Raw genomic sequence first — 129,496 nt, forward strand, 5'->3', positions numbered from 1 at the left:
AACTACAGATTAACAAAACCATTAAGGAATTGCAACAAATTGCCAGGGAAGAAAACTTAAAAGGTTATAGTAAATTGACAAAAATTAACTTGGTAAACCTTATTGAAAGCAAAACAAAACAAAAATTTAAAAGAGAAGAGGTTTTTTTCTATGAAACAGTTAAAAGCACTTGCTAAAAGGAGAAAAATTAATAACTATTCTAAACAACAAAAGAAATTTTAAGTATTTTAATTATTAATGATATTGAGAATGCTTCCATTGATGAAGAACTAGAAATAACAGAAGGAAGAACTGCATTAAATGGTGTATTTAACACAGTAAAAATTAAACAAAAAAAGAAAAATGATGTAAATACAATTTTAAAGCTGTGTAAAAGCACTGTTATTAGCAAAATACAAGAGGTGTTGACCCAGAAAAAAGGGTTGAAAGTGGAATTAGTTTTAATAGTTGAAATGAAGAAACTAAGCACTAAATCACCTGATGAAACTATAATAACAGAACCCTCTTTTTTAAAATCCTTGCAGATGACTATTTTTGAGACAACAAACCTTGAGCAGGAAATTGATGATGCAGTTGAAAAGATTAAAGAAACAATGTCTAAATATCAAAGAGAGGGCAGTGGGTGGGTGTTTAGTCAAATTAAAAGATTAGATATTCATTTTAGTAAGTTTAAACCACTAGCTGGAAGTTCATTTATAGCACTTCCAAAACAACTATTGCTAAAGTAAAAAATACAGATAATCAATGTTTTAAGTGGGCTATTCTTTCAGCACTTCATCATGATGAGGTAGATCAAAAACAGACTGATAGGGTGAAACAATATGAGAAATGGACTAATGAACTCAACTTTAAAGGTATTGAATTCACAGTGTCACTCAAAGCAATTGATAAGTTTGAAAAGCTTAACCCAAACATTAATGTGAATGTGTTAGGGTATGAGTCACCCCCCTCAAAAGATGAACTGGAAGTTTATCCTTTAAAAGTATCAAAAAACAAGGGTGAAATTATGATAGATCTCATGTTACTAATAAATAATGATAAGGATGGTAAAAAACAGGAACATTATTGCTGGGTGAAAAGTTTATCAAGACTTTTAGGAATACAAGTATCATTAAATAGTCATAAGGTTTTCTTTTGTAGAAGGTGTTTCAATCATTTTACTAAACAAAACATTTTGGATAAACATCTTGAGTATTGCAGTCAGAAGGAAGTGGTAAAAATAGAACTACCAGAGCCAGGAACCTTTACACAATTTGACAATTACAACCATGCAATGAGAGTTCCATTTACCATTTATGCAGATTTTGAATGTTTTGTGGAGAAAATTGACACATGCCAACCCAACTCATCAAAATCATACACAAAACAATACCAACATCATGAACCCTCAGGATATTGCTATTACATCAAATATGAACATAAACACTATAAATCACCAGTTTTGTACCAGGGGCCTAATGTGGTTAAAACATTTGTTAGAGAAATGGAGAAAGAGATGTGGAAAATTTACAATATTTACAAAGAAAAGAAAGACATGGTGATGACTGAGGAAGACAAGAAAAAACATGAAACTAGCATGACCTGTCATAATTGTATTAAAGACCTTAATGGAGACATGGTTAGAGATCATGATCATATTACAGGTAAATATAGAGGTGCTGCACATTCCAAATGTAATTTAGCATTTCAACTTCCAAAATTTGTTCCAATTGTATTTCATAATTTGAGTGGGTATGATGCACATTTGTTTGTTAAAGAGCTAGGATTTAATGGGGGCAAATTAACTGCATTCCTATTACAGATGAAAAATACATTAGTTTTTCAAAGAAAGTGGGGCCAATAGAGATGAGATTTATTGATTCATGTAGATTTATGCCAAACTCACTAGACACCTTGGTAAAGAATTTGATGAAGGACCAATTTAAAAACACTAAAGAGGTGTTTAACAATGAACACTATGAACTACTTTTGAGAAAAGGGGTGTATCCTTATGAATACATGGATAGTCCAGAGAAAATAATGGAGACTAAACTACCTTTCAAAGAGGATTTTTATAGTAAACTTACTGGTGAGGATATTGATGATGATGACTATGAATATGCTCAAAAAATATGGAAAACATTTGAGTGTAAGATAATGAGAGACTTTCATAATTTGTATTTACTGACTGATGTGATGTTATTAACAGATGTTATGGAAAATTTTAGAGATGTATGTATGAAAAATTACCAACTAGATCCAATGTGGTATTACACATCACCAGGATTAGCTTATGATGCAGCACTTAAAATGACAGGTGTTAAATTGGAATTGCTGTCTGATCCTGACATGCTACTTATGTTTGAGAAAGCTACTAGAGGAGGAGTGGCTATGATAACCAACAGACATGGCAAGGCCAACAATCCTTACATGAGTGATTATGACAAAATGCAAGCAACTAAATATTTGACTTATTTGGATGCCAACAATCTTTATGGGTATGCCATGTCACAACCTTTACCTACAGGTAAATTTGAGTGGATTGAACCCCAAGAAATTGAAAAAATTTTAAACCATGAGGATGATCATAAAATTGGTTACATGATTGAATGTGACCTTGAGTATCCTAAGGAATTACACAATAAGCATAATGATTACCCATTAGCACCTTAAATTATGGTAATCAACAAGGTACCTAAATTAATTCCATCTTTAAATAATAGAACTAAATATGTGCTTCATTATAGAAATCTTAAACAAAATTTATCATTAGGAATGAAATTAACTAAAGTTCATAGAATTATTGGGTTTGAACAATCTCCATGTCTCAAACAATATATAGATCTTAACACCAACCTTAGAACTAAAACTAACAATGATTCTGAAAAGGATTTTTTCAAACTAATGAACAATTCATTATTTGGTAAAACCATGGAGAATATTAGAAAAAGGGTTAATGTTAAACTTGTAACATCAAGCAAACAAGCCTTAAAACTTGTAGCCAAACCTAATTATGATAGAAGGGTTATTTTTAGTGAAAATCTAACTGCAATACACATGAAAAAAACCAAGCTTATATTTAACAAGCCAGTATATTTAGGAAGTTGCATTTTAGATTTGTCAAAGACCTTGATGTATGACTTTCACTACAATTTTATGAAAAAGAAATATGGTGATAATGCCAAACTATTGTTTACTGATACTGACAGTTTGGCTTATGAAATTAAAACAGAGGATTTTTACAAGGATATTACCCTATATGTTCAGGACAAATTTGACACATCTAATTTTCCAGCTGAACATTCATCAGGAATTCCAACAGTTGTTAACAAGAAAATTGTTGGTATGTTTAAAGATGACTGTGGTGGGAAAATAATGACAGAATTTGTAGGTCTTAGAGCAAAGATGTATGCATTTAAGGTTGGTGAGGAAGTGACAAAGAGGGCAAAAGGAGTCAAAAAGAATGTCATTAAGAATGGTATTAACTTTAATGAATACAAGCAATGTCTTGACACACAAGAAGAAGTTTATAAGTCAATGAACATTATTAGAAGTAAGCTTCACAATATTTTCACTGAAGAATTCAACAAGATTGCTCTCTCAGCTAAGGATGACAAGAGATATATATTGCAGGATGGAATTAGCACACTATCCTATGGACATCACAAAATAAATGAATAAAATTAGTATTCATGGTGTAATTCTTCCAAACAAACCCCTGTCCAACAGTGAACTTGAAAAGACTGCTCAAAAACTAGGAATTTTAAACTTTAGAGGTGTGTATATGAGAGATACCTTACCACCCAACCCACACCACATTGAATGTGGAATTTTAAATCATGATAGTTTTAAAGGTCCTGGAACACATTGGACTTGTTGGTATAAACATGGATTGGTAAAGTATTACTTTGACTCCTATGGATTGCCACCACCTGATGAAATGGTGAACTATTTACAGCCTGAAATTCGATATAGCACCGATGAATTACAGCAGCGAGGCTCGATGGTGTGTGGCCACTTTTGCCTATTCGTGTTGAAAGTGTTGGCGACTGGAAAATCGTTGGAAGATACAATCTTTTTACTATATAAACAAATGGATAAGTTTGGATCTCATGCAAGAAAGCGTGAATCTGTCTGGTGGATGCTACATGATTTGGATATGAACGACAATCGCATTACTAGCCTAGGACATCCCAAGGACAGCTCGGATGCTGTAATAAAACGGTGGGTAACCCAACAAATGAAAGATGGTATAAAAGACATCAATGACCTAGAGGCTGCGCTTGAAGCAATCTCGAAAGAGCTTGAGGCGGCGAAGAAACAACTGAATGTTATTGAGAAAGATGTGGCGAAGAGTCTACCGATAACTGGAGGTAAGATGGTTGGTGGTATAGACATGCAGGGGCATTCGATCAATAATCTCCCATTGTCAACAACGGCTAACGAACCTGTGACCAAAGGATGGTATGCAAAAAACTGGCAAGACTTGGTCAAAAATCTCACCGACAGGGTAAATGATCTTGAAAAGGAGATCAAGGGAGTCGGCTGAGAAATATTTGAACATTTTCTCTTTCATGGTACGATTCCAGCGCTCAACCACACTCGACTTCTCCTCATTTTCGGTGGAGTAGAGCTCAATATCATGCTTTTGAAGCAGCTGATTTACATCCTTGTTGTAAAACTCAGTGCCTTTGTCTGTCCAAAGCTTTTTAGGCATACGCTCCTTGAACACCACTTGAAAGGCATCCCGCACCGTCACCCCCTTCTTGTTTTTGAGTGGTATCAACCAGCCATATTTGGAGAAGATATCGATAATGCTCAGGATGAACTTATTTCCCTTGTTGTCCCTAGAAAAGGCACTCATATCAACAAGGTCGGCCGCCCAGGTCTCATCCACACCACCCACTACCACACGGCGTTTCTGAAACTTACGTTGAACTGGTTTGTGCAACTCCTCAGCTAAATCATCGGTCCAGCGAACTTTTTTTTAATACCCAGACCAAATCGAGCTTTGATACCGATGATGGGTCCGACGATGCTGCGGTCCATGCGTTCGCGAGAAGTAGGGTTTGGAATGGTGTTAAGCGAGGCTAGCATAGCTTTGTCACAGATGGAGTTGCGTGAAGTTGTATCCTTATGCTGGGCATAACAGAGATCGTGGTGATATGCAGCTTGGTCCAATCAATTAACGGGTTTTGACCAAGCCTTTGGGGTGCCATCGGGAAGTAGTCGCTTGCTAAGTTTAGTTCCTGGCCCGGTAAAGTTGTGTCCAGGTAGATGCATTTCCATGGGTAATCGATTGATTAGTTTGTTCATAAACCCTGCACCAGTTGTAGCAACAAACTGAGACTTCTTGGCACCGCACACCTTGCAGTTGCCAACCTTCCTACGTCGCCCGTTGCTGGTAATTATTTCGCAAGGGTTAACTGTGTCCGTCTTCCTACATCAGAAGATCATCGTTATTTTATTTAAATAAATGAACGTCGAAGACATTTCCTACAGTGCCAACGCTCTCAAAAGGAGCAATCACTACCTTCTTCTGCAGCGGTCGATCAGAGGCTTGATCATTGGGAAGTCAGACTGTGGTAAGACAACGCTGTTGAACAACCTACTCCTGCGCGATGGATGACTCGACTACGATCGATTGTACGTCTTTGGAAAATCACTTCACCAGCCCATTTATCAGCTGTTGCAGCAAGCGCTGGGAAAAGGCTTCCCTAAGAAAGATATTCGAGACCTCCTACAGTGTAAGAGCAATTCACCCTACTCGTTGATCGATGTGGTCGACGCCTTACCACCACCACGACACCCGAGTGGTATCGACACAAGGGCTTCGAGCAAGGGAACGATGTACCAGACCCCCGAGAACTCGACCCCAGTCGCAAAAACCTCATGGTGTTCGACGATTTAATGCTGAGCAAACAGAACACATGTGAAGACTACTACGTGCGCGGTCGTCACAACAACGTTGATTGTTTCTACCTGTGTCAGAACTACTTTAAACTATCTCGACAAACGATTCGAGAAAATGTAAACTTTATCTGTCTCTTCCAGCAAGATGCTAAGAATCTCGATCATATTCGACGCGATCACTGCAATGATCTTACCAAGGAACAATTTGACGCTCTGTGTAAGCATTGCTGGTCCCAACCTTATGGATTTATAACCATCGATCACACAAGCCCAAAGTCAGCAGGAAAATACCGATGTAAATTAGAAGAGTTTTATGTAAACTAATTATATTTAAGGGATGGCATCCAATATTGTAGATATAAATATGGATCAGTATGAAAAATTCTTTAAAATTTTGGAGAATGAGATGGAACTTGAGCTGGAGTTTGTTCCTATGGATCCTATTAAGTGGAGGTGATTTCGACGCGTGGTACTCTGGCTGTCTGTATGGTAAGGTGCAGCGATTTTTCCAACCCCAATGCCCTACCAAGACGATTCGAAACCGTCAGTGCACACACCCATGCCACCCTGGTAAAGATCTATGCCGCAATCACTTTAATTTTGCAATAAAAAAGGGAACCGTAGTGGATACGGTCGATACCCCTAGCGATTGGGAAAGGCGTCTGAACCTTCCACCAGGCGCTTGGGGGTGTTTCTCCTAACGCTTAAGGGCGTTCACACCAACGCTTAAGGGCGTTCACACCATCTCTTAAGGGCGTTCACACCAACGCTTAAGGGCGTTCAACAGCGTTCGCTCCTATAAATAAATGACGTTTATCAAGATTACCGACCCTAAGCAGCGTGAGGCGCTCGCAAAGGAGTTGCTTGAAACTAAGCGGAGCATTCAAGCCAACAACAGGCAACATCGTCTCGACAAGATTGGACTCAGCCGAGACCTTTCCAGGGTGTTCAAGCCTGTGGTTGAGGCTCAGCGGGAAGCAGGTTCAAAAATCACCAAAACAATCGAAGATTTACTTGCAGCAGTGCCAGCCCTCCCTCCTCCACCGCCCGAGTTTGCCGACCCACTACCCATCGCACCACCTACAGACACCGTCCTCGGACCTCGAGCACAGCAGTATTTGCAGCTCAGTATGACTTCTTCCACCGACCACACCTTTGGATTGCGATCTGAAAACGATGGTCTCTTCATCGGAAGCTCACCAGTTACGTTTGACGGCAATGATATTTTTGTAGATGGTGTGAGGTACAAAGGAACCCTTGGCCTCTGGGAACTAATGGTGAAAAAGAATCCAAAATTGTTCGAGCCCGAAGACCTAGAGGACTATGCACAAATCCTGAAAAGTTCCGGTGCCATGTATCAAGGCAATTCCACCCTCTCGAGAACCCAAAGGCGAATAAGGGTTACAAGTGGAAGGATAAGTTTGGTAGTGGGCTGCAAACCATATTTCTTCCTTCCAACTTCAAGCAGCTTCTTGATTGCTTGGAACTGTGTGCTGCAGCATACCAAGCAGGAAATAATGGTGTGCGCAATGAAATTATGCCGATTATCGATGCTAGGAAAAAGGGTAGACATATTAGTATCGATGAATAAAAGGCGCTTCATCGTAGTATCCTATCAATAAATGTTGCAAATCAAGAAAGGTTATGCTCGAAAGTACGCCTACGGTTGTAAAGGACTGTTTGACACAATCACCAGTTTAGCTGGACGCATGTTTACTTCCTCTGCCGCCCAAACCCTAGGAAGTAAGGCCATACATGCTGCCAGCAATGCAGCCTTGAAATGTGTTGAAAAGGGGGCTTCCAAAGCCGTCGACCATGTGGTTGATAAAGTGACCCGCCCCAGAAAACGTATTAAAACCCCTCAATAGCTTAGTGTTCAACGCAAGAACCCAGAACAAGTTCGGTTGAACAATCTAATCTCCGGCTCTGGTATCAAAACCATTCACGACTTCGTCCAACGCTATAAATAAATACATTATGTCTGACATCCTTACAATCACCGAAGGGTTGACCTTCGACGAAAGTCTCCAGGAATATCAGGTTCGAGAATACGAACCACAAGCCGGTGCCCATCTGAACAATGCCGGTGCTGAAATCCGAATCAACATCGAAACCCAGGATTTGTTCCTACACCCCGTCGAAAGTTATCTCATGGTAGAAGGTCGACTTCTCAAGAATGATGACACGGCATATGCCGATGGCGATCTTGTGTCGCTCACCCATAATGGTATCATGTATCATTTCAAGAGCATCAGTTACAGGCTTTCAGGTCAGCAGATCGAACATATTAACGACCCCGGCATTGCCACCACTATGCTGGGAATGTTAACCTACCCCGACGACTTTTCCAAATCGCAGGGTCTCAACCAACTGTGGTATAAAGATTCTTCCGCCGATGCTGAGAACACTGGATTTGCAGCCCGCCATGGATACATTATCACCAAGCCCACCAACAAAGGATCGTTTTCGTTTGCCATCCCCCTAAAACATATTTTTGGATTCGCAGATGATTACAACAAAATAGTGTACGGGTTTAGGCATGAACTCTCACTCGTTCGCGATTCAAATGCTAATGCCATTTTGAGAGCAGCTGCCGTCAACGATCCGGCAAAGATTGTCCTAAGTAAACTATCGTGGTTTGTTCCTCACGTCACCCCCTTAGACGAAAATAAGATGCAACTGTACAAAACTATCCAGAGTAAATCCAAAATCCACTGTGGATTTCGCATGAGACAGTGTGATTCCATAGCCGTTCCCCAAGCCTCACAGTTTAACTGGCGCCTAGCTGCCAAGAGTGGTCGAGAAAAGCCTAGATATATCATTGTTGCCTTCCAAACCAACAAAAGTGGTGACCAAACCCGTAATGCTGCCGTGTTCGATCCCTGTCGATTGCGAAATATCCATGTCACCCTCAACGCTGAACGTTATCCAGCAGTCGACTATAATGCAGCTTTCAACGAAAATAGGATCGCCAGGGTGTTCAAAGAGGCCTCCGACTTCAGAAAGAAATTCCATAACATGGACAGTCTCTTCAGTAATGGTGGTATCAATCCCGCCGATTTCATCGACTTGTACCCCTTGTTTGTGATTGATGTGAGTCATCAGTCTGAGCGTCTCAAAGAATCTACTGTAGACATTCAGATCCGAGCAGAATTCGCCCGTAATGTTCCAGCCAACACCGAAGCGTTTGCACTTGTCATTTCAGTTAGAATCCTACAGTTTGAATCCGATGGTCAGAAGATGAACGTTGTGTACTAAAAAGTAAATGGATATAATTCACCTACAACTCCTCTTTGTCAGTCGCCCCGCCGAAGTCTATGCAATCGTAGTGAAGGCTAGTAAACAACTCAAGGAGCAGTATGACGGTATCGAAGAGTGGAAGCAAAAATATGTTACAATGGTCTACCATAAATAAATGGATAACACATTGTTGCAGCAAATTGTCAATAATACCAACCCAAAGCATAAGTTTTTTCTCATCGTCTCTGGAAACGATAGCCAAATTCTTACCCGGTTCAACCCCCCACTACAACTCAAGGAATCTAATACCTATGAAATGGCATTAGTAAACCTGGAAACCAATAACTCCATTCCCAACATTCATACAGGTAACAATTCCTTCCGCTACTCCCCCGACGATGGTGCCAACTGCTTTCCCATCGCACTAAGCACAGGTTCCTATGACATCGAAGACATAAACAATGAGATCCAGAGACGGCTACGGCTCAACAAACACAAAACGAAGATCATCATCGATGCCAACAGGGCAACCCTAAAAGCAACGCTGACCCTTGCCAGACACTATCAAGTAGACTTCAACACCGTCTTAGGATTCGAGCGACAAATTTACACGTACGATATGACCACAAACGGCTATACGGAAGGGGAACACATTGTGAATATCATCAGCATCAACAGCATTCTGGTGAATAGTGATATCATCCATGGAAGTTATGTAAATGGTACACAGCAGTCTACCATCTACAGCTTCTTTCGCGCAGACGGTCCTGGTATGAAGATCATTCAAACCCCAAAAAATCTAGTATACTTGCCGGAAACCTTGCGAACCATCAATCGCATGCAAACGTATCTCACCGATCAAGATGGTAGGCCCATCGATTTCAGGGGTGAACATCTCACCATTCGCTTACATCTTCGCGAGGTATAAATAAATGACTTATCACGAACAAGGTTTGAACTTAACAAAAGGTCAAGCTGATGAACTACAACGGGCTGCCAAGAAAGGTTGTCCGGTCTCCATTCGTTTGTCTCAGACAAACCTGCAAGGCGAACACAAGATGTTGCTCACCACCCGCCAGATTCAAAAGATCGCCAAGCTTCTACAAAAGGGTACTGGTGGTATGGTCCTAGAGTTAAGTGCAACCCAATTGAAGGAAAACATGCAGAAGGTGGGTGGCTTCTTACCCATGTTGGCGGGGCTGGCAATGAGGGCACTTCCCATGTTAGCAAAAACCATTCTACCCGCCTTGGGTGTCGGAGCCTTGAGTGGTCTTGGTGGTGTAGCCGTCAACAAGGCCTTAGGGTCTGGATTGTACCTGAAACGTGGTGGATGCGTTTGCACCGTGAAACCTAGTGGCAACGGTCTCTACCTCAAACCCTCAAACGCCCGGATCACTTATGGTGATGGACTCTACTTGAAGCGTGGTCAGCAATTCCACGACGGAGCTGGTCTGATCTTAGGTGCTAACAGCCCCTTCAAAGATATTCCCCTCCTAGGTATGCTCCTATAAATAAATGGATGATTTAGATTCTGGATACCGACAAACCAGAGTCGAATGTATGGAAGATCAACTCAACGCGGATATACATAAGTATCAACATACCTTGAAGATCGACAAACGTCTGGACAAAGTTGTATCTGTAGCACTGGGTGTTTGTTCTGTGGGCAGTTTGGTGTTGACCAGCTGCACCATGGGTTCAGCTTTAACCGGTATAGGTATTATAGCCTCCCTTCCCCTAGGATCCCTTGCTTGCTTGAGTGCCACTGGCGTGATGGTACTCACACTAATCTCCAGGCGTATCATGAAAAAGAAGAAAAAACACCGCGACACCTTGCAATTGACACAGTCCACAAAATGTTTGGTTGAACAATGTATTAGTACTGCTTTGGCTAATGATGGACAAATTGATGATGCTGAGTTTGGAAAAATCACCACCTGCCTCAAAAACTACTACGATGATAAAAATAAGCTCCAACAACCTTCCACCACTTTTAGTGAGGACCTTACTGCGCATGCGCCGTAAAAAAACGTCACACATCATTCCGTTACACTTCACTCCACACATCATGATGTGCTCTGTTTCAAAAAAAAAAAATCCAGCAGAGAAATTTGTTGGATTTAAAGAAATTTTTTTTTGTACCCCAGCTACCCCATTTTTTCCCCCAACTAACCCATTTTTTTACTGTCTTACAAGATTGTAAGAAAGTACTCCTGTTTAGTTTTTTGACTCACTTTAAAACCTGTACTTTTTACAAAAGCTCCTTCCAAAGGTTCATTCTCTCTATTCAATCCACTACAAGCCCACACCTTACTTGTTTCTCCTTCTCTGTTTTTTAAGGTAAGAATGTTACTTTTTCCAAATTTACCATCTGTTTCTAACACTTTTAAAATTTTATAAATCACAACAATTGGAAGTTCTTTCCATTTCAAAATTTTTAAACCTTGATCTTTGGCCTTTTCCTCAAATACATTATCATTTATAAATTTGTTGTCATTCATTTTTTCAACAAAAGACATTTTTTTTTCTTACCCTACAATTATATTCTTTAAAAGTGTTTTTTTATTTTTTTTGAATATTTTATGTTGTAGGTTGGTAAATAGATATTCATCACTTTTTAAAGGTTTTTTTTTCATTTTTTCCCATACTTTTTGTGCTAAAAGTAGCTTTGTGGCAGAACCGGCATTTTATACTACTGATAAAAATTAATAAAATAAGGGTGAATAAATAAAGTCAACAGTAGTATACTATTGGGACATGTTAAACCATTAAAAAAAAACAATAGTAACAATAACCCTGAATAAAAAGCGGTCAAATACAATAATATTCACAGGCAAATAAAATTAATTTTGTCGTAAGGTATACAGTTTAAATGGATAATTGAAATATTATTTACAAAATAAATAAATTTATTGTTCAGATAGATAGACATATTTCAAGAACAGGATACGTTGTTAAAACAAATCCTTTTAAACTATAACCAAGATAGAGGTACACTTATATATTTATGATGAGTTCATTTAAATGAAATTAAAACCCGTCTTCAACTATAACCAAGATGTCGATAACTGAAAGGACACCTTGCATTTGCTATTTTTTAAATAACATGCTGAAAAACTCATCTTAACAACTTATCCCAGACTATATAAATGTATCATTTTTATTGACAACAATATGTTAATATATCTTATAAATGTATATGAAAATTCCACATAATAAAAATACAAAATGTAACATAAACACCGCGATTTGATACTTCTATAAAAGAACACAGAAGGGAAGCAATGTTAATAACATGTGGGGTCTTTCTGAACTTAATCGCGTGCTTTTTAGTTAGAAACATGTTTTTATTGTTATTGATTGCTTCTGCACTGTAGCAAATGTTTTACAGTTCATAATACCATACTAGATTTATCAAGTCGGCCTCATATCTTGACTTACATCTAAAAATTGACAATGAAGGTCGGTTGAAAACAAAACTTTATGACAAAAGAGATGATTTCAGCTTTCCACTTGTGCACTTTCCATTTATAAGTAGCAACATTCCAGCAGCACCTGCATACATATATATCTCCCAATTGATACGATATTCCCGTGCTTGCATTTCCTATCATGATTTTCTTGATAGAGGGTTGCTGCTCACAAGGAGCTATTAAACCAAGAGTTCCAAATGGTGAAGTTGAAATCATCCCTTCGTAAATTTTACGGACGCCGTCACGAGTTGGTTGACCGTTATGAAATAACCGTTTCAGAAATGATATCGGATATGTTCCTTACGTCGTAACTGCAATCCCCTTCCCTTTCATGAATGTGACCTACCGAATTAGACTATTTATCGGATTTGTTATCACATAAGCAACACGAAAGGTGCCACATTTGGAACAGGATCTGCTTACCCTTCCGGAGCACCTGAGATCACCCCTAGTTTTTTGGGTGGTTCGTGTTGTTTATTCTTTAGTTTGCTATGTTGTGTCATGTGTGCTGTTTTTTGTTTGTCTTTTTCATTTTTAGCCATGGCGTTGTCAGTTTGTTTTAGATTTATGAGTTTGACTGTCCCTTTGGTATCTTTCGTCCCTCTTTTATCATACATATACTTGGCCTAATAGCGAAATATACACCTCACAACAAGAGAAGATAACAAGTAAGACATATAGAAATCAAACACATCTTTCCAATATCTTTTCAGAGCCTCAATAAAGCCAGCATAATCCATATTGTGGGGATCCTATTGAAAGGTGAAGGGTTTTCTCTGACCTTGGATTACGACTATGTCATTGAGGGCACATGAATAATATTATCACAGTAGAGGAAAGGTGTTTTAGAGTTAAATAATAAACGGGTTCACTCTTGTTGAACAAATAAAGTGGTACCAAAAACTAAAACTAATTTGGCTTGTTTGGCTTTTAATAAAATATGTATGAAACATTACGTTGACCCTTTGACAAAAATATAAAGTGTTTAGAATTCTTGAACCACACACATTATCGGAAAAAATCCATTGGATATATAGCAGTTCGACAAACACCAATTACAACCCAGGATATAACTGAATGGCCAACATAGAGAAATGTAATGTATCATAAAGAAAGGACTAAGATGTGGAATCAAATGCCTTCTCAAAATCAATCAACATGAAGATTCTTGAAATATTATCTTCTACTACAAAATTGTTATTCTCCAGTACTAGTTTCAGAAGTGTAAGAAGGTATTCAGTAGGAGGATTTTTTTCACTACGAGTGTTCCATGCCTCTACACACGCTGCTATTCCTTCGTCTTGTGGAATGTTGGTATATAAAGAAGACACGTCCATGGATGCAAGTATAGTATTGCTAGTACTGGAGAATAACAACTTCTCTTTCAATGAAAAACACTATCTCCAGATAGACGGTACTCGTATGGGCACAAAAATGGCCCCGTCATATGCCAACATATTTATGGGCCAACTTGAAAAACGCCTCTTGGCTAGTGCTCCATATCAGCCCTTATCATGGTTCCGATTCATTGACGATATTGATTTCAAATGGACAGATTCACAAGAACATCTTAATGAATTTCTAGAACGCTGTAACTCTTTCCACTATTCAATAAAATTTACATATGAATCATCTATGGAGAAAAGAAACTTCCTCGATACTACGAGTTACATCAAGAACGGAACCATTATAACGGACCTTCACACCAAACAAACGGACCAACATCAATTCCTTTCTCCGAAAAGTTGCCATCCTAAACACTGCTCCCGTGGTATACCATTCAGCCAGGCATTGCGAATCAAGCGAATATGCTCTACAGAAAATACGAAAAATGCTAGACTTAGACAACTTCGTAAACATCTTGTTGTTCGAGGATACAATAACAACATCACTGATAGCGCTTTCGAAAGAGCAAACAGAACTAGTCGCCAAGAACTTCTTGAGTACAAAGATAAGAATAAAGCAGCTAACAGAACACCTCTTGTACTCACTTACCATTTTGATTTTAAAAATGTGTCATCCATTGTTCAGAAGCATTGGAAAATTATAGAAAATGATTTAAATCTAAAACAAAAGTATTTTCATCACCACCAGTCATGGCCTTCAGAAGACCTAAAAACATCCGTGACAAATTAGTGACATCTGTATTAGCAAAGCAGCCTACTCCATCGCCCAGTTGCTACAAACAATGTGGTCGAAGGAATTGTTTGTGTTGTTAAGCTGCCAATACAAGCAGTTCTTTCATCAGCTCCGTTACTAAACAAAATTATACCATCTACTCTAATTCCAACTGTAACACGGAGAACTCAATTTACATATTAACATGTGACACAATTTAATATTCGGCTCAATAACCATCGTTCATCGTACAAAACCAACAAAAACTGTCCTCTCACAAGGCATCTTCGTTCAACGAAACACCCTTTTGATAATGTTACTTTCCAAATTATAGAAGTCAACACCGAGTGGGACACCGCGGCGAGAAGGAGAAGAGAAAATTTTTGGATCCACCAACTCCACACTTTAGAACCTGATGGTCTTAACGAAAAAGACGAGAAAAGATACAGGAAAGATAAAGAATAATTTAAAACAAAGCATCGTCCTATTTATCCCGTAATATTGGCCAATGGACATTGCTAACTTCAACTACTAATTATGTATTTTCAAGGCAGCTAAATCCAAGTGCAACATATACATTGAGCTGCAAAATTTTCTTATTTCAAGGCAGTTAAATTCAAGTGCAACATAGACATTGAGCTGCAAAAATTTTTCTTATTTTCAAGGCAGCTTAGTGCAAAATATACATTGAGCTGCAAAAGTTTCTTATCATCTATATCCGTTTCACCTGGATAGATGCACGCTTGATAAAGCTAGTTGGTCTAGCGAAATATTGCGTTTATTTTCATCATTTTGTAAATATTTTAAACATTCTTATATTTACATAATAAATAGTGTGTTAAAATTACATTGTTAGGCAATCTATATATATATCATTATATGCTTCGGGTTAAATCAACCCTTTTAAAACAATCTTTTGGTGATGTATTTCATGGTAGATAAATCAGGGATAGACCTTTAAATGTACAACTTTTATTTAGTGGTGTTGGTTTTTTTTTAACTAATTACGATTTAGTGCAATATAAGATTATTTCCTTCACAATGCTATTTAAGTGTGTTTAAACAGAAAAAAAGCATAGACACAGGGCATTGACTTGATAATGAATAAGACATAACGTATTATGTACAACCCACTATATCCTATCATGATTTCCTTGGCAGAGATTTGCTGCTCTCAGAACAAGTGGTGAAGTTGAAATCAGAACTTCTCTTACGCACTACTTAACAAAGATTTGTTTACGTACCTTTTAATCCTTTTGAAATAGGATCATTTGATCGCTCGATGTTTCTTATCTCTGTAAGTATTTCCCGTTCATTGCTGTCTAACTTGCATACTTTCAGTTCATCGCATTTATGTTTAAAACTTGTGCCACCAAGTCTAACAATTGCCTTAAATGTATTGATAAACTTTTATCAGACATGTCATTTTTCGTTATAATAATATTGGTTTAAAAAAATTGTCCCAATGAAGTAATTAATTAATTTATAAGATACTTGGAGTACTATATTTATCTCATCAAGATATCTGTAATTTCTTTATAAACTGCAGCATGTTCAAATTTTGCCACCTTCTATAAGAACAATACAACTAATTCCAAAACAGTATTGCCATTTTTATATACCTTTGAGGAGTTATTGTTTTCCAAAATGACAGATCTTTCTTTTGGAGAATCAACCCGGACGTTACCATTTTCATTAAAATTTTCTTCCAGGCATAAAATAATGATTAGTTTAAGTTCATTATTTTCCTTAATTAAAATGCCAATTATAATTTCCTTAAACAAATTATCATTTAACAGTTACCGGATTTTAGATTTTGTCGCTACAATTAACTATTTGAAATAAATTTCATAATGCATGAATATTTTTAAAACAAGCCACACTTAATATATACGTGTGTAGGATTTTTTCAAACTTATTAAGTCACACTGTATTGGAAATCATACATTGACCTATGGATGTCCGTTGTTTCGTGTATACATGTCGTGCCTTATTCGTGTCAGTTCTGAATTTATCTATATATATAATAACTATACATTTTATACCATCAAATAATCATGTGTTATACAATATTATGACAAAATATTTTAAACTATATATAAAATAACAGACACGTACTTGATAGGGTTGTTTTGTTTTTATCGGAGCGGCGTAGGGGGAAAAGTTATGATATGTATATCTGACTAAAATATCTGCTTAAAACAATATTCTCATTTAAAGGTGTTGAAAAATACAATAACTATTAATAGCTGGCTAAAAACTGATGAAAATAAAATATGCTTTTCCGTGATAAAAACGTCATGTAACAAACCGGGAAAAATCCATAGCATCCACCTTTTATAAACTAAGTTGAGGATAAATTACTTACTAAATGGCTTATATTTGTAATAAATCGTAACAATTTATTTTTGTCTAGCGTCATGCAGTTATGTTGCTATTTCCATTTTACCGGATAACGATTGTTAAAACGTGTCTTCGAATTATTTATAGTTTTATTTTACGATATAAATGAGCCTTATGAACCGGAAAGCATCAGAAACGAAAATTCCACTTTGATATGATTGGTAACATAGGATAGAAATCTTGCAAATCTTCACAGACAATTATATTTTAGCGATATATAAGTCAGATATTGCATAATTTAAGTTTTTTTCTTGTCATATAATATTATAATATTGTATAACACACTTCGGGTTGTCGGGTGTTTCATTTGATCAATCCTGACATCCCTCAGTGTGTTAAACGAAAATTAAAACCATGAAATATGCATTAGCTATCACCTAATAATTTGTATATCATTCAATGCTTCAGTTTATATCGGATGTTCTAATTTGAGAATTTCCTATTGATTATCACGGTTTTGCGACCATTGGGAGTTGAGATTCTAATGAGTCGAGTTCTTTTGTAATGATTTTCATTCTTTTTCATGTTTTATTGTTACACAACTGGCAAAGATAATGATATAATAAAGCTTTTAAAAACATGTGTAATCCTGCATTATGTTCTCGCCGTTTTGTCACGGTCAGAAGCTTGTAGTTTTGTTGTATATATTTTCCATGATGAAAATATGTTTGTCTTTTTGGTTAAACGTCAATTAAATGGTTTCTATTCATGTTTGAATAGTTTCATTTTGTATCATATCAGGGCCTTTCATATCTGACAATAAACGGTAGGTTTTTTTTTCTATTTTGACTTTTTGTAACTTTCATCCAGTTTTAATTTGCAAAGCTGGTTTATTTGCAATTCTATAACAAGTTTTTTTTTTATATAGATTTTTGAAGATGATTCGATTTGAATTGGGGAAGCTGTTTTTATCGTTATCAAAATATGGCTATTTTGCCTGGCTAACTCATATTTAATTCCTAATTTACATATAATCTGGCTGGCCATGTTATTACCGGTGATCTCAACATTGTCAATAACACTTCCCTGGGAAATGTGTTATCGAAAGGTCCGAAATGTCGTAAGCCTAAATCCATCAATTGGAATACAACTTAAACATTTTGATGGATTCAGTCGAGTATTATGCCAGGCAATAAATTAGGTATTGCCATTTCAATTGGAAACTCAACATATACACTCATGACACACCTATCAAAGAAAAATCCTGGATTATCATAGACCTGTTCTATGTTTCTTGGAATTTCAACCAAAGATGAAGATGTGGATCTTCCATCGTTTTATCTGATACCTAAACTACATAAGTGTCCTTACAAACAACGGTATATTGTTAAGTATCCCAAGTGCTCCACGAAACCTCTTTCTAAATTATTAACATCTAGTTGATCACCAAGCAATGCCCGGCTTCAAAGTTATTGTGAAACTACCTTTACTAGAGGTGGCGTGAATCAGATGTGGATACTGAAACATTCGAAAGATCTTTTAGAGTACAAACAATCTAACTCTCTTTCATCTTGCAATAGTATTGAAACATTTGACTTGTCTACACTTTACACAGTATTCCACATTCCAAACTAAAAGACAAATTGAAAGACTTTGTATTGCTTTATTTCATAAAAAAAGAATTACCAAATGTTCTCTCACTAAATAATTCAGAATGTGTGGACTATGTTGAACGCAACTATCCCATCGAAGTAGAGATAAAGGATACAACAGATACAGTTAAGTCGGCCCCATATCTTGACTTACATCAAGAAATTGACAATGAGGGTCGGTTAAAAACAAAACTTTACGACAAAAGAGATGATTTCAGCTTTCCAATTGATATTTATTGAGAAAATATGGTTGTCGAAACGATCATTTATTACCTCAGATAAGACAGTCCATAAACTGTTCAGTTCGGTGTCAGTTAATATCCAATTATCGCAGTGGACAATCATGTTTCTATAATATTTCATCCTTGATAAGTCGGCACCTTCACTGAGATCTAATGGATGAGGTAGTATATCTCCTACTGCTATCGGTGTGAGGTTTTTTATCAAACAAATCATCAGTGTCAAGTCAAAAGTTTTAGAGGATACAGTCCCTATTAAAACAAAAAATTTCAATATAACTATATTAATAGAAAAGTAAGTGTGTGCAATGTGTCATTTGAATTAAATCAATAAGAAACAAGCGTAATTACAATCTCGTTCCCCTTTTCCTTGACTGTGACTGTCCGAATTAGACTAATCAACAGGTGTTTCCACATATGTTTTGAGCTAGATCTTCCTATCAGTCCAGAGCACGGGACATTACTTTCAGATTTCGGTCGGGTGAGTGTTGCTCCGTCTTTTGTTTTCTATGTTTTAATTTGTGTACTGTTATTTTTTTGTCCTTTTTTTTTTCTTTTTTTAACCATCGTGTTGAGCGTTTAGGTTCGACGCAAGTCCGTTTAGTATTCATTGCTTCTCGTTTGAATTGTTTTTATCAAAACTAAAGGTCAAACATGATAGAGAACACGAAACGTCATCATTTGCTCTAAACATAGGTACCTATTTATTTAGAATTTTTAATCTCGTCTATATTTTTTGGTCATTTTTCCACAATCATTATGGGGTTTTATTTATGAATTATGTCATTCATTGATGTTATCCCTCGTTTACCTTTAGTCATATTTACCTGAGACAGGAAATATCATATCCCATTGTGTCTGGTTTATAACTTTTTTTTTCCTCAAATATTCTAACACTCTGACTCTTGCTTGATTCAATACTTTTTGTAGTCCACTAGGGTGGAATTCTTTGTCGAACTTAATTCTTACAGCAGCTGGAGCGATTCTGAGTATCAAGTTCATGATCCGTAAACATTTTGAGTCTTCTTGCGATAAAGGACAATCAGTTGTATTTGCAGGTATTGATGTCATTTTTCTATGATTCCAACAAAATCTGATTTAAAAATATCGCGGAATTTATTTTAATATTTAATTTTCCTAATTTCCTCGTTTTGGTCATACAGCTGCTCACGTATTTTAATGTTTATACCTAAAAGTACATGATTTTCCAAAGTTAAAGTTCATCATACTAGAAAAAAGGCAACAGTGAAAAAAGATTCGAGAGCACGAGATATATAAAGTGTTATATTCATTTTCGGGATATGAAACCGCATGTTTATTTTTTTCAAATTCTAGCTTGGTGTCTACATAACACATATAATATATATTTATGCATTAAGTTAAACATTTAATTTCTATAAAAAAAAGAAAGAAAAAAAGTCAAATCACAAAAAAAATCATTTTTCTCTTATCTATACTACCAATACTAACTAAGTTAGGTAACAAATTATTCTATTTGAATTAGATTCCATCATAAATAACAATGACTGATTGATCATAATTGATTGAAAACAGCTGGTAATTATTATATACATATAGAAGGCGAGGAAAATTGACAAAAAATGCATAAGTTATGATTTGCAAGTCGAATGGTGGGCGAGACAGTTTGGAAATGAGGTCGTTTTAAAAGGTATGTAAGTGCTAAACGGTCTGTTGGGTCGTAAATTCTATGAAAGGTCTGAAACTAAAACTGTTGATGCGTGTTTGAAGGTATTCAAATATAGTCTTATTGTTCATTCAATACTTCCCAACTATTTCTTGTAGTCAATTCAAAAGTATCCAGTAGCTTTTCATATAACTTCAGATACAATTAAAACACAAAAATACTGAACTTAGAGGAAAAACAATTTGGAAAGTCCGTAATCACATGACAATTTTAAATAACAAAACGCATCAAAAACGAATGGACAAGAACTGTCATATTCCTGACTTGGTACAGGCATTTTCAAATGTAGAAAATGGTGGATTAAACCTGGTTTTATAGCGCTAACCCTCTCACTTTGATGACAGTCTCATCAAATTCCGTTATATTTACATTGATGCGTTAACTAAACAGACACAATAATAAATAGTCGAAATATGGGTACATCAGTCATCCTAGTATAACAATTTTAAAAGGGACAATTTAACAGAACACAAAAATATCTATCTACAAACACATTCATTGATTTGTGTCTGACGTCAGAAAATTTTATACGTCACATAAATTTGTCGTTCAATGTGCATGCAAACATGCAAACAATCCTAAAATTTACATAGGCAATGCTAGCATACAGGGTTAAAAAATCAAAAGCATGTAAGAATAAATATCAGAAACAGACCGAGATCGAAAACAGTCCAAAAGTTATATATAGAATATATAAGAATCCACAAATAGTTAATTCCACTATCAGTCATCATCGTATAATAATTTTAAAAGGAACTATTTAACAGAAAACAAAAACATCTATCTACAAACACATTCATTGATTTGAGTGTCTGACGTCAGAACATTTTATACTTCACATAAATCTGTCGTTCAATGTGCATACAAACAATTTTTAAAATTTACAAATGCAATGTTAGCATATAGGGTTAAAAAATCAAAAGTATGTAAGAATAAATTTCAGAAATAGACCGAGATTTAAAATAGTCCAAAAGTTATATATAGAATTTATATAAATCCACAAATAGTAAATTCACTACGCGATTGAATGACTTTGACGTTTATGGTTCAACGTATTTTGTAATTCATAATAGAATTATATCATAATGACATAAACCAGAACAATATCATAATGGCGAAATCTTTTAAAGTACAGAGTCACGTTATAAGAACAAAAGTATTACAAAAGTCGCATATACAAAGCACGACACCAAAATTTGAAAGACAATAAAACACATTGACTAGATGCACAAGTAACGAGCCACGTCAAATATCACATAAAACCATTCAACAGTAAAAGTAATATTAATAATAGAACAAAGACAAATGAAAGAACTATAAACACGTTGTTAAGATGATAAACAACATCAGTACGCAGAATCTATACATCAAGACCATCGTGTATTATTTGTGAAGTTGATACGGAATATTTATCAATAAGGTCTTGGTACCTTCCGATGAACTTTTTTAGAAAAAGGACGAGACGTTCTTTGACATACCCTGAGTAGGAGCTGCAAGCTCTTGAATATCGAATAAGATGGGAAATATATATCCCATATGCAGGTGAAGTTGGTATATTGCTACTAAGGTGGGGGAAATTTATAATTTCAAAATTAAAATCGTCTCGTTTGTCATAGATTCTGGTACTGAGATGACTGTGTAAGTCAAATTCGAAATATAAGTCTAAAAATGAGGCGGAGGAAGCCGTGTTTCTTGTTTCTTTAATCTCTAGTACTGGGGAATATATTAGTGGAACCCAATCAGAAAAGTTCGGATTGTTTACGGAAAGAACATCATCGATATATCTGAAAGTGGAATTAAATAATATGGCTTCTTTGATCTGCTTGTTTTTGACAAGTGTCTGAAGGAACTCTGATGTATATGAAAATAAGAAGAGGTCGGCAAGGAGAGGTGCATAGTTCGTTCCTATAGGAATGTCGACAATTTGTTGAAAAACTGACCACTTGTTCTTCGGTGTAGCATGTTGTACCCTTTTGTTCACTATTAACAAAAATTGCCTAATGATATCCCAAAGTCATAAATTTATAGCGTATGCTACCAGTTTTTTACTGAAAGCCATTGTGGATTTTTTTCTTTTCAGCGATTTTTCAATTTCAGATGGGGTTTGGTGGTATACAGAATGTGATGTACAGTAAGTGTCGTTTGTTTATGTAATTTATACGTGTTTCTTGTTTTCGAATTTTTTTATAAAGATTAGACTGTTGGTTTCCCCGTTTGAATGGTTTTACACTAGTAATTATGGGGCCCTTTATAGCCTGTTGTTCGGTGTGAGCCAAGGCTCCGTGTTGAAGGCCATACATTGAACTATAATGGTTTACTTTTTTAAATTTCTATTTGGATGGAGAGTTGTCTCATTGGCACTCACACCACATCTTCCCATATCTAATGAAAAATCAAACGTTTTGATAAAACTATTTTCAGAAAAGCACCGAGATTTAAAATTATCTAGAAGTTCTTTCGAATTTTTTTAAAGAATCCACATATGGTTAATACCACTACGCGAGTAAACAGTTTCACAGTATTTCTGAAGACGCTCTTTCACTGTAGACATAATTTAAGTCAATCTAATTAAATAAGTGATACAATGGTTTGACTACTAAGACCACTCGGCCACTGATACCCGTAATGAAATTGATCAATAGATTGCTATATCAATCTTATGAATAGTCATGGAAGGCAATGCCTATAACAATTGGTGAAATGGCATTTGCTATGGAATCTTTTGTTTCAAATGTGTGTATTAAATCCGATCTGTTCACACTTTAAACAGCTTTTTCGTACGTTCGTTCTTCAACAAAAGAAAATTTTCAACTCAATTATAAATTCAGTGTTACAAGTACATTAATCAAAAATACAGGGTAATTTTCTTACTTGTTTAATCAACTAAAACGACCACATTTCATTGTTTATTCAAATATAAAACAATACACTTCAGTACAAATAATAAAAACTTTTTGGCAGACTGTTTTATTTCAATTAAAACCAACGTTGGGAATCGTTTAATTTTCAAACTGAAACAACCAATCATTGTTATTTTTGACGCAATTAAGATACATTTAAACGCAAATAGAAAACACTCGATAACTATTCAAACAAATACAACTTGAGAAATATATATATATATATATATATATATATCTAATTATAGGATTTAACTTACTTTTATTATATATATATTATATAAATGTGTGTGTGCAATGCGTGCATTACAGTTCTTTGGGTATCTTTACACATAAAGTGTTTTTAACAAGATAATGATACATGAGTTTTATTTCAATTGGTAATTTGAATAAAAAAATGTTTGGATACATCATTTTGTTCATATCGTTATAGAATTAAAAAAAATCTCCAAGCTGTTTTAACTTGCATAACAGGCAGAATTTTCGTATTGTTTAAGAAAGATCATATGGAGAGATTATCTTTTGACAAGACACAAAACCAGAAAGTTCAAATGATAAACATGTACGAGAAGATAAATTTATATTTAATATAATGTTTTCTGAAATTAATGTAAAAACTAGGTCATTCGTTTGCTTTCTGTTTTAACTTGCAACATAATTTAAGAAACAGATTGACGTTTTACATTCCAGATAACAATATTATGTTGAAATGATAGAAGCCTGACTTCCAAACGACATTTCATGTTTATTATAAAAAAAAATGATTTTTCTAAACAAGCATAAATATTCTTTACTTTGGTTTAAATACTTCATTTTTTTCCCATCATTATTTTTTGGACGTCACATGTTTTAAATTGAGAACCAATACCAATAGGACCATTTTATGGTGAAAAGCCTTTTGTTCTTGAACTAAATATCAAACATCAAATAGTATAATTGGTATTTTATTAGTTTTAGAAAGTTTACTAATTTTACTAACTACCGAAATTGTACTAATAATCACAAACTGTTTTTCACTTTATCGTATCCATGTTCAGGATAAGAACAAACTAACATTGAACACAATAGAAGGATTTTGTAAAATGAGGTGTACCGAGATGACGATCGGGAAATTTGACGTCCACTGGAAAATGTGAATATTTGTGGTGGAAATATATAGGAACATAAACTTAGCCTCGCAACAGGCCACATACGGACCGTTATTACAATTATAAACTGTTCTGAAGTTGCGTTTATTCAACACTCACAACCAACGGATATCCTATGTAATGATGGTCGAGTGATGTACTCTATGACTTATTTACCCAGTCACCCTGAAGATTGGAATGAAGCAAATATTCAATCCGGAGAACTTAATAATAAGCGGAATTTTGACATGAATGTTTTATAGTTTTATTTCATAATATACCCATATCACATGAAAGAAGTACAAACATACCGAACTCCGAGGCATATAAAAAGGGAATTTCTATAAAAACTGACAAAATCAAAAGTAATCAACTATGAGCGGAAAACAACTGTCACTTTTATATACTTGTTCAAACTAATGTATTATTCTTTCATAGTCCATCGTTGTTCTCTATATAAGAATAAAGTTCCATATAACAATAACAGATCGAAAGGTTTAATTCATAAAAATAAAAATTCACAACAATAATAATAGGAAAGATATTTACCCTTTGTCCCACATGTAACACTTATTGTATTCTTTTGTCACCGATATATAATTTGAATTACTGAAGCATTTAGCGACAGGGGATTGAATTACCGTATATTGATTGAAAAGAAAGTTTGTAACATTGTATTTTTATTGATCGAAAGAAAACATGATTGCGGTCAGCAATTTTATTTTGTCGCTACACGGCAAATGTTACTGTGCGTTTATATATTTAGATTAACAATTAATGCCATGATTGTGTATTTAACTTGTTTTTCATTTCTAATGATATAATTGGTATAATTAACTGAATTGTTAATTGACTTTTAACAAACTTTAACTCTTCTTTAAAAGTAACTTAAATGAAAAAATTACCGATGTATTCACATGTACTACTCTAAAGGTTCATTTTGTTTGTGTGTGGGGGGAGGGGGAGAGTTGACGTCAACATTTGTTGCACTTCTTTACACTGTACAGTCACTTGAATTATCATTGTCTGTTTACATACATGTTACCTAGATATTTGAAACAACGATGTATATCAAGAACGTTTTTGCTTAAGAGAGGCTAAAACTCTGATCGTTATGTTATAAAAAAAGAAATACAGTCATGAATATTTCCTTAAGCCAATGCAATTTGACTTGCACTTCATTTTAATTAACCATCAGGAGACTTTTTCTCAAAGTAAAAATTATTGTCCAACTAACAGTGATATAATTTAAAAATACATGATTGATAGTTGATTTAAGGATTTGATATCTTCGGGAGTATTTTTTATTAAATTTATCGAGGAATTCAAGGACATCAAAAAGGAAAATAACGAAAATACTGAACTGCGGGAAAAATTTACAACCAAAAGTCTTTAATCAGATGGCAAAATCAACAATACAAACACATCAACCGAAAATAATAACTTAAGTAATTAAAAACTTTAATAAAACAACAACTCAGCTTAACAAATTATACTATTTTGAAGAACAGCTTGTTATATGAGATTGAAGTCAATATCTCATATTCAGTCTGATTAAATTTTTACTGAAAAAAATGTGAATACTGAAGTATAAATGTACAATTTTATAGTACATATTTTCAAAACTTATTGTTAAAAATATTGAAAAAGATATACAAGCATAATAAAAAATAAAACTTACATATTTACAACACAGGAGAAGGTCTCGAATCATATAATTGTTCATATGGCAATACTGTCAACGTCAAGTGTACAGGTAAGCTTATCTATAGCACTTAGGAATTCGTTCTTTTTTTAAATCAAGTCACTTATCGATTATTGTTGGAAACAATATGTACAATTAAATGACTTGAACGGAATCTTGTACATGATGCACGATTTCACTTCGTACTTTTGGTTTTATCAGAATCGTTTTTATACCAAGAAATATCGGAACACATGTTTTTTCACATTACGTTTTTCGGTCATTGTGTCCATTCAGTATGTGCATAATGGTTAAACTTGATTTTGGGTAGTTATGTAAGCAGTTGTGGTCCTATCCACACAAAAATCCAAGAAAACAGGTTCTTTTAAAATATATGGTTTTAATATTTCAAATTGACCCGTTTGTTGCGTTCACATTACATATATTACTATGAAATGAGAATGTTTGAGAAGGACAGTGTACCTTGTTTTAGTTTTATTTGTGATTCGCACGAGATTGATATTTTTTTAGTGAGCACTGGGTCTAAAAGATAATAGTTTGTATTGCACTCCAGATGTTTATGTATAGTCTGTTATAATGAGATTACCTACTTGCAGTTCAGTTGTTGTTGTTGGTTTAAATCTGTCCTATTATATAAATAAGGCCGTTAGTTTTCTCTATTAAAGTCTTTTACCTGTTTCATGTAGGAACTTTTATAGCCGACGACTAAATTGTTTGAGTTTTCCCATTTCTTAAAGGTCGTACAGATGCCTATAATTTTTGTTTTATATTGATTTAAAATCTTATGTTTTTAAAGGCACAAAATTTCCATTCCCAATATGGATGAGTCAAGCATCTCTTATTACCGGTATGATATCATTAGTGATAGCATTCATTCGAATATACTGTCACACATGACTCCAAACACCACCGTTTCTTACGTTGTCTTTAGCCAGATACTTATAGAATTTTAGCTTGACGAACAACTCAGATACATCACATCTTATGAATTCCGCACTACGATAATATTGTGATAAGAAGTACTTAATCTTTTCTTGAAATGCAGTAACCTATAATATTGTCATATTTTTTTCTTTGTGTTTTCTGTATAGTATTTCTCTTCAAAAGAAGTGTTTGCAATATTATTTTTTTTTGTTGATTGATTTATTCATATCTGGTAAATATTTGCAGAACAGTACATCATAATTTTAAATAATTCATGTAGTGGACCTTATTTTCAATTACGAAAGGATAAAACACATTTCATCGAATTGCATGGGAAAATCCCACGAGCGCAGCTTGATTAATACTTAAAATGGTTACATACATCTTAATTCGTGCTTCTGGAATTTTTGTGTGCATTGATGCATTATGTTGTATTTTCTTCCTCCATAGGATTTTTAAGGTCAAATTGGTAGCTGTCTCTCGGGGTTACAGGGTTGCTGAAGATACAACTCAGAGAAGAGAAAACAACCTAGAATACTGATGATTACAATATCTGCAGTGGTGCCAATTTGTAGTACTTTTTTTCCAAAGGTGCTAGTCAAATAATCTCTCTCAAAGCACCGGAGAAAATAACTAAGAGAAGACCATCTAAGAAAATCTCTGAAGGTTTAAAACATTTCTTCAGTGGTATAAATAAAAAAGAAGATGTGGTATGATTGCCAATGAGACAACTGTCCACAAGAGACCAAATTGGCATAGACATTAACAACTATATGTAACCGTACGGCCTTCAACAATGAGCAAAGCCCATACCGCAAAGTCAGCTATAAAAGGCCAAGATATGACAATGTAAAACAATTCAAAGGAGAAAACGGACGGCTTTATTTTAAAAAACAAATATGTAACATATAAACAAACGACAACCACTGAAATACAGGCTCCTGACTTGGGACAGGCACATACATAAATAATGTGGCGGGGTTAAACATGTTAACCAAGTTTGTCGTATTTTTTTCGAGTGGTGCGAGTTCTCTTTTTTTGTGACACGAATACTAAAAAACAACTAGGCGAGGGCGGGTTGGAAACTTCCTGAAATGTTAATGTTCATATATAGCTTGGATTTGTGTTTCTCGAACTGTTTTGTATGCTCTAGTGGATTTTGTTGATAGTTTTGATTAGTTTGTCAGGAATTCTTTCATTGGAGTTTGAGTGTGCAATTAGTAGCTTCTGTCTCGGTGTTATACTGGCGGAACTAACTTAGAGAAGAAGCAGACAACCTAAAACATTGATGATAAAAACATTTGTCAGTTTTTTAAATGTCAAATTAGTAGCTAATGTCTCGGTGTTACACGAGTGCTCCAAGAATCCAGGAAATAACTCAGAGAAATAGAAGACAATTTAGAGCACTGATGATTAAAACATTTCTCAGTGGTGCTAGTTTGTAGTATTTCTTTCTTTTTTTTCAAAAGGTACGCGTCATGTTCTATGTCTGTTTGAGAAGAGTGCTCCAAGAACGTATGAAATAACGAAGAGAAGACAATATACAACTCTCTCATGATTTTAAACATTTTCTTCAGTGGTGCAACGTTTATATGTTTACATATGGAGCAGAATCTGCTTACCCTTCCAGAACACCTGAGACCACCCCTAGTTTTTTGTCGGGGGTTCGTGTTGTTTGTTCTTTAGTTTTCTATGTTGTGTTATGTATACTATTGTTTGTCTGTTTGTCCTTTTCATTTTTAGCCATGGCGTTGTCAGTTTATTGTCGGTTTATGAGATTGACTGTCCCTCTAGTATCTTTCGTCCCTCTTTTAGATATATATATATATATATATATATATTAGAGGTGCGAGTTCTGTCTCTCTGTGCTCAGAGAAAGAAGGAATTGTCTAAGAAAAAAAAATCTAATGGTTGGACACATTTCTTCGAGTATGTTATATTTTTGTTTTTAACGCTTCAAGTTTGATAAAATGAGGCAAGTTGTAATAATAAGCGAGAGTCTTTGAGTTGGGCGAGTTACTGGGGGCCGAGTTGTCATAAACTCATGACAAATTTAATACAAAACCATGTTCTCAGCTACAAAAACAAAAACAGTAAGAAACCAGATTTGGAATGTAATTTGGAATTAAATTAATCAAATTTAGCTTATTGAAACAAATACTATATGAAGTTATACAAATAAATTAAAAATAAAAATGGGCTATAAATTTATTACTTTGGAATTTCATAAGGCATATTTCGTTAAAAGTGACAAACACAAAGGTAAAACATGCTACACAGAAGAACAAGTGGTCAGTATGCTGGAGTTTCTTATCGACAACATATTTGTTGAGTTTGGAGGTAGACTTTTCCAACAAATTGTCGGCATTCCTATGGGAACAAACTGTGCGCCTCTTCTTGACAACCTCTTCTTCTTTTCTTATGAACCGGAGTTCCTCCAGACACTTGTCAAAAACAAGAGGATCAAAGAAGCCAGATTATTTAATTTCACTTTTAGATATATTGATGATGTTCTTTCCATAAACAATCCGAACTTTTCTGATTGGGTTCCATAAATATATCCTCCAGAACTAGAGATTAAAGAAACAAAAGACACGGCTTCCTCCGCGGCCTCATTTTTAGACTTATATCTCGAATTTGACTTACACAGTCATCTCAGTACCAGAATCTATGACAAACGAGACGATTTTAATTCTGAAATTATAAATTCCCCCCACCTTAGTAGCAATATACCAACTTCACCTGCATATGGGATATATATTTCCCAACTTATTTGATATTCAAGAGCTTGCAGCTCCTACTCAGACTTTGTAAAACGTTATCAGTGTCTGAGTAGAAAGTTAATGAACCAGGGGTATGTCAAAGAACGTCTCGTCCTTTTTCTAAAAAAAAGTTCATCGGAAGGTACCAAGACCTTGTTGATAAATATTCCGTATCGACTTCACAAATAATACACGATGGTCTTGATGTATAGATTCTGCGTATTGATGTTGTTTATCATCTTAACAACGTGTTTTATAGTTCTTTCATTTGTCTTTGTTCTATTATTAATATTACTTTTACTGTTGAATGGTTTAATGTGATATCTGTTTGACGTGGCTCGGTACTTGTACATCTCGTCAATGTGTTTGTATTGTCTCTCAATATTTGGTGTCGTGCTTTGTATATGCGACTTTTTTTATTTCTTTTGTTCTTATAACGTGACTATGTACTTTAAAAGATCCCGTCAGTATGATATTGTTCTAGTGTATGTCATTATGATATATATAGCATATATTGTTCTATTTAATAAGGATGTTCTTATCACAAGCAGAAAACCCTAGCCGTATTTGGCACAACCTTTTTCAACTTTTGATCCTCAGAGCTATACAACTTTGTGCCCCTTTTTTGAACTTTTATATCTGGGCGTCACTGGTAAGTCTTGTTTGGACGAGGCGCGTTTTTTACGTAATGAATTTTAAACCTGATGCCTTTTGTTATCTATTATTCATGTGTTTCTTTGCCTAATACGTTCTCCTATTTATTTCTATTGTAGTTCTGTATTGTTATGTTGTCATTTTAATGTTATATTTAACAATGCCATCAAAGTGCGAGGTTTGGCATGCAACAAAACCAGGTTCAACGCACCATTTTCTTCTTTAAAAATGTCCTGTACCAAGTCAGGAAAATGGCCATTGTTATATCATAGTTCGTTTCTGTGTGTGTAATGTTTTTACGTTGTGTTTCCGTTGTGTCGTTTGTTTTCTCCTATATTTGAGTGTGAATTCACATTACTATAAGACGTGACACGGTACTTTTCTGTCCCAAATTCATTTATTTGGTTTTGATGTGATATTGGTTATTCTCATCGGATTTTGTCTAATGCTTAGTCCGTTGCTGTGTGTGTTACATTTTAATGTTGTGTCGTTGTTCTCCTCTAATATTTAATGCGTTTCCCTCAGTTTTAGTTTGTTACCCCGATTTTGTTTTTTGTCCATAGATTTATGAGTTTTGAACAGCGGTATACTACTGTTGCCTTTATCTATTATGAATTACAAAATACGTTGATCCATAAACGTCAAAATCATTCAATCGCGTAGTGGAATTTACTATTTCTAGATTCTTATAGGTTCTGTATATAACTTTTGGACTGTTTGCAATCTCGGTCTATTTCTGTTTTTGTTCTTGCATACTTTTGATTTTTTGGCCCTATATGCTAGCATTGCCTATGTAAATTTTAAAATAGATTGTGTGCACATTGAACGACAAATTTATGTGACGTATGTAATTTTTCTGACGTCAGACACTCAATTCAATGAATGTGTTTGTAGATAGATGTTTTTGTTTTCTGTTGAATGGTTCCTTTTAGGGTTGTTATACGATGATGACTGATAGTGGAATTAACTATTTGTGGATTCTTATAAATTCTATATACATCTTTTGGACTATTTTCAGTCTCGGTATGTTTCTGATGTTTGTTCTTGCATGCTTTTGGTTTGTTGACCGTGCATGCTGACGTTTCCTGTGTGGGTTTTGAGGTTGTTTGCATGCACATTAAACGACACATTTATGTGACGTATAAAAGAATTTCTGACGTCAGACACACAAATCAATGAATGTGTTTGTAGATAGATGTTTTTGTGTTCTCTTAAATTGTCTCTTTTAAATTTGTTATGCGATGATGACTGATGTACCCATGTTTTGACTGTTTTATTTATTGTGTCTGTTTAGTTTACGCATCAATGTAAATATAACGGAATTTGACGAGACTGTCATCAAAGTGAGAAGGTTAGCGCTATAAAACCAGGTTTAATCCACCATTTTCTACATTTGAAAATGCCTGTACCAAGTCAGGAATATGACAGTTCTTGTCCCTTCGTTTTTGATGCGTTTTGTTTTTTGATTTTGTCATGTGATTATGGACTTTCCGAATTGATTTTCCTCTAAGTTCAGTATTTTTGTGATCTTACTTTTTACATACACTTACTCATTGATATAATATAATATGAATATTATATGAAAATAAGACTAATACTATGGCTACACATAGGACATGTGAAAATCTACCTCGGTGATATGTATATAACAGATTCATAACGAATATTGACGCTTGTTTTCCATTCGTTTGATGTGTTTGAACTTTTGATCTTGCCATTTGATAGGGGACATTCCGTTTTGAATTTTCAATCGCGTTCGATATTTTTTATATTTTACTTTTTTCTTAAAATGTTTGATACATTGGAAGCCACGGTATTTTAAAAGTTTAAAGATGCTCGATTTTTATTATTCATTCACAATAAGGAATCACCATTAACAAAATGAAACCAGGAGGAATCGCATCAATTTTTAATCGAGCGAAAGTGGTTGCCGCGGTATGTTCGCTTCTATTTTTATGTTTACTTTTCCTACCAGGAGAAGTACCCACTTAAAATATCTATTTGAGAAAGGACACAATCTGAAATTATATGGATCTGAATAGTTTTACGATATCTTAAAATCTAAGTCCACGACCAAAGTATATGTATTGAGATGGAAGACAGGCATATTGCATTAGTCAACTCATTATTGATGGTGACCATAATTTGTAAAGTGAAGTTTTCTAACGTGTTTCCTTATACTACCGTTTGAGAAATATAGCGCATAAGAAACAAATGCCAGGATATTGTGCTACAGAAAAAGAACTAACTGGGGGATATGTGATAGGTGCATTACATATGTATGCATCACGTTTGACGTGTTGTTACTATTTTATCAATGCATTCAACTAACCCGAAGAAGCAATTCTCTTCAAACAGACAAGGGAATGTGTATTCACTTAGACTGTTTATAACAACATTTTGTATTTACGGCTCAAGTCAATCAAGTAACCGTTTCTGGTTACTTTTCCAACCCGGAGAATACATATCCATTGAAATTATGAATTGTGAAAGGGAACAATCTTAAAATATATAGATCCGAATAGTTTTACGATATCAATGTGCTATCATTATCCCTGCAAGTTAGGACAAAATAAATTTTATAACAGTATCGGTAATAAAATCAATTGATAGCTCAGCTGCAATTGTAATAAATTATTGATATCAAAATCACCATTCAGACGTTAAGATTAAACACTCGCAGTGGTGCAGTAAATGATTTTGTGTTTTTTAGGGTACAACAAAGCAACATCTTATGTTACAGGTTTACACTTGCCTCAGAGCCATGTCAATTGAAACGCACTGTCGTGTATTCCGCCCGGTTTTCTGTTTTCTATAACATGTTAATCTGAGGGGAGAATCTTCCGCACAGTTCAGAGGATAATTAAAATGTTTGGTGAACCATTTTGAATGAAAACAGAATTTGTCGCATATGAATTCTTACTTATCTTTAAGTACCTAGACAATATGCCTCTTTTTCTGGCAGCTACGTTTTTAATAATCATGGGACCAGTACGCCTTCTTATTAAAAACCATTTCATATAGTTATCAATTCCGATTCAATTTGAATCCAAATATAAATATGCATACAAAGTTACGGTACGATTGATTCATTTATATATTGCTATTATAGAAAATCAGCTAAATGATTCTGCATTGTAAACTTCATACTGAAGATTGCATCAGCGTCTATTAATAGGAATATAAGAAATTACATGTTTGATTATATGAACAAGATCAGAATAAATCATGACAGGAGTGAACATAATTTGTATCGATGTAAAAAAATTCAATCTTTATCATGGCCGAAAGCATGTGTAATCAAATCTCAACCTTGATTCCAGACATTATCATATTAAACATTGAGCTTGTTCTAACCTTAGAGATATTACTTGTCAACGTATGTGTTTTATATGTATTCACTCGGAAGGATAATCTTTCTCCTGTTACTGTGTTATTATCATGTTTGGCTGTTACTGATAGCTTAACTGCAATTTCGATAGCAGTAATTGATTCCTGTGGATATTATGTATTTCTTAACGATACAAACAGAATTGTTAAGTCGACATACTCGAATGATACTGTTTTGATATGGAATAGGACATATCCGGGATGTGTAGTGTTTCATGTAATAGAAACATTACACATGACATCTGTATTAATAACAAGTTTTTTAAGTGTTCAGAAGGCATTTGCTATGTTGTTCCCGATGTGGGCTCACACATACTTGACAGTTAAAACTTCTCTTATTGCCAGTGCAGTAGTATTATGTTGTTCCCGATGTGGGCTCATACATACTTGACAGTTAAAACTTCTCTTATTGCCAGTGCAGTAGTATTATGTTGTTCCCGATGTGGGCTCACACATACGTCACAGTTAAAACTTCTCTTATTGCCAGGGCAGTAGCATTATGTTGTTCCCGATGTGGGCTCACACATACTTGACAGTTAAAACTGCTCTTATTGCCAGTGCAGTAGCATTATGTTGTTCTCGATGTGGGCTCACACATACTTAACAGTTAAAACTACTCTTATTGCTAGTGCAGTAACATTATGTTGTTCCCGATGTGGGCTCACATATACTTGACAGTTAAAACTGCTCTTATTGTCAGTGCAGTAGCATTATGTTGTTCCCGATGTGGGGTCACACATACTTGACAGTAAAAACTTTTCTTATTGCCAGTGCAGTAGTATTATGTTGTTACTGATGTGGGCTCACACATACTTGACAGTTAAAACTGCTCTTATTGCCAGTGAAGTAGTATTATGTTGTTCCCGATGTGGGCTCACACATACGTCACAGTTAAAACTTTTCTTATTACCAGTGCAGTAACATTATGTTGTTCCCGATGTGGGCTCACACATACGTCACAGTTAAAACTTCTCTTATTGCCAGTGCAGAAGCATTATGTTGTTCCCGATGTGGGCTCACACATACTTCACAGTTAACACTGCTCTTATTGCCAGTGCAGTAGCATTATGTTGTTCCCGATGTGGGCTCACACATACTTGACAGTTAAAACTGCTCTTATTGCCAGTGCAGTAGCATTATGTTGTTCCCGATGTGGGCTCATCCAAACGTCACAGTTAAAAATTTTCTTATTGCCAGTGCAGTAGCATTATGTTGTTCCCGATGTGGGCTCACACATACTTGACAGTTAAAACTGCTCTTATTGCTAGTGCAGTAACATGATGTTGTTCCCGATGTGGGCTCACATATACTTGACAGTTAAAACTGCTCTTATTGCCAGTGCAGTAGCATTATGTTGTTCCCGATGTGGGGTCACACATACTTGACAGTTAAAACTTTTCTTATTGCCAGTGCAGTAGTATTATGTTTTTCCCGATGTGGGATCACACATACTTGACAGTTGAAACTGCTCTTATTGCCAGTGAAGTAGTATTTTGTTGTTCCCGATGTGGGCTCACACATACGTCACAGTTTAAGCTTCTCTTATTGCAAGTGCAGTAGTATTATGTTGTTCCCGATGTGGGCTCACACATACGTCACAGTTAAACTTTTCTTATTGCCAGTGCAGTAGCATTATGTTGTTCTCAATGTGGGCTCACACATACTTGACAGTTAAAACTTTTCTTATTGCCAGTGCAGTAGTATTATGTTGTTCCCGATGTGGGCTCACACATACGTCACAGTTAAAACTGCTCTTTTTGCCAGTGCAGTAGCATTATGTTGTTCCCGATGTGGGCTCACACATACTTGACAGTTAAAACTGCTCTTCTTGCCAGTGCAGTAGCATTATGTTGTTCCCGATGTGGGCTCATACAAACGTCACAGTTAAAAATTTTCTTATTGCCAGTGCAGTAGCATTATGTTGTTCCCGATGTGGGCTCACACAGACTTGACAGTTAAAACTGTTCTTATTGCCAGTGCAGTAGTATTATGTTGTTCCCGATGTGGGCTCACACATACTTCACAGTTAAAACTGCTCTTATTGCCAGTGGAGTAGTATTATGTTGTTCCCGATGTGGGCTCACATATACTTCACAGATAAAACTGCTCTTATTGCCAGTGCAGTAGTATTATGTTGTTCCCGATGTGGGCTCACACATACGTCACAGTTAAAACTACTCTTATTGCTAGTGCAGTAACATTATGTTGTTCCCGATGTGGGCGCACATATACTTGACAGTTAAAACTGCTCTTATTGTCAGTGCAGTAGCATTATGTTGTTCCCGATGTGGGGTCACACATACTTGACAGTTAAAACTTTTCTTATTGCCAGTGCAGTAGTATTATGTTGTTCCCGACGTGGGCTCACACATACTTGACAGTTAAAACTGCTCTTATTGCCAGTGAAGTAGTATTATGTTGTTCCCGATATGGGCTCACACATACGTCACAGTTAAAACTTTTCTTATTACCAGTGCAGTAACATTATGTTGTTCCCGATGTGGGCTCACACATACGTCACAGTTAAAACTTCTCTTATTGCCAGTGCAGAAGCATCATGTTGTTCCCGATGTGGGCTCACACATACTTCACAGTTAACACTGCTCTTATTGCCAGTGCAGTAGCATTATGTTGTTCCCGATGTGGGCTCACACATACTTGACAGTTAAAACTGCTCTTATTGCCAGTGCAGTAGCATTATGTTGTTCCCGATGTGGGCTCATCCAAACGTCACAGTTAAAAAAAATTTTATTGCCAGTGCAGTAGCATTATGTTGTTCCCGATGTGGGCTCACACAGACTTGACAGTTAAAACTGCTCTTATTGCCAGTGCAGTAGTATTATGTTGTTCCCGATGTGGGCTCACACATACTTCACAGTTAAAACTGCTCTTATTGCCAGTGGAGTAGTATTATGTTGTTCCCGATGTGGGCTCACATATACTTCACAGATAAAACTGCTCTTATTGCCAGTGCAGTAGTATTATATTGTTCACCATCTTTGTTTTTGCCTACAACTATTTCTTCATCAATAGAAATGTTCAATGCGTATAATGGCACGTGCTATTATTCTGACTAACGAGTCTCAAAAGTTTTGATTAATGAAAGTTATAATAGCTGGTTAAATGAATCAATCATCGACACTCCGAGTCAGCTTGTTCAAAGTTTCCATTTTTTGTTTTGAAAATCAGACCAGTATAATAATGCTGACCATCAGATTCATATCAATAAACATGATAAAGGAATGATAACATTTGAAAATGTCCGATATCGAAACAAATTATCGATGTTATACCATAAAGCACAATTATCAGTTTTATTCGCGTAACTGACGTGACCATGGTGACGTTATCTTCATTTTTGGACAAAATTCCCAATTGACCTTTGGAGTTTGAAACGGCTGATTCCGTGCATTACGATAGTCTGCTATCAATTATTGTGCGATTCAAAATGATGACATAAGCGACACCCTAGTTGTTGTGGCACATGTTTCGCATAAAAATCAGTTGTATCCCCGTTTTCTGGTACAAGTCTTGTGTGTATTAGTCATAACCTGATTTTGATGCATAAAAAAGTCACTTGATGAAAAGGGTCGCTCTATTCAACTACGTTATGAATTAGGGGCAACAGTAGTTTAAGTTTATCTCAAATAACGCAGATGCTTAATAGGAGTATACGGATCAAGGTAAACAAACAACTACCGAGGGAATAGCATAATCTCCTATCGGATTGAACCTGGATATGTCAACAGATTATGTGTCTCTTGCTACCATTTTTAGTCAGATTTCGAATTCAAACTCATTAAATTGTCACAACAGGCAACTGAAAACACTCGGTGAAAGTGCGATTTGAGGTTTTCTCTGGTTCCTACAAATTTAAGACTGTGAGGAAAATAAATATTTTCTGAATTGAGATACAGACATAACGTGTCTGTCGACAAAATGTTGATGATAACAGTAATGCTTGCGTGTTGTATACTTCAGTCGTTCATCCTAACAAAAAAGAGTCGAAAAATACCGAAAGAACAATCAAACTCATAAGTCAAAAAACAAAAATTGACAACGATATGGCTAAAAATAAAATTAGCAACATACAAATAATAGTACACAAATCACATTATAGAAACTAAAAAAACTAAACTAGAATATTCAAGCAATAGTGTGAGTCTTTTTTTAAATTTTAAGTACAAGCAAGACGTTACTCAAAGACCCTTAGGTTCTTAGCAATACGAATCTTAATGCATAGTTATACTTATATAAGTTATTTCTAGAATATTTATTTTTAATAAACATGATACACTTACATTACTCCAAAAGATGGTATATCATTTAAATTAAAATTCAATAGTGTCAATAAAAAGACTCATTACGATAGCATCTAAATGATTGTTTCCAGCAAAACAAATATGGTTAACACATTTCTTTAAGTTTAAAAACAGTTAAACAGCTTGTTATATAATTAACAATTGAATTAAAGAGAATAGTAGTATACCGTTGTTCAATAGTCATGAATCGTTTAAGCGAAAACAAATTCGGGTTACAAACTAAAACCGAGGGAAACAACTGGAACTATAACAGGAAAATAACGGAACAACAAAAACACTGAATTGCAATGAAACAAATGCCAACATACTCAGAAACAGACTATTTAATAACAACTGTGATATTGCTTACTTCGTACAGAATACTTCATTAAATGGTGGATTGAACCTGGTTTTATGGATAGCCAAACCTCCCACCTATATGGTATTGTTAAACTAACCGCTAAAATGATAAAAATACGTTTCTGTTGTTTTTACAACCATGTACCTCTAGGAAATTGAATAGAGTAATTATCAATGTAAGTCAAGAAACAATTGTCACTTTTAAATCTTGAAACGGTTGGAATTCATCAACTCAAATAAGGGGCATGTTTGGTTGTCTAATAAGTCCGTCTGTAGGTAAAAGTTCAGAAGTTTTGACTGTCCTATTAAAACAGAAAAAAAATTGTTTATGTCATAATAGTGTCTGTGCTAAATTTTACATGGATAAACAGTAAATTTTGCCATTTTTTACAACCCCTTATGTTCAATGTTAAAACATTGGCGAACAGAATGGCTACAATTGTTAAATTTAGCTTAGACACTTACACAAAAGGAAACCATGTATAAAATAGCATATCAGACTCCTATCTGTAAAGAAACTTCTTTGGTTCAGTCTATTCATTGACAATTGCTTTTTCATATAAAATTTGAATATAAAATAAAATAATGTATCAAAGTTACGAAGTAAATTTCACCAGATTTTTACAGTAATTGTTTTCCTATTTAAAATTTACTAATCGGATGTCTATTTTATGCTTTCTGTAGTAGAGAATTGATAAGAAGTAGTGGATTCGTAAACGATAATCAACGAGCGACTTTAGTCTAGTGGTATCATGCATAGACTACCAGCTTTACTGTCGAAAATACACGCGAGTTCGAACCTTTCATTAGTCACTCGTTTTTGAGAGGATAACATATCGTAAGTTAAAAGTTATGATGTAAGTTATCTTAAGTTAACATGGTGGTCAGTGGATTCTTGAAAAATAATCCACTGTTAGAACAATAGTCTGACGTCAGAGAAATGGGTTAATACTTTGATAATACTTAAAATCTACCGATTTTCAAGAACAATATATTTTAGCGGCTGTCGCAAGTTAAAAAAAAATAACTCAAATATCAATCTCTGCGAATATATATAAAATTATATTTTCTTATTTTTTTTATTTAACATGTTCAACTATAACAAGTAATTTGAAAATTTCGAAATTTAATCGCCGCGTAGTGACCTTGAATGGATTTTCTGGCGTAAAATACGTGAAGCAATGATTGTGGTTTTTAAATTTGATAAGAAGCTTTTTTGTTAAATATTTGTTTGTTTTGATATTGTGACACAGTGATGACTGCTGTACACATAATTTGACTATTTAAACTATAAAATAAAGGCAACAGTAGTATACCGCTGCTCAAATCTCATAAATCCATGGACAAAAAACAAAATCGGGGTAACAAACCAAAACTGAGGGAAACGAAATAAATATAAGAGGAGAACAACGACACAACATTAAAATGTAACACACACAGAAACGGACTAAGCATTAGACAAAATCCTATGAGAATGACAAATATAACATCAAAACCAAATACATGAATTCGGGATAAATAAGTACCGTGACACGTCTTATAGTAATGTGAATTCACATTTAATGGTTTAAACCATTAAACCTGTTTTGTTTACGCATCGTTGTAAATTTAAAGGAATTACAAGTTAGAGGTTTAGTGCTATAAAACCAGGTTCAATCAACCATTTTCTACATTTGAAAATGCCTGTTCTAAGTCAGGTTGTTGTCCATTCGTTTGATGTGTTTTATCATTTGATTTTGCCATTTGATTCCGTTTTGAATTTTCCTCGGAGTTCAGTATTTTTCTGATTCTACTTAACGAAAGTATCCTAAAAAAAAGTTTGTTTATAGTCATGATAGTATTTGACAAAAGGTACTAAAAGGTGATTGTTTAATACCTGTAAGACTTTCTAACATAAAAGGCTACTTTAAGCTTTTACTCATAATGAATATAGCACCGATTAAATCAGATAACTTCCTTGAATGACAAAGTATTTAATTCTGTAAACGTTAGTATCACCATAGTCTAATGAGTATTTATATTACATATGCTGATTTGAAAAACACTTAGACACATCCTATATTATTTAGTTTGTATGTACATTTATCTGTGGTAATTTTCCTGAAGATTTCATGTCACTTCGTCTCGGTGATTGAATGTCATTTCTCCTCGGTGACACCAGATCGCTATTTTGTTTTATTAATAATGCTTCACTTGGTTTAAGGTATGTTTTTGAGTATTCTCTCTTTTCTGAAGGCGACGGAGCTAATTTTGAAGAATGTTGTCTCGCTTCTTGAGCTTCTGCAATCAGGTGTCTTTTTAATCTTCTCTCGCCATCTATAAGTTCCCTGTTGGTTTAAATGAAATATTAAAAGTATACTGAATATATATTATGAATCAACCCATGATTAAATATTTTTGCCTTCAACTATTATTACTTTGCTAGAAATGTCTCGCGGATTCAATGGCACTTGTTGATGTTTTGATAAATGCATATATTTCATTGTTTTGTAGTAACGAGAAAAACTGTATCCATACAAACAACTTTTTGGTAGTTTTAATCACAAATATGTTGTAAAATGTTTATTAATTTGTAAAATGTTCACGATTTAGATTTCTTTAGTGAATTTTGCATATATACCCTCGTGTATCTAAAATAGCGCTCCACAATTTCAATGATGAAGCTTCATGTTCAAAGATATGAATAAAACAAAAACAACAATAACTGCTAAAAATACATTCCAGAGTTTTAAAAACAAATTAATGAATCAAAATGGCGAGGCATCATTATATCATATAAATCAGCAAGAAATAACTAAACTTTACACACGTTGGTAGTGGCTTTACTTCAAAATCATACATCTATTGTGAACGTGAAAGCACATTTAACATGTTTAAACTTTTTTGGATTCGAGCGTCACTGATGAGTCTTTGAAGACGAAACGCGCGGTTGGCGTATATACTAAATTTAGTCCTGGTATCTATGATGAGTTAATTTGCATATATTTCTATTTTAACATTTATTTATCAAACATGTATTTCAAAATATGCAAACAGACTTTAAATATTACAGCAAAATACCTGGAGTCTACAGGTAAATGTAATGTCTTTGGTTAGCTTGAACCGTGCAGTCATTACTAAGTTATTTATACTACCCTCTTTTAAGAGTAGACTAGTCCGAGAGATAAACAATCTCTCTTTCGTTAGGACGAGACTTCTTCGAAAGGAGGTTTGTACAGTTTACCTTAAAATGATGTTTTCACGGTTCAGCTAACAAACAAGCTAGCAAAAGATATAACCTTTGCCTATACACTCAAAGCATTTTGCTATAAGAGGGAAGATCTACAAGAGTTGATAGACAATACGCTCTTCTAGAATATATGATTTACTTTTCCTCTTTTTCTAGTAATATTACGTATCTACTGTACAATGTTTCTATCATGCAAAATAGCGATACACAAGAATGTGTCCCCAGTACACGGATGCCCCACTCGCACTATAATTTTCTATGTTCAGTGGACCATGGAATTGGGGTCAAAACTCTTATTTGGCATTAGAATAAGAAAGATCATATCATAAAAAACATGTGTACTAATTTTCAAGTTGATTGGACTTCAACTTTATCTAAAACTACCTTGACCAAAAGCTTTAACCTGAAGCGAGACGAACAGACGAACGGACGGACGAACTTACAGACGGACGTACAGGTAAGAAAACATAATGCCCCTCTACTATCGTAGGTGGGGCATAACAAAGCAAAAGATGCGTATAACTATATTTTAAATATGTGATTGAATTGTGATAATAATAGCAATCTATCTATTCAACACTAAGAAGCAAAGCATTTATATATAAGCGTTGTATGGTCATAAGCGCTATTGTTACCCTGATCTTTTCTTGGATATAATATTTTCTATTCGTTTTCTCTCACTTTCAATTTTTGTCCGACTGCATAGCAAAGATAATCAAAAATAATAAAGTAAATGATGAATCAAAATGAAACAAACACTGTTTAAAGATTTCAAAATTGAGAGATTACATGGGTGCTCTGTTCCCCTTGTCGAGCACGTGTGATTCCCGGAACTTGGTAGGATTCGAATTTCTCTTTTTCTTGTTATAAAATGTACTTTTTGCAGATTTTCTTTACGTTAATAAACTTTTTTTTTTTGTCATGACACATTCCTTTTTCTTTGATTTATGAGTTTAAAATATCTCCTTGGAATCTTTCGTAACTTTTTGTGACTCTTTAAAATTATGCGTATCCTTATCATATGCAGTCTCAGGAATCAATAATGTCTGTTAAGTTTCATTTGTTTTAGCTGTAAATGTTTTCACCCAACAGTGTAACCAAATATGTTGAAATGAACCAACATCAGCTCTAATTACCAATACAAATGTTCCGTAATGACCTTATGTCCAATAATATTTGTCAATTATTAATAAAAACCAATTGGAAATCGTACAAAGAGGCTTAATTATATGATATTCCCTTGAATATAGAACATTTACATCGTTAAAGAAATTCTACTACATCATGAATAATCAATTGGGTTTCATTTGAACGATTAAAAGATGAAAGTGTCATATCCCAGACTATTTTTTTTTCTACAAAATAAAACCCTTGCTAAAATTCTCTGAAAGAAAGAATTTCAAAACATTTTACCAAAACGTACAGAATCTATTACACTAGATTCGATTGAGTCACATAAAACAGAATAGACATAAGTGAAAAAACTTTAAATTTAAGAGAAAAATGGCTAATAAAATAATCTGGTTATGTATTTGTCATTGTTATTTTTTTGTAGTTTTTAGAGCTGTTTGTAATTTTTCTACTTTTTAGCGGGTTTTTCTATTTCATTTTTTTTTCAAATTTATTGGATGCTGTGTGACATTAACTGTATTTTGAAATATGTTATATGAGTTTGTGTTTGTCTTTTATAATGATATAGATTGTACATTATTTTGTTTTTATTTTTTGCTGTTTGATTAATTTAACATGTTATAATTGTTATACTAAGTACATAGTAATATTTTATAAAAAGTACTTACATTAGGTCAACATCACCATCTCTATTAGTATCTAGATAACCCATGACTGTATCTAAAGCACTAGTACTAATTGGATAACCTTCCCTCTAAAAGTCAATTAAACAAATCAATGTTACACTTTATAACACTGACCAGAAGAGTATTCTATCTCATTTACAGTAAATTCAGAAATTATTGCAATGTCTTTATTGATGCAAAATTAGAAGGATCATTTCACAGTAATAACAAATTGCATTTATATTTTAAGTTATCATTGCGTTAGTTAGATAGCGCATTTTTACCAGTAATCAGTGTTTCTCAATTATAAAAAGTAAAAATCCCAAAAATACTGTACTCCAATGAAAATTTAAAAAAAAATGTCCCTGGTCAAATAGCATAATCAAAAGCTGGAACACATCAAACGAATGAACAACAATTGGAATATTGGTTCAGGTATTTTCTTATGTAGAAAATGGTGGATTAAATCTGATTTTATAGCTAGCTAAACCTCTCACTTGTATGACATAACAGATCCACGTATTAATTTCTACAGAAAGTTAGCAATAGTGTGATGGCGGATATCCTGAATGTTTATTTATATTTGAATTGAAGGATGTTTTATTGATTTGGCTCTTCTATATTCGGATTAAAGCGTTCATGATGAAAGTATTTCCAGAAAAGTGCTTCGGACGAATGAAATTATACATGTTATAATGTGTTGTTTTCATTTTTACCGACATTTATCATCAAAAAATTAACATTAAGCTTGAATGATACGACTTTAACATACTATAGGTCAAGCCTCAGGGTCTAGAAATGAGGGGAATAAGTTAAAGTTAACACAAACTACCATTTTTAGGTCTGATACAACTGAGGTAAAACTAAAAACATCAAAGACCACTTTAAGCAAAGGAAAAATAACATCACTAACATGTTGCGAGTTAAATGTGTGTGTTGTGAACTCAAATATCTGATATTTAATCTCAAAAGTGTGTACTTAAAAAGCTCCTCAAACGACTTTGTGAAAAAAGTCCACATCAGAAAAGGTAAAAACCTACACTGCAAATTGATGGACTATTTTCTGAATATATGGAGGTTTGTGTATCGAGATTGTTTGGTAGATTTATTGGTGTTTAACATCACTTTCATAACAAAGGTGCTATTTTGTGACGCTCAGTTTTATTGTTGGAGAAGTCCGGAGCTCCACGAGAGAACAATCGACTTTCGGTAGGAAAACTTACATGACGGGTGCCACATGTGGAGTTGATCTGCTTACCCTTTCGGAGTACCTGAGATCACCCCTAGTTTTTTGGTGGGGTTCGTGTTGTTTATTCTTTAGTTTTCTATGTTGTGTCATGTGTGCTGTTGTTTGTTTGTCTTTTTCATTTTTAGCCATGGCGTTGTCAGTTTGATTTAGATTTATGAGTTTGACTGTCCCTTTGGTATCTTTCGTCCTTCTTTTACAATAGAAGTAGACCGCACCTTTCACGTGCCGGATTCGAACTTTCAACCTCAGAGTTGACAGGTTAGTGATACAGTAGATCGACTTCCAAGACCACACAACCACCAAGGCCTCTATATATCGAGATTACGAGGGTGCACACTAACACAAAGCAACGTTTTCATTTTCAATTTTTCACGGTTTGAATACAGTACTTCTAAGATCTTGGTAATTAAACTTACTTCAAAGGCAAAATGTAGCTCCTCTCTTGAAAGAGAATTACTGTTGTCTTTGTCAAATTTTAAAAACATGTCAATTGTCCTCATATGTTCCTTCATGAAATATAAAATTCTGATTGGATCAATGTTAAACACATTTTTCGAGTCAATGTTAGATACCACGCCCTTTCTAACCGGAAGTGAAATATCATATCTAGCCATGAAAAGCCTTTCGTCCTGTATATTTTCCAGCAATGGATCAAACTCCTTATCAACAACGATACCCTGAAAATATTCAAAACATCATATGATAGATTTGCATTGAGGAAAATATGTCATATAATTTGTAAAAATATCTTTATCTTATATATACGTCATTGTCGGAACAGTATACTTGTACATTTAGCAAATTCTAAATAATGAAACAAAATATTTAATATTCGTAGAAATATCACGTGATTTATACCAGGTACGTTCTTTTCCAAATTTTTGAAGTGCCAAATACATCAAGGCGTTGTCAGTTTAATTATTTTCTACTTATGACATTGAATCTCCGTTTTGTATAGTTCGCCTCTCTTTGACAGTGGATAAAAGAGCTTATCACATGTTTGCTATGAAGACCCTGGATTTTGCATATGCAGCAACCGCAGATATGTCGTACTAATATCATGTCATGTTCAAATAACTGGTTAGTGTGCCCTGTTATAACTTAATTGTTGTTTTGAATACAAATTAAAAAAAATAGAAATAGATAAATACGAATTCAGAACAAACATATAAACATACCTCCATATCTAATTCCTTTAGTCCACATTCCTTTGAGGTTGATATCCGTTGGAGAATAATGCTGGTCATTGGAGCTGTGATTGGATTTTGAGCGAGCTGTGGATTTTAAGTTTTATAAATGTTAAATCGATAATATTCAGATAACAAAGGGCTTCATGATAAAAATGATTCATAACAGTGCACATTGTGTATGGTGTGTTTATGTTTCGAAATGACCATATGTTTGGGGACTGAGTACTTATGACAATTCATTGATTAACAATGGTCGTGAAAAAAACATGAGGATAAGGGCAGACACACAATTTTCTATTGCTGTTTTAAGTCTGGAGTTTCTTTTCTTTTAAGTTGCTTTGAATGATTTCTTCTTAGAGCCTGGTATATCTTCTCATATAGTTTGGGGTTTATTTATTATTGATGACTGTTCACAGACCTGTAGTTGTTAATAACCTTGTCATTTCGACTTAGCTCAATTGGTTTCTCATTGACAATTTTATCATATTCGTGTATGTTTAAATAGTAAGAGACATATATACACATGGAAAAAAGTATTGCAACACCTTGATTTGTTAAAACTTGAAAAATCAGCCTCTTGTTTTAGATGAAATATCATAAAATATGTGTATAATATTATTGAAACATAGTTTATGATAACATTGGCATTGAAACGAACAAAAAATGTTTGAAAAAAAAATGATTTATATAACCACAATTTTAATAACAAAATGAAGTGTTTTTTGTACAAAAAAATGCATTTTACAACTTTTACTGTAGTCGAACTTTACAATGTCAGACATTTCAAAATTAATCTTCAGATGACTGTTCACATCATGGTTGATAGTTATATGCCAAAGAATTAGTACTTTGTGCGCAGCCTCCATTCAATCGGATAACCGCATCTTAACGTCTTCTGATTCCTGCCATAAATCGACTAATTTTTTGCTAAGGTAGCAGCAACCATTTCTGATGAAGGGCATTGTTTATTTCATGATGTGTTTGAACTGGGGTGTCCTTTCGCGCACTTTCCGCTCAATAGTGTCCCATATATGCTCGATATGGTTCAAAGTCGGGCTACGATCGGGCCAAGGAAGATGAACCAAATTCCATTTGAACATTGGATCTTACTCCACGATGCTAATTTCCAACTTTGGCGAGCTCTGCACTACATTAGATACGGAAAACTGTGTGTCTGTTCGTTAGCAAAGGTCTCCGAAATGGTCTTATCGCACGATAACCAGTAGCGATGAGTTGATCTCGAACAGATCTTGTTAAAAGGCTCCTGTATGGCCACCACTCTCTTTTTAGGGTTGTATTGTATGCAATGGGTTTCCTTCTGACCAACCTTCATTATGCTTGATTTTCTCTAGCAAATGGTATAGAGGGTCTTCATTATCTCGGAAGGTCTTTAACAGCGTTTATTGTCTGATTTTTATTCTCAAAACGACTTATAGTGGAATGGTGATGACCAATAATACGTGCAGTTGTTACAGCGACATCCCTGCTTTTCTTATGCTGATAATCTGCCATCTTGCTGCAGTTAAGAGTTGTCAGGGACCCATTACAAGGTGTCAATCACATAACTTTAAAAACTTGGTTATTTAAAGTGTTGAAAACAATGAGGGTAAAAACATCTGTTTTGCTGTTTACGGGTACAGTAGCTGCATGTGCAGATAAAAACTTATCGAGTCGATATTTATTGATTAAACTCAGGTGATACTTAAATAATGTTTAACTAGTTCTATTTTACCAAATTATATCAGAAAAAAATAAAGAGTGTTTTTTTAATTTCAATTTCAATTTGGTGTTGCAATACTTTTTTTCCATGTGTATAAATAGATACAGGTATAGTAAGTTCAAATCTACTCATAGTTCTTCATTCGGCATGCCCCATATTATCATTTATTATCAATTAATTGCCAGATTTTAAAGACAAGGTAAAAAGTTTCAGATTTTTATTTGACAAGATCAACAACTGACTCACCCGTATTGTTGAAAGTGATTTATTTCCGCAAACTCCTTTCAGCAGTTCAAACATGGCCGGATTATGTATTCTGTTGTTAGCTAGGTCGATAGTAGAAAGGGTTGTGTTATGAACTAATGCGTGGCCCAATGCTGCACAACCTTCAAAGGCAAAACCATTCCATGCCACTTGAAGATTTAATAATTTTGTGTTTTTCTGAAATTATGATTCTATTTATTACTGGTTGAAATACGTTATATTGCATGATGTTGTCTAAACGTTTAACTCAAACTCTGTCTTTCATATCATTATTTCAATTCTACCTGTCCAGTTCTATATTTGATATTCATTTGTTTTTATTTGTAAAAATGAACTCTAAAATAAAGGGGGAAATTTGATACCAGTATCTAAGAAAAATCAACACTTCAAATTGCCATATGCTGTGTGCTAATTGCCTGCGTTGATGACAGATCTCTGTTATATTTTTCATAGCCTTTTACAGCTTCGAGACGATTGAGAGTTTTTTTATACTGCAACTACCTGTGTTTATTTCGTAGCTATATTTTGTATAATGTCAATTTCATCATGGAAAAAAGTAAAATCACAAAAATACTGAACTCAGAGGAAAATCAATTCGAAAACTCCATAATCCCATGGCAAAATCAAATACTTTCTCCACAATCAGGGGTCCATTAAAGGATGAAAATATATTTGAAATGTGTGTTCCACTTTAAAAATCTATCAATGTATTAAATTAAGTTGCAGTATAAAACAATATAAGGTCAATGTCATAAAAATATAAACTGTTTTGTACTCGGCGCAAAACTGGGAAACCTCGCTCTTCCCCAGTTCCTCAGCCTCATACACAAAACTTTATATTTTGCTGACATTGACCTTATATTGTATATGTATTTTGATATCTCATTTTTAACTTTTTAAAGGTTTTACAAATGATTGTTTAAATTGCTACTTAACAAACTAAAATCATGAATAAGAACATTTTTTTATTTTTTTTTTGGGGGGGGGGAATCATAGCATATCTACATCTTAATGAACATTAAATACATTGAACACAAATTTACTCAATAAATTTTACCATTTTATGAAAAAAAATGGAATAAACTAAGACGCCGGACTTTTCCGATGTTCGCATCGATTAAGAAGAAACAAATTAAGGTAACAGACTGAAGATGGGATATTCGCATGAACTCTAAAAAAAGGTGAAAAAAAAAAACAGAAATACCGAACTCCAAGTAAAATTAAAAACGGAGAGTCAAAATAAAAGCTCAAACACATCAAACAAATGGAAATGAACCACAATCAAGTACGTTGAAAGGAAAATTGTCTCCTTCTATTGCATACTTAAGCATTTACCTCTAACCCTCTCGCTATACCAATGGCACCATTACCACGAAGGTGATTCCAGCTAAGGTCAAGAGTAGTTATCATTTCATTGTCCTCTGAAATTAAAATAAGTATTTAAATTATTTTATGATAAAATATATGCAAGATTTTAAAAAAAAAATAGTATATTTTCTGAAATTATGAAATGTATCATATAGCAATGATGTCTTCTTTTTTATAGTTATAAGTTAAAATCATGCTCCATGCAAAACATTGTTGCATTACACCTTTATTTGCCTGAAATTTTACAATCTAAAAGAACAAAATTTGTTAGCATTGTATTGTATTGTGGGTAAACTTTTATGTCAGCAAACTCTACTTTTTTGGCTCTCCAGCTGTATTTCTTTCATTCGTTGTCATTCAGAAAAGCAAATATGATACCTACTCAAAGCATTTCCAATCAAAATGCCGCTATCTCCTAGCTTATTTTTTGACAAATCCAAATTACTTATGCTCTCATTGTGCTGAAAAAAAAATAAAATCATTACTCGACTTCTTCTTTCAATCGTTTACACAAAAAAATGTATATAACCTTATATATCATATGTGGTAGGGTGGTAAAGATCACTTTGGGCTGTACATGTGAAGTTGGCACGATTGGAACTGGAGCATTGGAAGAACAAACCAATAATTAGAAGAAATTACAATACTCGGTTTAATTGGGACAACGTATGTCAGTTAGTTGGTATACGCCTAGTATATACAATGTATGTTTGTATCTATTGATAGAACTTCTCTGTCGTATAATTGTACAATCTAAACGCACAATTATAGTGAGAATGTTGGAGAACGGTTTGTTTGTAAGATTTTTGTTGAATTGTGCCAACATGCGATGATGTACATCGTTATATGTATATTGTAAATTTAATGTATAATTCATGATCGTTATTATGACATAGGTGGCGGCATACATCGGAAGTATGAATCTTCAATGGTTTTTTTTTTATTTTTTACTTCTTACCATCAAAAGGTTCATTTCATTTTGGGGCTAACCTTACATTATAAACATGATACAAGTAACTCCTCAAGCGTAATGATGTATTTTTTAATGACGCACATGTGTTTTAATTTTTATTTTAAATTAGAATGTTGGTTAAACAAAAATTGTATGCAAACGGTGTTACACATATTCTAAAATGTTAAATCACTTAACATAAATGAAATACCTCGATAATCATTGCCACGTATGGGGCATCTTTGTCGTCAAAATGATTATCTACAATGTAAAAAAAGCTTGTGTTAAAAAAAAGAAACATACATATACCTGTGTTGTCAAATGGTAGGGTATTGGTGTGGTAAACACAAATTTAGCATGTTTGGTGAAACTGTGCAATGTGTGTTATTCAAGACTGTTGTTTGTTTTCGTTACTATTTATAGTCGGGGAGTGGGGGAGGGGGTGATGGAGTGATGTTTTGTTCTTCTTTGACTGATTGTAGTTGTTCCTTTGTATTTTATTTTTTGTTTCCTCATTAATAGGTTTCTTTATGCATGATTTTTTAGTAATTATAATAAAAGGCTTGAATTAAGACATTATGGAAAATGGTGTTCTTCCTTGAATTGGTTCCCTCTTTTATAGTTAAATTGTGTTAACCAAAGCGCTTCCTTTTGTATTGTTCTATTAACACATGTATTTTTTTAATTGAAGGCAGAGCGTGGTTGTCCGTTTAAGGTGGTACCCAACACTTTCACTAAAAATAATTTGGCTCGTTTAATTTTCATAAAATTTTGTCAAAGTATTTACTTTGACCCTTTAACAAAAATATTAAAATATAAAACATTTTGAACCAACCGTTTTGTCAGAAAAATTACACTGGTTATATAGCAATTTGACAAACACCAATTTTGATCATTGAGAATCTTAATATTCCTTTTACAACACAACGTTGTTAAAACGTTTAGCTGACTTTACAGAGTTATCTCCCTGTAGTGTTAGGTACCACCTTAAAAACTAAACTGGTATCACAAAGAGTTTATTGTGGTACTTTTGTACATTGTTCTATGCGTGTTTCGATTGCTTTGAATTTAGAATTCATCTAAATCAATTTTCCAAAGAAATTGTCTTCGTTTATCCTTTTTTTTTCAATATCAACGTTAACATACCGCTTATATCTAGTTTCCGTAATGTATTACTTTTGCTGAGGAATTCTGCTAGGGTTCGTATTGGTGCGCCGCTTAATCCACAGCGTCTTAATGTCTAGAAAAAAGAACAAATCATTAACAATTTAGAATTCATTATCATTTACTATATTACAATAATCTATGCTCCAAATTTTTACTTTATTTCAAAACTTATATGTTTTTTCAAGGGAAGCGACTCCTATATAAGACAAATTGTATATCTGCCCGTTCGTCACAACTCGGCCGTTTCCGTATCCTTATCTAACAGAAGGAGAGTAGCGGAGTCACTCGAGGATTGCCGATTATATATCTGCCTATACATCATGTACAAACCGGATGAAAGGAGTATCATATGATGATTAGAATATCCATATCGTTATAACCTACTTTGTTATCCATTTCAACATGAATGTGTAATTCACTTGCAAAGGCATTATTATTACTAGATTCCACACAGAATACCATTTTTTGTTTGAATAAATATAAGAAGATAGCACTTATAGAACTTTGTCCCCAGCTCACCTTTTAGTTCTCTGTTAATAGTTGTACAAGTATGATAACACGTAATGTTACATGTAACCTAATGCATTTTGTATATTACTTTTGTTATCACAAACAAATTCAATCATAATTTGTATGAAATTGGCTGTGGCGTGGCGAAGATTATAAAAAGGTAGACAACTCAGAAATATACAAAATATCCCTTTAAACCTAAGTTAATGTGCTCTGAAATAAAAAGTGCGTCCGTATCAGGCGTAGATTAAAAATACTGATAACTTACCAATGTAGATATTGTTTTGTTTGTCCTGAGTATTTCCGAGATGTATTGGATATCCCTAGCTGTCAAACTGTTACCAGAAAAGTTTATCTCCATTAAATCTACATCGTTCTAAAACAGTGATATAACAACTAAATATAAGATTATACCGTATGTAACGAAAATCTCAAAGAATTGTATACTTAAAATTGTGTATATCAAGCTTAAACCAAGTTACCAAACAAACCACCGATATGAGATTTCAACACGACTGAACTTTTACATTGATGGTATGGTGCTTTTATCAAGATATAGTACATGTATTTTATTGTAATGGTCCGAAAAGTGTGTGTTTTTATATGTATTGTAGGTAAACGTAGAGGTTTTCTGCTTTTGCAAACTGTACAATGACTGCCAATAGTATTCGGAATTTCTGAAACTTCGTAATGAATTTGGCCTTCAATTAATTGTTATTCGACCGCGACTGAGAGGTCCTGTGTAGACAAATGGTGCCACAATCTTGTGTTATAAGTAATAAGCCTGGTATATTTGATGAGGTCTTTTTGTCGGTTATCAGCATACTATATACTACATTGCCCTATTGTTACTATTTCTAGTCATGTCATTGCATAGCTTTGGTGACTAAGTGGTCTAGGCAATTAAAATACTGTATCATAAGCCTGTCAACATTGTGATTGTGAATTCGAATTCCGCATGTAGCAGCTGCAGAATCCAATCTTAGTCGACTAAGATTTTAACTATTCGTACCAAATGAGTATTCCATCTTTTTCTACCAATAAAAAAGGTACATTTAGCCACGAAATAGCCAATAGTGTTGAAAGTTGCGTTTAAACCCAATATCAATCAATCAAATTCCCGAACTATCTCATTACCTTTAATATTTCTGAATTATAATTGATTATAAGATACTTAGAAGTAATAAAACCGGCTATGGAAAGACAAAACCATGGATTCTGTAAATAATAACAATGTGAAGACTGATTAGAATTTGGATAAGGTACAAAAGGTGGGTATATGAAAGTCTGGGGATAGTTTACAGTACAGAAATATTGGTCCAAGAGTACAGAAATTATAATTATGAATATAAAATTGAGAATGGAATAAAATGAATAAGAAAAATATAGAATGGAGAAAATATGGTGTTAGGATATAAAGAATAGAGAATAATGGACAAAACAAATAAAGAATAAAAAAAACGGTCTAAAAGATTGAGGAATATAATACAAATGAAGACCCCTTCCCCGTTCCACCCATCAAGATACTTATCAATGTCTGTGAAAACTTTTTTGATGTCTTTGAAAAAGGTATATGTATCTTATATATTAAGAGTTCATAAATGTCTCTAATCACAAAAACACAGTTCATATCACTTATAATCTCTAAACACAGACCGCTCATATTACTTTTTTTAAAATCTCTAAACAAAAGCAGAATATATTAAATATCAAAATCCACTAATCGTAGAATTAGTTACATCACATTATATAAGAGAAAAAGTGTAAATACCGATATAACTCAAAATTGATAGACAATCAAGGTTGGATTTGAAATAATGGTATTTGTTTACGGACATTGCATATTTGATATAGCCCAGTATTCAGTGCATATGACCAAATTAATTCAAGTACCTTTTTTTTATCTTGTATCATAAGAATACAAAATTGTAGTTTTGTTGCTAATGAAACAACTCTTCACTAGACATTAACAACTATAGTTCACAGTATGGCTTTCAACAAAGAGCAAAACCCATACCGCATAGTCGCAGGCAGCTATAAAAGGTGCAATGACAAATGTAAAACAATTCAAACCAGAAAACTAATGGCCTGCTTTGAAAAAGAAAACAATGAACTCAATACAAATATGATATAAAGCAACAAACGAAAATCCTTATAGTACATGATCCTGACTTAGGAATTACACATACAGAATGTGGCGATATCTTTTATTGTCATTTTGTTAGCGTCACCAGCAGAAGCTGGAAATGCTTATTCATCATTGATACTTGGGTTCACCGTTAACACATTGAAAAGAAAGAAGGGAAATAACTCTTCAGGACATAAGGGAAATAACTCTTCAGGAGATAAGGGAAATAACTCTTCAGGAGATAAGGGAAATAACTCTTCAGGAGATAAGGGAGATAACTATTCAGGAGATAAGGGAAATAACTCTTCAGGAGATAAGGAAGATAACTCTTCAGAACATAAGGGAGATAACTCTTCAGGAGATAAGGGAAATAACTCTTCAGGACATAAGGGAGATAACTCTTTAGGAGATAAGGGAGATAACTCTTCAGGAGATAAGGGAGATAACTCTTCAGGAGATAAGGGAAATAACTCTTCAGGAGATAAGGAAGATAACTCTTCAGAACATAAGGAAGATAACTCTTCAGGACATAAGGGAAATAACTCTCCAGGAGATGAGGGAAATAACTCTTCAGGACATAAGGGAAATAACTCTTCAGGACATAAGGGAAATAACTCTTCAGGAGATAAGGGAAATAACTCTTCAGGAGATAAGGGAAATAACTCTTCAGGAGATAAGGGAGATAACTATTCAGGAGATAAGGGAAATAACTCTTCAGGAGATAAGGGAAATAACTCTTCAGGAGATAAGGGAGATAACTCTTCAGAACATAAGGCAGATAACTCTTAAGGACATAAGGGAAATAACTCTTCAGGAGATAAGGAAGATAACTATTCAGGACATAAGGGAGATAACTCTTCAGAACATAAGGGAAATAACTCTTCAGGAGATAAGGGAAATAACTCTTCAGGAGATAAGGGAAATAACTCTTCAGGAGATAAGGGAAATAACTCTTCAGGAGATAAGGAAGATAACTATTCAGGACATAAGGGAAATAACTCTTCAGGAGATAAGGGAGATAACTCTTCAGGAGATAAGGGAAATAACTCTTCAGGACATAAGGGAAATAACTCTTCAGGAGATAAGGGAGATAACTCTTCAGGAGATAAGGGAAATAACTCTTCAGGAGATAAGGGAAATAACTCTTCAGGAGATAAGGAAGATAACTCTTCAGAACATAAGGAAGATAACTCCTAAGGACATAAGGGAAATAACTCTTCAGGAGATAAGGGAAATAACTCTTCAGGACATAAGGGAGATAACTCTTCAGGAGATAAGGGAAATAACTCTTCAGGAGATAAGGGAAATAACTCTTCAGGAGATAAGGAAGATAACTCTTCAAGAGATAAGGGAAATAACTCTTCAGGACATAAGGGAAATAACTCTTCAGGAGATAAGGGAGATAACTCTTCAGGAGATAAGGGAAATAACTCTTCAGGAGATAAGGGAGATAACTCTTCAGGAGATAAGGGAAATAACTCTTCAGGAGATAAGGGAAATAACTCTTCAGGAGATAAGGAAGATAACTATTCAGGACATAAGGGAGATAACTCTTCAGGAGATAAGGGAGATAACTCTTCAGGAGATAAGGGAAATAACTCTTCAGGACATAAGGGAAATAACTCTTCAGGAGATAAGGGAGATAACTCTTCAGGAGATAAGGGAAATAACTCTTCAGGAGATAAGGGAAATAACTCTTCAGGAGATAAGGAAGATAACTATTCAGGACATAAGGGAGATAACTCTTCAGGAGATAAGGGAAATAACTCTTCAGAACATAAGGAAGATAACTCTTCAGGAGATAAGGGAGATAACTCTTCAGGAGATAAGGGAAATAACTCTTCAGAACATAAGGAAGATAACTCTTCAGGAGATAAGGGAAATAACTCTTCAGGACATAAGGGAAATAACTCTTCAGGAGATAAGGGAGATAACTCTTCAGGAGATAAGGGAGATAACTATTCAGGAGATAAGGGAGATAACTCTTCAGGAGATAATGGAGATAACTCTTCAGAAGATAAGGGAGATAACTCTTCAGGAGATAAGGGAAATAACTCTTCAGGAGATAAGGGAGATAACTCTTCAGGAGATAAGGGAAATAACTCTTCAGGAGATAAGGGAAATAACTCTTCAGGAGATAAGGAAGATAACTATTCAGGACATAAGGGAGATAACTCTTCAGGAGATAAGGGAGATAACTCTTCAGGAGATAAGGGAAATAACTCTTCAGGAGATAAGGAAGATAACTCTTCAGGAGATAAGGGAAATAACTATTCAGGAGATAAGGGAAATAACTCTTCAGGACATAAGGGAGATAACTCTTCAGGACATAAGGGAGATAACTCTTTAGGAGATAAGGGAGATAACTCTTCAGGAGATAAGGGAAATAACTCTTCAGGAGATAAGGGAAATAACTCTTCAGGAGATAAGGAAGATAACTATTCAGGACATAAGGGAGATAACTCTTCAGGAGATAAGGGAAATAACTCTTCAGAACATAAGAAAAATAACTCTTCAGGAGATAAGGGAGATAACTCTTCAGGAGATAAGGGAAATAACTCTTCAGAACATAAGGAAGATAACTCTTCAGGAGATAAGGGAAATAACTCTTCAGGACATAAGGGAAATAACTCTTCAGGAGATAAGGGAGATAACTCTTCAGGAGATAAGGGAGATAACTATTCAGGAGATAAGGGAGATAACTCTTCAGGAGATAATGGAGATAACTCTTCAGAAGATAAGGGAGATAACTCTTCAGGAGATAAGGGAAATAACTCTTCAGAACATAAGGAAGATAACTCTTCAGGACATAAGGGAAATAACTCTTCAGGAGATAAGGGAGACAACTCTTATGATTTGCAGGTATGATTTTCATTATTGATTTTTAGGTCAAATATATAATCAGGCAAATTATTGAAACAACGTGTCCCGGCGTAAAAGGGTGATTTGGACTATTAAAGGTAACTTGTTGTTATAGGTTAGATTTCGGTCATTGTTGCGAAATCGTGGCTTATGTGAATAGTCAAGATGTCCTACTTAGATCAATTCAAAATAGGTGCTATTAAAAAAGATTGAGAACGTCAAGTTAATCTCTTCAAGACCTATTATTAAAATATAATAATTCCTGTACTTATTCTTTATATTAAGTAGTTAAAAGTTTATAGCTAACACCCTGTTTCGTTGGGATTAGATATTATTCATAATCACTGTTTGTTGAAATTGACCTTTTTTTCGAAAGAAAAAGATAATACATACTAATACTAATAAGTGGGCCACTTAAACGTAATCCAATATTTGTCCATGTTAATATAAACTGAGTCTCAATAAAAACGCAATGTACATGGCTTGACTGTTTTTATTTAAATAATGCGAGATGATTTCCCATTTGCACCGGTTTATATCTTTGACCTCTTTTGTATTATAAAACTACAGGGTAATGGGTTCAATTGGATACATGTACAACATACAGGTTTGTGTATTTCGAAAAGATGTCAAAATTATTTAGCTTAAGGTGGTACCCAACACTTGTACTAAAATTAATTTGGCTCGTTTAATTTTTATAAAATTTTGTGAAAGTACTTACTTTTTAACAAAAATATAAAAAATTCAAAAATTTTGAACCAACCGTTTTGTCAGAAAAATTACACTGGTTATATAGCAGTTTGACAAACACCAATTTTTATCATTGAGAAGCTTTATATTCCCTTTACAACACTACGTAATCAAAACGTTTAGCTGACTTTACAGAGTTATCTCCCTGTAGTGTTAGGTACCACCTTAACAAATCAATGTAAAGATTTAGAAACCTTAATGGTTCCTCACATTACGCACAGAGAAATTTGCCCTTTCTCGCTTTCAATTGTAAATAAAAATTAATGTCCCTGATAAGGGAGACAAACTCAAAAAAATGGATCTCTTGTTACAGAGTCAATTACAGGAATTTGCAAATAGACTATTGTTAATCGAAGACATCACCGTTTTTATGTCCTTTTTTTCGCAGACATGATTATGCATATTTTTTTTAATTTTTGCAATATTGATTAATTGTAATAAACAATAAACTGGCCCTGTGCCAATGTACTTTTAAATTGTATATTTAATTTTAAAGTCTGTAAATCAATAATTAAAAATAAAATTGTTATTTAATTAAGATTTGGATTACAGAAGTGAGGATATTACCTCAGTATATATAACTATTGAAAAATAAATAATCTGAAAACAATGGTTAATCTATGAAGATTTAGTATTATGAGTAAGGACTATTAATAGAAAAAGAATCATGCAAAGACCGCCACCTGAAATAAATAAGGGAAATTTTCTAGCAAATACCTCTCCATCCAGATGTATTTCTTTTTCCAACTGAAGTAACAAAATATGTGCGTTTTTCTTTATCAATTGGAAAATGTAATATGTTAACGAAATTTCTATAGGACGTTTCCACAAATATTCGCTTTATATGATATTCATGATTTTGTAATAGCGAAATTGGTCGTGTTTCTGTGATTGCACAATTTCATATATTTTTTATACATTTTGAATTCCGATAATTAAATTAAAAAAATAGGAGTTTATAGGGTTTTTTCTATGATAATATTAAATGAACAAGGAAGAAAAAAAAATTATATACCGAAACTGTTTGGATTCCTACAATTGAACAACATTTTTTTTTCTATAGTGAAATTGTTGAAATTGTATCCAAGACTCGTGAAAAAAACGTTGAGAACAGCACGGTCACATGACAACATTATGTCTATGAGCTGATAGACAAAACACTGTAAACCAATCAGAAGACGCGTTACATCCAAAATTAAATTTTAAAAAATACACTTATCATACACTTACTATCATCACAATGTATAACGCTCTCAGTTCTTTCGATGACAGATTCAAGTCTGTGATATCAACAATTCCAGTACCAAATTGGTTCATAACTTTCCTTGATGGTATAATTCCCAGTTGTCGACATTTTTGTTTGTATGTGTTTTTATGTTGTTCTGCAGCACTGCTATATCTCACTGGTAACATTTCTGAGAGAGAGAGAAATTGTTATGTCTATATGATAGAATTTGATGCGACTGTCATACAAGTGAGAGGTTTAGCTAGCTTTAAAACAAAGTTCAATCCACTGTTTTCTATAAAGGAATGTACCAAGTCAGAAATATGGCAGTTGTCATCCATTCGTTTGATGTGTTTGAGCTTTTGATTTTGTTATCTGATTTGGGACTTTCCTTTTTCATAAAACCAAAATAAACAAAATACGAAGTGAATAAATACAGCTATAAACAAAAACGGCATGCACTCATGGCTTACACATACTTTGGATTGAGCGTTAATTGGTGAAGGTACTTTCAGATCTCGCTTCGAACGCATGAAACAAATAAAGCGTTATTTTCATTTGATTTAAATACAATAACATTTTAACAATACACCTGTTCAATAAAGCACGATGATTAAATTTAAATGCTAAATCTTAATATTTAAATGAATTTTAGTACACGGCTTATATTTTTAAATCTGAAAACAAACACATGATACCTACTTGGCGAATTCGACACTTGATTTCTGAATAATTGTTATACGCTAATGGCCTGAAGAAACAAAATATATGACCAACATTTGAAAGTCTAACACTTATGAGTAGCCCTAAAAGGGACACCCGATCAACATTAGCACAACCTTGTATCATACTAGCTAGAAACGAAATATTGCATGCTACATGGTGTTTGCAAAATAAGTGGAGAAAGATTATCTTTATTTCTAGTGAATTGTAAATATCGTCTCGTACAACTGATATTTTCTATTTCATAGAATAATCAAAATCGGCCACTCAATTATTTATTAGTAATTCAACGGCAATATTTGTCATAGCAAATACTGCTATTTTTTGCTGGCAAAGTGCGTGACAAACAGGTATCATTTCATTATTTTAGTACACTACGTTTAACTATTGCACTAATTAAAGGGCATTACTTTATTATGATATTAAATTATCTTATGCAACACGATTCTGTTGTTCAAATAATAGATTGCTAGGTTTGGTATAGCTCCCTAGAAATAGAGCATCTTGAAATACAAACATTTGCAACTAATATATCACGTTGACATTTTCAATTGTATTTTTAAACGCGGTGTAGCCGTTAATTTTCAAAGGTGGATAGCCGCTAATTACCTTCGTCACTGTCCCATTCATATTCTTCATCAAAATTTAATTCTGCAGGTGTCTGCGCTATTCGAGATTTGTTTCTTTTCAGTAGTCTTGAAGGTGGTTTAAACGATACTCTAGAAAGGTTCCGAGAGGCTGTCCTTGATGCGACATCTTGGTGTCTCTGCTCATCTCTCTTCCGAATGTCTTCATCGTTCGGAAGATTTGTGCCAAGCCTAGAAAATGTTACAGTTGACGGCAGTCCAACGTCTGTTGCCATGTCATCGGCTTCCCCTAATTCTGGTGGAACTGCAAAAATGTAAATTACATTTAGAAACAGACTAGATTTGATTCCTCTAATTCTGGTGGAACTGAAAAAATGTAAATAGCATATAGAAACAGACTATAATATTTGATTCTTCTAATTCTGGTGGAACTGCAAAATTGTAAATAAAATTTAGAAACAGACTATATTTGATTCCTCTAATTCTGGTGGAACAGCAAAAATGTAAATAAAATTTAGAAACAGACTATATTTGATTCCTCTAATTCTGGTGGAACTGCAAAAATGTAAATAAAATTTAGAAACAAACTAGATTTGACTAAGTTCCTCTAATTCTGGTAGAACTGTAAAAATGAAGAAAAAAAAACATTTAGAAACAGACAATAGTTGATTCCTCTAATTCTGGTGGAACTGCAAAAAATGTAAATAAAATTTAGAAACAGACTAGATTTGATTCCTCTACTTCTGGTGGAACTGCAAAAATGTAAATTACATTTAGAAACAGACTATATTTGATTCCTCTAAATCTGGTGGAACTGCAAAAATGTAAATAAAATTTAGAAACAGACTAAATTTGATTCCTCTAAATCTGGTGGAACTGCAAAAAATGTAAAATTTAGAAACAGACTACATTTGATTCCTCTAAATCTGGCGGAACTGAAAAATGAAAATAAAATTTAGAAACAGACTAGATTTGATTCCTCTAATTCTGGTGGAACTGCAAAAATGTAAAAGAAATTTAGAAACAGACTAGATTTGATTCCTCTAATTCTGGTGGAACTGTAAAAATGAAAAAAAAACATTTAGAAACAGACAATAGTTGATTCCTCTAATTCTGGTGGAACTATAAAAATGTATACATAGCATTTCGAAACATACTATTTGACTGACATAAAATAGGTGAGGCAAACGAATACAAACTATAATGGGGTTATACGCCAACTACATCGTAGATACATATATAGCAACCAAAGATACAAATATATTGATGGTTGATTTTTGTTTGCTTTATAACCAGTGGCAAATTAAAATTATAGAAAGGTGAGTCAATATGAAGACTAAACACTATTTTCTATTTTTAAATTACATTGTGAAAAATGTTAGTTCATGTATGTATCTCTTTTTCTGTATGTTCATGTTTGCCTTAACCGGTATGTGCAGTCAACAGACCCTGGTCAAGCAAAAAGAATCACATTGGACTTAATCCATGATACGTGCATAAGTAAAAAATGAGGTGGTACCCAACATCTTCACTAAAATTAAATTTATCTCGTTTAATTTTCATAAAATTTAAACAAAATAGTAACTTTGACCCTTTTGTCAAAAATATAAAAAAAATCAAAAAACTTTAACCACACACTTTACTGGGAATTTTTATTATCACGGAGAAGCTTTAATATTTCATAAACAGAGTAGAACGTGATTAAATCGTTCAGTTGATTTGTACATAGCATATTTACTGTACCTTGGTCATAATTCCAGATCTCATGAAAACTACTCTCTATTTCAGGTGAAAGCATCTTCTTTTGAATTGACACGCTTTGCTTATTATTTCATATATTGTTTATTTGTTTTCAATCAGATAATACACAAAAAAACAACCGTTAGACGTTTAAGCAAATAAACAACCTGTTACTTAGAATTATAATTTGCTAAACTTGTTCTTTTATAGGTTTATATAATACTTACGACATCGTTGAATAACATTATCATTTAATCTATTTTCATTAAAGTAAGTCATTTTAAATTATGTACTAGTTCTGTATATGGTAAAGCTAAACTGTCATAGTATTTAAACACTTAATTTGTTTTCTTTGGCGAATTAAAGAAAATGTATTCCCCTACAGCCATCAATTTAGATTTTTTTCAATGTCTAACATGTTTTCAGAGAACGTCAATTTTTCTTTTTTATTTATTTATTTTTTTTTTTTTTTTTTATTTTTTTAGGGGGGGGGGGGGGGTCATTTAAGGCCGTCAGTAGTCAAAGCAGTCTCTCCAGCGACAGATATCCAAAGGTGCCAAATATTTGTGTGTGTGTGGGGGGGGGGTTAAAGGATACAAACACGGCGATATTGAAAAATACTTTTAAGATTTCAGTTTCGAGTAATCATCCGTGAGGGGGTGACACAGGTATGCTTATCTCTAAAACCATGAATTTTTGTAAGTGATTCCCTATTTCCACTTTTTCCGCATCTTTTTCCCAGATCCCACACTGTGCGGCCCTTATATCCCACACCCCATCTATTTGTACCTCATATATCCAACATTACACCTTTTTTGTACGCCTACATGTATAACCATCATCATCAAAAAAAATTAACATTCACATCCTACATCGCAACTTGTTCTACCCTTTTATGCTACACCAAACTTTTTGTACCCCTTTATCCCAGAAAAACGTGGCATTCCCCTACTCCGTAGTAGAATGCCTCGTAAAGGGATAATTTCACGCTTTCTGTACGTTAAATCACGGTGTAGCGACTCTTAACGGAGTCAGTATGTGAGATGTTGAGGGGAAACAACTCTGTCCCTTTTGACATTTTGCGAAGAAACGATTTTCTGCTGTTAATCATAACTTCCCTACAATTCCCCTTTTCCATGATAACCTATACCTATTTTAAGTATCATCATTAGTTTATGCTCTTTCTAATTATCTATGAAATATTGGCTGCTGAACATGAAAATTTAAAAAAAAACAGTCAAACAATATCAAGTTAAAAACATAATAAGCTCAAGTTGGTCTTCCTCGATATATCTGTTGACGTTATATTGATACGATAATAATATCTTTAAATAACATTTTTATCCAAATAAGTCTTGTTTGAATTATGTATTAAAAACTACAACAGAAAGGCAGCTTTCGGGCTTATAATTTTGTTTTTGTTTGGAATTTTAAGATTTATTTCCCTTATAGCCATACATGTAATATAATCAGAGTTCTAAATTAAATGTTTATTTTACATGCTTTCAAAGAAAATTAAGGACACATATACATGTCTGCCGGCGCCAAATTAGGCGTTTTATTTTGGAATATGTAACATAAACGGAATATTTAAATGTACTTTAAATTTAAGCACGTGTATTAACCTAAGATTGTCATAACAGAATGTCCCCGAGTAGAAGCTATCTGAGTTTACCGATTGATGAACTTCAGTTGTTTGCATAACATCCATACTATTCTGACTCTTTTTAATGGTTGACTCATTGCCAATCGCCAATTGGCGAAACTAGTGCAAGTCTGGTGCCATAGTATGGCGGTATCGAGTCGGCCGAAGTAGCGATGAATATGGCGTTATTTTATGTCACATATACGGACTGATGTTCCAATAAAATGAAGAATTGAATACATGATTTCAACAAAAGTGTTTCGTGTCGCAAATATTACTTTAACAGGAAAAAAACATATGAATAAAGAAAGAAATAAATGACGGCAATATTTGAAATATTTGCCACTGGCTGTTACACAAACGACGATCAGTCATAAACTAACACAAATGATATTAGTCAACAAAATATGACATCCATTTATTAGAGTTATGATTTGGCTTACAGAATAGAGAATAATGGGTAAATGGTGCAGATTACAGGGCCAAAAATAATAATAGAGACAAATAGACCCCAAAAAGTTAAGAATAAAGAATGACGGTTCTTAAAATATACAAAAACAGAGTATCATGTGCAAAATAGATAAAGAAAAGAGAAAACGGTCTTACAAAATAGACAATAAAGACAAGAAGAACACATATCCAGACCTTTGTTAATGAGCGTAAGGCTTGCATGCATATAGCCTGTAATTCAGTGGTTGTCGTTTGTTTATGTGTTACATATTTGTTTTTCGTTCATTTTTTTACATAAATAAGGCCGTTAGTTTTCTCGTTTGAATTGTTTTACATTGTCTTATCGGGGCCTTTTATAGCTCACTATGCGGTATGGGCTTTGCTCATTGTTGAAGGCCGTACGGTGACCTATAGTTGTTAATGTCTGTGTTATTTTGGTCTTTTGTGGATAGTTGTCTCATTGGCAATCATACTACATCTTCTTTTATATATATATATATATTAGTTTTAAAATAGTCAATACTTACGGTACAAACAGAGTGAAAATAAATGTTTCGTTCACTAGCGAAAACTGACCCCTTAAAACTCGAGAATCGGCAGTATATATGCGCTGACCTTTATCGTATATATATATATTCTATTTTTTGTCAATTTCCCATTTACTCCGGTCAAAATTCATTAACCCAGAAAGTTTTCTGTATCGTAAAATAATGTCACTTATTAATAATAGTTTGTCAACTTCCCACTTACTCGGGTCAAATTAATTAACTTAGAAAGTTTACTTTATCAATTGAATTTTTATATTACTTAAAAACCATGACATTTATATAGTCAGCTTTCGTGATATAAAGCTGTGCTATTCATAAAAAACAACGATCAATTCTTAATAAAGTAAAAAAAATAATAGATCACATTTTCTAAATGACTTTAAACAATTGACTTTTGTTAAAAGGGAAGCAAGTGGGGGTATATCTAGTATAACAGAAAAATCGATTTCGAGTGCAACCTTTACTTATATATTATAACCACGATATAATATACGAACATGTGTTCTTTGTAAAATGTGGTAATATTGTCCCTGCACTTATGTAAATCTTGGGCTATTGCAAAGGGGAAACAAGCAACCCTTAAATTGTGTTTGACGGATTGGCGGAAAGATGCCGACGGGCTGTTATTCAGAAAGCGGGCTACACATTATAATTCTAAATACTAGTAGACCAATTTTGTTACCATTTCGGTGTTTTCAGAGACAAGTTCGTCCAACAAGAAAACAAGCATACGTTCTAAACTATTAGATTGTATTCATAAAAACTGCCTTTCGTCTTTCCTTTATTTAGATTTCGTTTGTTTTTCAGGGGCCATCTAAGGTACAAAATTATGTTCACCATTAAACTTTTAAAGGGTTCATTTATATAATTTCCTCATATTTCCTTCCATATTATTTTTCTAATTTTTAATATTTATTTTTCGAAAAAAATTCCATATTAAGGATCGAATAGATTTAATCTTCAAACTTGAAGGTGTTAAACTGTATTGTTGATTATTACAGTGTCATTAAATTACATCGAATCATTTTATTATTTTAGGGGGCGATTCGCGGAAATTATATAATCGATAAAATATAGACATTCCATGAAGACGTCTTTCATACAAAATCCTTAAAAGGCGAACTTTCAAATTGATACAGATAAAAGATTTGTTTGTGACTGGTATAAATTCAACGTATAAGTGTTAGGCTATAAAATCGGAAACTTATGAATAAAATTAATTCAAGGTATCTTCATATTACAAATTTTACTAAATGATTTTCATGCCCAGTGGATTAAATTCCCCACACGTTAAGGCTTGCACATTTAAAGTCGTTTTGCAATTTAGTTATTCTATATTTTCGTGCAGTTATATATTTGGTTTGTATTTCATATCCTATAACATTTATTTACTCTTACAGTTAATCTTGATTTGATTATGGTAATTGAAATTATAAACTGAATTTTAAATAAAATAAAACTTTAAAGTTAAAAAGGTGTTTCAATTATTAGCAAGAGTACTTTTAAGTAATTATATCAGTTAAACATGCCGGATCTGAAATATGAAAGTGTTTACATATTTTTAACAAGTGCTTTTTAATCGAATAATTTGTTAAATATCTTTAAGGTATCATATTTTTCATTAGAATCCTATTTGAAAATTTAATGAATGTTTTTTTTTTTTCCTTTATCATAATCAAAATTTTCATTTTTGTACCAGTACCAACAATCCCTGTGGACAAATAAGTTTAATTTCAAATTTAGAAATAAAATTACTGCTGTCCCACCATAGGGGGTCTTATTGGGGGTTCTGATCCCGGATCCCGCTTGCTGTTTTGTCAGATTCCCGTATTTCGCTTACACTATGTACGTAAGCAATTCTCATTTTTTTTTATTTCCCGTGTCCCGCTAGACTTCATTTCCCGTTTTCACGGCACAATAATTTGACTTTCACGTGTCACGCTTACAAAAAAATCGGCAATCCCGCGTCACGCTCACTTAGACCCCAATGAGACCTACACCATATACACAGAGCAAACGCTATGTTGAGAAGACTTAGTCTTTGGTATCGTTGCTACGTAAAAAAATCTGTATATAATGTTCACTCTTGCAATATTTGCAGCTTGACGTTACCAAACTTCCATGGATTTCAACTTTTACAATACCAAAAAGTTAAGCAACACTTCCATTTAGATTAATGGGGGTTTGAGGGCTTTTATCTTTGTAGAAATTTGAAGTTACTAGTCTAAATTTTCTCCTATCTATCGTAATTCGGCATAAGAGCATTACTATATCAGAGATCTATATATATTAATTAGATCGAATTTTCTCTGATATTTTACGACCAAAAAGAATGCTTTAAGGGTACTAACATATCTCGGTCTGTCTGTTATTTATTCCTAGTGCTATAACAGTACATACACCAGTTTAGAGTAGATCGGACATTAAATGTTACGATTGTTCAGGTTACCTACTTAATCGGATGAATTACGTACTTCGTAGAAAAATTAACCCATTTTAAATTCAGAATTAACCCAAAATATGACCAAATACTAAATCGTTTCTATACTTTTCGTACCAGGATGTCAGTACACCATAACTTTGACAAACTATTTAATTGTAATAAAATGTAAATTGTCGAATAGAAATACATAAAATGAACTATACCTCCGATAACATGCGGCTACATCCAAAGTTTTAAAGTTATTTATGTCAGTATTCGTCATAATACGGTTTGTTTTATGGTTAGTTATTTAACGCATTAAGATCAAAATTAATTCTATGCTACTTAAGAAATACAAGGGTTTTATTCTTAAAGATTTATTTTCGTATAAGTAATTAAAAGGATCACAGTCAACAACTGAAGTTTTACCAATCAACATGCATTGTCACACAATGCGACCTGTGTTTAATGACATATTTTGTTATTTGATGTTTTGACCACTGTCTACGAGTTTACTTAATGTAGGCGGTTTTACATTTCAATAAACGATTAAGCATATTTTCGATGGGATTAATTTCCAGAAATCCGTTAATCTTATCTAGTCTTTGTATTTAGACAAGTTATACAACTACAAGAAACTGCCATGTGCCTCGATATAATCCTAAAAAATGTGGTAAAAGAGATTCGGAAGATATCAAACTCACAAGTTAAAATAGATTAACAACGCAACGATTAAAATAAGAAAAAGACCAACAAACAAATCACCACATAGAAACAAAAGTCTGAGCAACACGAACCCGATCAAAAACTTGGGGGTGATCTAAGATGTTCAGGAATGGTACGCAGATATGTTTCTCATGTTAGTTTAAACCTGGCGATTAGTCTAGTTTAGGTCACTTTAGAAAAACAGGGGGCGGGAATGTACTAACGAAAACATATCCGTTGTCATTTGTTAAAAAAAATATTCTGTAACAATCCACCAACTCAGTCCTGATTGCGTCTGTATAATTCACAAAGGAATGATTTCAACAGCATTTGGAACTCTTGGTTACATATCTGCCCTGTGGTAAGATATATAGTATAATGGACTTTTGGACTATCACTAAACAATCCTATGATATATCTTAGACCTATAATAAATCAAAGCTGTCTAGCTTGATGTACTTCTAATGATTACGGGTTTAGGATTATATAAACGAAGTTATATTTACGTTCTAAAGGACCATTAGCTGGCAAATGCATAGTTATTGAATAACCAACTGACTCAGATTCTCAAATTTGATAAATATATACTAACAGTCTAACACTCATATAAAAATAACAAAAACCCGAATAAAACAATCAACAATGCATGGAATCATTATTATGTATATTTAAGACTGGTCGCAATCTAAACTAACCATGGAGATGACCTTCGAAGAGTGCCAATGGTATAAGACCCAATACAGATATAGATATAGAAAGGTAATTTGGTCAACGAGGTTCGATGTTTTATTTATCTGAATTCATAAACAGAACGTCTTCATGACACGACCTAGTATAATAACTGTCTAAAAGCCCTCAAAATGCTGAATGAAGCAAAACAAAAGACAATTGTGATAGAAAAATTTTATGAGACAGTGTATATCATGAAACCATTTCAAGACATGACTTGATGTCTTAATTTAACGGTATATTTTTGGATTCCTCCTAACTTGAGAGCCTTTAAAAAATAACTTAGAACTTACGATATCGCACAAGTGATGGTCATATGACAACATGGCTTACTCCTAAGAAACTTCGAAAACGAGGCTCAAGACACAATTTATACAAATAGGAATGAGAAGTTCCTAAATCATGTTTACAACCCAGCTTCGAACTTCAAGGCATTGAAATGTCAGATAGCAACTGGTTAATTATTTGGCCTTATGTCCGCATAATTTTGCATGACCAGTGTTTATTTTTTTAATATGAAATGGTTGTTAACATTTTAATTTATTCGTGTTTGGTATAAATTTGGTGTCAATTAAGGTTACACTATTATCAAACATCAGGCGCGGAACCAGGAGGAGTCCAGGGGTTGGAACCCCACCTTTTTGGACGACCTTTGTCCCTTTGTCCTGGGTTAGAAACCCCCTCCCCCCGTTTGATAATGGCTGGATTTTTTTATGTTAATGATGCGTATCAGACAACACAAATAAGAAACACATTAATGATGTTCGCTTCTCTTGTTTTTGAATGTTTGTGATAGCCTGGATAACTGGCCCAATCATACTGCGTCGAGCAAATCAGTAGCCAGGACCCCAGGCTATGTTTGTGAGATATTCAGAATCTGGTGTTTTTTTACATGTAGTGCCATTGAAAAAAAAATTGCCCACTAACCCCTACTTTTCTTTTCATAATTTTATGACATATACAGTATACAGTAGTTTAAAAAGCTATTATTCAAAAACTTGTTATTTTTCTTAGTTTTGGAAATAAAAAACTTGCCTATTTTAAAGGTGTGAATCATTTCCCGCCAAATTTCCGATGGCTTACATTGAATATCTCGAAAACAAGCACAATGATCCTTATTAATGTCTGCTCCTTTAACTTCTTTATTCGTATACTATCAATTTATAACGATCTTTTAAAAAGCATGTTATTTTGAAACAGAGTAGCGAACATCCTTTAGTTGATTTTTTAATATGAACATAAAATTGAGAAAAGAAATGGGGAATGTGTTAAAGCGACAACAACCCGATCATAGAGCAGAAAACAGCCGAAGGCAACCAATGGGTCTTCAATGTAGCGAGAAACTCCCGTACCCGTACCCGTAGGCGTCCGTCAAAGGCCAGAGGCTCCTGACTTGGAACAGGCGCAAAATTGCAGCGGGTTTAAACAGGTTTATGAGATCTCAACCCTCCCCCTATACCTCTAGCCAATGTAGAAAGGTAGAAAGGTAAACGCATAACAATACGCAACAAATACTACAGACGACGGCAAAAAGTTGGAAAGATATTCAAAAGAGTGATGAGATTTTTTTCAATTTAAATCAAAAATTGTAATTTAAAAGTTAAACTAAACATGTATGAAGATCTTTGTAGTCGCCCACTGTTCTACCAAGTTTCAAAATTGTGTGCATCGGTGTAATGAAACATATAAGCCCCTTCTTTACTTTATTGTTTGCTATGATATTGTTTATTTCTATTAAATTGCGTACACATCCGGATGTATTTTTATAGTTCAACTCAAAATTGAATGGCTGTAACAAATAAACGTACCTTACGATTTACTTGTATCTTTGACCTTAGTTCTATTTACATATTACACCGTGGCAGAGAGGCATTATTTTCTTTTCTATTTATTTCTGATATCGATATTTGCTTTAACTTATTTTTTAAAATATTTTTTATTTAATTATCAACTTGCCACATCATTCTATATTTTATTTTTAAATATCAGTAGAAAATGTAAACAAATTGAATAATGTAGGACTATCTTCGATCTATACAAATGAGATCGCGTATATTGAGAAGAAAAGTACATGTACAGACATTACTAAGAAATATATATAAATGTAACTTATATAGAAAACTTACGTGATACATCACTATCTTCTCTTTCATTCTTCAATTCTGTGATTAAAGAAGTGTATTCCTCCATTTTTTTTTAATATTCTTCCTAAATATTTTTCAAGTGGCAATCCTCATTTCTCGTAAAATCTTAAGTGATGAACACGCGCTTCGCATACGGATTTTAATCCTCAAATATTATTGTTTCATAAAACACCAAAGTGCATAAATATAAAAAATGACCAAAATAGTAATTTTCCGGATCCCGACTGAAGAACGTACGTCAGCTGTTATAATGAGGAAAATTTAAACATGATTTTATTAGATTCTAATTTATAACCTATATATTAAAGGATAATAAAATGTCGATCAGTCATTTATAATTTGTGATAATATTTATGTTATATGATTAAAATTTGTTGTTATTTCATTTCAAATCAAAATGAAACGGATCACCGCATTGATTTACATAAGTAATCGATTTCACTTTTTTCAACTGAATTTTCTCGTAAAGTAGGTCCATTAAAAACAATTTAGGAATATATTTTAATGTGGACATAAATTGTACGGTATATACTTATATTAGCATTAATGTTATACATCGTTCTTTTGTCAATATTTGATGCATTTAAATTATTATCTGTACTTTCATCAAAATTTCATATATTAATGGTCTTTCCGGTCAGAAAATAAAACATGGATTCTCTTTTTTCTTTATTTTAGTCAGTCCATTACTATTATCATATTTCAAAACTGATGAAAGCCAAAGTATTTGATATCTTTGAATAAGTTTACGAAGTAAATACGTTTGATTTGGAAGATACAAGGGGTCTAATATACCGTTACACAGTGTAAATAATGGAACTATTTTAAAATGAAATTACGTTGTATGATCGTTAATACCTTATAATCCTTAAAGCCAATAGCATCAAAAGTAGTTCTTAGTCATATACATGTTTTTTAAAAATTACGGGCACTGGTGACATGTAATCCTTTTTTATGAAACGTGTTTTTTTTTTTAAATATTTCAATGATCGCCGCTTAGAATTATTATTCACGATATCCGCAGCATATGACTGTTATCACCACTCCAAAGACTATGATATTAAACGATCACCGCTGCATATTTATGACTGTCATTAATCTAACACCACTACAAACGTACATCTTTTATATTCAACGATCACCACTTACATGTCAGGTTTTTTTTCTCAAGAATAACCGCTACATATGTGTGTTAAACAAGAGTGCACACGCTGAAATGTCTCGCATTCTTTACTCATCATTGATATAATGTTGATAGTCCTAAATATAAAGCTTTACTACAACTATCACATAATCTTAAAATGATTCAAGAAAATGAGGTCATGGTCATATAATCCAAACAAGAAATACATGTACACCTTACAATCATTCAATAACTTAATATAGTTGACCTATTGCATTGTATAGTTTCTTAGAAACAGATTTATGAAAGAAAACTAAACATTGACAAGTGAACCATGCAAAGCAGACATGTTCAGCTTACAATTCTTCCATACAAAAAATATAGTTGACCTTAAACTTTAAGAAAAACAGACCAAAACACAAAAACTTAACACTGAGCAATGACCGTGATAACAATACCAAGGTCTAATAAAACCTGCGAGAATGACATGTACATCATAAAATATCTCCATACACAAATTATAGTTGACCTATTGCATATAGTATTAGAAAAAAACACCAAAAACTCAAAAACTTAACTTTGATCACTGATCTATGAAAATGAGGTCAAGGTCAGATGACACATGTCCGTTGGACATGTACACATTACAAAGATTCCATACATCAAATATAGTATACCTATTGCATACAGTATAAGAAAAGAAGACCAAATCACAAAAACTTAACTTTAACTATTGAACCATAAAAATGAGGTCAAGGTCAGATGACACCTGCCAGTTGGACATGTACACAAGAACAATCCTTCCATACACCGAATATACTAGCCCTATTACTTATAGTATCCGAGATATGGACTTGACCACCAAAACTTAACCTTATTCACTGATCCATGAAGTTATGAGGTCGAGATCAAGTGACGGACATTATGACCATGCAAAGTACGCACATATGAAATATAGACCCTGGCAAACTTATCGCTCCTTTAAATAAACTTATTCTAAAAGGTTACCAATCAGTCAACACTGTAATAAGATCATTGAATATTGTTTTATTGGTATAAATATTGATTATGTTATCAGTAAATTAAAGTCAAATTAAATATAACTAGTATTTTATATACATACACATTCATGGATCTACAATCTGTCGATACCTATATCTTGGCATTGCACAAGTTCATGTTTTTTCTCTGACTGTTTATGGCGTCTTTACACTCAATCCATTGGATGTTGGATGTGTACAGATTGATAATTTAGTCTAAGATGCATGATTTTTTTTAATTGGTTGTTAATGGCTAAGAACTAGCTTTCAATTAACTGCAAGTGCTCTTAGATCTGTTCCCGGTGTCGTTTTGCTGTTGGGATGTACAAGTTACCGGCCATATCCACTTTTATTTTTGTCCATCTGATGAGTTAAGCCCTATTCAACTGATTTTTATAGTTCGTTCTTATGTTGTAGTTATACCAATGTCCCAGGTTAGGGGGATGGTTGGGATCCCGCTAACATGATTAACCCCGCCACACTATGTATGTATGTGCCTGTCCCAAGTCAGGAGCCTGTAATCCAGTGGTTGTCGTTTGTTTATGTGTTACATGTTTGTTTTTCGTTCATTTATTTTTTATATAAATAGAGCCGTTAGTTTTCTCGTTTGAATTGTTTTACATTGTCATTTCGGGGCCTTTTATAGCTGACTATGCGGTATGGGCTTTGCTCATTGTTGAAGGCCGTACGGTTACCTATAATTGTTAATTTCTGTGTCATTTTGGTCTCTTGCGGAAAGTTGTCTCATTGGCAATCATACCACATCTTCTTTATATTATCCTATTACTCATAATAAGAGAGAAATTAACATTACAAAAAGTATTAACTTTTTGTTCAAGTAGTCACTGAACCATGAAAATGAGGCCAAGGACAATGGACATGTGACAGACGGAAACTTCGTAACATGAAGCATCTATATACAAAGTATGAAGCATCCAGATCTTCCATCTTCTAAAATATTAAGCTTTTAAGAATTTAGCTAACGCCGCAATAGTAGCCGCGGCCGGATCACTATCTCTATGTCAAGCTCGACAAAAACGGTCACCGCTACATTTGTAGCTAGCTATAAAACCAGGTTCAATCCACCATTTTCTACATTTGAAACTGTTGGTACCAAGTCAGGAATATGACAGTTCTTGTCCCTTCGTTTTTGATGCGTTTTGTTATTTGATTTTGCCATGTGATTATGGACTTTCCGAATTGATTTTCCTCTGAGTTCAGTATTTTTGTGATTTTACTTTTGTCTTTGATATAAAATGATACATGTATATCTGCATTTGATATTCATCGATAATCGGTTATTTTGTGTGTTTGATATATGCGTCCATCGATAAATACTACATTGGTTGTGATGATATACATATATGTATCGACATACGTGTATGATTTTGTCAGATAAGTAACCATGCAAATCAGCTATACAAATGTAAATAGTATGGTAAAATGGTGATTAGCTCAGCTGTTTAACTTCCCGAAGAACATGTTTACGGGAAGCAATCATGACACCCCTTGTTTTGTATTTATTTTAGTCTAAGACTGAGAAGCTAAGCTGGGGTTTTATCTTAATGAGTAAGTAACCGGTAACTAAACTGTTACAGTTACATAAAGATATCATTCTGACATCAAGTCTTTAATTTCAATCCAAAACTTCGTATGCTTAGCGGAGAAACAGCAAATACCAGTTTTTGCGCCACGGCTTCAATCATGCGAGCTCGAGTTGAAATCATTCATGTCGATATGTAAACAGATTTCTATTTTAAACGGTATGATCAGTCTTGCTGTAATAAAAAAAAATATTCCACGCATCTTGGAGACTGTTACACTATAATGCTGGTAATTCTCGATACAATAGAAAAAGAAGAAATATTGACACTTGTTTTATTGCAATGTCTGTTATTCTGTGATAGTGCCTATGTATATTTGATTTCAGAAGGGACTTTCTATACTAGTATAGAAAGTCCCTGGTTTCAGTAAAATCTTTAAAAAAAGATTAGCTTATTATTTTTGTTTGGCCTAACTAGAAATACTATAATAGGGGAAAAAGCAATCAAGTCAGGCTTATAAACCAGCCTTTTAATAAAACAGACTTATTTTAAGGTTTCTCAAATAACCATACACCGGTTGTTCCACGTCCGGTGCTGATTCCAATATTTACAATTTTAAGTTTACGATCATCCATCATCATCATAAACTCTCTGTTATTTTCTTTGAGTCCCATTCCGACTTGAATTATCTGGTTTTTCCAACTGATCCAGAAACCAGTAAACCTTTTGCAATTTAGAAATGACCTTGTGAAGGTCACGATATTTGTCCCGCGTTTTTCAGTTCGAATGGCGGACCTCGTGTTGCCATTTAGTCCAATGGCTATTTCTATTAACGGACCTTCGTCGTCATATTCTGATGTCAAAACAAGATAAACATTGGAGCAGGATTTGACACTAAATGAGAGAAACTGTTGTTTAAAAGGAAAGTTTCCTATTTCACATCTCACCATTCTAAACTCGTACTTTTCTGGTGTTGTAAAGGTTTTGTTACCTGAAAGTTTAAAATAAATGTATAATGTAGTATCGACAGGTTTGTTCTAAACTGTGAACACTGTAAAGACAAATATTAATTGTAAAAAATAAAATTTGCAAGTCAGACTCGAATTGATAAATTTCCTACATGCACTTTTTTAATATTATTTTGTTTCAAACTCAAGTTGTCGTTGGTTTCATATTTGATTTTTATGGCATTATTTCTGTAGTATAAATAAGGCCGTTGGTTTCTCTTTTGAATTGTTGTACATTGTGACAGTTCCATGCATATAAGATCTTCATATACAGTGCTTTTTTTTTTTTTTTTTTTGCTTTATGGGAGGCTATACATGGACATGAAATTGTCAAAAGATGATTGTCAATGACAAAATGTTGAAGGTCTTTAAATTAATTTAATTAAAAAAACAAAACATTTACAAATGAACGGAATACGATTGCGCGCAATTTTATAAAGCATTTGCGCATATATATCTGTTCAAATTAATTAAATATATATCGAAACTTTTTAGATTTGACTTTATTCATATATTTTTTAATTAAATTTCTAACAGTTTAGTACTAGTATGTACATGTAATTTGGTCGATTTTAGTTTGTTTATGCCGTATTTAGCACTATAATTGGTTATTAATTTCGTTGCGGTCAGTTTTATTTATTGGTGGACAAAGCCACATAGTGCTTGGAGAAAAGAAAAAACTTTAAAACACATACACCTCAGTGTTGACAGCCTATACATGTATACTCGTACAGTTATTCAATATAAAGTCTAAAAACATTAACAGACTGACTGGATTTAAGAATTGCCGGAATGTAGGATCGCAATGTCTCGTTTTCGTGATTGCATCGCAGGCGAGACAAAAAGGGAGAAGTGGGGCTTCATTCAATGAGACAGTATTTAGAAAATTGAGACAAAAAAATATAAGGGTTTCAACGTTACATTACGCAGGTGTCTACAGTGACGGATTAAAAGGAGGTTCTGGGGAATGGACCTCCCATTTTTAAGATTCATGCTTTTGAAAGGGGACTTATGGTTAGAACCCTTTTAAAAATGGCTGGGTCAACCCCTGTGTCTATATGACGCGTAAAGCTCAAATACATTAAAAGTCTATAAAAATAGTGAAGAATTTGAAAGTAACATCAACTATCTTTTTACTTACCTGAAGGTGACTCAAAATTGTCATAATGATTAACACTCGGTGATGTAGTAATGGAGGGTCTGAAAATTAAGAATCCAGCTACTGTTACACCACTACCTACAAGTAGCCCCAAAAAGAATAAAACACAAAGTCGAAGTCTTTTCTTCCATTTTCGTTTTGATTTGATGTTTAGTTTTGGTTCAATATAAGTATATATTCCGTTAGAATGTTCATTTAAAGCCGAATAAATATGAGGAACGCTTTTCCTTGTATCTGGTACTTCGTAACCATTTGATTTGACCTGAATTTCCATCCATAAAATATGTTGAACGAAATAAAGATGTGTAAGAAAATAGATCTATTAGGTTACAATTATGAGCAAGTGTTTAATTATATGTATATATTACAAATGTACCACGCTCAGGGTCAAGTAGCTGTCTCATATATAGCATGATATAAGTTTTTTCGTTAAGTGTTTTGTTTCCTGTTAAGATGATAGCTATCATGTCATAAGGGATAATATGTTCGAGATGGGTTTTTTCCGATAGACGTTTTCACACAAATATTTACTTGAAGAACATTAAAAAATTTAATAATTTTCTCTTCTAAAGCTGTGTGTTGTATTCTTGTGTTAGTCTCTGATCCTGTCCATAACGTTAAAGTATGGTATTAGTTTTCTGTTTTGCTTTTTCCAATCATATTGTGTTGTAAAATGATGCCCTTTATGGGTTCTTGATTAGATTTATAAAATTCTTATCTTATCTTATTCTTGATAATTGACGCCGTAAGGGACGACATCAAAAGTTCAATGTAGGATAAAAAAACTTAATGCATATGGGTCATTTTCAAAAAATGTCGAATTTTGAAATTGAAAATTTATTAAAAGTTACTTATTCAAACAACCCTCTACATAAGCAAATCAAAACAAACAGTACTTTAAGAACAACATATTAAAAGATGCAATCTTAATGATGTCATACAAGAATATCTTGAAACATTTTTTGATCGGTGGTACAATACTTTGTCTATCCTGTCACCATTTTCAAAAGAAATTTTGGGTTATTAAGAAAAGGTTTAGATAAAATGTTAAGCTTGTTTTACGTTACCAATTAGATGGGTTTCAAGAGAATAAACTTCTATATATATTCATTCTGTAAAATAATTATTATTTGCCAATTTTCTAGGTTGTACTGAAAAATGGCTCTAAAAATTGGTTTTCAAAGGTTGTAAAAATTACCACCAGTAATGCAAGTCTAAGATAGCAATGTATATTGTATGGCCTTTTTTCACCCTTTCAAATAAACCCAACATCAAGCAAATCCCTTATAAGTTAATTTACTTTTCTCTTTATTTCTTTGGTAACAGGAACGTACGTTTCTGATATATCACTATATAAAAGTCTATCCTGTTACCTTTTTGTCTATCCTGTTACCGATATTAGTATTGCACCTGCAAATGCTTAATTGGGAAGATTAAGACGTTATAACCTTAAGATGAGTTCAAACAATGAAATATTTCATTCGTTTTCCACCTACATGTTAAGATAAAAAAATTAACGACGTTTTTGTCTATAATTGTCTATCCTGTTACTGTAACCATAGCAACCATAGTAACAGGATAGACAAATTTCTTCGTTTTTGATTGCTGTTGTGAAATAACTACTCCCTTTGGTGAAGTGATTATGGTTTTCTATTGTGAATTTGGTTTCCAACACGTTATTGCACTTTTTACACCCATTATGTTAGTGTAATTAATCAAAATGGTTGGTAACAGCATAGACATGAAAAAAAGTACGCTCTATTTTTTTCACTAAATGTCTTTAAATTTCTTTTCTCTACACTGTCGTTCAAGAAACGAGGCGTTTTAAATGTAAAGATTACTTTGCATTTTTGAAATCAACACTGACTGATTCAATATTCATAGGGAGAATAATTTAACGACTGATTTAAGTAGCGGTAACAGGATAGACATGAACCTCCTGTACGCTGATTGAACTTAGTTTGTAGATAATTTGTTACATACAATGATAAAGAAGCTACGATTTTTCGTTAGAATTATAATTAAAGTTCTTAGAAAGTCCCTTTTGCAGATATCAAGGCGATCAGAAAATCGGAAAAAAATCGTTTGAAATGTGTTTTTTCTGACAATGTACGCACACAAATACCCCCAAAATCGGCCTTAATGCACTTTAATCTTATCAAAATAGATGTAAGGTGTGTTTATTATTAATGTTCTGAATCGCAAATCCGACAAGCTTTCATTTAAACCATTACAACTGAAATTTCCATTAGAAATAAAAATTTTAGCATGGGTGTACTGAAAATTCGACATTTTTTGAAAATGACCCATATAGTTTTTTCACTAACCCCCAACCCCCCTCGTTACTGCTTAATTTGGGAAAAATTGATTGGCCAATAAGGATATATGTAAAATTGATGTCAATTAAACAAAACTTGCAGCAATCTTGACCCCCACCCCCAAACTATTTGAATTAAGTTTTTTTTTTATCCTTGTTGATTTTTTTATATCGTCCATAAGCCATGTGCGCATGAAAACGTTGTACGCGTTGACTCGAATATTACCATGTTTAAAATCTGTACATTTTGTAATCATTGGATGTTTAAATTTGTTTTTCTCTGCTTCATCAGTGGCGTAGTTTCTATACAGAGGCAATGCAACAATTCCTCGCTATATTGGTTTACCAAAATGTGAAATTATTATTTCGTAGCATACTAGTAGTACATGTATACGGTTCACTAGTTTTTACTTCTCTTTCGTTAAAGATCTACACAAGTATGTTTCCCTGCAAACTTAAGACGAATTGAAAGAAGTAGTTCAACTTTAATATACTAGTACGCTATAGGTTTATGTAAAAATCTGAAAACGGCTCCTCCTTGTAAATAGATAAAACTGCAATGAAAAGTTTAGTTGTTGTAAAGCCAGTATAAAATGACGCCAAGCGTGATGTACGATATAGAATATAGTAAACCTGAATTTCCCATGCATCCAAAGCGCTAGTCCATGCCGAATGGGGGCATCTGCAGACATATTCTGCTTGTTCTTCTATATATGCTGATTCTTTGCGCAAAATATGGAATTTTAAATCAGATACATTTATCATCCTTTTTTAAATAAGATAAGATATGATTGGATACAGGTTGTTTATTAAGCCTTTTCTTAAAGAAGTAGAGAATGAGGTAAACCAACATGTACCTGAAAAGGCTCTTGCAGCAAGTTTGCTACGTTATATTTAGGTTCGAATGTACCCTCCCTTTAACATGCTTAACCAATTCTATAATTTGTACTTAGATCCCTCCTCCTGCTCGGTTTATTGTTGATGATGTTCTAGTACTTGATATGCATGAAATATTTGCTACTGAACATTAAACAAACATAGAAATATCACCTATTGCTTCTATAAAATTCAGATTGTTTGGCACTGGCTTCACCCTAGAATCATTCCCTTGCTATCAGCATTAAGACCATGGACTATTTTCGTTTCGGACAGACGGATTCGAGTGGTAACTCGACCGGCTTTCGCCTTATACAACGCAGGTTAAATAAAGCAAGTTTTCAGTCTAACGATGTACACTCAGTGACTCTGAACCATGTTGCTACACGTATAGTATAAAATGTTTGTGCAATAGAAATTTACAAGCAAAAACATAAAATGATGCAGTTCCAAATATATGAAATTATATTTGTATATATATTATATATACTCAATATGCGCTAAACCAGTAACCTTTTGTGTCCTGTACTCGAATGACTTACACTTATAACATTTACTTATTTCGGTCGTTCTATTTAACCTTTATGCACCCCGTTGAATCATTTGTGATATCAAGATCAAACGGAAATTAATTCATATTCAACATAATACCACAAAATATAATTCATGTATGGTTTTACATGTACATATTCGGATATACTACAGTAGTGATACAACTACTAACTACGGATCTAATAACATAGGACTTGTCAGAGACAAAATTTCATAAGAAAGTGACCTCTTTAAACAATCATTACAAACCAATCAAATACCATATTTTTTGACCCACAAGAGTTACCCTCGTATAGCGAAGACTAGCGTCTGTAATAAGAGGGTTTTACTACAAGTATTCCATAAACTTAACAATATCAAAAAATTATGTAAATGAGGTCAAGGTCAGTCGAATCCTTCCAGACAGACATGCAAACTTTACAATCATGCCATTTACTAAATATTTTAAAACAATTCCATTGATTTTATGTTGATAGTTCTTAATATAAAGCTTTGCTACAAGTATTACATAAATTCAACATAATCCAAGAAATTGAGGTCCAGGTCAGATAAACCATAGAGAAAAACATGCATTGTACATCTGTAAAGCATGATGCCATCCAATACACCAAATATAGTTGCCCTATTGTTTATAGTTTCTAAGAAACAGACGTAACCAAGAAAACTTATCATCGACCAATGAACCATGAAAATGAGGTCAAGGTCAGATGATACCCTGCAAGACAAACGTATACCTTATAATCCTTCCATACAAAATATAGTTGATCTACTGATTACAGTTTAAGAAAAGCAGACAAAAACTTGAAACTGAGCAATGAACCATGAACATAGGGTAAGGTCAAATAAAATCAGCCAGACTGACTTGTACATCATAAAATATTTTCATACACAAAATATAATTGACCTACATGTATTGCATACAGTATACGAACAAAAAAAGACCAAAACACAAATACTTTACTGACCACTGAACCATGAAGATGAGGTCAAGGTCAGATGACACGTGCCAGTTGGACAGTTACACCTTAGAATCATTCCATACACGAAGTAAAGCAGACCTATTGGTTATATATATAGCATCTAATATATTGACTTGACCACGAAAATTTAACTTTTTTCAATGACTCATGAAATGAGATCAAGGTCAAATGAGAACTGTCTGACGGACATAAGGACCTTGCATGGTATGCATAGACTAAAAATAGTCATCCTTTTACTCATAATATAATAAGAAGAAAAAAATCATGTAGTCACTGAACCATAAAAATGAGGTTAAGGACAATGGTCAAATGACAGACGGAAACTCATAACTTAAGGCATATATGTACAAAGTATGAAGCATCTTGGTCACTCGCTTTCTTAAATCCAAAGCGTTTAGGAAGTTAGCTAACGTCACCACTGGGTCACTATCCCTATGTCGAGCCTTCTGCAAAAAAAAAAACAGGTTTGGAAAAATCTGAACATTGACCAATGAATCTTTAAATTAGGTCAAGGTCAGATGAACCCTGTCAGAAAACAAGTCACTGACACCATGCATATTGACGCAATCATTCCATACGTCAACCTATTACCCATATTATCTGTGAAACAGACATAACTTTGAAAACGTACTACGTAACGCTAAGGGTACATTCATAAGTGGGGACCCACTGACAGCCTTAGAGGGGGCCGCTCTGATTATGCTTCAGTGATTCTCTATATAGTCAACCATTTTTTTTCTAGAAAATTGAGCCCGCCCCCTCTTTCTACATGTAAATCCGCCTCTAGCAATAACCAATAAACCATGTAAACGAGTTAAGGTCAGATAAAACATGCTAGACAGACATATACACCTTACAACTATTCCATACATGTACACCAAATGTAATTGTGCTATTCATGGCTTATGGTATCTAAGAAAAGGTCAAGCCACAAAACCTTTATTTTTTTTCCAATGAACCATGAAAAAGGTCATGGTAAAAATAAATCTGCCAGATAGATATGTATCATATTTCACATTCTTTTCCATACACCAAAATTAATCTATTTTGCTTATAGTATCTCATTAATACCTAAGACTTTCATAAATCAACTAGACATTCGGTCCAGTAAAGATCAGTAAACATTCTTCTTAACTGGACCAGATACTTTTTTACTTTTTTACAGGACATTGATACATATTATTTGAACAAAATTAAAAAAGTTACTGGTCAATTAATTTCATCCAGAAATGCATATCAATGCATTGGACCAAACCATTTTTACTGGTATTTGCCCAATGACTAGCAACCATAGGAATGACTGGTATCTGAGATACAGACTAAAACTCCAAAACTTAAAATTGACCAATGAACCACAAAAACAAGTCAAGGTTAGATAATACTTGCCAGGCTGACATGTACATGTATACATGTACCTATTTCTAATTAATATCATGAATATTTTCTATTTTTATTGTAGGTATGTATATAAATACTCTGACACATCTGGTCTGAAATTTTGGTACTTCATTTTCTGCTTTGAATAAATCTGTGGAGTTAAATCTTTTCGACTTATTTTTACATTTTGTTAATATGCTGTATTAGTGTTACTCCACTGTCCAAGATAAGGGGAGGGTTGGACCCCTACTCGCATATTTAATCCCTGGCCCGAAACACACTGTTTGTGCCTGTTCCAAGTCAGGAGCCTGTAATGAAGTGGTTGTAATTCTTTGCTGTATATCAAAAAGCTGACTATATAATACTGTATGGGTTTTGCTCATTTTTACCTACAATGTATAGTTGTTAATTTCTGTGTCATTTGATCTCTTGTCTCACGGGCAATTACACCACATCTTCTTATTTCTATATCTAACAACATGAAAGCTTCCTACTTTAAAATAGATTTACATGGGTTTTTTTTCATACATTCGTTATATACTGAAACAATTTTTGACATGTCTGAGACTTGCATGAATTTTTAAATTTCATATACATTTTTTTGTACATTAAATTTACCTCATGTCAGCGATTTAGAAAGCAAAAATGTATATACAATGTACATGTAGCGATCACTTCTGATTATTTTCCTATATTTTTAAAAAGGATTTTGGAAAATCATAATTCATAGCATAAAAATGCAGGAAATTTAAATAAGATCCGGGGAAACTTATTAAACCTTAAAATAAACTAATTCTTAAAGGTTACCTACATGTGGTACATGACCAATTCAACACTGTAATTAAATCTTTGAATATTGTTTTATTGGTATAAATATTGATTCAGATCTGTTCATGTTGTTATCAGCAAATTAAACCAGATACATGTACATGTACCTAATCATCAACCCAACAATGTTAGATCTTCCCTCGCTGGGATTTGAACCCATGCTACTGAGATACATGTATCGTGACACCAAATCGCCTGCACTGTAAGCGGTGCACTAGACCACATGACCACCTGGGCTTCAAAATGAAGCTTTTGCTGACCTGGTGTTACCTTTCCACATCAGTTTGAAAGGTATATGTACTTTTACAGTACTTATGTCGATACCTATATTTTGGCATTGCACAAGATCATGTTTATTCTCTGACTATTAACATGATTAATAACTTTTTTACATTAGATCTATTGGATGTTGGATATGTATTGATGGATTGGATAAATGTATTAGTCTCAGAGTCTGATACATTTACATTTTTTTTCTTAGTTGTTATTGGCTTTGAACTAGCTGTCGGTAACTGAGTGAGGATACTCTCAGATCTGTACTTAGTATGTATTTTGTTGTTAGGATTTGTTCTTATTTTGTGCTGAAGCACCACTGTCTAATGGTTAGGGGACGATTGACAAACATTTTTAACCAAGCAAAATTCTTTATGTGCCTGTCCCTAGTCAGAAGCTTGTACCAGTCAATGACATTCAGTGGTTGTTATAGATTTGAATCATGATTGTCATATCTATTTTTCGGTAAATTGTCTTATTAAAAAAAAAGTTAGTTGTCTCAATCATTTTTTGTCAATTGAATTGTTTCATATTATTATTCATATCTTGGCATTTTATAGTTGACTGTAGACTAGAGTATGGGTTTCCTCATTGTTGAAGGCTGTGTAAATTGTACGGTTGTCTATAATTGCTTACATCCAAGTACAATTCATTTGAACTGTGTGGATAGTTGCATTGACAATCATAATTTATACCACATCTCCTTATTTTTCTATAATAATAATAAATACAGTTTTTTAGGTTCACCGTGCACAATGTAAAGGTTCATTCTATAAGCAGATAAGAAATAATTCTACATTTAAATTTTCAATTGTTTGTTCATCATGTTCATATACCATGTATACAAAAATAAAATAAATATATATACATTTGAACTTGTCATTTTTGTAAGTTAGTATTTACAAAAAATGTCTATATGTACATGTATGGTGTGTATATAATGTGTTTACATTATAAACATGATAAATGCACACAAAATATCAAAATTTGAAATACCTCACAGTCATACTACTTATAATTTACTTTAGACATGTTAGAATTAAATGTTAACATGGTTAACATGGTTAAGGCAATGCACATGATGCAAGGAGATCAAAATACAAAAAAAAATACATGAAGTTTATCATGTTTTTATGCAGATGAAGTCCTATTTTACAGTCAGTGACAGTAGAAGATGCATCTAATTGTTAACTTTTTAATTTTTAACTTCTTCAAGTTCGAATTCATTTTTACAGAAATTTCTTTATTCCTTTTGGTCTCGGTTCAGTCTTGTAAATTAGGGAGGAGCATAATAACCATGATAACAGTTTCATTTTAATTATTCTTTGAAATGAAAAAAACTTTACTTGATGATAGAGTTTCTCTGTTTACGTTGTAAACGATCCCTTACAACAAGCATGACAGCTAGACCAGCATCGGAAGCAATTCTGTATTTCGGTTTCTTTTTCAACAGATTCTGAAACTATGCTTGAATTCAACAAATAATCCATACAGAGTGGACTTCATTCCCTTTGACAGGTCACACCTGCCTTATACTTATTTCTTATTGGTCTCAGAATGTGTACATGTACATGTACAGTGTACTTCACTTGAAAATATACTCCCCCACCTTTCAGTTTCAAAGACTTTATATATTATAAATGTCAGGTAAGTATTTAAAAAACAAACACTGTAATACAATGAAAAGCTATGCATAGTGTCTCAATCTATGTCATCATTTCTTAACTTTATTCAGTAGTTCAAATTTCATTCTTTCGAAGAAAACTCTCAACGATAAAGCAAATAATGAAAAGTTTCTTTTGTACCATTCTCCATTGTATTTCACATTCTTACGAAAGTTTTCATTTAGAAATTGTCGGTAAAACATAGACATCTCCTCTGGTGTTAACTTTGACGGTACATCTTTATCTGTTATGTCAGACTCTACTTTTTTCTCAGCAAGTTTTGTTTTCACAAACAATTCTTTTTCACGAAAGAAATCGTCATTATGTTTTGTCCAAAATTTGTTGTTAAAGTAAAGAGTATCTTGTCGTAACATTCGGAACTTTTTCTGTAATGGTGTTTCACTTTCTGGTATGTGAAATTGTATCTGTCTCATGTTTGAATCTTTCTCAGGCGGTCCTACCCAGTCTCGTTCTAGCTTTTCAGGTGGTTTTGATTTGAATTTTTGTTTATCCTTTCTTACGTTTGACATAGAAATATACCTGCTGTAACAGTAACTTTGCCATGATCTGAAGTTTTTCGCTAGATTATTCATATATATTCTATTTTGCAGTTATTTTATAACCTGCTCACGTTTTGAACCTGATTTTTTTAATTTACCGGAAGTTTACAAAGCGACTGTAATCATCCGTTCACTGACGGATAGGAATGCGATTCCGGATATATATAACTGGATTTTCTTCTTTTGGACAGTTTCTAACGAAGATTATTTGCCAGGCATACACATCTCTATTTGAACAGACAAAAAAAATATTCATTTTTTTTCCATTACAATTAAGGGTAAAAAATGGGGGTAATAGCAGATTCTTGTCACATGCAGGGACTCGGAAAGCAGATTAAAATTTTGTTAATCAATGTTTTTTATATTTTTTTTTAGTATTTCTTGTATATTTGTGTTACTTTATTAACGTTTTTGACTAAGACATCGATATTTCTTTGTTTTCTAACAATGTGCAGTTTACTATCCATATCCGTATACTGAAAAACCCTTGTCTCATACTCTTTAAAACCGAGGCTACCTGGGGAGGCCTGCACTGATTGTACTACATGAAACTACCTAGGAAACGACTCAGTATCATTGGTTGAAAATAAATAACCTGACTTACAATATAATAGCCTGTCTTCATATCAAATTGTTTTCACAGCGAGTGTCTTGCAAGAAGCAAGTTAATTCTGTTCTTTCTTAGACATAGCCCCTGTTTTTTTTAGGGATCCATGTTTCTTATTTATTTTTAGTTTTCAGTGTTATTTGTCTTATTGTTTGACGTTTTGTGCTTTATCTGTTTCCAGGTTTGTCTTTTGTTCATTTTCCCCTCTGTATTCTCTTAGTCTTGCATTCCTTTTGTTATTTAGTAATTTTGTTTTAAACTTGATCATGGGTTTTATTTTATTTGAGAATTTTTAGCTTATTTTAAAACTTAACTACTTTAAATTGTATAATTGCCGAAACACACACAAAAAAAAACTAACAGCAGCCACATATTTAACTATTTGAATTACAAATGTACATTTTTGCTTTATCCTAGATATTGGTCTTTTGATATTGTACCTAAAAACTAAAGTTTCACACTGGATCTATACATTTAGCTTAAAAAATGATTAAAACAGAACTTGTGTTTTCAGATTAAGAAAAGGGTATTGGAAACGCCTGGAAAGCACGATTTTGCATCATTTGTTCTATAGCTTCTTGGGGCCTTCAGCGGTTCCCCAACCCTCCGCATTTTTTTTAGCCTCGCTCTACTAGGCATAAATACTTTTAAAAGGGCTAGTCATGCTAGTTACAGCCCAACTTTAATACCGTGTATGTATTCAATACATGTATTTGTAGTTTGGGATTCAGAATCTTGAGTCATTTTTAGAGAGGAAGATGATTAATTTTGATAAAATGGTAAACTATGACTTGACTATACATTGTACATGTAATTTTATGTTAAATAAGAATAAAAAAATAATATAAAAATTGTATGTTTTCAAATATTATAAATATAGTTGTGACAATAAATAATCAGTCCCCTGGTTAAATGAAAATGAAAAAAAAAAATGGTTAAATGAAAATGAAAAAAAAAATGCTTCAACAGTGTAGAAAATCAATAATCCGTCCTCTTAGTCGACAAAAATAAATATCCTATAAAAAAAAAATCATCCTGCCCCCCTCCCCCTCAAATGGTCGTCCCCTTATCATAGTATTTCCCCAAATTACAAAAAAAAAATCATTAAAAACAAATATATCCAGCGAAAAGGCCTTCACTTACAATATTAGACACACGTTCCGCCGTCACTGTACAATATTATGACGTTTGATCATCGTTAACAACGCGATAGTTCTTTATAGGATCACGACTGAATCCCGAAGACACCGACCAGTACAAAAGATGCGATTTATATTCGTGTTAACGTGTCTTCTACTCCTGAACGAAAATACACTTTTCCGGTATGTATAAAATTGTTTCTTAACGATATGAAATTCATTTTGCAATTAAAACTATAATGCAACATGTCGGTTCAGAATAACAGACAATATGTTGAAACAAGAAAAATGACATGTTGGAGAATTTTTGAATTTTTGTAATGTAAACTGTGTGGAATTAACTCCCTTCCCTGCATGTTTTGTTTCTGACTTTACTAGCTCTTTCTATATTAACATCAAAGTTTAGAAAAAAGGAATATTGACCAATATGCATTTTGGACTAGAGGAGAATAGTTGCTCTTCATGTTGCATTTGCTTCAAGGTATATAACGATGATTATGGGTGACATAATTATAACAGGCCCTCACCGTATAGCGCCGGCAGCCATCTATCAAACGGTCCGAAAGGTCAATAAGATAAAGTAATATTGAAGTTTTCTGGATCTTAACCACTTGAGATCTTTAATCCTTAAAATTAAAGTTTCAAAACAATTAAAAATAACTCCCTCTCAATAACTTTTTGTTTATCTTTACAGGTCCAGATACCAGTACAACAAATACGCTGATGCTGACAGATCTGGACATGATGGATTATTCTGGGTAATACTATAAAATGTTTGATTTTGTATTGTTTTAATTTTTATTTTATTATTTGCGCGGGAGAGGTTGCGGGTGCCCAACATCGTTCAAGTATTGTTCGAGTTATTTATCCATTTCATTTTTGTATGATTGTATATTTGTTTATGTATTGTATTTAGTAAATACAAGGGGTACAATCAAAATCACGTGATGGATATACACACACCGGTAGTAACAGTCGAGCAGACCGCTTGAAAGGTAAGTAGTCGTATTTACTTGTTTATATCAATAAAATTTAATAAATAAGGTAGTGCACCGAATGTAGGATACTATCTAGTTTTGAAATACACAATTATTCTTGCTGGAAAGCGTGTAGTAAATGCGAACACTTTGACACAGTTCCGAAATTTCACCGTCGAAGTGTTTGCAATAACTGCACGCTTTCTAGCAAAAACAATTGTGTATTTTAAAACTACATACTATCCGACATTCGGTGTGCCAACTTATTAATCAAAATTTAATTGATATAAACAAGAAAATGCAACAACTAACCTTTCAAGCGGCGAGTTCGACTGTAACTTCCGGTGTGTGTATATCCATCACGTGATTTTGATTGTACCCCTAGAAATAAGTCAAATTTTAAACCCGACTACAAAGAATAGCATATGCTAAACAAAATGGCTACATTATAAGATGTAAAATAAAATCAGTGTGTTTAAATGTGTATGACCCATCCCATCAAAATACATGTACCAACCAACAAGCGAATGCAAAGAAAGAAAACTCAGATATTGGCATATACATGAATACGTCGACTCGCTCGCATCAGTGAAAAACAGATTTGTACATCAAAATTCTTTTTGAGTTCATATTATACTTGGATTAAATAAGAAAATATCAAATACCAGCTCGAATCTGCATGCCTTCGATTACCTCACAGTGAAAATACTTCATTTATTGTTTTTCAATAAAAACAATATCTAGGATTAGGTTTTACAGGGATTCAACTGTACATATATATACATGTACGTAAATGTGAGACATCAACCAAACTAAACACTTAAATAGAAAATGTATCAAGAGACCATTTTATACCTGCTTTCAAGGTAATCGATTACACTAACACATTCATGTATCATAAGGGACGACATCAAAAGATCGATGTAGGATAAAAAAAAAACTTAAATCAAATAGTTTGGGGGTGGGGGTTAAAATTCTGCAAGTTTTGTATATCTAAAATCGATTTTTACATATATCCCTATTGGTAAATCAATTTTTCCCAAATTAAGTTAAGAGGGGGGTAGGGGGGTCAGTGAAAAAACTATGTGAATTAAGTTTTTTTTTATCCTACATTGAACTTTTGATGTCGTCCCTAAGGCACAAATAACTACATGTGAACATTAAGCAAACTCTAAATAATAGCGGATTTTACCCTTTTTTAGGGATTCACAAACTGTATAAAACATCTTACATGAGTAAAAGTTGTGTGTATATTTCAACAGGTCAGAAACCTAGCAACACAATAAAACCTGAATAAAAAATTTGACAAATAGAGACGACAAATGATACCAAATGGGAGTGTCAAAACTTCAAACCTAAAAGGTACCGACAATATCATGCCAAACAAAAGGAAAAAAGGACAAAAAGACGAACAACAATCTACAGAAAACAACATAAATTGAGCAACACAACTCTTACAAAAAATATGTTTACTTTAGTCCTATCTAACATACGCTACATGTGGTACCCTTCTACCCCATTCGCATTTACAGTGTATTTTCTTTTTACTTTTAGGGTCAACTTAGACATCTTGATGTCGTTTTGATGTTGCTGTATCTTTTGATAGCTTACATTGCATACAAGGTGCTTTGATTTATCAAGGAAGGTTATCACGAATCGTAAGTATAATCCAATATTCCTGAATATAGTTATCAAAGGTACCAGGATTATAATTTAGTACGCCAGACGCGCGTTTCGTCTACATAAGACTCATCAGTGACGTTCATATCAAAATATTTATAAAGCCAAACAATTACAAAGTTGAAGAGCATTGAGGATCCGAAATTCCAAAAAGTTGTGCCAAATACGGCTAAGGAAATCTTTGCCTGGAATAAGAAAATCCTTAGTTTTTCGAAATATTTAAACTTTTGTTAACAGGAAATTTATAAAAAAAAATGACCACATTATTGATATTCATGTCAACCTGAAACCGTTCCATTTTTTTGTGAAATATGCTCTGTTTAGTAAACCCCTTCAAGACCCACATATATACGTTTATAAGATGTGCTATTACTTAATCGAATAACCATTGAGAAAATTGCTTATAAAAAAACAATGCATCGTTTAGGAAATAGAAAAAGGGATAAAACTGTTCGACAGAAGTTAGAAATATGGGAAGCAAATATCGCGGGATACCCATTCGTCACAACTCGGCCGATTCCGTACCTTAGAAGGAGAGTAGCGGATTCACTCGAGGATAGCCGATTGAAATACCATTAAATAACAATTTTAAGATGCAAAAGTTATGTTGATGCTGCAACCAAATATCTTACACGAGAGTCTGTTTATCAATATACTGAGAACAAATAGAAATGCAACACATCATTTTCCATATTTGGTCTATGGTTCCATGTATTTATCCAACATAAATATTAATCTTATACGTAACATTGGAGAAGTTGGTATTGTGTCGACCATTTCAATCCGTTATCTCGTGATAATTTAATCTTTTAAAAGGTCCATAAAAAAACTTTCATGTTTAACCAACATGTTATCTATTAAATCAGGCAAAAACGTAAATTGTGGAACGGTACCATGCACTTTATGAAAACCCGTGATAGAGGGTTTATTTTGGTTGAAAATTGTCATTCAGATGAGGAATTTTAATTTCAGGATCTATAATTTAATTATTTAATACCAAAAAAAAATCTTTTGGGTAACTGTGTACTCGTACCATGACTACACTAGACATTTGATATATTTGATAGTGACGGATATTTCACCTTGGATATATATCAGGCAACCTACGAGCACCCAGATCGTTGTTTCAAGAGATATTAACTCGGAAGTGTGGAACTACATGTATCTCCAAAACAAAGAGGATGTGGTATGATTGCCAATGAGACAACTCTCCACAAGAGACCAAAATGTCACAGAAATTAACAACTACAGGTCACGGTACGGTCTTCAACAATGAATAGAGCCCAAACCGCATAGTAAGCTATAAAAGGCTCCGTCGACATGACGTGGCTATGCATTTATACTTATCGCACATAAACTGACATTATATACATGTAACAAGAATATTTACCCGAATGAGAGAACTCGAGGGCGCAGTGATGTTAAGGTTGTTCGCCACATGAAAAGATACAAAATTGCAGTGTTTTCAAATTATGTGTCCAGAAAATAAATAGTTGTCTCCAATCATGGTATAGTCGGTGTGTATAAAGACAATAGATGTAGATTTAAAAAAAAAAATACAAATCTATTTTTAGACCAAGGGAAAAGGTCACGTGACCACCCGAAATAGAAAATAAAATACTGACAAATAAATCGTAGTAGAACAAGGGCATGCGGATGTTTAAATTTAAAGTTTAAGACACCTTTTGGTAGCCTAAGATCTAAAGTTCATTAAAAAATTATGGCAAAGTGTTGTTTTTAAAGATAATGCATATAAAACCAACTTCAAAGTCAAATCATTTCACATTTCGTGCTTTTTCGGAGTTTCAGACACATTTTTATCACTACTTATTATACCTGTATTCTTTGCCATATGTTAGCGAAGTGTAATTTCAAATTCTCTTTCTGGGAAACCAAAAAATATCGACCTTAGTGGCCAGTATGCCGTTGTTCTACTCGTTTTTATAACCGACTCTTCAGAATTTCAGTTAAATCGTCGATATTAAAACGCTCCTTTGACTTTCAATGTTCCAAACGAGTTACTCCCCTTTGTTAACAGAGAACGCTGATTTTCCTTCTAATAATCAAAATTAAGCTTGTTTTTCTGTCCGTATGATATGTTTTCATTTTTTTATAAACACTCTCACCTTACAGTTACTTTGTATTTGTTTGTGTTTTCAGTACGGTTGGATAAATAATATAGTTTGAAAAAAGGGGGAGGGTCCGGAGAACAACATATTTCATCAGCGAATTTTGAAATCTTTGTTTTCATATCTTGCACTGTAATAAAGGCACTGCTAATTTATGAAATTTACTGTATGCAGTTGCAGTCATTCATTCATTGATACATGTGATATGCAAATATAAAAATAAGACGATTTGGTCAAATTTCCATTGGCATTGACCATTCATGTTGAGAACTAGAATCTACATGTATCCAGATAAGATATTCAAATATTGTGGATATAAGCAATTATAATGATGGGTCATTGTACAACACTCATTAATGCAGTGCATTCTATAAAGATAAATTAGAGTCTAGGAATTCTTGAGGGGCCTTCATTTCATACAAACTGTATTTTTTAATGTCTAGGTAACCTTTTCTGTTATTTACTGTTTTGTCTGATAATCACCACAACAGACAGACACTAATTAGCACTATATTCCCTTTTTTTTGTGCAGTGAGTATATAATTGGTCATAATTATCCCTTTCAGACTCTGATACATGAATCATAAATTCTTGCTCAGTCAGAGAAATGTTGAATTTATTCTGGTGTACTTGTTGCAGTGTTATTCTAATAATGTCATGTTCTCCCTAGATCATAAAAAAATGACCCATTGATTTGCAGTAAGCTATATATTTAAATGGTCTGCTTTAGGTATATTAATGAGCAAATACATTAACAAGCAGGGCACTAGTAGCCAAGGCTTGTTTAGGCTTCTGACTTTGCCACTAAATATTTTTAATTGCAAATATCCATAATGCTTATACTTATCTTTCATATTTTTCACAAGTTGGGCCCTATATTAATAATATTAGTTTTTCCCCTTGCTTTATACCCGTGTTATAATATTCAGCTGGAGAGGTTTTTGCATAGTCATATATATGTAATTTAATATAAATAATGAGAACCATTTTGATATATAGGTATAAGTTTAAAATCAGCATTATAGGAGTAATAGTGGTTCTACTCAGAATTGGTCTATCTGTATAAAGAATTGGAAATATTGTCTAACATAAGAACACTTTCATTTTTATTGCTAAAAGTAAAGAAAATTACATTCAAGTTTTGAATAAAATACATTTTGTAGTTTTACTAATGTCATAGACAAAGAATGTCACCTGTCAAGCTGTTGATAAACATTTCCAATAAAACAGTGTAATATCCTAAAAGGAATAATGTATACTTCCTACCTCCTTAATAATGAATGATTTCCTACACATTTATTTTAATCACTGAATCCTTGTAGTACATGAATATCACATTGAATTTTCCTTTTTCTATTCACATTGATTTATCACTGTTTATTCTCATAGCAATTTTGAAGTAAAAATAACACATGATTTGTGAATATTTTGGAATCAATCCTTCCTTTTTAGGGTTTATCCAGTTGACATCATAAAAGCTATGTTTAACTTCTAGTGTAAATATATAGGTCACTTTATCACAGTTTGGATATATTCATTTGATCTGAAATATAATAATAATGAAAATTAACAAATCATTGATCATTATACATTTAACTCACTGTAAACAAGTCAACCACCATAATTAAACACAAAATTTCACACAAGTCATGTACATTGTAGATGTTTCAAATAGTTATACATTGGTATATTTTAACTAATATATAAATATACTATGATCATTATAACTTCTCCAAAGATTGTGATCACCTTCATCATAAATGCTTGTTCAAAACACACTATCAGGAATTCATCCTGTCAACGAAATCAGGACCCAAGAAAATACATGTCATATATCATGTATACATATGTAATGAAACTGTTTGTAAAATCAAATAATGTGCAGCTCTAAATTATTAAAAGTCTTGATTGTTTTGAAATTTCTTAAAAAATTAGCTGATCATATTTAAAAAAGTGTTATTGTAATCTGATATGTAGATATAATGACAGGAATGAGCATGAGCTTGAAGTTATATAATTAAAGAGATGCATTTTGTTCAATTGGAATTTCTATAAATTCAAATCTAGTACCATATTCAAATTATAATCATTAATGCAAACAGTTCATTAAATGAAATTATGGATTTCAAATTTAGTTTGAAATGACAAGAAAACTAGAGTTTAGGTTTAACTACTGATCAATTTATAAAACAGAATACATTTTGTAGTACAAATGTAAAAACTATCATTATTTAATCATGATTGGCAATCACACCTCATCTTCTTATTTTATACTGAAATTTACCTGTTTAGTCAATTCCAATTGATGACAAATTAATTTCAAAGTACAGCACAGTCTGGTCACATCCTGTATTAAAGAAAACAGAGAACACATGAATAATTGAAAAACTTGATATGCCAAAATTAAATCAGATAGTTTATCCAAACAATCTTGATCAATCAAATAAATGATTAAAGATCTATACCTTTTATATTACAAGGCTATCTTTTTTTGACACCTTGCTTATATATATATTTTCTTATTCATGCTATGATATGATAGAGGATATAAAAAAGGCATTTTTCCTTAAACTATGAATACTTTGTACTTGCTAGCTAGCTACATTTATATAATGTGAACACACTCACAACTATATAGCCTGATACTGGATAATTATAGAGAAATAAATGACACATTTATGAAAAGTGCAATTATGTATCTTCCACTTTCTCCTGAATGAAAGTTATAGTTATTTTAACAAAGATTTATAAACAATGAAGTTTGTCATACAATATATTTGAACTCTCAATATATTCAGAGTTTTTTTTATACATCAATATTTAAAATTGATTATTCATAACTTTTCATTTGAAAAATACACCCACATTTTTATTTCTATACTATTTTCCATGAAATAAAGTACCATGAAATAAATACAAATTCAGGTTTGTCTAATGGTACTTGTCAGTCTGATTAGACAATCAATCAGTAAATTTTATTATTTATGTAAATATTTAATTGATTTTTTTCTGAAATCAAATGGCAATTTATTGTAAGTAAATAAAGAACACTACAAATAACAAATAGTGTTATATGCCCGAATCCAAATTTATTTTCGACTTAAAAAACGAACACTTCATAGTGATTACGCGGTCAGATTATAAAATAAACATGGTCAAGTTGGAATTCGATAACACCTCCCCCTTTTTTGTATAGAAAACAACACCTAACGTTTCGCGAATTTAACACATCGTATGAAAACAAAGTTACATAACATAAGTCATATTGTACTTACAGTTGGATACCCGAGTCATGTTTTCCGTCAGGAACATCATCAAATCGTATGAAAAACTCATAAACAGCTGACACGCACTTGCTTGTTTTGATGCCTTTTCAAGCTTTGAAATGACGTTGAGTGTAAGAATAAATGTGCTGACAACCAATAGAAACGACTACATGACGTCACAATTAGATTGCGATAGAATCGTTCAAAACTTATGGAGAACTGCCTTAACATTACTGCGGGATTGCTAAATGTTTATGTCACAAGTCAATACTTGTGCTCGATAAAAGTATGATTTACTATTGAACTAAGTTATTTTCTTAATATTTCAAATACAGCTGATATATTTTTAATTTTTTATACTGTATATATGTATATAGATGCAATTTATTTGAAATACATGGACACATTTTTTTTAACTTTGCATGCTGGATCTGTAATTATAACGGCTATTATTTTTTCCCAAAATTTTTCCATATGAATCATACAGGCATTCGCCCTGCGTGATACTAACTACATATAGCCCCAGAAAATATTTTGGCATACATTGACAATTTTTTTTATCAATTCCCCCCCCCCCCCCCCCCCCATATGAATCTTATAGGCATTCACCCTGCGTGCTACTAACTATAGCATCAGGAAATATTTTCTTGGCTACGGGTGCGGGAAGTTCTCGCTGCATTGGAGACCTGTTGGTGACCTTCTGCTGTTGTCTGTTCTAAGTTCGGGTTGTTGTCTCTTTGACACATTCCCCATTTCCATTCTCTATTTTACATACACAGTATAGAAAATTAATAGTTTTTTCATATTAAAAAGTTGTAACGAAATTATATAATTTATATGGAAATGGGGAATGTGCCAAAGAGACAAAACCCCGACCATAGAAAAAACAACAGCATATACAACAAGAGGCTCTCAAGAGCCTGAATCCTCACCTTAAATTTTTTGCTTAAATCTTCCATCAATGATTATTTTGGGTTTTAAATTTATATAAATGGTTCTTCGATTCTGTCATATCTTCTTCAAAAGCAAAAACAAGAGTGGACACACTGAAATGTCTCGTTTGTCTCGTGTTCATAATATAATTTATGATGAAAGTATAAAAAAACATTGTATACCCCAAGCATTACATTATTGCTGTTTACAGTTTATCTACATCTATAATAATTGAAGATAATAACCAAAAACAGCAAAATTTCCTTAAAATTACCAATTCAGGGGCGGCAACCCAACAACGGGTTGTCCGATTCATCTGAAAATTTCAGGGCAAATAGATCTTGACCTGATAAACAATTTTACCCCAATGTCAGATTTGCTCTTAATGCTTTGGTTTTTGAGTTATAAGCTAAAAACTGCATTTTACCCCTATGTTCTATTTTTAGCCATGTCGGCCATCTTGGTTGGTTAGCCGGGTCACTAGACACAATTTTTAAACTAGATACCCTAATAATGATTTTGGCCATGTTTGGTCAAATATGGCCCAGTAGTTTCAGAGGAGAAAATTTTTGTAAAAGATAACTAAGATTTACGGAAAATGGTTAAAAATTTACTATAAAGGGCCATAACTCCTAAAGGGGTCAACTGACCATTTCGGTCATGTTGACTTATTTGTAAATCTTACTTTGCTGAACATTTTTGCTGTTTACAGTTTATCTCTATCTATAATAATATTCATGATAATAACCAAAAACAGCAAAATTTCCTTAAAATAACCAATTCAGAGGCAGCAACCTAACAATCGGTTGTCTATTCATCTGAAAATTTCAGGGCAGATAGATCTTGACCTGATAAACCATTTAACATCAGTCAGATTTGCTCTAAATCAAATGCTTTGTTTTTTGAGTTATAAGCCAAACACTGATTTTACCCCTATGTTCTATTTTTAGCCATGGTGGCCATCTTGGTTGGTTGGCCGGGTCACCGGACACAATTTTTAAACTAGTTACCCCAATGATGATTGTTGCCAATTTTGGTTCAATTTGGCTCAGTAGTTTCAGAGGAGAAGATTTTTGTAAAAGATAACTAAGATTTACGGAAAATGGTTAAACATTGACTATAAAGGGCCATAACTCCTAAAGGGGTCAACTGACCATTTCGGTCATGTTGACTTATTTGTAAATCTTACTTTGCTGAACATTTTTGCTGTTTACAGTTTATCTCTATCTATAATAATATTCATGATAATAACCAAAAACAGCAAAATTTCCTTAAAATAACCAATTCAGAGGCAGCAACCTAACAATCGGTTGTCTATTCATCTGAAAATTTCAGGGCAGATAGATCTTGACCTGATAAACCATTTAACATCAGTCAGATTTGCTCTAAATAAAATGCTTTGGTTTTTGAGTTATAAGCCAAACACTGATTTTACCCCTATGTTCTATTTTTAGCCATGGTGGCCATCTTGGTTGGTTGGCCGGGTCACCGGACACAATTTTTAAATCTTACTTTGTTGAACATTTTTGCTGTTTACAGTTTATCTCTATCTATAATAATATTCATGATAAGAACCAAAAACAGCAAAATTTCCTTAAAATTACCAATTCAGGGGCAGTAACCTAACAACGGGTTGTCCGATTCATCTGAAATTTCAGGGCAGATAGATCTTGACCTGATTAACAATTTTATCCTGTCAGATTTGCTCTAAATGCTTTGGGTTTTGAGTTATAAGCTAAAAACTGCAATTTACCCCTATGTTCTATTTTTAGCCATGGCGGCCATGTTTTTTGATGAAATGGAAATTAAAACACAAACTTTATTCTAGATACCCTAGGAATCAATCAGATGAAGTTTAGTTTGATTTGTTTCAGTAGTTTCAGAGGAGAAGATCTTTGAAATAGTTTACGACGGACGGACGACGACGGACGGACGACGACGGACGTCAAGTGATGGCAAAAGCTCACATTTCCTTTTGGAAAGGTGAGCTAAAAAAGTTGTATATATGCGATCATATTTATATATATATATATATTTGAGATTGGAGAGAGATGATCGAGAGTATGCGGGAATTTTCTTATTTCTATATTCTATTTAGGGGGAGGAGGAGCTGAAAATGAAAGATAATTTTCTTACCGATACATTTTTTTTCCATATTATAAAAGTGTGCGGGGCAAATTCTTTTTTTGACACTCTATATTATTACCCCCCCCCCCCCTAATTTCGATATAATTTTCTGTGTTTTCACTTCCCTCCTAAAACATTTTCTATCGAGATATTAAGATTCAAAATGTTCGTTTAAAAAGACTTGCCATGGTTTATAAAGAATATTTTTTTTATCCAGTCAAAGGGAGATAAAAATGAAAGAACGCTGATGTAAATAAGGAAGTGAAATACCTGTACAAATGGCAACGGTAGGACAGGTTGACGAACAGGATGCATTCACGTGTCCTATCTGCTTAGAAACACTCAAGTCGCCAAAAAGCTTACCATGTTTACATACCTTTTGTGAAACATGCATTGGTGAGTTTATCTTGTCAACTGAAAAACGCACAGACCACAAACTATCGAATTACCCTTGTCCCGTTTGTAGGACAGTTGTTACACCAACCAACCCGGAAGACGAAACATCACAATGGGCAGCATCGCTCCCACATAATGTCACAATTTCATCATTAATGGATAAGTCACAGAGCGTCAAGCAAGAATGTCATCTCTGTAAACGGCGAGACAAAATTTCCGAGGCAACAAAATGGTGCTGCGATTGCACTGAAGCGCTGTGTGAGGAATGCATGCAATTCCACGGCATTATGAAACTTTCTGCTGGCCATAACGTTGTTCGAATTGAAGAAATGGATACTTCTGCATCCGTAAATGAGCCCGATGCATACGTGTTATCCGATTCGTGTCCAGTTCATACCTCGAAGAGTGTGGTAGCCTTCTGTTTTGATCACCAGGAACTTTCGTGCGTGCTTTGTTTAACTGTTCAACACAGAAAATGTGAAAACGTCCAAGTTATTGAAGAAATGCCCAACTTGAAAGGAGACAAAATAAACCGACTCGTGTTTGAAGTAAATGATATTAAGGTGAAAGTAGAAAAAATAATGAAAGAAAAGGGTGTTGAACGTGACAAACTTGACTCTGACTTTAGAGAAATTGAAGTTAAGACCAACCAATTTATTTCATCCATTAAAGATAACTTAGATGACATTTTAGCCTTGTTTATTAAGGAACTAAACATTACACGAGAAGACCTCAAACACGAGTTTGAAAACAAACTAAAAACGGCCAAAAAACTTTTGAATCATTTTGATCAGCTACAACACTTGACAAAAACTGTTCAAAAGAAGGGTACATTAGCCCAAATGTTTATCCATTTCGAAAAATCAAAAACCGAATTAAAATCCATCCTGGCGGAAGCAACACAGGTTCTAAACACACCATCGATTTGTGCAGCTAAATTAGAAAATAATGCAATACTGGATCAGGTTGAAAAAGTTGATCGCCTTGGAAAGCTAGAATTAACACGAACGAATCCAATCGAAATGAACGAATATGTAAAACACATCTTTCCACCAAACTGTTTACTTTTGAAGAAAACTCAACCACAGGTATGTTTTAGGAATATTACGCTTAAGCACAATAAAACTATTTATTTAGGAGATTTCAATGTTCATGGAGGGGCTTTTATATCCGATGACGTGGTTGTAATCGGAGGAAATGAGGGCGGTTCTAATGGATTGGTAAAAGCGATAAATATATCAAACGAACAATTAATTTGTGAAAGCACTTTTAAGACAACTGTTAAACGATTAGCGTATGATTTTGAAAGTAAATCTCTCTTTGTTTCTTGCTACGAGTCGATGTTGTTCCATTGTTTGAACAATGAATTTACAAGCAACATTAGATTAAAAGATTGCGGCCTTGAATGTAACAATGGAGACATTTGCACTTTTGATGGCGTTTTATACGTTATTGTTGACAATGCAATACAAAGATTGGATTTCACAAAGTTACAAGATGGTATATTCGAAAACTGTTTTGACACCAACACAAAGTGTATCAGTCTCAACGGACTTGAGATTGATTCAAAGAATAAACGCTTGCTTTACACCTCCGAAGATTATGAAGTAGTGTGCACGTCTCTGGAAGGGAGAGAAATATTCAGATACAAAGATAACTGTATCAAGCAAGCACAAAGCTTAGCCGTCCATTCCCATGGATTCATACTTGTAGCAGACACCGGAGAAGCTTCCAATGGATCCATACATGTGATATCCGAAGATGGAAAAGAACGGCGGACTGTTTTGCATAATTGTTATAATAAGGAGCCCATTCGAGATATTTGTTTTGACAAGTTCAACGACCGTCTTGCTGTTTTTGAACCGAGTTACGTTGAAATATACGATCTTTCTGTAGAGGAAAAACCAGAAGGCAAGAACAGGAAGAAAGCCCGTTAGTGATTAATCGAGTATTCAGAAAACAAATTCTTATTTGTTGACAATGTGTAGTTTATATAAATCTTTACTTATAATTTTTGTTTGATTTTAGAAAATACACAAATGTTGACTGAACAAGAAAAAGTAATTATGATATTCCAATTAATAAAATGGAGTTTACCTTGTATGCAGATACCTTGTGTTACGAAGTTTTCGTCTGTCATTTTAACGGTCCAGCAACTGGTTGAAAAAAGATTATAGATTAGTGATTTTGTCATATACATTTCTCACTTATTATGAGTAATAGGATAAACGTGTTTGTTAAATGGATTCATTGTAAGTTAAATGGTCCGACAGACAGATTTAACCTGACCTCGACATCATTTCATGTATCAAGTGACCAATGTTAGATTTACATGGTAAATATAAAAAAAAAAAAACAGATGTGGTAAGATTGCCGATGATACCAGTCTGTTTCTCAAAATGAGATACTATACGCAGTACATTGCAGTAGGACTATATATGTGGTGTATGCAATGAGTGTGAAAGGGTACATATCAGTCGGACAAGCTTTATCTGACCTGACCTCATTTTGATGGTTCATTGAACTGGTGAATGTAAAATTTTTGTGTTTTGGTCTGGTTTTTTTTTTAATACAACAATCAGTACCTATATAGCACGACTACTAGTATATGAGGTGTATGAAATTATTGTAAGGTGTACATTTCATTCTTGCAGGCATCATTCGACCTTGAACCTATTTTCATGGTTAATTGTTCAATGATATTTTTTGTGTGTGTTTTGTTCTGTTACGTGGAATGATTGTAAGCTGTAATGTTAGTCTGAAAGGTATTATCTGACCTTGACCTCATTTCCATTGTTCATTAGTTGCTGTAAATGTTAAGTTTTTGTGTTTTGGTCTGGGTTTTTTTCTTCCAATACAACAAGCAGTAGCTCGACTATTTTTGGTGTATGAAATTATTGTAAGGTGTACATATCATTCTTGCAGGCATCACCCGACCTTGAACTCATTTTCATGGTTAATTGTTCAAAGATAAATTGTTTTGTGTTTTGGTCTGTTATATAAATTACTATAAGGTGTCTGATTGACAGGTGTGTCAATACTATAATATATGTGGAATTATTGTAAAAGAGGGACGAAAGATACCAAAGAGACAGTCAAACTCATAAATCTAAAACAAACTGACAACGCCATGGCTAAAAATGAAAAAGACAAACAGAAAAACAATAGTACACATGACACAACATAGAAAACTAAAGAATAAACAACACGAACCCCACCAAAAACTAGGGGTGATCTCAGGTGCTCCGGAAGGGTAAGCAGATCCTGCTCCACATGTGGCACCCGTCGTGTAAGTCAAGATATGAAGCCGACTTAACTGTATCTGTAGTATCCTTTATCTCCAATTCGATGGGATAGATGCGTTCCACATAGTCACCAAATTTTGAATTGTTTAGTGAAAGAACGTCATCTATATAGCGGAAAGTAGAGTTAAAGGATATTGCTAACTTCTTATCTTTCGTCCTTAGAAGTTCCTACAGGAAGTCAGCCTCATAATAATAAAGAAACAAGTCGGCAAGTAGAGGGGCACAGTTTGTTCCCATTGGGATACCGACAGTCTGTTGAAAAACACGTCCTCCGAACGTTACAAATATGTTGTCAATCAAGAAATCAAGCATCTTGATAATATCGGTTTCAGAGAATTTTTTGTTTGAATCAGAGTGATTCTTTACAAAGTATGATTTATCCCTCCCTAAGACAAGATACTTCTATCTACGTTGGCCATTCTTTTTTATGAAGCAAAGTTATACCAACTCTTTCAATTTGTCTTTTATAAGCTGTAATGTTAGTCTGACAGGTATTATCTGACCTTGACCTCATTTCCATTGTTCATTGGTTTCTGTAAATATTAAGTTTTTGTGTTTTGATCTGGGTTTTTTTTTCCAGATACGACAAGTAGTAGCTCGACTATATTTGATGTATGAAATTATTGTAAGGTGTACATGTCATTCTATCTTGCAGGAATCACCCGACCTTGAACTCATTTCATGGTTAATTGTTCAATGATATTTTTTGTGTGTTTTTGGTCTGTTAATACTATAAGGTGTACATGTCAGATTGGCAGGTGTGTCAATAATATTATTTACGTGGAATGATTGAAAGCTGTAATGTTAGTCTGACATGTATTTTCTTACCTTGACCTCATTTCCATTGTTCATTGGTTACTGTAAATGTTAAGGTTTTTTTTTGTGGTGTTTTGGTTTTTTTTTACTACCAAAAGCAATGCATCAATTATATATAGTGTATGAAATAATTGTAAGGTGTAAAAATCTGATTGACAGGATTTATCTTACTTTGATCTCATTGCATTGCATTTTTGAGTTTAACCCAAGGAAGTCTTTTTGTTGCTCTTCTTTTTTTGGGGGGAGTATAGTGTGACGCCCACTTTCACTGCACTTGTACACATTTTTATTTAAAGGGCCAAGCTGAAGCACACCTGCATAATTTTCTCGCTGTGAAAAGACCCATGCATTTGTGGTCTCCGAGCTCTGCTCTTTTGTCGGGTTGTTGTCTCTTTGACACATTCCCCATTTCCACTATCGATTATTTTAATGTCTTTTATTTTTTGTGTAATTTGGTTGCTCATGACACAAGATTCTTTCAATAAATGGAGCTGAGTACTGGTCTGCTTCAAATAGAATTGATCAATGAGAAATAATTACTGATTAATTTTCAATTACAGCACTATGAACCAAGAGAAATTACAGATTTATTTTCTATTACTGCACTATGAATAAAAAAAATAGTTTATTTGCATAAAAAGAAAGACATTTAAATATTAGAAAACTGAGAAAAACACTTCTCTCCATCTTTCAATCAACATAAGAGAGGCGAAAGATATCAAAGGGACATTCAACCTCATATTTTAAAAAAAACTGACAACGCCATGGTTAAAAAAGAACAAAAAACACCAACAGGCAAACATAAGTAAACAAAACACAACATTATAGTTTGAAACACACCGATATCATCAATACAACTAAGATTAAAGTGATGTAATTTATTCAAAAGGGATGACGTTACTTGGTTTAAATCCAATTAATAAAGCACTTACTAGGATATTTTCATTTGCAAGCAATATATTTAACACGTGATTTAATTATTACAAGTAATATACATGTAGTAAGATAACTTGATCAAAGGTAATACTATTCTAAAATTAAGAAACAACTCATCTATGAATAACATATCTTTTTGAAAGAAAAAAAAACAAGCAAAAAAGTAATAAACAATGAAAACGCTGATGACGGAGTAAGTATCGTCCTTTTTTCGATGTTTATACATTCCCCGACAGACATTTGTTTCTGAAGAGTGAAGAGTGTGATTTTTTTTTTTTTTTTGTGCTGTTATAAAAATGTTCCAGGTTAAAGGAGGATTTGTCACCCAATAACTATTTTAAACCCGCTACATTCTTTGTGTTTCTTTTTAAAGTTTAAGTCAGAAGCCTGTTATTCAGTGGTGGTCATTTGTTGCTGTGCTTCTTATTTGTTTTTCGATTATTTTTTTGTAAATAAAATAGGCCGTTGTTTTCCTCGTTTGAATTGTCTTAAATTTGTTATTCCGTAGCCTTTCATATCTGACTATTTGGTATGAGTTTTGCTCATTGTTGAAGGCCATACGCTGAGCTATAGTTTTTAATTTCTATGTTTTTAGTTTTCGTATTGTTTCATTGTAAAATCATACCTCATATTCTTTTTTTGTAATATTCATACTTAATATTATATAAAGGTATGTATGGAAAAAATCAGAGACATGAGCATGTGAATCCCCAAAACAAAGAAATAGGAAAATCACAAAATTCGTGTTTGCCTTTTGTTTTTGTGTAATTCACTATTCTACATGGAAAACCATTTTCAAAATTTTCATCAGCTTTGAGACGCCGAGCCTTTTAGAAACGGTATTACTTGTGACACGTCTAATAGATCAATAACTATCCATACTGATATGTGTCCACACTTGTTTATCTAAAGGGAGACAACTATTAATGGGAACATTGATATTACAAGGAAGTAAATTACCTGTGAAATGGCTACGATAGGACGTATCAATGAACAGGATGTGTTCACGTGTCCTATTTGTTTAGAAACATTAAAGTCACCGAAAAGTTTGCCATGTTTACATACCTTTTGTGAAACATGCATTGGTGAGTTTATTTTATCAACGCAAAAACGCTTAGAAAAACAAATGTCAGATTACCCTTGTCCCGTTTGTAGGACAATCGTTACACCCACTAACCAAGACGACAGTGCATCTCAATGGGCAGCATCGCTTCCACATAATTTTACAATTTCGTCATTAATGGATAATTCAAAGAGCGTCAAACAGGAATGTCATCTCTGTAAAAGGCGAGACAAAATTTCCGAGGCAACACAATGGTGTCGAGATTGCGATGAAGCGCTATGTGATGAATGCTTGCAGCTTCACGGTTTTATGAAACTATTTGCCGATCATAAAGTTGTTCAAATTGATGAAACGAATTTTCCATCAATCGTAGAGGAGCCTGATTTAAGTATGATATCCGATTCATGCCCACTTCACACGTCGAAAGTTTTGGAAGCTTTCTGTTTTGACCATCAAGAACTGTGTTGCGTGCTTTGTCTGACTTTACAACATAGAAAATGCAAAGACGTGCAAGCTATTGAAGAAATGCAAAACCTGAAAAATGTCAAAATGAGCATGCTCTTGTCTGAAGTAAATTCCATAAAAGTGAAAGTTGGAAAGGTAATGAAAGAAAAGAATGGTGAAAAAGAAAAACTTGACACTGCTTTTACCGAAATTGAAGCAGAGGCCAACCAAATTATTTCAACATTTAATGACAAACTTGACAGTCTGTTAGTTTTGTTTATTAAGGGACTGAACATGACTCGCGAGGAATCGGGAAATGCATTCGAGAACAAACTTAAAACATTTAAAAAACTTTCAAAATATTTTGATAAGTTAGAGTGTACAACAAAAAAGGTCCAGGAGCATGGCACATTAAACCAAATGTTTATCCATTTTGAAAAATCAAAAGCCGAAATAAAGTCTGTTTTGACAGAAGCAAGTTCAGTTTTGAATACAAGTTCGATTTCTGAAGCTAAATTAGTTAAAGGTGCAAAACTAGATCAAGTTGAAAATATTGATGGTCTTTTTGAGCTCGAATCAATAAAAACAAATCCAGTCGAAATGAACGCATATGTTAAACAGCTATTGCCATCAGAAAGTTCTGTTTTTTCGAAAACACATCCTTTTAGTAGTTTTGACAGTATAATTTTGAAATACGTTAAAGCAATTGATTTGAATGATTTCGATGTATATAGCGGCGTTTTTGTGTCAGATGAAGTAATTGTCGTTGGCGGACAAGCAGCATTGAAATCATCAGGTGGACAAATTAAGAATATTAATATCTTGAATGGAAAAATAGTTGAAGAATATACTTATCCGACAGTGGTTAAACGACTTACTTTCGATTTTGAATCTGAGTCTCTGTTTGTATTGTGCTACGAATCAAAATTGTATCATTTTAAATTGATGGATGTAGTTAGCCGTGAAATAAAATTTAGAGATAGCTCTCAAAATAATGGAGGTATTTGCATATCTGATGGTATATTATACATGTATGTAATCGTTGATAAAACTGTCCAAAAAATAAGCTTTGGAAATTTACAAGGTTTATTAGAAATATGTTTTGACACCAATACTAGTTGTATAAGCATCAACGGACTTGAAATTGATTCAAAGAACAAACGCTTGTTATATTCATCCGAAAATTTTGAAATAGTGTGTACAACGTTAGACGGTAGAGAAGTCTTTAAGTACAAAGACGAGTTTATGACAAAAACAACAAGTTTATCTGTTCATTCAGAAGGACTTATATTTGTAGGGGACGAAAATGGATCAATTCATCTTATATCAGAAGACGGGTGTCGAAGACGAACCGTTTTGAATAGCAGCGACATATTCAAAACTGTTCGTGATATATGTCTTAACAAGTCCTGTTCACGCTTAGCTGTTTTTGGACCCGATTATATAGAACTTTACGATGTCTGCACAGGAAGTGGATAAACAATTTTTACACTTATTAAGGAGACAGTATCTAGAAATACAAACGCTGTCGTTTCAGTTCTAGAATAAATTTCCGTGACAAAAGTTTTTTTTAAAATTAATCAAAACTGAACACTTTTTTAGCATGTTTAGCAAGTTAAAAGTAAAAAAAAAAATAGAAATTGTTAGTTTAATCTCAAACGATCTTTAATAATTTTATGAATAGGTCTATATCAATAAAACTAGACATGATATATATGGTGTATTTGTCAATGATACAGCAACCCAACGACCCTAAAACAAGTCATATATATATTATTAGTTACATGGTGTGTAAGTGACCCAATACGATATATATATATATATATATATGTGTGGGTACTTTTTATATGGCCTTCCAAATACCGTTTCGATCCCTAACATCAAAGAAGAGACATTTATTGTCGAAATCCGGATCTGGTGTACGAAAAAAATATTGACACCGTATGTTTGTGGCATAACATCGTGACCACAAGTTAAATTTTTTTTCTGTTTAGTATTAAATATATATTAAGATCCATTTTGTTACATCTTGTGATCAATTTTATTTGGCAATCGCCAATGGCAGTCAGCAGGGTTAAAAAACATCAGTTGTTCGACCTATTAGTCAAATGCGTTTTGTTTAAATATACTTTTTCACTTTTTGGTCATTTGGAAAATGTTGTTTATGCTGTTTTTAGACCCTTCTACAACGAAATTTGTTTTACATGCACACGTATAAAAATTGCGGTTTTTGGAAAATGACGCTTTAAGCGTCTTGTTCCAATACTGCTGACCTGAACTTCCATTACATTTCTCTGCCTTCCGCGCTTGGTTTCGTATATTTTCTTCCCCATTACATTTCTCCGCCTACCGCGATGGTTTCGTATTTACTATTTTACATACAAACTGAAATCTGCTTGTATTATCATGTGTAGTAATCAACCGAGAACCAGTTTACATACCTTCGGTCCTTCTTATTACCAAAAAGATCGAAGTGTACCAACCAATGTAGTTAAGATACTCATAAATCTATTTTTATAACTTTATTGATTATGTGAAGTAAAACTAAAACATTGTTAAAACATTAAAGATATATAATTAATCGGGGAATACTTGATAGTCGTTTCGTTTTACAAACAACTGCCTTTTTTATAAGAAAATATGATATGTCCGTGTTCGTCTACTTTCTACTGGTTATAAGACAGATCGAAGTACCGGAAATCCACCTTTGTTTACAAAGTTACACCTGTAGAGTCTGTAACAGACTGTATCTGTATGACATGTGAATAAATTGTCGATATAGATGCTGGCTTTAATACAACGGTTTGAGAGAGCGCCGCCGATTTATTGGCGGGGCGGCAGAACAGATTTGAAGCTCTCTACGTTTGATGCGTGCACAACAGTGTCGTCATAGCTGATTCGGTGCGATCACTGTCTTACAAAGGATGAGTTTGCATAATGTACGGTGTTTTACTTAGTGAAATGTCAATACTAGTAAACTCACAGTAAGAGTTATTCTTTACTTGCTTTTCCATTGTTTTCCACAATAATTGTTGTGTGGTATTCTTTGAATTTCTCTGCAGTTATGGTTCTCTTTGGACATGCTTTTTTGAGGAATTCGTCTGGTTCAATAGCGTAAATCAGCCCCTCAACTACTTTTTACATAAATAATAACTTTGGCTTCAACTCCTTGTTCGTCCTTGTCTGGAGATCTTGTTGAAGTTCCAGTTTGGCAAGCATTTTGGAGACTTATCCATCCTCTCTTGACTTGTAATTTCTGGTGATAAATTTTGCCGCTTGACATGTTTTATTTTGTTACCGGGTAGGGGTCCCATACTATGGTTCCATATTAAATAATGAGATCAATTCCTAAAGGTCTAGCTCATTAGCCAATCTGACACAAATTTCAATAACTGGAATGCCACCCAAGTTGAATATATGGTGAACCACTATACATGTAACAGCATAATTACTTGGAATTGTGTTTAATACCATGATGGTTCAAAAGCGTAAACTTAAATGGAGACAGAAATTTGACATGAAAGATTTTGGATTAGTGTAAATTAAAAATTATCTTACTATGATAAATGGTTAAAGAATGAATGTCAAATTGAGCAGAGTTGTTATAAAATATCAATATGGCAGAGAAGTGGTTTCAAGTTTCATATAAAGGGACCTGACTGACATGAAATAAAAAATCAAAGGAGTATCCCTATTTGTCTAATCTTCAAGGTGAAATAAAACAAGTATAACAATATTATGCTATTGTATAAATCTACAGAAATAGAATTTGCTTCAAGTAACAGAAATAACTATGTCACTATAGTAACTTATTTAATGAGTATGTGGGTAATTAGTCCTATATAAACATATGACTTCGGGAGCATTATTTACTATTTCTATTTACTGTTCTGATAAAAAAAAATACTATCAATGTGTCACACTTCGCATACAAAATTAAAAAAAATAATGAAAACATCAGTATAAAAACGTTAAAAATTGAATAAGAATGCGAAGTCATATGTTATAGGACTAGTGGGGTATAAGAGCTTGTTACAACAGGCTCTTCATAATCATTTGGTTTGAAAGGATACTAGTCCACTTGTATTTTGTCCGTCTGATGAGTTAAGCCTTTTTCAACTGATTTTTATAGTTCGTTCTTATGTTGTACTGTTATACCACTGTCCCAGGTTAGGGAGAGGGTTGGGATCCCGCTAACATGTTTAACCCCACCACATTATTTATGTATTTGCCTATCCCAAGTCAGGAGCCTGTAATTCAGTGGTTGTCGTTTGTTTATGTGTTACATATTTGTTTTTCATTCATTTTTTTACATAAATAAGGCTGTTAGTTTTCTCGTTTGAATTGTTTTACATTGTCTCATCGGGGCCTTTTATAACTGACTATGCGGTATGGGCTTTGCTCATTGTTGAAGGCCGTACGGTGACCTACAGTTGTTAATGTCTGTGGCATTTTGGTCTTTTGTGGATAGTTGTCTCATTATAGCAATCATACCACATCTTCTTTTTTTATAGTAGTCTGTATTCTTGATTTAGAAAAATGTAATTGCAAGAAAAAATTACACATTACTTACAGTACTTTATATCATTCAGGTAGTCTTTATTTAGTATGTACAAAAGAACAGCCAGTAGCCATTGGATATTGTAGATCATTTAAATAGTCTTGACCTTTTTATTAGTACAAAAGAACAGCTAGTAATCATTGGATATTGTAGATCATTACAGTATTCTTGATCACCTATTTATTTGTACCAAAAAAACAGCCAGTAGTCATTGGATACTGTAGATCATTCAAGTAGTCTTGACCTATTTATTTGTACAAAAAAAACCAGCCAGTAGTCATTGGATACTGTAGATCATTCAGGTAGGCTTGACTCTTGATCTGTTCATTTGTATTAAAAAACCAGTCAGTTGTCATCTTCACTTCACACACGCATATACGAATATCAATTATTTGCTTACGAGACATGTTGCAATGTTAAACTTATTACGGTATGTGAAAATCAAGACTTGCATAAAAAATATCCCAATATTAGAGGCAGTGGCGTCATTTTCCCTCAGAGCTTTCAGCTCTTTGATTATCCAACGCAATCATAATTTTGAACGTAGTTTTCAATTTAGACTCGTTTATATTTTTTCGTTTGGGCTTGTATCATATTTTCCCTCCGGTTTATATGATCCGTTCATCCTATATTGACTCGTAAAATTCAAGAGTTTATCTAAAAATGAGGATACTTTTTCTAAAAATGTGGGTACTTTTTATATGGCCTTCCAAATACCGCTTTGATCCCTAACATCACTGAAGAGACATTTATTGTAGAAATCCGGATCTGGTGTACTAAAAAAATATTGACACCGTATGTTTGTGGCATAACATCGTGACCACAAGTTAAATTTTTTTTCTGTTTAGTATTAAATATATATTAAGATCCATTTTGTTACATCTTGTGATCAATTTTATTTGGCAATCGCCAATGGCAGTCAGCAGGGTTAAAGAACATCAGTTGTTCGACCTGTTAGTCAAATGCGTTTTGTTTATATACTTTTTCACTTTTTTGGTCTTTTGGAAAATGTTGTTTGTGCTGTTTTTAGTTCCTTCTACAACGAAATTTATTTTACATGCACACTTATTAAAATTGCGGTTTTTATCCAACACAATCATAGGTTTGAACGTAGTTTTCAATTTAGACTCGTATATATATTGAACAAGTGTCTATTTAAAATAAGGTATGTGGTATGATTGTCATTGAGACAACTACTGGTATCCGATCAAATTCAAATGAAGTGGTTACTGGATGTAAGCACCTTTTGGTAATCGTACGACATTCAACAATGAGAAAACCCATATCATATAGTGAACTTCAAAAGTCATTCATATGAAAAATATTAAACAATTCACTTTTAAAACTAAAGACCTAACTTATTACAAAACAACTTACGAAAAACAGGTATGACAGACAATGAACCAACGACAACCACTAAAATACTTGGAGAGTTACACAAATGATATAAGGGTTACACTTTTTTGCCGCGATCCCACACTAAAATAGAACACCAGTTCCGCAAACTTCATTTAATTGCAGATCATATTTCAACACCAAATATGAATAGACAACAAAAAAGACCGTAACATACACAAAAGATAACGTTTTAGGATAAGACATGCAGAGAATATAACTATGGCTTGGGTCACATAAATTCTTTAGCATCCGATAATTTTTTCATCAGTGTCAAGACAATTTTCAATATATTATCATGCAGTGTCTCTGGAAAGCAAACAAAACATATACGATTTTATTTTTTTTCAAACTTTATCTTTAATATTTTTTCTCTCTCACTGCTAATCAGTTGGAACAGTTATTGTATAGGTAAATTCTGATAACCAACTTGCACAAAGCACTCATTATTGTTTAATTAATTGAGTAAATCAAAACCTATATATGCATGCACCTATAAGCCTCAATATTATAATCACAACCACAAGACTTTCCAATATGTACTATTGAAAACCACGCAAAACAATCTATATTTACAGTATAAATGATTTATGATGAAAATAATTCAATGAGACAGCAACTAAACAACACAAAAACTTAAAACATATAGATCTCAACAACAGTCTATAGATCAAACAACAGTCTTCAATACAGAGGCTTGGCTCACACCGAATAACAAACTATAAAGGGCCCAAATATAGTGTGAAACCATTCAAACGGAAAACCCAACGGTCTAATCTATATAAAAAACGAGAAACACTTATGAAACACATAAAAAAATGACAATTACTGAACATTAGGTTCCTGTCTTATGACAGGGGCAAACTAATGCAGCGGGTTAAAACGTTTGAATATGTACCAACCTTCACCTCTACTTGAGACAATAGTATAACATCACAACATAGAAAGACACACTATAAAATATCAAATCAATATATATTTATATATTAATCAATATATATTTATATATTGAGGTATCAATACGTAAAATATGGCATGCTCAAACCGTTAGAAGTCTAGACAAAATAATTCAACTGAAAATATTTTCTCTCGTTTTCTTAGAAAAGGCTGGATTAAATCTCAAATTTGGGATTCACTATCTAGACCTCAGGACAGGATGAGTAATTTAAAAGAGACTTCACAGATCTGTAATTAATAATGATGTTTTCAAATGACAAAAACAATAGGACATTCTGGATTGAGAAAGGAGTTTGAACATGTGACTTAATTGGTTTTTAAATATAAACAATTGATAAACTTAGATGTGGAGGATATTTTTTAGTTTTATTTTCTATTTTGAGTATTGGAAGATTTTTCTCTCGGTTGCCCATTTTGCAATTTTAGTATCAATATGTTACTGTTTCAATAAAACATCTGCGCCTCAAATAATATTTTGTACTCAAACTTCTCAAAATTTGACACTAAGCCTTATTTAAAGTGTCGAAGTGCGATTTGACAAACGACTCGATTTGTAACTCGTACTTTTGACTCGAACTTAAACTTGACGCATAACTCGAACTTAAACTCGAAATTAAAGTTATAACTTGAATATTAATTCTTATCTAATTGTTAATCACACAAGTTCCCCCTTTCGGGAAATCAAATGATCGTCCCTTTATTAAAAAAAATTAACATGAACTGAATTTTAACAACGTTCTGGAACAACAATTTATTGCCTTTCAGACTTTCTGGTTAAAAACGGAGAAGGTAGGGGTTACTCATCAACAGTTAACCGAAGAAAATCAGATAAAACCATTTAAAAAAGAAATCAGTCAGTCTATAGAAAACTAAAGATTTAGTTACATAAACCCCAGAGAAAATAGATGATCAACAATCAGGCGCGTAGCTCCCTATACGCCAATACACAGTTGCGTGCACATCAATTCGGCATGCAAAAAATAAATAAATGGCAAAATAAAAATTTATGAATTAAATGTTTAAAGGAACACATATATGTAATCGCTTTTTTTTAATGATGTAATGTCATTAAATAGCGGCATTTGGTTTCAAAATTAAATTTTTATTGGAACTGAAAAAACTAACAGTAACTTGCATCTATTACAAGATTTGATTTGTTATACTCTAGTAGTTTCGGTTCGGGGCACATTTTACAGAATACGTTTAACTGTTTGGACTGCGATGTACCAATTGACATTAGATTTATAAGTACCCTTCGATATCGTTGAAAGTATGCCGAGGCGATGTGTTCGACAGACTACCAGAGCCAATCCCCCCAGCAAACACGCTAAAACAGTATTGGAAAGTCTCATTATATTTTGCGTTCATAGACCACATGATAATGGAACTGGAGTCGCGTCTGATGTCATCAGGAAATCGCTTTTATGCGCATTATCTTCTTCCTCTTGTTGTCGGTAATACAACAAACGAACAAATCTCTGCATTGTTTGAGACATACGAAACTGGCCTGGCATATAATTTGTCAAATTCAATCGGGAGGTCGCTCGATGGCGAACACAAGTGCTACCGCGGAGAGATCTTTCAGTATACTACATCTGTTGAAAACATATGTATGATTAACCATGAAAAACTACAGCTCGGTTATTATCGCTAGCATTACTGCATTATATTCATCGGGATTTCAGTGTGAATATTGACAAAGTAATAGAGACGTTCCCGAAGAGCAGATTTTGGAGAATTTTGAGTAAATTCTGTATCACAAAAATGTGTTGCTTACATATTCAATTAATAATGCTTTACTCTATTCAGAAGTTAAGATTTCTTAATAGTTTTGCATTCATGAATTGTTTATAAGTCCTATGTACATCACAACATGTAGCCCCTCTTTTAACCGTCCATTGACCGAAAACCGAAAAAAAAAATTCTGCATAAAAGGGTCCCAAAAATTTTATCCAGCATGGAAAACTATTTTCATATTCTATCAGCTATTAGACGGCTAGCTTTTTAGAAAAGTGTTTACTTGAAACATTACAAATCGAACACTATTACTATCCGCACTGATCTGTATCCACACTTGTTTATATAAAGGGAGACAATTAATGAAATTAAGGAAGTAAATTACCTGTGAAATGGCTACGGTAGGGCAGATCAATGAACATGATGTTTTCACGTGTCCTATTTGTTTAGAAACACTAAAGTCACCGAATAGTTTACCATGTTTACATACCTTTTGTGAAACATGCATTGGTGAGTTCATTGTATCCACTGAACAACGCGCAGAACAAAAACTTTCCAACTACCCCTGTCCTGTATGTAGGACAGTTGTTACACCAAACAACCCAGAAGACGAAGCATCGCAATGGGCAGCATCCCTCCCTCATAATTTTACAATTTCGTCATTAATGGAAAACTCAAAAAGCGTCAAACAGGAATGCCATCTCTGTAAAAGGCGAGACAAAATTTCTGAGGCAACACAATGGTGTCGAGATTGCGATGAAGCGCTTTGTGATGAATGCTTGCAGCTTCACGGTTTTATGAAACTATTTGTTGATCATAAAGTTATTCGAATTGATGAAATGAATTTTCCATCAATCGTAGAGGAGCCTGATTTAAGTATGATATCAGATTCATGCCCAGTTCACACGTCGAAAGTTTTGGAAGCTTTCTGTTTTGATCATCAACAACTTTGTTGTCTACTTTGCATAACTTTACATCATAGAAAATGCGAACAGGTGCAAGCTATTGAAGAAATGGAAAAACCCAAAAGTGACAAATTAAGTATGCTTTTGTCTGAGATAAATGATATTAAAGTGAAAGTAGAAAAGGTAATGAAGGAAAAGAAAGGCGAAAAAGAAAAACTTGACACTTCTTTAACCGAAATTGAAAAAGAGGCAAGCCAATTTATTTTATCAATAAAAGATAAGCTGGACAGCCTGTTAGCTGTTTTTATTAAGAGACTGGTCATAACTCGTGAGGAATCAGAAAATGCATTCCAGAACAAAGTGAAAACATTTGAAAAACTTTCAAACTATTTTGAAAAGTTACACTGTAAAACAAAAACTGTTGAGAAACATGGCACATTAAACCAAATGTTTATTCACTTCGAAAAATCAAAAGCCGAATTAAAATCTTTGCTGACAGAAGCAAGTTCGGTTTGGAATACAAGTTCAATTTCTGAAGCTAAATTAGTAAAAAGTGCTAAACTGGATCAGGTTGAGAATATTGATGGCCTTATTGAGCTTGAATCATTTAAAACAACTCCAGTCGAAATAAACGCATATGTCGAACAGTTACTTCCATCACGCAGTTCTCTCCTTTCGAAAACACATCCTTATAGGAGTTTTGACAGTTTTGTTTTGAAACACACACAAACTATAGATTTAGATGGTTTCGATGTTTATGGAGGTGTTTTCGTGTCAGATGAAGTAATTGTCTTTGGAGGAAAAGTGGTAGAATCTGTTGGAAAGCTAAAGGCTATTAATTTCTTGAACAAAAGAATTGTTGCCGAATCTACATTTTCGACAAAGTTAAAACGACTAGCATTTGATTTTGAAAGCGCGACCTTGTGTGTGTCTTGCTACGGATCAAAGTTATACCGTTTAAACTTTGTTAATCTATTTAAATCTAAAATAAACATTAAAAATGATGATCATAACAATGGAGGTATATGCATATTAGATGGCATATTATATGTAATCGTCGAAGAAACTGTCAAAAAAATAAACTTAGAAAACCCACAACAGTCATTAGAAATATGTTTTGAAACAAATACCGATTGTTCTAAACTCAACGGACTTGACATTGATTTTAAAAACAATCGCTTGCTATACACATCAAAACAATCTGAAGTTGTATGTACATCGTTGGACGGTAGAGAAATTTTCAAGTTCAAGGACGAGTGTATGAAGCTAATAGTAAGTGTGTCTGTCCATTCAGAAGGCATTATATTTGCAGGAGAACCGTCTGGACTGATTCATCTTATTTCAGAGGACGGAGAACGAAGACGGACCGTTTTGAAAAGCTGCGACAAACTGAAATATATTTGTGATATTTGTCTTGACAAGTCCTGTTCTAGTTTGGCTGTTTTTGGACCTGGTTATATAGAAATTTACGATGTATGCACAGGAAGTGGATAACCGAGTTTTAGTTTTATTAAGGAGAGTAAACAGTATTTAGAAATACAAACTCTGTCGTTTCAGTTCTAAAAGAAATTTCATAAAAGTTTTTAAAAAAAAATCAAAACTGAAAACTTCTTTAGCATGTTTAGCAAGGTAAAAAATTGAAAATAGAAATTGTTAGTTTAATCTCGAACGATCCTCAATAATTTTTTGAATAGGTCTATATCAATAAAACTAGACATGATATATATGGTGTATTTTTCAATGATATGGCAAAACAACGACCATAAAACAAGACATATATATGTTATTAGTTACATGGTGTATTAGTGAAGCGAAGCTCGAATCCCCATATAGAATTTACGGATCCCATATATATCGTATTAGTGTAACGAATTTATCATATCGACTATCTTCACATGTGGTATTTTGACTAGCGGCCTATCAAAGTGATCAAGTCTTCAATACCTAGTATGGCCTAGTATAAAGATCCTACTTCCATTTGTCATACAGAAAACGTATACCAACAATAAGAACTTTTTAGCTTTAACTTTGTTTTTTATTTATTTCAATCGTTCATAACATGTATCAATTTCTTTGACTTCTGATTCCTTTCAGATTTCTTTTTTTTTTTTAAAGGAAAGTAAACCTGTTATGCCAATAATAACAACTTGTTAGCTTTAATTAAGTTTTATGAATCTATACTATTAAACGAGAAGACCTCATTTTGTGTGTCGTTTCTTTTCTTTCCACAATAAATTAATCAACACGCCTCTGTGTCCTATAGGTACAGTGCATAGTCGAATTTGTCAACCATTCATATGATTATTAAGATTGAGTTATTTTGGGAGAAAAGCGAGAAAAAAGGCATCCGGATATTGTCCCATCATTGGACGAAATTTTAAGTCAGATTAGACTTCCGGTTTGCGTTTTCTGTATACTTTGAACATACATATGTAACTCTCAGAAACGTGTCCTTCCCCTCAAACGTGTCCGATTCGCCCAAACATGTCTAGTTGAAAACAGCGCCAAAGCGTGTCATTTGTATAAACGCCCAAACGTGTCTATTTCTCAACTAACCCCCAAACGTGTCCAATCCCCAAAACGTGTCCATATCAAGCGTTGTTTGGTTATTGCTATTTTATTAACGTATACTAATTTTACCATTTCATTAACAATATAAATAAGGCACGTTAGTACTTTTTCAAAACGGCAGAATTAAAGGGGTTAAGTGGGGGCGTCATTTAGGCTATATTGTATGTAAATTGTAGGCCAAAATGTTTAGTTAAACTGTCCCTTTCTCTGTGCATTAAAACGTTCATGTTCTCTCTAATTATGCATGAAATAATGGCAACTGGACAATTCGCAATCAACAGTCATAAGTTAATTTATTCAGTAGAACTAACATAAAAAACATTAAAACTTGTATGTTTTCTCTAAATATGCATGAAATACTTGCAACTGGACAATACGCAACCAACAGTCTAAAGTTTATCTTAACAAAAGAACAGTAAAAACATTTAAACATGTATGTTCAAATGTAAAAAAAATAAAAACAGATAGCCTATGTTCTCTCTAAATAGAATTGCAAAAACATTAAAACTTCTCTCTAAATATTCATAAAATACTTGCAACTGGACAATACGCGATCATCAGTTTAAAGTTAATTTGTACAGTACAACTGTTAAAACATTAAAGCTTGCAAAACTATTGTTCGCTCTAAATATGCATAAAGTACTTGTAACTGGAAAATACGTAATCAACAGTCTAAAGTTTATTTATTCACTACAAAATAAATTTGCAATTAAAACCGGCGTTGAGCACATAACAATTATATTTATAAAAAAAGAATCTATAAAACCTATGCATGAAATATTTGGCACTGGACGTTATGTCTCTTTATCGTGTGTCTTTAGTGATGCTGGAAACCTAAAATTTATTAAAAAACAGGATAACCAGTTTATGATTTGATGAGCTTTTGAAATACGCACAAACTATTGACAAAAGTGGGGAAAAAATGCTGTTAAAAACCCGCCATGCAATATTCGGATAAATATAAAAGGCATCATTGGAGTTTATAAGTACAAATAATTAACAAAGTTAACGATTAATTCAACTCCAGAATTATGTGCATGTTCCCTCTAAATGAATATGAAATACTTGCAACTGGACAATAATCAATTTCAGTCAAAGTTAATTAATAATAACAGATTAATTTTGCAATTATTACAATCATTAAAAACCTACATTGTACTAACTAAATCTGATAAATGACAACTTCATCACCTGTGTTTCCCATCATAGAATTGCCGTAAACGTTATCAGCGATTTTATTTAGGAGATACATGTACAGTATTAGCGCTAAAAGACGTGTGACGTTTTGGCGTTAAATATTGGACACGTTTTGGCGAATAACAATTATCGAACACGTTTGGGGGTTATGAAATCGGACACGTTTGGAAAATATTGTACATTTCGGACACGTTTAGGGAGAAAAGACACGTTTGGGGGAATCGGACACGTTTGGGGGGAAGGACACGTTTGGGAGTGTAACACATATACAAAGAATAAAGTGTATTTTCTGAATTCTATCGGCTATCATTTTCAAGTTTACTATCCACGGCGGTCACAGAGTTTATTAAATAGAGAGAGTCTGTATACTATATCAATGACCACCATGGATCGATTAGTAAACTTAGAATTGAAAGTAAATACACTATATTTATATAGTAATGAATGTTCCTAATATACAGATAAGCGCTAAAAATATTCATGTGAACTTTTGATACCTTTTCTGAGATTCTCCAGTCATAAAATCTTTTACAAAACTCATTGATTACAAAAATAAAAGAAAATGTGGTATGATTGCTATGTTGAGACAACTCTCCACAAGAGACCAATATGACACAGAAATTAACAACTATAGGTCAATGTACGACCTTCAACAACGAGCAAAGCCCATACCCAGCTTTAAAAGGCCCCGAACTGACAATGTAAAACAATTCAAACCAGAAAACTAGCGGCCTTTTTTATGTACAAAAAATGAACGAAAAACAAATATGTAACACATAAACAAACGACAACCACTGAATTACAGGCTTCTTACTTAAATGTTCATAACATACTAAATGTATGTTCATATTGAAATTGTAAGAAAATTTTGGAAATAAAGGAGGAGGGATGAAAAAACATTTTCCTGTCCCCAATATAAATCTATGACTTATGATACTTTTGCTGAAATTCTTCAGTCATTCAATATTTTACAAAATTCTTCCAACAACACTTTACATACTTTAAACTAAGTGTTCTAGTTTATTTGAACCTTTCATCATCAATGTTTTCGTCTGTAGAATCCTTTCAGATTTTTACATAACATCGTGTTGTTTTTGTAAAGGGTTGTGGCATCTTTTTTGTTTTGAAAGGTAAGTAACTTCTTACTAACCCATATGGTAACTAACCATGTATGGTAACTAACCCTATATTTTTTTAAGACACCCTATATCAAATATACAGTCACCACGTGTAGTCCTGTAACCCACATTTCTATAAATCTATAGGAGGTAAGATAAATATAAAACATGATACAGTTTTCAACAATGGTAATGTGTCTGTACAATATGTCAACATCTAAATCGCCCAGTGCTGAATTGAATTAAGATAATATCAAAGGTCCAGTTGGTTGACCGTCATGGATTTATATCCTTTTCGCAGATGATAACGGATATATTCCTTGTGTCGTAACTGCAATCCTGTGCCCTTTTCATGAATGTGATCTACTTAATTAGACTTGTTACTAAGGGGGTATGTACTAATATGAGCAACATGACGGGTGCCAAATGTGGAGAAGGATCTGCTTACCCTTTCGGAGCCCCTGAGAGCATCCCCAGTTTATGATGAGGTTCGTGTTGCTCTGTCTTTGTTTATGTTGTATTGTGTGTACTATAAATGTTTGTCTTTATGTCCTTTTCTTTTTTAACCATGGTGTTGTCAGTATATTTTTGACTTTTAATATGAATTTGAATATCCCTCGTCTCTCTAATACTGAAATGAATTCAAGATAAACCGGACTGACAGTGTAATTCTTTGTAATCATAGGAATTGGTACAAAGACATTCATGCTGAGTTCACACGTAATTCGAATTCAATTCGCATTGACTAATTCGAATTAGTTTAATTCGCATTCGAAACGTTTTACGTCCTTACGTCAATTCTAATTCGATTTGCAATGCGCGTCAAATTCGATTTACTGTCCAAACGACGTTACCTTTTAATTCGTATTAACAAAAGCGTATTTCTAATGCGAATTGGATAAATCGAATTAGCGAATTCGAATCAATTCGAATTTAAAAAGAAGAGTGTGTGAACGCGATTAGCGAATTCGATTCGCATTCGATCGAATTCAATTCGAATTAAATGTACGTGTGAACGAGGCATCATTTTCTACCTAATATTTTGGTCAGCGAGGTCTCGAAATCTTTTTTCCCCTAGTGGTCCTTGAAGAAAATGTGCAGGTCCTCACTTTCATTTCTATTGCAAATTACCAAAATTGTGTTGGTCCTTCCCAAAAATGTGGTGGTCAAATCCCTAAGACCACCAATTATCTAGAACTCTGGGTTAGTTACCGCTAAATACAGGGTAAAGGTCAACGACACACCACGCCGACAATACAAGTACAAATGAAGTATAGGAATAGTCTCCTCAGGACTCCCCCCTCTCCCCAAGAAAAAAGTAAAATTACCGATTTTATCAGTGAACAAGTGTCTATTCAAAATAAGGATATGTGATATGATTGTCAATGATACAACTACTAGTATCCGATCACTAGACAACTACTAGTATCCGATCACTAGACAACTACTAGTATCCGATCACTTTCAAATGAAGTGGTCACTGGATGTCAGCAATTTTTGGTAATCGTACGACATTCAACAATGAGAAAACCCATATCATATAGTTAACTTCAAAAGTCATTCATATGAAAAATATTAAACAATTCACTTTAAAAACTGAAGACCTAACTTCAACAACTAAAATACAGGAGCCTGACTCGGAGAGTTACATAAAGAATGTGACTTGGTTAATATTTTTTTTGGCGCGGTCCCTCAGTAACCTGGGACACTGGTTCCCAACCTTCATGTAACTGTAGATTATATTTCAACATCAAATATGAATAGACAACAACAAGGACCGTCATAGGACGGTAACATACACAAAAATAACGTTTTATGATATTAAAGACAGATAGATATGTATTACTATATATATATATGGCTTCGGTCAACATAAATTCTTCAGCATCCGATAACTTTTTCATCAGTGTCAAGACGATTTTCAAAATATTGTTAAGCAGAGTTTTTCAAACAAAACTATACAAAATTCGAGGTTTTCTTCAAAATTGTCTAACATGCTTTTTCTCTCTCTGCTAAATGGTTGGAACAGTTATTTGATAGGTAAATTCCGATAACCAACTTGCACTAAGCACTCGTTATTGTTTAAGCAATTGAGTAAATCAAAACCTAGGCATAGACCTAAAAGCCTCAATATTATAAACACAACCACAAGACTTTCCAATATGTACTATTGAAAACCGCCTTTTATATATTTAAATGTTGTCAAATTTTAAAGAACTATTGAATATTTGTTTTGATTTTGTGTCAAAACTCGACGGTCTGGTAAACTTGTGCAATGATATATACAGCAGGTTCTGTATCCCCTTTTCGTAGATGTAAACTCCTCTGATATATCATACCTTGTCCTTAGGCCTTTACTTTTCTTGTATTGGCCGTTTTACATTTGTCATTTCGGGGCCTTTAATAGATGACTATATGCAGTATTGGCTTTGCTTATTGTTGAAGGCAATACATTTACCTATACTTATTGTTGTCTATTTTGGTCTGTTGTGGATAGTATCACCTTGGCACTCGTACCACAAGTCATCTTTCTTTTTCTTTTTTTTTGCACTTAATTTTATAGTAAGCATGTTATAATCTATATGGAAAAACTAGATGTGTCAAAGCGACACTAATGGCCCCGTACGTCTCAAAAAGTGGAAAAATCTGTAATTTAAATAACACATGTGGACACAAACATGATGGTAGTCTCACATAACAAAAATCAGCTTAATAAATCTGGAGGCGTATAGAAAAATGTCCATACAACTGTGATTTTCAACAATTTTCAAAGTTGTAAACCCTTAATTTTGGCAAAATTAGCCAAGTAGAACCAAATTAAACTTGATCTGTAATTCATGTATCACCTACCAAAAATCAGCACAATATCTGAAAGCGTTTAGAAAAAAAGTCTGTATAACTGTGATTTCCAACAATTCATCATAGTCCGTAGCCCGTAATTTCGGCATAAATTAGCCGAGCGAAACAAAACTTAAACTTGATATGAAACTCATCTTGGTTAACTCACATGCCAAAAATCTATCCAATATCTAGAAGTGTTTAAACTCATCTTGGTTAACTCACATGCCAAAAATCTATCCAATATCTAGAAGTGTTTAGAAAAAAAGTCCGTATAACTGTGATTTTCAACAATTTATCAACGTCCAAAGCCCGTAATTTCGGCAAAAATTAGCGGAGCGGAATGAAACTTAAGCCTGATCTGTAACTCATCATGGGTAACTAACATACCAAAAATCAACCCGACATCTGAAGGCGTTTAGAAAAAAACTCCGTATAATGGTTTGTATCGGAATGACAGAATGACGGAATTACGGAATTACGGAATGACAGACAAGAGAAAAACTATATGGCACCGAATACTTCGTTGCGGGGTGTGGCACCGTTAAAGTCCACAATTCCTCTTAAGTCCACAACACCGCTAAAGTCCACAACAATTTTCCGCTAAAGTCCACAACGCCGCTAAAGACCACAAAATTTCCGTTAAAGTCCACAAAATGACCTCCGCTAAAGTCCACAAGAAAACACCGTTAAAGTCCACAACAACAAGTTCCGCTAAAGTCCACAAAAAAGCACCGTTAAAGTCCAAACATTATTTTTTTTCATTATCAAAAGACAATTTTCTGTTTTTTACACTCGATATTATACATCTAATTAAAAGCATGGACTTTTGTTCTTAGAAAGTATTTCTTGTCAGCATAAATAGTATTTTGATGAATGAAAAAATAATAGTATTTGCTTTATCGATTTTTATGCGATTTTCTATCAATCAAACAGACAACATTTCTGAAAAGTTATCTAACTATTATACTCTTTTTATTCTTTAGTAAATATTTGTTCATCCACAAGAAACTCCAACATAGCGTTCTCTTTATGTATATGCTGGAGACATAATTTTGAGCCTATATTTGATATTTAAATTTTCATTGCAATATTTATAAAACATAAGTAAGATTTCCATTCACACTGGTGGTAAGCGGATGGTCGTAACTAAAAGTTACGACCATCCGGAGATGGGAGACAACTCTAGGGAAAAGTTTTTCTTTTCCGATTTTCGTGCAGTAAAAGGTTCATTTGAGTCAAACCGCTTGTCTCATACATACTATTCGGTGGTTCTGAGATATTGAAACCAAATTTGATGCATTAAAACATTCCAATTTTCGTAAATTAGTCATTCAAAAATTCGAGCATGATGGTCGTAACTAAAAAACAAAAATGTTGAGGATGGCCGTAACGAAAATTTGTGATGGTCGTAACTCTGTTTTAAATATGACCGAATAAGGCAAGTCAAGAGTTTTAAACGTGTCTTTTATTGTATGCATATATTATATGTTGTATTTCTGAAGATTTTTAAAAATTTTACATACAACGTAAAATAAAGCAATTTCAATCTGTGTAACACTTATCAATAAAAAAAAAATTAAAAAGTTTTCAAATATTAGTTTGGGGGAATTTTGATTAAAGTTTCAAATTGGTTTAAATTCCAAATTTTTAAAATGTTTTGGACCGAACAAGGCAAGTCAAGAGTTTTTAACGTGTCATTTATCATATGAATATATTATATTATATATTGTGAAGTTGTGTTCACCAATGATAAAATCTAAAGGGGTGAAGAGAGGGGTACCTGTAAAGTGCAAAACGGAATCGAACGAAACAATACAAAATGAAATGACAGTCATATATACTGAAAATGTAATGTATAAAACTAACCAGAGACAAATAGTTGAATTAATGTAAGCGATTAAATTCATTAACAATGTAAATTTCTCAAAAGTCGAGAATTCATTTTAATACAAGAAACACAGCCTTGGTTATGATAATTCTTAGTTAGAAATAAAAAGCACGAAATGTATCAAATCATTTTTAATTACAAAATAAATGATTTTAAGGAAAGGAATTTTTAATAAATTGGACATCGCATGAAATAACAGTATCCTGGTTTTTTTCTTCTTTACTGAGATTTTGAGGATGGCCGTTTTTGTTAAAGATAAACATTGTTAAAGATAAACATTGCAAAAACTTATTGAGGATGTACCTACTAGTTGATTTTTTTTTAAATCTACAATTTAAGATTGATGCATTAAGTCGAAAGAGCATTAGTAAGGAGTCAAAATAATCTAAAAGTTAATATTGATAGGTTATGAAGGTCGTTATCTAGACTAGACCATTCCCGCAAATTCGCAGGTCCGTACCTGAGTTAAAGAACACGTACGCTTTATTTTTAGCCTGGATTTTTAGAAGTCATATTGTTATTTGGTGAAATCAAGCTGATAATAAGGTGGACAGTTATGTCCATTACGAAGTCCATGAGTAGCGTGTAGCCATTCATACAATATAAACATATAATATACACATAATGTTCAATCTGCATACCGTGGGGTTTGTATGTGATAGTTGCCGCAGTACATTTCGTTCTACCTAAGTCTTTGACATATTATCCTGGTTACAAGCTTAAGCCTGGCTTCAAACTAGTATTTTATTTTACTCTTAAAGTCAGCGCGTGTAGCAGTGTAAAATATATATATATCAACAATATTCATACTTTCGAGGTTAATACAATTTTCATTGCGACACAATAGATTCAGTTTTCATTCCGTACCAATACTTAGAACTAATATCAATGATATACCGCTATATATATATATATATATATATATATATATATATATAAGTGTCTAAGAATGTAACTTTAACACACTAATGAGTGTTATAAAATTAGTTGTTATATTTTATATATTATTCACGCAATATTTCGCTAAACAAATTAGCTTCATCGGGCGTGTGCATCTATCTAGGTGAAATCGGATGCATGACAAAAAAATATCTTTGTAGCTTGACGTTTTTGTGTAAAAGTTTAAAATATTGATTGATGGGGTATATACAAGATATTTTTGCCGTTTATTGTACATAATAATTTTTAAATCTAAACAAATAGTTGTTTTAGTTAAATAGAATGAAATTCATGATTTATTCCTTTGGTTTTGGGTAGAACTGTTTTTCATCCCTCTCATTAAGTCCGTCAGGTTCAAGAGTACGTAGCTGATGCATCCAGAACCTTTCTCTCTGTTTTCTCCTTTCGGAGTCCCAATTTTGATTTACCTCAATTATTTGAAAGGTGATATTATCAAAAGTATGTCCTGTTCTTAAGAGGTGTCTCGTAATTGGACAGTTTCTTCCTTTTGTATATATATATATATATATACAACTCGTCTAAACATCAACCCAACAATGTTAGATCTGTAAATTTGCTTTCGCAAATTTTTGGTTCTTCCCTCGCCGGGAAGCTATATATATATATATATAGATAATTGTTATGTAATCGATAAACAATATACAGCACGTTAAAAAATCCTGGGTTGAGTTCAATATCGTAGCGGCTACGTAGCTGCTATCAATATCTATGTAGCAACTAGTCTATAGCTACACGTTCAATAGTCAAAATCTACGTAGTACTATACGTAGCTGCTACGATATTGAACTCAACCCAGGACTCCGAAGTGTATTTGTGGATTTAATTTCCACATGAACCACCAAAAGCCGAATATTTGAAGGCCTATAGTTTATAAGAACTGAAATAGCTGATTAAAAGTTAAAGATGTTTGTTCGGAATTGTACGTTTAATAATTTCATCTGCCGACATGATTGCAGAAAAAAAGTCGAAAATTATAAAAAAATATATGAGGGAACACACGTGCATTTAATAATTTTATGCCTTAACGTACAGTAAAAAAATATATTAATACACAGCCCTAACATACTTTTTGGCTTAATGCGAGTTGATAAGTTTTCACTGTTACTCCTAAATGATGAGCGTTTGGAATATATCAGAACTGTGTGTGTTTAATAATTTTCTAGCTCAATTTCTGCATACCATTATCATAGTAACAAATAATATTGTTTGTAACAAATCATATATGACATCTGAGTTTATTACTTTTACTTTTAAAATACATTAATAAAAGTTTGTCTAAATACTCGAGTTACGGTCATCTTTCAAAGTTACGATCATCATCCAAAATATTATAGTTGAATTTACGACCATCACACATTTAAAGTTACGACCATCATGCTCCAACTTTTGAATGACTATTTTACGAAAATTGGAATGATTTTGTCTATCAAATTTGGTTTCAATATCAACGCACTCACGATAAGTGTATATGAGACAAGCGGTTTGGCTCTAATGAACATTTTACTGCACGAAAATATGAAAAGAAAAACTTATCCCTAGAGTTGTCTCCCATCTCCGGATGGTCGTAACTTTTAGTTACGACCATCCGCTTACCACCAGTGCATTCAGTGTCTGTTAGGTTCCACAGCATCCAAAACGGTCCGTAAATCTCAAAAATAGACTTGGATCCATCATGTTCTTTTTTGAAATCAAAATAATGATAAAGAATACCACACATGAGGGTTTGGATGGGGTTAAATGATTAAAGAATAATGCCCTTAAAAAATGAATATTAGAGAATAATGGGCCAAAAAATAGAAGATTAGAGAAAAAAAGGGCTAATTTTTGGAAGATTAGAGAAAAAAGGGGTTAATTTTTTAAAGATTAGAGAAAAAAGTGGTGAAAATCAAATGTTTACAGAATAACCGACCCCCTCATCCAGACCCTCACACATTCATGCATTTTGTGGTGCTCAGCAGATTTCCATCACTCTTTGGTCTGCATATAAAAAAGAAGATATGGTATGATTGCCAATGAGACAACTGTCCACAAGAGACCAAAATGACACAGACATTATAAACAACTGTTTGTTTTGTTTTCAAAAAGGAAAATGAATTTGTTTCAGAATGAAAGATGAATTGAATAAATTATACGCGGATGTGGTTCTGTATTGTGTATTATTCATGATGAGTACAAGTATAAGTTTTTTTTCAACAATGCTACATGTATATATATATATATATGTACCAGACAATATGAGTATATCTGATTTGAACCCTTACGCGTACAATGTGGACCATATAAGTATACCTGAACGTATACTCGTACCGTATGAGTATACTCGTATGGTTTAGTATGAGGTCGACCATGCATGTGCATTTATCAAATTTATCAAGAGTCAGAAAATGAAATACAAACTTTAACCAAATAAACTAGAGTCTCTAAAGAGCCTGTGTCGCTCACCCTTATTTACTGATCCTTTTGAAATCATGTAAAATAAGGTTAAAATCATAATTTATAGTATAAGATATCATTAGATACTATAATAATATCTAAGATAATAGCAAATAACTCAGGGACAGCAACCCAACAACTGGTTGTCTGAAAATTTCAGGGCAGATATATCTAAATGTGGTGAACATGTTTGCCACCGTCAGATTTGCTCTAAATGCTTCAGTTTCAGAGATATAAACCAAAAACTGATTTTACCCTATGTACTATTTTTAGCCATGTCTGCCATCTTAGTTTGCGGGCAGGGTCATCGGACACATTTTTAAAACTATATACTCTTATGATGATTGTGGATAAGTTTAGTTACACTTTGTTTAAGTAATTTCAGAGGAGAAGATTTTTGTAAAAGTTAACGACGACAACGACGACGCCGGACGACGCCGAACGCAAAGTAATGAGAAAACCTCACTTGGCCCTTCGGGCCAGGTGAGCTAAAAAGTGACGCTACATTTTTTAGTATGAAATTAAGTTCAAATGCTCAAATTGCAATTGAAGTTATGGAAGTACATACATGTATATTTTGGAAGATAAGTTTTTTAGAACATTTAGGAACGTTGTACTTCAAAAACCGATAAGCCAGTAAAGTAAAATGGTCAGAAGTATTTGTCACCTATAATTAGTTGTTATATATATCATGAAATCTACGGATATTTTTCATAACAAATATTTAGGAACTATTTCATGTAAGATTTTAATCAAAATTAGTACCAATAGAAGCAGACCTCTCATAGGTTTATTTGTTTATTTGGTAATTTATCTATTTTGAAGCGTTAATTCTCAATTTCTGATGATATAACACAAAGTTTATATCTTATCCAAAAATTTGATTTACACCAAAAATGAAAAACAAAACTAACCGAAGAAAAGTAT

General features: G+C 33.4%; 4 protein-coding genes and 2 long non-coding RNA genes across 9 annotated transcripts; 3 read left to right on the top strand and 3 right to left on the bottom strand.

Moving 5' to 3' along the window:
- Nucleotides 1-40,742: 40,742 nt before the first annotated feature.
- LOC143042779 (uncharacterized) lies at nucleotides 40,743-71,128 on the bottom strand. 4 transcript variants are annotated; one of them, XM_076215237.1, is made up of 15 exons: nucleotides 70,871-71,128; nucleotides 60,528-60,809; nucleotides 59,201-59,385; nucleotides 58,688-58,717; nucleotides 52,499-52,606; nucleotides 51,700-51,793; nucleotides 50,765-50,814; nucleotides 49,984-50,062; nucleotides 49,569-49,654; nucleotides 48,216-48,410; nucleotides 46,238-46,333; nucleotides 45,476-45,736; nucleotides 43,814-43,899; nucleotides 42,650-42,712; nucleotides 40,743-41,112 (listed from the first exon to the last, which is right to left on the bottom strand). In XM_076215237.1, exons 1-15 carry the CDS (start codon nucleotides 70,932-70,934, stop codon nucleotides 40,851-40,853), a joined length of 1,941 nt encoding a protein of 646 aa, XP_076071352.1. In that variant the 5' UTR covers nucleotides 70,935-71,128; the 3' UTR covers nucleotides 40,743-40,850. The 4 variants fall into 4 exon arrangements, with proteins under 4 accessions (XP_076071352.1, XP_076071355.1, XP_076071353.1 ...); XM_076215240.1 differs by lacking the exon at nucleotides 70,871-71,128 and adding an exon at nucleotides 67,535-67,660; XM_076215238.1 differs by lacking the exon at nucleotides 58,688-58,717 and having other exon boundaries at nucleotides 70,871-71,127.
- Nucleotides 71,129-75,109: 3,981 nt separating this feature from the next.
- LOC143042780 (uncharacterized) lies at nucleotides 75,110-77,133 on the bottom strand. The gene is made up of 2 exons (XR_012968123.1): nucleotides 76,744-77,133; nucleotides 75,110-75,586 (listed from the first exon to the last, which is right to left on the bottom strand). It is a non-coding gene; the product is annotated as an uncharacterized LOC143042780 (long non-coding RNA).
- A 10,839-nt stretch (nucleotides 77,134-87,972) lies between these two features.
- LOC143042781 (uncharacterized) lies at nucleotides 87,973-101,532 on the top strand. The gene is made up of 4 exons (XM_076215241.1): nucleotides 87,973-88,117; nucleotides 88,629-88,692; nucleotides 90,466-90,569; nucleotides 99,264-101,532. Exon 4 carries the CDS (start codon nucleotides 99,325-99,327, stop codon nucleotides 101,377-101,379), a length of 2,055 nt encoding a protein of 684 aa, XP_076071356.1. The 5' UTR covers nucleotides 87,973-88,117; nucleotides 88,629-88,692; nucleotides 90,466-90,569; nucleotides 99,264-99,324; the 3' UTR covers nucleotides 101,380-101,532.
- Nucleotides 93,810-96,223, bottom strand: LOC143043649 (uncharacterized). Its single transcript, XR_012968527.1, has 3 exons — nucleotides 95,996-96,223; nucleotides 95,005-95,067; nucleotides 93,810-94,263 (listed from the first exon to the last, which is right to left on the bottom strand). It is a non-coding gene; the product is annotated as an uncharacterized LOC143043649 (long non-coding RNA).
- A 3,934-nt stretch (nucleotides 101,533-105,466) lies between the features above and the next one.
- Nucleotides 105,467-107,752, top strand: LOC143043650 (uncharacterized). Its single transcript, XM_076215854.1, has one exon. The coding sequence runs from the start codon at nucleotides 105,467-105,469 to the stop codon at nucleotides 107,483-107,485; it is 2,019 nt and encodes a 672-aa protein (XP_076071969.1). The 3' UTR covers nucleotides 107,486-107,752.
- Nucleotides 107,753-115,031: 7,279 nt separating this feature from the next.
- On the top strand, nucleotides 115,032-117,281 carry LOC143043651 (uncharacterized). The gene has a single exon (XM_076215855.1). It carries the CDS (start codon nucleotides 115,049-115,051, stop codon nucleotides 117,053-117,055), a length of 2,007 nt encoding a protein of 668 aa, XP_076071970.1. The 5' UTR covers nucleotides 115,032-115,048; the 3' UTR covers nucleotides 117,056-117,281.
- Nucleotides 117,282-129,496: the final 12,215 nt, after the last annotated feature.

This window comes from Mytilus galloprovincialis, chromosome 8 (genome assembly GCF_965363235.1).
Source record: "Mytilus galloprovincialis chromosome 8, xbMytGall1.hap1.1, whole genome shotgun sequence".
In the NCBI taxonomy this organism is placed as follows: Eukaryota; Metazoa; Mollusca; class Bivalvia; order Mytilida; family Mytilidae; genus Mytilus; species Mytilus galloprovincialis.

What these genes read in the sequence shown, in the direction of transcription:
- LOC143042779 (XM_076215237.1), bottom strand. Translation starts at nt 70,934, where the DNA reads ATGGAGGAATACACTTCTTTAATCACAGAATTGAAGAATGAAAGAGAA. An exon ending in AGAAGATAGTGATGTATCAC is followed by an intron (nt 60,810 to 70,870) that starts GTAAGTTTTCTA and finishes ACATTTTTGCAG; the next exon opens with TTCCACCAGAATTAGGGGAA. An exon ending in TAAAGGAATTAGATATGGAG is followed by an intron (nt 45,737 to 46,237) that starts GTATGTTTATAT and finishes GAATATTTTCAG; the next exon opens with GGTATCGTTGTTGATAAGGA.
- LOC143042781 (XM_076215241.1), top strand. Translation starts at nt 99,325, where the DNA reads ATGGCAACGGTAGGACAGGTTGACGAACAGGATGCATTCACGTGTCCT.
- LOC143043650 (XM_076215854.1), top strand. Translation starts at nt 105,467, where the DNA reads ATGGCTACGATAGGACGTATCAATGAACAGGATGTGTTCACGTGTCCT.
- LOC143043651 (XM_076215855.1), top strand. Translation starts at nt 115,049, where the DNA reads ATGGCTACGGTAGGGCAGATCAATGAACATGATGTTTTCACGTGTCCT.